This window comes from Stigmatopora argus, chromosome 3 (genome assembly GCF_051989625.1).
Source record: "Stigmatopora argus isolate UIUO_Sarg chromosome 3, RoL_Sarg_1.0, whole genome shotgun sequence".
In the NCBI taxonomy this organism is placed as follows: domain Eukaryota; kingdom Metazoa; phylum Chordata; class Actinopteri; order Syngnathiformes; family Syngnathidae; genus Stigmatopora; species Stigmatopora argus.
In genome coordinates, this window is record NC_135389.1 from 10,650,199 (window position 1) to 10,794,377 (window position 144,179).

Sequence of the window (144,179 nt, forward strand, 5' to 3'; positions counted from 1 at the left end):
CAACGGTAATGATCATTCGAAGAGCATAAAGCTAATATTTAGCTTAGTCATTAACTCATTTGTTCAGGCTTGAAAAGTATATAATGGATAACCGGAATGTAATTGTAACTGTCCCTTCCTCCCATTCGTTGGACTTCGTCACTGAAGTGGGAACATCTGTTTTATCATCTCTATCACTCTGTGGGGCTAAAAATAGAACACAGAAGGCGGAACGTGACCAACACTGTATAGCCTTAGAAATGCTAGATTAGATGCAGTATAAGTATCCCTCTGGGCTTTGTATTGGCCAGTTGTGAACCCCTTGGTTCATTTTTTTTTTACAGAAGAACAATAAGAGGAAGAACTAATATATTGTTTCATGATCACATAAAATTGAACATTTGCACTCTGTCATAACAACATCAAATTGATCAAGCCCACACTAAAATGTGTATGTTTTTTTATTGGATATAAATGTGCAATTTAGATCAATTGGCTTTCATTTGAGGTCAGGACTTCCAGTATTTTATTTTATTTTTTATTGTGGTACCATACTTAACTGGTTGTAGTATTGTATTCCGGTTTTCTCTGTGTTGTGCTTGTATGTGTTAATCTGCCCTAGAGTGTGAATGGTTGTTTCATAATATGTCCCCTGTGAAAGGATTGTTGCGAACCCAGGGTGTTCACTGAGTGAGAGATCACTTGGTGTGAAATTTGTTTGTGGTTTTTTTGCTACTTGGAAATTCAGTGAAGTCCGGTGAAAAGCTTATTCCAGTTGAATTATCATTTGATTATTATATTCAAGTTCAACGGCTGTGTACTTATTTTTGCACACCACAAAGAAAAGAAAAGTACAAACATGCAAGCATGCAATGACATTTTGAGAGTGAAAGAGTTATACAATATGGGACAATGCCTTCCTTCTTTAGCACAGTGGGCCATAAGATGTGCAGATAAGTGTGGATGTACCTGCTGGAGCAAACGTCAACTGTCAAACTGTCAATCAAATACAAGCTCCACCCTGCCGTCTTTTTTAGGCACTGCCGTTTAGTGGGCAGAAGCCCCATTTGAAAGGGGGCGACTCTACAAGTCTCACTGGGATGAGTACAATACATAGTGTTATTTATTTTAAACGTTAAAAGGGATTGTCTCTCCCCCTGAGACAATTGATTGTTGATACTCATTTAATTAACAACAGCAGTTAAAATCCTGACTATTTATGTAAAAAAAATAGTTTAAAAACTAAATGAAAGCGGACTAACACATAAGAGGGTGCGCTCAGGTGCAGTTCCTGTACTCAGATGGCCATATCAAGTGTGCGTGTTTGTTTTTGGTCAGTTGCCTCGATGTTACCACACTAAGCACACTTAAGGACCCTGATTATAAATTCCATCCGGTTACACAATCAAATCCTAAAAGACTTTCAATGATAGAGGTTCAAAATGTCAGCAAACTACATTTGGCTGGATAGCAGGCCAGATTATGTCATTACTGGGAACCGCTCAGAGAAAAATAGTGTCTTCAAACCGATTTGCAAGAAATGTTGATCTCACATGAAATGTAGTGTAATTTGTAGAAAAGTTAAATTATTTATCATTCAATTGAAATACATTTGTTGGCATCCGCATTGCCATGTTTTGTAGGAGAGACTAATGCAATTGAAATTTAATTGCATGAAAATTACGCCTAAATTGCCTGTAAAAGGTGGCTTTCTGCAGTGCTGCTGTGTAAAATTGCTTTTTTCCTAAACAGAGTGTTTTAATTCCGGTCCTTCCATCTGCTCTTAATCAATATGCATTAACTGTTGTTAGAAAATAATATTAGTTGTTGAAAGAATTTTTTTTTCCGCCCAGCCCTTGATTGATTTCTATATTGAAAATACCAGCAAAATGCCAAGCTGAATTGTTCAACCTTGTTAAGGACACATGGTAATGACTTGATCCAGAGTGTAAATCCATAAACGTAGAGGCAATTAATTAAACTGCACTCGTCAGAGTCAACACTAATAATCCTAAATGACCTTGGGACTTCTTTAAATAGAATGCATCCATAAAAATGTACCGCAATCTGGATAATATCATTTTTTGGATGCTATTACAACATCAATGGCTATAATATGAACAAAGGTATTGTGCTGTTTAATGCAATAAATCATGTACTGGCAGGCCTTCAGTCAATTTGACCAATTTATCAAGACTAGAGGTTTCTTCTGTGACAATTTAAGCATTGAAGCTAATACCAAAGGAAACAGAAGATACCAGTACTTATGTCATCAACATAAAATGTTTCTAGCTATTGCTCTTCTTTTGCAATCAGCAGTAGAACAGGGGTTGTTTTCTTACATATACATTGAAAAAGAATTCAACTCAAAAAGGCTTTTGATGAAAGAAAATTTGACACGGAATGAGCAACACTGACTCATCGCATGGCTCGAGTTGAATTGGAATGAATATTTTATTTTGATCCTCTCAAATGCCTTTTTCTGCATACATGTTGCAACACATACTGGTATATATAGTAATGCCTTAATACAACTAAACTTGTAGGGTTTATTTCGGTATAAAAGGTGTTGTTTGACCGATAATTCACTTTATTTTTGTTTACATTGTTGAACCATGATGCATGGTTCCAGTAAATCAATCTGAACCTAAATGTTGGCATATTTTACATTTTTTGAACATGTTATCAGGAATGAATGAACATAACAGCCTTCAGGTTGTTTAAACGGTTAAAGAAAAGTACATTCACACGCAGATATGGTGTGCTTCTGCTACCTTAGCACCACAGTGACCCTTCGAGCTCAGAACTGTGAAGCCGACAGGCTAACCACTTGACCACAGAGCCAGGGCTGCCTACCTAGTTTATCTAAAAGTAATCAAAACTGATCAGCGTTTCCATCCATCCATTTTCAACGCTGCTTGTCGTTATGACGTTGTAGGTTGCTGGAGCCATCCTAATTGACTTCGAGCGAAAGGCAGACAACAATCTGGTCGTCAGTCAGTTGTGGGGCACACACAGAGACAGACAAATCTTCGCACTAACAATCCCATCATCACTGAGTGGGAAGTGATTGCAAGCTGGCTGCACCAAAGTCAGACCAATGTACAACTCCACCATCGGAAACTTTAATTTAGCATTTCTTCCTAATAAATTATCCCTATGCTAATACATTCTCTCTTCTTGCACTTTATATATGTATATATATATATATATATATATATATATATATATATATATACATATATACATATATACATATATACATATATACATATATACATATATACATATATACATATATACATATATACATATATACATATATACATATATACATATATACATATATACATATATACATATATACATATATACATATATACATATATACATATATACATATATACATATATACATATATACATGTATATGTATATATGTATATATATATATATATACATACATACATATACATACATATATATATATACATATATATACTCAGAAGAATCATAATTCAATTGATATATGGTGACACAATCATTGTAATTCTTCTTCCAAGTACAAAGTAATTATGTCATGATTTCATGTTCATACAAAAATGCATTAATGCCATTTACCTCTCATTCTAGGGGAAAAGATGATTAGTGATCTGCGTGATTCTAATGGTGTGTAGTCGCGAAACAATGAAACTCTGTCATCACCAGTCTTATCTTTTATGGTTAGAAAACTGAGAGACATGCTAAGTAACAAACGGTAAAGATGTACTACCACGTTACTCTTGCGCCTATTTCACTGTACCTGCTTTGTTTTTTTTACTACGCCAAACATCTTCACATAGGTACAAGCTGCTCTAAATGCTAAACAAGCATTTTACCGTGATTTACATCCCATCACTATGGCTATCTGACAGGCTTGCAGCCCGCCTGGCTGGCTGCTCCACTGGGGCGCTCATTTTTGGTGCCATTTGGCAACGGCTGGAATATTTAAATGGCCTGATGAATACATCGCCTACGGGCCTGACTGCTCCCCATGAACACTGAGTGTGCTCGGCATACACTAATAGGACTACTGACACTACTCCGCATTCATCCTTTTGGAAAAAAAAACCCTGACTCAATGCCAGAGGTAACTAGATACTGTGTGGTGTGAATGTTTGGCTGTGACAACTCAAATGTAACAAGCCACGTGTCTGACCAACCCAACATTTAATGTGTCGGAACACGCTTATCACCCATGTGCTCCTGAGTCATTTTGCCATTGAGCAAGTATGACTGTATATTGAAAAAATGTTTCACAACCTTTATATCCATCCTAAGATGCATGGACCACAACAGCAAAATTTAAAAAAACGCAAATCAAAAAAACAACACACAACACAACATCAAATTGTAAAACAATGACAATTAAAATAAAACAACTACAAACCAAAACGCAATGACAAATTTAAAAATAAACAAACTGAAAAACAAATACACAAGCAAATAAAAGAAAAACGGTTGTCCGTCCGTGTCCTTATGATTGGCTGGACACCGATTCAGGGTTTCCCCTGCCTGGTCTCCATAGTTGGCTGGGATAGGCTCCAGCAACCCACCGATTAACAATTACTTTAAAAAAGTAATATCTTTTTGATTACTTTTTTTAATGACTAAACATTTGTTGAGAGACTGGAATTTCCTGAATTCGGGCAATTTAAGGTTAGAATAGGTCTCATTTCTTACTTAACTCGTAAAATTGTCTTCAATTAATTTAATCATCCATTAGTTGTTTATAAATGTATGTAGCATATATATTTTTTCTACAGGAGTACTGAAATGTCATATTGTTTTAAAGGCAGTGGTGGAAGAAACATTACTAATGTACCGTTGTCATTGTGCAAGTGTACTGAATTGTCCTACTTGTAAGTACAAAGAGTTCCTAACTCCAGAGACCTTTAAGCAGAATATCAAGGATAGGCAGTAAAAGCATTCTATTAGCAAGACACTGACGAAGCTTCCCCACTTGTTGAGAGAACTACGCTGCACCGAAAGCACTCCTGCACCTCATTTCAGTACGGGGCCAACGGTCATCGAGACCATCCATTTTCTGGAAGCTCAGCAGATGTACGTGTACTTAAGCGTGACTCTGAACCGCTGTGAGCTCAGCTGAATCTTACGGGAAAAGGGGGAAAAAAGGAAACACATGCACTCTAAAGTGGCTTCTGTGGCCAATGCCAAGAAAGCCACAAAACTGCTAAGATACTGCAATCTTAGGTGATGTCCTTGGTGCTATATCAACATGAAACATGGGAATGGAATCTCATTAAAACGGGATAGAAATGACAATTTCTTAGCTTTGTTGATTCTTAATGTGTGAGGCACACACCTTATATTCACCACGCGTGCTGAATGCTTTTGTTTCAATTCACAACCACTGAATCTGTGGTCCATCCCTACTGTGTGTTGACCAAACATATACAATTGCCACTGGGGTGGGGTGAGGTGTGGCAAGATATATTGACTAACAAGTTTGATTTAGTTTCTGACTGAGGCTATAATTAAATTTACTCTCAAGTTGACATTAACAGACAGCCGGAGTGAATGTTGGGGCATTTTTTTCAGTAAAATTGCTCCAATTTTAGCCCAATAGAAATAAGACAAGTGCACACAGAGAGAAAACTGCCTGACGGACAGAACTTATTAGGAAAAAATGGTGAATTGATGCACTCTGCAATCAAGGTAGCACTTAATTACATTTATGATTAGCATTCACCATCATATTTCTAACGGATCAAGGAGAAAACACAATAACATTTATAAACATTAGAGAATTAGGTCTTTGTTGACTGACTAAAAAAAATATGTAGAAGGTTATAACCTCAGATTGATGAATTTTTAGTTTACATACATAGAGTATATTAGTTCAGCTTTTATTCCAAAGAATACTATTGACTAGTGCTGGCACATACAACGTATTCTTGCACACTATTGGTTTTTATTTCTTCAATAAGCATGTATATTTCATCTGGAGTAGAAAGGGAGTGAAACTAAAGAAAAACTGTGTACTGTAGTCCATCTATATCATAGATTTTTTTTCATATTGGTGTTGTTTCTGGAACATATCCAAACAATAAATATGACTTCAATAAACTCGGCGAATGGTTCTAGGTTTAGTATGTTATCACGTCGCAAATGCTTTACCGTCACATGAAATACGGTCGTCGGTGGAACACATGCTTCAAGCATGGACACAGCTGTCTCCCCCCCCCCGGGGGGGTGTCACACGCAGTGTTACGGAATACAACAGACAGTTCATCGATTATGCTTATTTGGTAAAATGTCAGAGTAGCTAGCAGTGTTGTCCCGCGATGCCGGTGACCTTTGTGAACCGTGTAAATCTGTTGAACCGCATCAAAACGATGCAGCTTGGGAGAAGGTATTGATCAGTGTTTGTTGCAGTTGAAATTCAAACGTCAATTGAAATCCCAAAAAGAACAAAATGCTGCAAAACCTTATGCTTGGCAAAATTAACAGGAAAAAGCATAATCATTTTTGAGGGACATTGTTGTTGAACTATTTGTTTTCACAGTGGTCCAGGTGTTGAATTGATCGCTACTGAACTTATTTTGGTTGTCTTGGAAGACATTTTGGCTTCATCAGGCTTTATCACATTTAAGCAAGAAGGCGTAGTTAGGACAACACTGGCCAATATTTACAGTTACTGTATAAATTCAAGGTTTCTAAAAACATTTTAGAACAAGTATCACATCAGAGAATAACTGGCCTCCTGAATGCCACCATCAGGTCCAACATTAAAATATTTTCATTGTCAATACGTACATACGTTTGTCAGTAATAAAGATAAAATTGGATAGAGAAATCAATTTGTTGCGGGGCAATAATAACTGTCTATGACGAAGGTTTAACTTTAAACATATTCGACAAAAAAAGCATTCAATCTTAGTGTAGTAGAGCACGATTTTGAGAAAAAAAAATTCAGCAGTTTAATGTATTCATATAATCCACAGCATGGGCATTAAGAGCACGCTTACATTTTGGGCAGACTGGGAGCAAAAGATAGCCAGTTCAAGTAAAGTTTGGCAAAGTTAAAGACTAACCTAGACTAGCATGAGTACACTATATTCTACTTTGCGTATGAGTAGCTCCATTTTATCCACCCATTTTCATTTTGATTAAAACAGGTGCAGAGTACATATGTTACTCGGTAATAAAAATAAAATTGGATAGAGGAATAAAATTGTTTTTGTGGATGCTGTTTATGCATTACCAAATGAGATATTTCTTTGCCAGTGTGCTTATACGTTGTTATAAGTAGAACTCCTTTAGTCCCACCATGACAATAAGGCAGTATGGGTTTGATTCCCACTCAGTGGCGCTGTGATATGACAGATGGTCGACCAATTTTAGGGGTAGTCCACCTTTCGCCCGAGGTCAGCTGGGATCGGCTCCAGCATCCCTGACCTTGACAAGGATGAGCGATGTTGGAAAAGACTGAATGGATGAATGAATACTAGATTAATTTCATGTATGATTTCTGAATATGTGAAAACATTGGCGTATCCTGAGAAAATTGGCACAAGCTCAGGGACTGAATGGATGAATGAGTACATTTATTTCATGTACATTTCCTGAATATGTGAAAAAGTTGACGAACCATGAGAAAATCGACAAGCACAGGGACCGAATGGATGAATGGATACATAGATCAATATCATGTATGTTTTCTGAATATATATGAGAAAGCCGGAATGCCTGGTATTCCAGCTCGTAGGTATTACCATGAGAGAATTCAAGTTCAGGGAGTAGATGTCAACTCAAGATTCACACCCTCAACCCTAGAAACGTCAGGCAGCCGCGCTACCCACTATGCTTGCCAGTTGCTGCGTACCTACCACTTGGCTGAATCTTTACCTATGCTACTGCACTTGGGGGCGAGTGGAAAAAAAACCAATTGATATCCCTTTAGTACCCTGGAAAATTGGAGTTGATGGAATGCTGTGAGGGTTGATATTATTGCGCGATGCCCGAGGGAGGGTTTTGGAGATGCCGCCCATGCAATGACAACACAATGATGAGTTCCCTTGGCTGTGAAGCGGCACAGGAATTTCTGGGTGCAGATTGGACCACTCCTCTCTCTCACACGCCCCCCACCCTCCGTCTCTCCATCACTCTCTCTCTCTCTCCTCTCCTCTTGAGGCTTTTTGGTGAGAAAGAGAAGAGGAGGGAAGGGGGAGGGTGGTCTTGCAGTAGAAACGAAGGAACAGGACTTTATTGAGGAGTAGCTGCAACAGTAGAGTGGGGGGAAAAGCCCCTCGCCTTGCGGATGGTTGGAGAGAAAAGAAAAGAAGGGGAGGGATAGGAAAAAAAGAAGAAAAATAGTGCACAAAGGCAAATAGTCACTTTGCGCTGCTGGGAGGCTGCCGGCTGCTTTGTTTAACTTGTTGATGCGTCGGTATTGTGCCGTTTTATTCCAGCGTGTGCGCGTATTTCAGTGCGCGCGTGTGTGCCTGCAGTGAAGATAGATGGGAGGCGATACGGCAAGTAGTCTCCTGCGAGGATTTGATTAAACTCCCCGGAGAGGCAGTTTAAGGAGCAGCCTACCATAAGGAAGGTGAGTGCTGAATTATTATTATTTTTGGTTTTTGTTTGTTTTTGGTTTTTGTTTTTACTTCCAAGTGAGAGCGAGAGAAGCATCAGTTTGCCGCAAAGTGACTGTCAATGCGCAGGATTGGAACGCGTCTCCTCTCCTCACATTCTTTGTGTATCCCCCGATTTCCCCGCACTGCGATAACAACCCTCACGCGTGTCGCCCCCCGCTTGCACTTGGCAGGTCAGCATGGCAGCAGGTGTGGCGGCGTGGCTGCCCTTCGCCCGCGCGGCGGCCATCGGGTGGATGCCCGTGGCCAGCACCCCGATGCCGGTGCCACCGCAGGACAAGCGCAAAACCCAGGACGGGCTGATCATCCTCAACGTGAGCGGCACCCGCTTCCAGACGTGGCGGACCACACTGGAGCGCTACCCGGATACTCTGCTGGGCAGCAACGAGAAGGACTTCTTCTTCCACGAGGAGAGCAACGAGTACTTTTTTGACCGCGACCCGGACATCTTTCGCCACATCCTCAATTTCTACCGCACGGGCAAACTCCACTACCCACGCCAGGAGTGCATCTCAGCCTACGACGAGGAGCTGGCTTTTTTCGGGATCATCCCAGAGATCATCGGAGACTGCTGCTATGAGGAGTACAAGGACCGCCGGCGTGAGAACGCCGAGCGGCTGCAGGACGACGAGGAGATGGACAGCAGCAACGACGTGACCCCGGTCAACCTGACGCCGCGGGAGTACCTGTGGCGCGCATTCGAAAACCCTCACACAAGTACCCTGGCGTTGGTCTTCTACTATGTCACCGGCTTCTTCATCGCTATTTCCGTCATGGCCAATGTGGTGGAGACGGTGCCCTGCGGGACGCTGCCCAACCGCGTCAAGGAGGTGTCGTGCGGGGATCGTTACGCGCTGGCCTTTTTCTGCTTGGACACGGCTTGCGTCATGATCTTCACAGTCGAGTACCTGCTGCGTCTCATCGCCGCCCCCAGTCGCTACAAGTTCATGAAGAGTGTGATGAGCGTCATCGATGTGGTGGCCATCATGCCATACTACATCGGCCTGGTCATGACCGACAACGACCAGGTGAGCGGCGCATTTGTCACGCTGCGCGTCTTCCGGGTCTTCCGGATTTTCAAGTTCTCCCGGCACTCGGCGGGCCTGCGCATCCTGGGCTACACGCTGAAGAGCTGCGCCTCCGAGCTGGGCTTCCTGCTCTTCTCGCTCACTATGGCCATTATTATCTTCGCCACCGTCATGTTCTACGCGGAGAAGGGTTCCACTGCCAGCAAGTTCACCAGCATCCCCGCCGCCTTTTGGTACACCATCGTCACCATGACGACGCTCGGGTAGGTCGCCCCAGTTGGAAATTTGATTGGAATGGTGGCATTGGCACTATTTTGTCGCTTGGATTTGGCATTTCAGATCTTTGCTCCAAAGAGTTGCATTTAGAGTGGTTAGCGCGTCGGCCTCACAGTTCTGGGGTCAAGGGTTCGATCCTAGGTCGGTCCTCGATGTGTGGAGTTTGCATGTTCTCCCCGGGCTTGCGTGGGTTTCCTCCGGGTACTCCGGTTTCCTTACACATCCCAAAAACTGGTTGAACATTCTAAATTTCCCCGAGGTATTAGTATGATCATAAATGGTTGTCCGTCTCCGTTTGCCCTGCGAATGGCTGGCGACCAATTAAGGGTGTCCCCGGCTTGGTGCCCGTAGTCAGCTGGGATAGGCTCCAGCACCCCGCGCGACCCTTGTGAGGATAACCGGTTTGGAAAATGAATGAATAGTCAGAGCAGGTACATTGGCCCATTTGGCACTGGGACACAACTCACTTTATGGAGCTAAATATAAGTCCAAAGTATTGAAAAAGCTTTCAAAAGCTTTGTTACACCGTTTTTCAGTCTCAGATTTTTTTTTGCAAATCTTTTTGGGAGATTTCAACACTTTTGGCCCTGTTTTGGCAAGAGAATAGCTTTATTTACCTGCAGAGAGCCCTTCTAAACATATTTTGGTCAATCAGTTTGATTAAAAAAAAAAGACAAAGGCAAATATGCCTTATGGATGACTTTTAACAAAAGAATCATAGTCATTTTCAACCAAAGCACCCACGTTTCTTGAAATCCACATCTTTGGGAATGGTTTGGTAGGTTGACTCCTGCAAGCCCACTCGACCATTGACTCAACAAATTCAATGAATCCTTTAAAAACGTGAGGCAGCTAAGTTCAAATGTCAGGTTTTCTAAGATTACATTACAAGTTTACTAGCGCTTTAATTTTATTTTGTTATATTTGTTGATTGTAAGGGTGACTTTCGAGAGTATTTTTTCTTTGTCAAATGTTGATGAATTTAGGGAAATATTGGCTTTAAAAGGGGAGCTTATAATCATCCAATACAGGTGCACAAGGACTACCCGTGCACCTGCCTGTCAATTCTTTTTTTGAATGAATGATGAAGGTAGTCTTCACTTACATTTTGCATTTTATGTTTGTTAGAGAACAGCATATTTATAAACCTGTTTCTCAACCTAGCACATATTTTAGATTCCGTGGTTTGGCACACCACAGTTAACCTGATGATGCCCACTAAAGGGATGAAGAAAAATACTAGTCCATCAGGTGACGCTCAATTTGTTATACTACTTGGCTTTTTGAAGCTTGTGGAAAACAGGATAGGTTAATGATCAGAACACTGAGAAATGGAAATGCGTTGGAGGAAAAAAAATCAAAATCTGTTTTTCTCAACCTCTGAATTCAGGCAATGCTTTCTGTTTGGATAAAAAAAACATAGCACTACAAATTTGAAAAAAGTCACAAAAAGTGAACACAGCCTAATTTCCGTATCTAGTGGAAGAGTTTTAATGTCATATCAATGCCTTTCACTGGTATAGATAGATCCAGAAATGCCAATTAGTAAATTCAATATCTTTTGTCATATTGGGCGAACTTGAATAGTTTCCTACTTAACAAGAGGTAAAAATCCATTGAGCCAAGGCACATAGTTCACAATCTGTCTTTTGGTTCACTATCATCAATCACCACCACAATAATGTTTGGGCACAATTGGATTTGGAAAAGCGAATTATGCAAATGACTAGCACTGGTTTTTACTTATAAATTACAGAGACTGAGCAATAAGAATGAAAAGCATACTGTTCCCTCCTGTATATGTATTGTTATTGTACTACTTCAGTGTACATATAAAGATTTTTTTTAAAATTTGTACATTTTTACTATTACTTTAGTTGTGACATTACAAATTGGGGTTATTTACAAAGCACAGTGTGACTGGAATCCATTCTACCATAAATATGTGTACATACATACACCATGTGTAAATATAGTACATTTACTGTAGTTTGTATCTATGAATACTAATAGTACTATTTCTGGTTTGCGTGAGCATGAAAAGGAAGCCAAACAATCATATTGATTGTTGCAGCATGACTACACTGCCAAAAATATACGTCTGCAGTCAAGTATAATATAACGACTTATGAAGACAGACTTGTTATTAAATAATATAGTACTACGTCAGACACTCACTTTTGCTTTTATTATGAGACAGTCATACATCATGGAAACAGAATTACTGCCTAAATTACCTGTCCCATGAGATTCTGCAAATTTATTTATAATTGTTTATTAACGTTATTTCACAGTATGTTTCAAGGCTGTGCTTACTATATCTGGATGTTGGATTGGTTCTTTGTCCAATCAGATTACAACCTTTATTGTGTTGCCACATCTAATCTGTACAGGTTTCTGCAATCAGTCAAATACGGCTTGGCACTGGTGAATTTAGTCATGTAAGTCCGCATTTAAAGGCAAGGTATCATATGCACTGTACTCAGTGGAGCCTCATGCTAGGCAATACATTACACAGTACTGTTACAAATCTCACATGGATGTGTTCTTGAATGTCCCTTCCAGGGCTCATTAAAGCATTTCCCTTTTACACGTAGTAGACACAATAAATGTCTGACTAAGAATCAGGTATAATGCCAGCTTCAGTATGTGAAGTGGCTTAAATTAATCAAGCAGGTTTAAGACGATTACATGCTACTAATTTCAGAATTAATTTATGGATGCGTGGCTCTCAGCTCAGTTGTCTTGGGCAGCTTGCATGTACTACTTAATATTACTGTTATTCACATCATGACGACTCGTGCGCCATTGCCATCATTCAGCACTGCTCAGCCTCTTGGGTGTGGCATGCTTTCCGAGGTGCTGAAAACTACCATCTGCTTCCCCCCCACATTTTCTTTGTTTTTTTTTGTAATGTTTTGTTTTTTTTGTACCTCATAGAAACAATAAACCAGAACGCAGGGCTTGGCTGCCTAGAGCGTGATTGCTGGTTATAGAGCAAGGGAATAATAATCAGATCATTGTTTAAAAAAAATGATTTGTGTTTAAAAATATCCTTTCAGACAACTGCATACTGCTTCCCGTAGGCTTGATGACACACACTTTTAACGGCAGAAGGAGGACAAAGATTGCCAAGTTGCCACAAACAGTGTACGTTGATGATAATTTTAGATTACATCAGGTACATCTTGAGCTATTGGACATATTACATTAGTATTAGTTCAACTGATGCAAGTCTGATAAAACCAACTCACTGGCTACATAAGTGTACAGTCATCAATTTGCAGCCTTCTATAAAATACATACTCCCCTCTGGTATGAGTTAAGATTTGAGCATCTAACCTTAGAACTATGAGGCTGACATACTTGGCCACCGTGCTGCCCTGCATATTTTCATTAGATCTAAACACAGCCGTATTTGAAATTCTCTACAGGGAGCTTAAAGTTGAAAGAAAGCCATTTAATTAAAAAAAATGTGGTTTGCAGTGGTGTTGAATTCCATTACATCACACCAAGCCCTGTTCAAATATTTGAAGACACATTTGTGTCTGATAAACTGTACGTGTACTCTACTCTAAATCTTAAACACTCTTGTCCAATTGATAACTCATTGCCAGTGTCAATTAAAATTGTCCATCTGTAGTTTTTTTCTTCACAACATCTTTTCCAGGAGAGCATAACGTACTCTTGAATATTGGGTTCCAATGTGCTACCACATTGAAACAGTGTAATATTATATTTGGACCTACAGGCTTAAAAATACACAATATTGCCAAAATTCACTGTATATATGCAAATGTCTCATTTTTTTCCCCCCCCAAGGCATATATACAAGGATTCTTGCATTAACCATAGGTCAAAATGCCCACTCCCTGAAAAGAGCTGCCATCTGGAACATAATTACTGAGATGCACAATCCACAGCCCCTTATAGGCCTCAATGCCGCTGCACCGGCTTAGCTCAGCACCGCCACCCACTAGACAGATAAAAGATGACTGGTGTCAAAGAGAGTACTTGTCAATGGATCACAAAGTAGATATCACCACGTTCACCTCGTGAACTCTTAGTGTTTCTTTAGAGGCACTTGACAAAATACATATTACTCATCTAAAAGACCCTTGGAATTGGAGCTGTTTTCACCTCGATGCAATCCATGACAGACTTACTGAATAAAAACAAAGGTAAAGTCTTATTACACCTTAGACTGGTTGCCAGTCAAGTGTAGAGCACACAGAGAAAGACAATCATTCGCACACCCAATCACACCGCCACCACCATTTTTTTTCCAATATGACACATCATAAAAATTAAATTTGGATATTTTTTTGTCTTAAATTGTTTCTATATTTTCTGGTTTGCACTTGCTCAAAACATTATCTATCCCTTCATGTAAAACAAGGTATTGAAATGCATCAGAACTGTCCCAAGTGAAAAAATCCTCTGTTGCCAACTTAGACACAAACTTAGTACATCACATGAAATGCATCTATTACCTTTGGTCATGGAAAAAGAAGTTAAGTAAAGTAAACTTATTGTGTTGGTCTTGAGAGGCTCCCCTGCATCTTCTATACTTGGCTTAATTGGTTACAACCTGATGTGCCCCACAAAGCCTTGAAGACAAATGTGATCATTTGGCATGGTTGAGTCATTATATTGTCCTTTTTCAGAGTGCAGCATGCAGGACAATTGATCCACCCTCTGAACAAGAGTCTGATATGAACAAAGCAAAGCGTTTTTTGCAAAGTTTGGTGAATAAGCTCAAGCAGGTTATTATTGGCAGGAGCCACAATTTGGAACCTTTTGAAAAGCTTTCACCGTACGCCTGATAGTCAATGACGCTTTGTTGCCTTTCCACTACATATACTTTCAATTTCCGTTACTCACGTCCCATGGAAGTTAAGACAGTGGCATGCATTCTACACAAACACCTCCCGCCCCCTGCTGATGGCCCATTGATTGTGCTTAAGCAGACGTACAGACGTTGTGAGAGCAGGGGTTCCTGTTCCGAGGCACTTGGCAGGCAGCCTGAATGAAAAGGACCAGCAGAGAATCAATAGTGCTGTGCAGCTGCGTGTCACGCCTTCACATCAACAGCTCGGAGGCACCAAAAATCGGACAACACCGTCTTATCCGTCTTATTTACTGGCTATATGTGCAGCAATGCAAGCTACATTCTTTGTTATCCCACTGCGCTTTATGTGCGTCCACTTGCGTTCCTTTTTTGGATTCCTGATCACCTTGTAAATGAATTTGTGATCCAATGCAATGCTGTGACACGTTGGTACTTTTGTGGCAGTTTGATGCATAAACACTATGCCTACTGATGTATTTGACCATATCAGTTTACCACATTCTTCATTGTATAAGATCTGATTAGTATTGTTGCCTAAACCCAAAACCACTGTTTTAATCACAGTATGTATCCCTCCCTGTGCCAATACTGTTGATTAATGCACAATGTCAAGAATTAGTGTTATTTTTTTTATCTGCATACAAGCCACCATTGAATCAATAGATCGGTCTGTAAGCCAACCAAAGACAAAGGTCCACTGATTGTTATTATTTTGTATGAAATGTGTGAAACACAAAAAAAGAGGAAAAAAAGAACTATTACTATTATTATTAAGATACCAAGATTTATAAGACATGCAAAGACATTGGGTGAGGGTGGAAGAGGAAGAAAATGTTTGGCAGCTGAGTAAACCTATATCAACTCACAATTTAAAATGATGGTATGTTTGATGAAATATTGATCCAACAACGATTTCCTTTGATGACTTTTCATCATTTTCCTAAAATGCCCAAGGCATTCGTCATCAAGCTGGGCGATAGCAAGACTCATGAACACTTTGATAACAGCATGATTCTACTTTTCACACGCACCATAACTTTCTTGGTTCCTTAATGAAAAGCAAATATTAAAGCTGCATTAGACCCACAGAGAAAAACTCAAGAAACAAGTTGAAATAACTCAATGAAGAACGAGGGTCAAAAGCACACGAGTCATGAAGTCACTGCTGCCTGGAACGGCTCTGCTAAGCTCCCAGAAAAAGAGGAAAAAGTTCCAGGAAAGGGGGCTTTTGGTTAGACGGTCGCGCTTATAATCTGCTGGTGGTCGCTACCCCGATAATAGCAAATAGGATTAAAAAAAATACAGAATGGTATAAGAGAATATTAGAATTTTTATACCATTCATGCATTTGGTAACTTGGAATTTCTTTCGTGTCTAGACATAACATTTTCCCATTTTTCATAACCTGAATATTTTTTTTATGAAGAGACATTTATAAGTAGCTGTATAAAACAAATAGTTAATAGTTTTTGTACAAAAGTGGAAAGACTTTAGACATAAAATCTGTTTATAACAATCACTTTATTTTATCAAAATTTTCAACAGTCATAGTGAACATATAATTAAATAATATAAAAATTACACTTAAAACAGAAGTCAGCAATGGTGTAGTGAGTTTTATATCGGCGTGTCTTTGGTGCTGATAGTGTGGGTTCAGTTCCCACTCAGTGATTGTGTGAACATAAATGGCACTGATTATCTTTCTCTGTACTCGGCCTGAGACTGACTAGTGAGCAGCTCAGGATATGATCTTTTTCCCTTTGACAGCTATGATAGGATCTAGTACCACATATATCAGGCTAGGATAAGAGTTGCCTTAAAATGTCAAATCGTATAATAACAAAAAATTGAAATTGTTTTACACCAAGTCAGCTTTTTTCTCAGCTCTTTACTTAAATATATGTTCTGGGCCATGGTAAGTTTTGGTATCAAGGTACTGTAAGAGGATGTAGTATTGAAGGGGAAATAATTGATATTGTGACAACATTGCATGAGTGAATTTTTATTGCACTTGAGCACGAGATACTGTATTTTGTTGCCCTTCATATGAGAATAAGATCAGATGTTGCAGTATTTGCTTGTTTTTCTCAGAATCATCCACACAGTTGAGGTGAATTAGCTGCAGAGGGAGTTTTTGGTGCCTCAGATCTTTTAAGTGATTTAAGGTGTAATGGAGTGCACTGCTGAGATCAGCTGTGAAAACAGCGGAAATCAAGCTCAACCCACCAGGGAGGTGCACTGGGTGGAATTGGCTGTGATCTGGCCTGGAAGCACATAGGGGCGGACATAGAAACAGATGACCCCCTGCACACCTACACACACACACACACACACACACACACACACACATTAAAGGTCTGAGTACTTTTTCCACTTGAGACATACACTTTACTCTTTTCTGCATGTACCTTTATCTCCTAATGACTCTTTAAGATGGAAAATAGTCTGGGGTGATGGTGTATGACTTTCAAAAGATGGAGAAGGTAGACAATTTCCAATGAAAGTGCATTGTGATACATTATTAATATAACATTTTTAAAGTCACCTTGATGTAGATATAAAATTTTACAGATTTTTTTTAAAATACAAACATCATACTTATAAAATTATGTGAAATCAATCAGCAAAGGGTGTGAAATAATATTTGCAAGACTTTTCACTTCCATTTTCTACTGTCAGAATAAATATCAAATTGGGATTTAAGGTAAGGGTCCAAGTCCTAATAGATACAATCAACCTAATTTTGGACTAGTTGTACATGCAATAAACATTGCAAAGTCACTTAACACAATTTATGGCCCACTGGTTTGTCTGTACTGCTGCTCCACCCACTAAATATGAGTGGAAAGACTCACCGAGTGAGCTCCATAAACCTGTCAAGGTGAGATTTATGCATTGGCAAAGGCAAGGTTAACAGACACGAGGGTCACTGTAGGGCCCATAAAGCACCACAAGCCAAACCATTATCATGCAAGCTTGTTTGACACCCCGACCCCGATGTAATGACGACCTTATATGCAAACACCACAATTCCCCACACTGAAAGGAAGCACAGTACTGACATGAAGTGAACATTACATCTGTACATGGGAGATAACAAATGCATAAAGTGCGGTGCTCCAGGTAGGCAATGTGGTGAAGTTGTACTTAAAAAAAATTGTAATCCAGTTAGGACTTCAGGGTGCCTGTGGTGGGAATTTGTTTGGTGTCATGCACCATTAAAAAGTGCCCAGCCACATGACGCTGTAGACTCAAAAACAAATAATAGGCAGACATTCACGGTCTCTTATCTTGAGAGAAAGATGGCACTCTCAAACAGGCTGGAACTTTGACAAGATTAGACATTTTACACTCCAGCAGACAACATACAGCCAAGTGAATAGTAGTATCCGCAGAGTACAAATGGAAAAAGGAATAATCTTACTTGTTTTCCCGATGGAAGAATTAATCTTCTGAGTTTAGTTCTGTTAGGTTTAAAGTTAATCCAACATGCAGAAACCATATTTTGGCTGTTGGGGGGAAGTTCTTACCATGGTAAGAAAACCGACTCATGCTCGCCTAAACAAACCCTGATTACTAGGTCACAGGAACAACAAGCAGAAACAGAATGAATCAGCTTACTGATAACTCCAAAAAGTTCAATCTATCAATCCTGCCAACCCCTGCAAAACAACTAGTTTTGTAACATTTTTTTAATAGGAATAGCCCTCAATTAGGTGGCACGGCGGCCATATAGTTAGCGTGCCTGCCTCACGGTTTTGGGGTCTTGATCCTAGATGGGTCCTCACTGTGTGGAGTTTGCATGATCTCCCCGGCCTTGCGTGTTTTCTCTGGATACTCAGGTATCCTCTCACATCCCAAAAACATGCAGGGTTGGCTGGTTGAACAATCTAAATTGCCCTTAGGTATGAGTGTGAGCATGAATGTTTATCCATTTCCTTGTGCCCTGCGATTGGCTGGCCACCAATTAAGGGTGTTCCCCCGCCTGGTGCCCTAAGTCAGCTGGAATAGCCTCCAGCACAACTTGTGAGGATCAGAGGTATAAAAAATGAATGAATGGTCCTCAATAATATGGCACTAAAGACACCAAAAACAACTAATGTGTTTTATTTTAATGCAATGAATGTATTTTTTTTCTTCAGCAAAATACATAATGAACTCAGTTTCATGTGTTATGCCCATTATGAAATTCGCCAAGCTACTCATGGCAAACTGTCATACAACTGTTTTACATGCAAAGGCAAATGTGAGCCACTCAAGCCACCATTAGCCAGCAACAGGGCAGGCCCTTTTTATAGGTTCTTTATGGGGTATGCTAGATGATGCTAATACCAAGCAGGTATATTGAACCTGAATTGACATCTTGCATAATGAGGAGAGGCCAGTGGTGAAATTAGCTCGGTGCAGATTCGTTTTGCATATCACCGAGAAATAGTAGAGAAGGGATTGAAGGCAGAGGAAAAGACGAGAGCTGGAAGATCAGCTTTCCGCTTGCCAGATTACAAGTATGGTGGAAAACTCTATAAAAAGAAAGGCCTTTTTACCTTATAGAAAATCTGAATATCTAACAATTCACTGGAAAGTACAGTATATAAGGGTGGAGTGAAAACCATCACTACATAACTAGTGTAAATTTAAGGTAAACCGTCATTTGAATAAATAGTTTTACACCAATAATAAATGTGTGCAAAGGATTTAAACTATATATATATATATATATATATATATATATATATATATATATATATATATATATATATATATTTATAATGACTGAAAACTAATGCCCCACTTACTCTGAGCCATTGCAACAATCTTCAATGATGGTGTTGCGGACAGGCCTCGCGTTTTATGAGTGACGGTGAATTTGACGAGCAAAGACGCAAATTTTTGATAGTGTGCTCCTAACTGCAACAATGGAAATACCCACTCACGGCATGTCATTTTGGATATGCACAGCCGCCGCTAATGCCAGCGGACTTATTTATGAATGCAAATTTTCGCCTTGTTGTTTTGTATCCTATCACATAAACTAGATGTTTTCATTGGAGAAACATTGAATATATGTAAAAAAACAAAAAAAACACTGCAACCATCAAGGCGGAGACAAAATATAGAAGATTTTGTATTTTTGTTCTCACCTCAAAGCTTGAGTCTGAAAGTTTTACTTTGGTACCATCTTATGCCATAAGATAGCAATGAAGAAACACCGAGGTCAGTATTAATGTTATATACACTTGTTTATATTGAATAATACAATGATTGTCTGGCCACTTAATCCTGAACTAAAAGGCTGATGATTTTCAGTGTGATCTGGGGAATGGAATTTGTGTGTATGTGCGGTATCTAAAAGCAGCCATGCATCATTGCAGATGGTCAAGTGGAAAAATGATAATCTAGGTGATAAGGACAGAATACTTGTTCTTCCATTTGATTACATATTTTTTGACAACTCATCTTCCAGGCTCCGTCAAACACATTTTTGGAAGGCAAAGAAGGGGTGGGGATGTCAATTCAGACTTGGGCTAATGTAATGTAAGTATGTAAAATATAGAATTGGCCAAGTTGACTTTTTCTGCTGTAGCTTAGCGTTTTCATTTGCTTCTGTACGTCTATGTCGAAGATTAATGGAATTTTCTGGGACGAGATTAGAGCTACCAGAAATGAAGGTGGCAATACTGAAATAAGACTGGATGTGAGAAAATACATCACCTCAATTTCATTGTTGTTAAAGAGCATTTACTCAACCGAGGGTTTTGTTCGCATCCAATCTTACAGCCCGCGAAAATCTGACCTAGCTTGAGTGAATGGATACAAGCAAGACATATTGCCTTTTTGGTGACTGCCTCTATATCGGCTATTGGTGTGCTGTACAGGATTGAAAGCGTACGCCATCAGATCAGTGGATCAAATAATGCGCAAATGATAAATCCCTCTGTGAAATCACATCTTCGCCCCCTCGTCTTGAGCTGCTTTCCGTATTTACATACTCAGCATTTACATAGAGATGAAAATGGCTGGTCTGGTCACGGATATTAGTATGCAGACGCACATAATGCCTCCTCATCACTTTGCTGGAACGCCCAACAGCGCGGCAAGTCGATTTTAAACAGTGGCAATCATTATTGGATCTGTACAGTCATCATATCAGCCTCATGATAAATATGTGACAAAAAATGGGCAACATTGGCAAATTCCTGAGTGGTGTGAAGTGTGATTATTTCAATGTGGACTTCACAACTGATGAAATCCGTGGCCAAAAAAAAAAACCAATAGAAGAACATTACTAGCTTGGAAGATGGCATGCAACAGTGTATGGAAGGAGCAAATTTAAAAAAAGAGAGAAACAAATTATTTACACTAAAGAGAAAAAAAAATCAATTTCCTTGATTCCACATTTATAGAAAATATTTCAGATTAAGCCAATACCTCACAACAACACCTAAACTAAACCCAAAATTCAGTTTCTACTATTTTAGTCGTTTATGAACTCATTCAATGCCATTACTAATTCGCAAATGGAAGCTAATTGTTTTCAGTCACCAATGAATTTGTTCAAGTGCATTTTGTTATTTATTGGTCATAAAAATGAGGGCGGACCATCCGGCACCATGATTTTAATTTAAATTAACTCTCAACATTTTTCAATTTTAAAAAAGAATTTCCAACTGATTTAGATGAATATTACATTTTCATAGAGGCCATCTCCACAAGGTCAATAAACTAATTAGCAGGCAACGAGTGGGACTAAATGGAACAACAACAAAAAAACACCTGAAATGTATGCATGAAAAATGCCTCTGTGGAAATACTCAGTGTGATAAATTGTGACATTAAGCATGTGCTACTCACTGGCCTTGCAGTTGTTACTTTTATGTAATTGTACCACTAATGATCATACAATGTGTGAGCTGTAGCTGACGCAGTTGCAGCAGTTTTTAATGTGCCTCGATTCCTGATCATTACAACCACTTTTTGCAGTGGCATGCAATGGCTGAGGGTGGGAGGTTTTTTTTTTTACCTTTGAAGAGACAAAAGACTCGAGGGCTGTGGCAAAACAAATATTCATCATCACTCTGCTGCTTAGACCAAACAAAAGTTTGTAAAGCGTGTAACTTCGACCCGCTTGATCCATCATTCAAGGGGGTTTAATGTTGTATAGAAGAACAAGATTGTTTGTATGACCTTCAACAGAAGTCGCATTACACACTGAGAATAGCCTTTACAAGGACAGTATTTGTGCACGAGCTTGGTTGTTTTATTCGCTTTTTCACAGAAAATAGTACAACAGACAATAAGAAGAAGATTAGTAGGAAAAATGAAAGGCCTCATAACAACATTTTTAATTAAAGTTTTATCTATTTCCAACATAATACTTTAAACGCGCATTCTCATATGAAAGATTTTTTTAAAAGATTTATTCACAATAGTTCTGACTCTCCAATTACACTATTGTATAACAACAATGAGAAAACAAAATGGAAAAAAAAACTCTTCCTCTCACAGTTCTCCAAGTAGGAGTAAAACTGTACTTATTTTCAACTTTATGTCACTCCCACTTCAAGTTTAATTGGCACTCAAAAAAAATACAATTTGTGTATATAACACCAAATTTTCAATAAAACTATACATTTTTTTCTAACGAGTCAGCACCAATAACAGGGTCACTCTACATTTATTAATATACTGAACCTACATCCTCCTAAAAGTTGTGGGGTGCTGGAGCCTATCCCAGCTAACGACAGGCAGTAGAAAGGGTACACCCTGAACTGGTTGTCAGTCAATTGCAGTGCACTTGGAGACAAACAATCACGTATGCACACCCTCATACCCACAGCCAATTTGGATTGTTCAATCCATGGATGTTTTGGGGGGCAGGAAAAATGGAGTACCGAGAGAAAACCAACACAGGCACGGGAGAAACATGCAAACTACACACAGTAAGGCGGAAACCCACCAGGGACAGAACTAAACAAAAATCCCCTAGACAACGAATGCACAAATTACATTTTTAACAATTACTGCAGTAACTGTATGTGCTAAAATAGTTCATTACCTTGAAATTTCAAACGATGGGTTGTTCTAGAATCTAGACCAAGGACAACCTATACTCATATTTACAAAAACCATGACTGATTCGTGGCTCTCAAACAAAATGATCTTAGGGAATACGAAGTCTGAATTACACATATGCCTTGAGGCACCACACTTACAATAGTTTTTTTTTTTAAATGTCATGACTAGACCTTGACCTAAAACCACAAAATTATCTATCATTGCATGTGACCCCAGCATTCAACTAATAGTCGACATTTTTTTCAAAAGAGGCTTTGAGGTTTTTATTGATACCCCCAGATGAAGTTAACTTTTAAACTGAATATGGACTGAGCAGCAAAACAGAGAAAACCAATATAACATCACTTTATCTGAAGAACCGCCCATTCTACAACAACATTAGCAATCTGAATGTACTTTTGAATGGCCGTAAAGTATGATCACTTGCTTCACGATCAAATAGTGGTTTGACCAAAAAAGGTTATTAATTTCTAATTGTATTTTGCTCTGTTAATGGACATTTGTATGCTTTCCCAAAGTGAAATACCATTGAGGCAATTTGTTTCTTGAATAGAGATCTAGCATCACTTTGTTTTCCTGAAAAGATTAATTGAAATTGGAGTAGAACATCTCAGAATCTCCTGACAGAGCTAATTTATATACATAAAAAAATACAAGCTACAAGTCAACGATTACCTATCACCTGCATGTAAATTCTGCCGAGCATGTAATGTTTTCCATCAGCAAGCGTCTTTCATCCTCCGAGCGTGTTGCAATCAATGTCGACTTTTATGTAACAGATTAACAGAAAGCGAGGCTTGTCATCTCTTTCCAAGAGTGTGCTTTAACTTTGATGGTAACACATTTGCCCAGCCTTTTTTTGCTTTACAGCCCACTGACAATACCTAAAAGACCCGCCTCATAGCACCGAAGTGGGTATCATCGCTGGCGGCTTTAAGCTCGCTCTTCACCCGCCATCTCGTTCCTCCGCGGATCTATGAGCGATCTTGGGCCAGTTTATGGTGCCAGCATGCCACATTAAAAAGCTCCTCGTAATAAATATCCCGCTTGAATGGAAGATCTGGACGACTGTGGATCTGGCTACCCGCGCTGGCCACTGTTAACCCACTTTCATTGTTTTGTCCACAGGCTCCATAGATTATTTTATTTCCGTGTGCGCTGTAGGAATGATAAGAGAGTCTGGCCCATTTTCTGTTGGGCATAAAGAGCTTCGTCCTGACGGCCTGGCACGGCGATCTTGCTGCGAAGAAAGATTTCGGCCTGTCACCCTGACGCATGGCAGCTGTTTCCAGACTGCCCCAACTGCTATAAATAGCGGCATATATCACCTAATGTAGGCCGCTTGGTCAAACAGACACAAAACAGGGCGTCTGGGATGCTTGGGGCTTTATTTACCCCCCGACTAATTTCTATCTCAGGTGTGTAGCTGTCAACATCATAGTCTTAAGAGATTCTGCCTTTGACCGTCAGTATGTCTTCAACCTGGATATTGGAATTGTGATGTTCTTCAGACACCCTCCATGGTAGCAATTTTAGAAATGAATATAATATTGTGTTAATATTCGTACATAATATACGTATATCACATTTTGAATAGACATGCCTGGCACGTATATAGTAAATACTACTGTCATTGCTGCTTTTCTTTTTGCCATAAGCACAAAAGGTCTGATAAAATTATATTTTCTTCTCAGCTCATTGTAATTATCGAAAATAAGTAAAACCCTGAAAATATTGTAGTACATTGAAGTACATTGTTTTAACAGATCTGCAATAGGTGAAGACTATGAAGTCCAACCCTCCCTTATACGTTTCAAATACTTGTTAACATCGTTTTTGAATTATTCCTTATTTTCTGATCTTCAAAAACATTAGCAACTGTACTTTTGCATGGCAATTAAGTATTATCACTTGATCTCGCAAACTAGTAATAATACTGACTCGGTGCTGGCGCAAAGGTATCCGGCGTAAAACCTGTGGGGATTTGGCAAAAATCTAGCACCTAGCAAAGTAGAAATGATAGCATAATCCAGAATATGAAACACCAAGATAGCCTAATGGAAATAGGCATAGATTCTATGATAGATAGAAACCTTCAAATAACGGCTACTTTAACACACACACCTAGGACCAGCCACACATACCAACAGCACACTGAAAAATACTTGGGCCTAAAAGCATATATTCTATTTGCTCTCAGGGAACTATAACTGGAGATTAATTTGAAACCTTGTCTGCCTCTTATTGCCCTAAATTACGTGCTACATCTCTTTCAGTAGACCACAGTGCAGCCCCCTATTTACTATTTATTTCAAAATCCAAATTGTTCATACAATATACTAAAAACCAATAAGAAAAGCAATCCTTTCCAAATCCCTACCCTAGTAGCAGTATGGACTTTGAAGAGCAATATGGCAAGAGTTCAACGCATTACAACTCTATGCAGCTCAGGTGGTTCACATATCCAATCACAAGCAAACACAATGATGTAATCCAATTCCACAAATCAACGACCAATGGCCTTAAAGCATTAGCAGTGCAATAAATCAGCAGTTTACTGCCACATTCCCAACACAAATTAACCAATAAATCTTCACAGGACTGAAACGGTAATGATGCATTTATTGTGCTCAATTCCCTTTAAATTCAGAGCAGTCACATGACAGGCAGAAGATATTGGATTTTTTTGTCTTCCATTCTCCATCAACAGCTAAGCACCATTGGCGTTTTAAGATTTGAGCATGTAATGTACGCAAAAATAATGTGAAATCACACTTTTCATTCCATCAGTACTACTGCATTTTTTGGACTATAAGGTGCTCCTGTCTCTTAGTCGTACCCAGCAAATTTTACAAGTGGAGGAAAAGGTAACACCTTAGAGTTCTAAAATTGTGATCATTCTTGACTTTAAGGATGGTAATCAAAGAACTTCTCTCCAGACATATTTGTTGTCTCTTCATCTGAATAACTCATGAAGCAGAGTTAACATCACTTTTGGCACTTATGCACTCTCTCACTCGTAACCTAATTTGAAGTTGTTTTTTCACTTTGTCTGCATGATGAGTCTGGAAAAATATTTTTTGGAAGAATGATGATGAACTCATGCATAGCTTTTTCACTTTAATCAATAAAAATTGACACTGGTTTCATTTGATACCAGCATTTATTGGATAACAATTGAGTCTTTAACGGTGACAGTTTCCATGGAATTGGACAAAAAGTGTTGAAGAAAACATCTTAAGCGATCAGTGATCACTCAGGGGACATTTTTACATCCATGAAGTCCAAGACGTATGTGCCTCAATGGTAATAGATAAATTAATTGATAAAAGTCATACTCAAAGAGTAGATCTCATACACTTTGAAAGAGACTTTCTAAATCCCTTATAGGCGTGAACACTCTGACCCTTTCGCACCAATGAGCAGCCTTTTTTCTTATGGCAGAACCCAAAAAATGAATTACAGACAGATCATTTTAAACGATCTTTAAATTAAATATTTTCCATCTTCATTTTACAAAATGATAGCCTACTCAGTCTGTTAGTCTAATACGTGTTCACGTTGTGTTGGTTGAGCTTCCACTCAGGATTTCTATCTCTACTGTATCTAAGGAGCTTAAGGACTGCAGTTCTGTGTGGATTTTTCCCCCCAAGGTATTTGGTCAAAGCCATAAACAGATGAACATAATTTGGATTTTCTCTCTTAGCCAATTGTCCTTAATTCCTTTGAATCAGCTTAAAGAGTTCGATTTCTAGCTTGTGTTTGATTTACTTTTTTTGTGTCCACCGATAAATAGAATGTCTCGTTCTGAGTAAGAGTCTTACATTAGAGCTAGAAGGGAAGAAGGCGAGTAGTGCCGAGGAAAAAAGCCACCGAGACCTTGCCATTAATAAAAGCGGACGCGGCAATCAATTTCCCAACAATGCTTTAGTCTCATTCGCTTTCACATACAGACATGCTCTCAACTGCGTGAAAGTTCAAAAGACAGCGCTTCCCTTGCTGGCATATCGGCAGGTTGACTCGTAGCCTTCTTCCTTTCTTGTTAGCTGAGTTATTCAGGATCAGCCACACTCATACGACATTAAATTGCCTGCACAGTAGAAGTTGCATTGAAATGCAAGTACCAGTCTTTTGCCGACTCACAAGGCCAGTTTACAACTGCAATATTGTGGTGACATTCGGTTATCCGAAAACAAGTGGCGGCACAGCCGTCACAGCACCCGTCGCCTTTTCTAAGAACCAGTATCCATCAAAGTTAATGGACTGTAATCATCACCACAAATACACTGTCACATGTCCCACTGCTCGCTCCCAAGTGTTTGACTCACAATCAATGGGATGTGTAGAGCGATAACCAAAAGGAACACATTTTCGCATGTCATTAACAACTTAAAGTGAAAATTGGACGATATCTACTGAAAGCCAAGTTGGTAAATTCCATCACTGGGGACAGCAGAGACACTGTATGTATCAACATTGCTTGAGATTAAGTCAATACCGAAGCAAGCAGCAAGGCTAGTAAGCCCAACATCAATTGTGAAATTTCCCTTTCGGCTCGTTCATTTTTCAAATTGTTGTTGAAGGCACCTTCAGCATGCAGCATAACTCTACTTATTCACAGATCCCCCTTGAGATGTATGGCAACACTCCAGGTACATTCTCGCTAATGTATGACAGTCTCTGATTGGATGCTTTAGCCACAAAATCCCCAGAAGGCTATTTGTCGACCTCAACAGATGGAAAAGTCCAATTAGAAGAAATAGATAGGACAAATGGGAGAAGAACGATCAGGCTTGTTCTGCCTCTCCCTGAGGACTGTCATCGAGTGTTAGAGATGATGTATTAAACCAATACCGCTTCTCTTTTTGAAGAGAAACATTGAACCACAACAAAAAAGAAAGAAAAACTCAAACCCAGGTGGGGGGTGTAGGGACAAAAAGCCAATGATTTGATTTCTTAACACAGTCAAAAATGTAGGCGTGAAAATTTGATACTGCTCCTTTCCAACTTCACATCTACAGTATGTATAAATATCTCCTTCTGTTGTCTGCTTCTTCAAGGGCAGACGTCCCACAAAGCAATTGCCACGCTATCAGCCAAGACCAAAAACACAAAAATAAATGAAAAAGTGCTTAAATATAGCAAAGCCCCCCGAGATAGCGGGAGGGAGGGCATGCTGTAGTGTGATTAAAATGAATAACCTTAATTCAGTCACGATTGTTAACGGTGGGTTTGAATGCTCCTTTTAAGGTCGATGCCTTGCCTTCATCCTTTTTTGGGCAGTGTCAACATCATTATTTATCATAAGGCATGTACTCTGGTGTTGAGAAGATGCCTAAGTTATAAATAATAGGATTTGAGTCATTTAGTACGGATAATTCCCCCTTGTTGCCCCGGGTCATCTTCAGCCACTATAGTAGGGAAAGCAGACACTAACGCCACTGACGACTGATAGATTGTGCGGCTGTGAAACCAATTTTCATCAACAAAATGACCTTTCAGTTGTGTTGCTGTTCCGTCCATGGCCCCAAGTTATTATTTCTCATGTCATGTTTTGATTTGACAGGAGAACTCTTGTGGAATGAAATGGGAAAAAGTAATGATGTCCCCATGCTCGTGAAGTAGGAAGACAGGGGAATGGAGAATATACATAGGAGCAGCTTGCAACTCTGCTCTGCACCCCACGGGCCGATTGGCAGCTGTTGGAAAAGATTCAGTTCCTCCTCAATGCTCCATTGCAGGTTCTCGCTGCTTCACCGCTACGGTTTTACTGGCGGGCACACTGCTGTCACCAGCCTGAAAGCTGGCCACCATTTCTGAAGGAGAGCTCAGGACATTTTTACACTCTTCTCCTGTCAGCCTCCAGTCAAGACATTCAAATCTTTCTTTTAACTTGGTGCTGGCTGTCTTCCTTCTTGTTTAATTGAAAGACAGAAGAATTTAGGGAGTGGTGGCCAACGTACTCTAACGTATTGCTTTTTGTCATCATACAAATTGAATACTAAGTAAGTTAGCTTTAGTTAGATTCTACCAGAGACCCTAAAATGACCTAAAAAGATTTAAGATTTGACCTGTGATGGACAGTTTTTAAAAACCCAATTACTCAATTCCCAATAAAATGGAGATTTTCTTTTCGTTCTTAAAATGATTCTCAGGTTCAGTTGAATGCACTGTTAAAGCCTTTATTAATAATGTTATACACTTAATAGTTTGGATGTCTTGGATTGTTGAAACAAAACAACAACAAAAAGAAAAGAAAATGCATACAGTTGAAGTAAATGTGTAACGGCCTGAAGTTGTTTCTTTAAACTGCAGTAGTACTAGGAGTCTGAATCCAGTGGGCACGAAACACTGGCAGCACTCTTTAGTAAATGTCTGGAGCACATGTTGCAAGCTAGGAGTTTCAGGCCATTTGGTGGAGAAAGCTGATTTCCAGTTGCTGCTTAGAGAGAAATTGCAGATCAAAGTTAATCTTGCACCGTCTGCTCTGTCGCTGCAGAGCAGTAATCTGCTGTCAGTGTGATGAGGCTCCTAGACTGGTTCCCTTTTTTACGACACGATGGCGCTAATCCGCAGGACCTTTCACCCACCACTCCCCAAACCACCGTCACCTCTTTACGCTCACCTGAACATACGTTATAGGTCAAAGAGGACATACCTAATTGGTTTTCCATCAGAAATGAATTAATCCCAGCCTCATCACAGTACATCCATTTAAATCCACAATTACAAACTCTATCTATTGAGCATTTTAATTGTATTTTCCTTGTTAAACCTCACCTCTGACCCACAAACTTCTGAGCTGGTGGTAACTTACTTAATGGTTAATCAAAGCTTTCTGGAAAATATCAAAGCTCTTCCGATAATGTTGGATACGAAATGAACTTATTTGCATAATCGCCTGGGAGCCTGACGATTTAACTTTATCATCACCTCCCCTTATAATCTATAGCTGTGCCTGCCCTTATTTTTTTCCAAGACACAAAACAGCATCATTGCATTATCCAAGTATTATACAGACGTGGTGTGAATGTATTTTTAGCTTCAGGCTTTGTTAAGAAATGCTGCAAAGAGAGAGGCGAAAAGAGATGACAAATCACTCACTTAAGTCACTTGAGCAAGGTTTCATCAGACCTAGACTGACAGTTGACCACATTATTCTGAAGCATATATTGTCACATTTGCAAGTCTATAATGTTCTAGTTTTCCAAGGACACATGACCCTCTGACTGCCAGTTTTTGGGAGCATTTTAATCGAGACCCCCTATATTTTGTTCTGTCACATCACCAGTATTGGGTGTAACGCCTTACAAAGTGATATGTTCGAACATTAGATTCATGTCTGATCTAATTATAAAAACCCCACAGGAGGGCTGATTTATTTCTGCAGAGGTTCTTACTCCAAGTAAAACCTTGAGGCACACTAACTAAAACAACCTTGTTTATTTGGCCATAAAATGAAGTAGCTGCGATTGGCAGGCCATCAATTCAGGGTGTCCCCCAACCATAGTTGGCTAGTATGGGCTACAGGAACCCCCACGACCCTTGTGGGGATACGCAGTACAGAGAATGAATGAATTATATTGAAGTAAGAAGGTTTGAACACAATGAAAGCTGGGACTGCATGGGCTGTCCCGGGGTCACACATGCACCCTTTTTGACTGACCTGATGTTGGTTCTCAATCCGGGTTCGTTCTTGGTTTGGCAATAGTTCTTTCTGTTTTAGTAAAAACAAAAACAAAAAAAACACTGACCTAAGGGTGGAAAACCAGGGTTTAGCGAGCACATGCTTGGCAAACGAGGGCCAGCTAAGTGCCAACGATGCGAAGAAGCGGTGGGCGGGGCTATCGCGAGACGGGGACCTGTGAGTGAGCGGCAGTCAACTGGTGGAGGTTGACAAGAGCAGTTGCACAGTAGTAGTCTCTGACTCCAACTGTATTTGCAGCTTCATTCCTACGTTGAGGTATGACTGCGGCTGGTGAAGTTAGCAGCTGCCCAAGCAAGAAAACTCTGGCCTTGCAGGAGGAGAGATTGTCCTCAAAAACATTCATACATGTGTTTTCAAGGACCACAAATATATCCATGATTTTCACATGTATTCTCAAGCACGTTGTCTCCAACAAAGATCAGCAGCTATGTATGTTGATGTACTTTTCATCATTGCCGAAACCGATAAAGTGATCCCTTTCTACTTCGCAATTCATATTTCACTGATTCGATGCATTGCATGGTTTTAAAAAATATGTATTAAAAAAAATGTTTCATGTTTCATGTTGAAGTGATGCTGAGTATGTCTCGCAGCATGGCAAACATGATTCATAGGCATGAGGCGCGTGATTGGTTCCACTTTCTCACCCTACTGAATGATTAATCGTCTAAAAAATTTCTCCACCGGTGTAGAACACAAGCCACCCAGCCAGCTCAACACCAAGCCTGAGATTTTAAAAGTGGCGCCCGTCGCCCAGTCTACTCGCACAGCTGTCAATGCGTGGACGCGACGGCAACAATTCTGTGTGCAGTTGAATTAATATGTACTCCTCCATCTTCTTATCTTCCTGATGTTGATGTCAGCCGGTTTTGGCACAAGATTTTCCACTTCTGGTCTTAGTCCACCACCACAACGTCTGGTTGGTTAGCCTGGAGATGTCTATCAGTCTGAAATTCTCTCAGAACATTGGCCTTGCTGTTCTCACTCTGGCACCGTCTATTGACAAGCTGCCACTGGTCGGTAAATGTTTGGAATTCCAATTGACTGATAGAAATGTCCATGACCCTGTTTATATAGAGTATCCATTTTCAATGATGGCAATGAAGACCTGCCTTAAGCATCATATAAAAGAAGCCAATTCATACAGGGAAGCAGTTGTTCCTCATGTGTCAGCAGCTATTCATTGAATAGGTAAACAGAGCAGAGGAAAAGAAAAATGTCAAGCCTCTCTTCCAACATAGCATGATATTGGAGAATGGGGGAGGAGAAAAAAGAGGATGAGGTGTTTTATCCTCGACTCGTTGATGGAAAAAGCAGGCAGGCGAGTCCAGCAGTCAGAAATGAAGGAAGCTTCTTTTTTTAATCACATTCTCTTACAATCTCCCAAATGAGACAGTGTAGATGCTAAAGTTAAAGCTGCCACGATAAGTAACCTCCTTCTTGCATGGGGGTGAGGGTTAAACTTGGATTTAGGGGGCTGAGAGAATACATGCTTGATATGTGAGCGATGGTGCGCTGAGGTGCCTTTGCCAGTGCTATATGTGAGGTATTAATCGATATGCTTCATATGTGTCTGCATGGCACAAAGAAAAGAATCAAATAGCCCTGTATTGGGTCTCTGTAGCTCACGTTAGTTGGGGATGAACATTGAACTGTTGCATCAAGGCCACATTTACGGCAACGCGTCACAATACATACTGGAGTTTCCTGTATAATTATAAAGTAGGTTCAACACAGTTGCTGCCACACTTTGAACTTCACATGTTGTAACCTTCTGGTAAGAAGCTGCGTGTGGGTATTTTGGAAAAGAAAAGCAGTTTTTGTCGACTCTAGGGAGCCATTTAGACCACTTTGTTTTAAATTTATCCATGAAGACTTTTTGGGTGGCTTGTTTAGAACAATATTTCCGCAACTGAATCAGGTTGAATGCAAACCAACAATTGAAGTATATGTTAAGTGTGATATATTTTTTTAATTACTGTTGTTTTTTGCTATGGTACATTACCAACTACTATTCAGGTATACATACATATTTATTTTTCAGATCTGCATGGAAATTAGTTTTGACAGCTTTGTGGAACTTATTTCAGTGTAATCGTAAAAGAGATACATGAATCTAAAAGTTTGCAATTGTTTGTAGCTGCACGAAATACATAGAAGCAATGTCCTTTGCCTTCCCTCCTATCTCCACTCTGCCATCTCCCCATTATGTTGTGAAGCTTCTGCCAGCCTTCCCTTCCATCCCTTATCACCTGTGGTGAAAATCTAGCAGGCTAATCCCATTGCCTGTGGAATTCTCCACTTCTCTATAACGATGTATATCCGAGGGATAGCATCAGAGCAGAGTCCTATCAGCCCATACACTCCTAATCCAATCAGTCTTTGGTGTCCAAACAGAGGGGAGGAAACATTTTGTATGTTGTACTCTGGCTTGTAGCCTGAGTTACGAGGCATACCGATAGGAATGATGTATAGCATTGTGGGATCTTATAAGGATTGGGTTTTTCTTATGAATTGCAAATGGTGGCAATAGTGAAGAGATGCTGACTGTTGACGTTGCCTGTCTCTTTGACATCATTGGTGTTTAACAGTTTGTTCCTGGCAGAGATGTTCTAAATATTTAAATACTGACAAAAATACAGATTCTTGTGTTTTTCATCAATATTCCAAACGGATCATGCACCAGAGATGGTCTGCTTTACTCCAGCGAGCATTTTGCATTGTTGATGTGGAAATTCATCAAATTCATTTTGGTGCATCAATCTTATGTGACACCAGGACAAAAAAAGGAAAAATTAGGTGTCCCAAATCACTCTTGTTTATTTAAGTTAAATGTTTTATGAGTGCTTTTAATGTGCCATAGCCTGTTTTAAGACCTGTTCTGCAGCACTCTATAAATCCTTTGGCCCTGTTATACCAACTTTATATGTTATTTCATTCGTGAGTTTCTGACATGTAGACAGGGTAATCCATTTCCTTGAGATACTGAATTCATAGCTGTACGAACATGAGGGAGTTGAGCAGGAAAATTAAGTCTTTTTTTCTTTTTGGGTACATCTATTATTTAGCTGTCAGCAAGGAGGAATATTGTGCTTCTTCAGAAGGTGGAGGCAACTGTGTTCATCCGCATATTAAAAAAAAGCAGCCCCTCTCATTTAGTCAGTGTAATGCTTCATCCCATGCATGTCACGTAAAAATTCTATGTTTTGTCGATTCTTGCATCTCACACAGGACCCAAAGGATAGGGTGCTGTACTGACAGTGTCGGGCATTATCACCTTGCCGGTTTCTTGTCTAACTCACTTTAAACTTGGTATGAACTGATGCATAATAAACTTAACTGACAAAGTTTTCATTCTCTTACACATGAGATAACGGTCATTAAAACAATGTAACTGAGTGAGTGAATTGCCCTTAGAACTGAAGGAGAGCTCAAGGTGGCAGCAGACAAAGGTCAAATTGAAAACACAGCCCTTCCAGCAACCTTGTGTCATCTAATTTCACAGAGGAAAGGACACTTAAACTATGTCTAAATCCATGGCTTTCCCAGTAACCAAACAGAATGATCTAGTTTGTGGTTGTATCAGTGTTGTTCTCCTGAGGACTCTATATACTTGTAGTAGATCTTACTAAGTTTACTGGTACGCTGGCGAATGAGCGGAGGACCCAATTGCTGGGAAGTGAAAAGCCAGGCACGGTAGTGATTAACTCAAAATTGTTTTAATATCAAAGTCACCATACAAAAAAAGTTCAAACACAAGCACCAGAGGCAAACAATAGACATGGTATCAAAAACAAACTTAAAAACAAACCATGAACAAGGGTTGGACAGGGTTTCAGGAATACACAGCTGACATGGACTATAACGTCATGCAACATGGATGACAAGCTGACAACGTCCAAAAGAAAACTGAGGGCTTATATAATAGACAGACAGGATCTGAGAAGACAATGTGGAACAGGTGGAAGAAAACCATACCTTTAATCATAAAATTAAGGGCAACAAAGCCACACCCATTCACATTTGTTATTATTTAAAAAGTCTAAATATGCCCTGTAGGACAGGAACCCCGTTAATTCATTTAAATGTAGTAGGTGGGACATATTTCACTTTGTCCTTTGCAGGGGACACATTTGAACTAGTAGTAGATAGGAGTTTAAGGAAAAATGCATGGAAGATATTTGTGGTTTTTCCTACGCACAGGTTAAAAAACGCTGAGTAGACATTATTTGGGGTAGCCTTTGAATATTGATGTACTGGGACAAGCTGTGGTGCAGTGTTGTAACTTAACTGGCTTTCAACTGCAGGCTGCAGACCCTGAATAGAAAAACAGTGTCAGTGTGCTACTCAGTCAAACCAATGGCATATTTATTGCAAATAGAAATGGAAGTTACCACATGGAAAGCACCTAAGTGTGCCTCCATTACCCCGAACGGCCATAGAAAGACTAGAGTGCATAAAAAATCCATATCAATAAATAATCATTTAAATTGACAAAATAACAGACTAAAACTTGGTAACCCAGAGAGATCTAAATCACACCTTTTTAGTAGATTAAAGAGCACAGACAATCAAAAATACAAAAACAATATAATTTGTGATTCATTCTGAACCATGATCCCAATTGTTAAGCGTAACTGCGCAGAATGAAATTTTACCTCAGCAGGTGTCAGGCAAGCATCTGACTAAGCGCACACCTGTTACAAAAAATAATGGCCAATTAGGAGATGGATTAGAAGATAACGCACTAATGTCAGTATAATATCCTGCTTGGAATGTTAATGAACAAGAAATCATTCAATTATTCTTCAGTAACACCTTTATTATGCCAATCGTCTTACTTCATTGTCTGTAATGTTGATTCAGTACTCCTAAAACAAGTTGGTGTTTCACTAAATATACATACATCCAATATTACTGCTTTCACCTGAATTTATTTCCTGATATTTACTTCATTCCGGACAGTGTGGTAAACCAGAGGACAGAAAAAACAAAAATGGGACTAATGGAAACTAGTATAAAAAAGAAAAGAAATAGGATGCAATTTGCTGATTAGGATTTACATTACATTACATTCTAATCCGTGTCAAATTAGCACAACATGTTAAAATCAAAAGCATGGAGAGGGAAAAATAGCTCAATTTAATCGCCATGGTTACACACAACTTGATGACCTTGACATGATTATGTCAGTTAATAGGAAAGATATCCTCGTTCACGGTCAGTCGGCATGCACAGCAGAGGACATTGGACATTTAATAGAGAATTTCCTGTTGTCCAACATGATGAGAAGCATAACAAGGCGGAATGATGAATTAAACTAATCACATGGAGGAAAAAATAGTGGTTCTGAAATTAATCGGTTTCATTGCCATATTTATTCACATAGAAAAACTGAGGCCGTGTGTGCTTACTTATTTGATTCTAATCAGTTGATGATGCAAAATGACTAATCTACTAATGAAATTAGCTGCATTGCGGTCGTCTCATTGTGATTTCAAAGTGGAGCCGAATCAAAGTGCCGCTTGACAAAATGGACTTTTTAATGTGTTAAGCATGGCACATTTAATAGGGTGGTACCTTACAGTCGAGCGACTTCAATATCTCGTTAGATTTTACTAATCAGATGAAGAGAATAGCGGCAGCCTTTCTGTTATATTATTTCCATTTGCTTTTATTGCAAATGTTCAAATCGATTGCCCTTTGTTAAAGCTTGGATTTTGGAAACTAATGGAGGGAAAATACAGGACAGCAACAATTTTAACGTTATACACTGTATATTGAAGTACACATACGCAGTGGCTAAATCTGGATTTGAGAGGTGAAAGTGATCAGATATTAACTGTAAGATTTGGTTTTTCAGCAGTTATATAAATATAAATATTCATAACAGCTACAGTCTCTACTATTAAGTGTGGTAACTGTGGTAACAACTCATGTTGTGCCATTACACAAGGCATATAATCCAAAGCAGCTATACATTGTAAAATTAATATTATTGTCTATGGCTTAATGAATTGTTCAATATTACAGACTTTTGTCATATTTAAAAAAAAAACTTTATTTACATCCTTTGACTAAACTCCCTTTTAGACTCCCACAGACACATTTCAACCATAGATGATCCTAACGAACACCGACTGTTGATTTGACTGATCCTGTACTATATGCTGCATGTTAAAGAGGTCGTGGCCAGCAAAGGGTAATGCTTGACTCTGATTTGTTGTACAGCGCTCACATATGAACCATGCAAACTGTGCATGCAAAAATAACATGTAGTCCACAGCGGAACTTTCTGTCCAGTCTATGGGCATCACTGCCAGTTTGAATTGAATTATTTGTTTATCTGATTAAGGAGGCGGAGCTCGGCTGTGGGATGGCAAGCTCGACTCCGAGGTGTCGGAGGTCGGCCCCGGGGGGCTTCGGCTCACTTTAACCTTTACATGTATCTAGTTCCTTTAGGAAGACCAGTTTCTCTGCATTTTGTCCTTTGCTGAATCGTTACGTACTCTTTTTTTCCGTAGCTTTGAGAGCAATTCCACTGCTCCCGTATTCAGCCAAACATCCTCGTCTGTATAATGATAATTGAAAAGAAAATAGCTACAAGCTTGAGGACAGAAGTATGTTTAGCTTCTGATAGTCAGGTATAAACACCAATTTAATTGTAATAGGAAAAAAAACATACAAGCGTTTTAGTCCTCACTCATGGGCTATGATCATGGCACCAATGATTGCTGTTGCTCCTTTATTTTTTTCCTCCCCACATTCCCATCAAATAAATGGATCTTGAATTTTAAGACTTTGGTCTAATTATATGTTTTGTGTGGGAGTCCTTAATTGCTTTTGTGACGTCTTTATAATGAGCCACTGAGAAATGCCGACTACTTCCTTCCTGTAGTGGGAAGTCTTGAAAATATATGTAAAGTTGCTTTTTGGGTTTTTTTTTGTGTGAGACTTGAGTGCAACAAGCTTTTGTTTAGTTGGAATAATTTGGTACTGTAATAAACAGTGGGGTTTTTATTTGACTTTTCAGATATGATGCATTTGAGCAGGATTAACAATAATTTGGATCACAACAGATCTTTGCGCTGTTCCGCACTTGAGGCACATTTAGAGAATAAGCGGGTTTCATTCTCTTGCCAATTCCGAAATATCTAAAGAACTAATTTGTCTACGACATTCGTAGTGTAATGAAGCTAACGGACAAGATCAGGAGGGTTTTTTTGTGTGTGTGTTTTTTTTACAACTGGCCTCAGTCCCAGCTGAAGAATTTAATTATATCTCAAGTCTGAGCATAGAGATGCACCCAGTCTGTAAAGAAGGCATAAACAAATGACGTATATGTACAGTCAGATAGCCCCCCGCCCCCACTCTTGCCTTTTGCTTCCCACTAACCAGATGGCAGTCAGATTTCAGACACAGGTTTCTGGAAGACAATCAAGAGACAAATTTGCCTTTTTAGGAATGAGGGTTTGGTTTAACTAGATAGGAAATTACAGGTCTTTTTATGCACACACACACACATGCTCCCACACATGTTCACAAGTATGTATTCAGGGTTGTCATCTGAAAAAAGGAGAATATTAATACAGTAGCTTATTGCTTTCCAAGACAATCAAAATCATCTTAAGGTTTTGAACTGACCGTTGAGAAAAGAGCTGATCTGATTTTCTATCCTTTCATCAATTGATTCGTTTAATTTCATTTTAATTGGGCAGTAAACAACAAACAATAGCTACAGGTTAATAAGTAAATGAAGCAAATACGGCACCACATTTTCAACCATTGCCAAGATGATTGTTCCATAATTTTGTCATGAGAACTGTATTTGTATTAGTCTGTTGTCCAGGTTGAAAAAAATCTTAGCTTATGTCTTGGGGTTCCGTGCTTTTGAATGTTTTAAGGAACTTTCTAAGAGCCTTCTGATGAGTTGGACCGGGCATGATACTTCGTCATCCAGACACGCCTCGCCCTCCGCTACGGGATGGATAACGGTCTGGCCATCTATCTTTTTGTGCCTCACCTTGGTGTCAGGGCAATGCTGTGAATGTAGGCACCTGCTAGCCAGGAGACAACAGGAACAAAGCTCCAACATGGCATAACATAATCTCTCCCTGTTGTTAATTTCTGCCTGCCGCCGCCGTGGTGGAGGATGAAGGGATGGTGTAGCTAAGCCCTCTTCACCTTATAAACGATCCATCACTGCTTGTGCGAGCGTTTTCTTTTTTTTCCCCCAGAGCACCTCCATTGCTTTCTATTCCACAGTAGACTGCTTGTTTTCTCCATTTTCGGCAACATCTTTGAAATGTCCCATTTAGTGTGGCAAACGCATGATTTATAACATCTGAAACAATCTTTACTATGTGAGAGACCACAAATAATTAAAACAAAAGGACTTCTTACTGCTCTTATAGTATTTTTGGTCACACAAATGACCAAAACACACCATAATCAACAAAGTTAGACATCTGACATAGTATCACGACAGACCTGTGTGTGGCATAAAGGTAAGGAATAAAAGAGAGTAGTTGAAATAGTTGAAAAAGAATTGAAACCTATGCCCTTTAGCTCATTTGGTACCTTCACCGCATGTCATATTATTTGTAGTGAATGATATTAGTGATTTAAAATATTATACGGGTCTGTCCGTTAGGATTCAACTGCCAATTGAGGAAGAAAAATATTTCTGACCCCTGCCTACAGAACAGGTTAAACGTTTCAGCATGTCCAAACGTTGAGCCTTTGTTCGCTTTGATCAGACATGCAATTAGCAGTGTTGACAGTTTAAACATAGCTCTGGCAGGTCCTTTTTCAACATCATGCAGGTCAGAGTTTTTGCTATGTCAACTCCCTGAGGGAATAAAGCAATAGTCAGTAAGTATTATTACTCTCTGTGTAAAATTACCACGAGGTTCAGGATTGCCTCATAATTGGCTATTGTTGATGCCAAAATTTATTACTAATTTTCAGGGGTGCTGGAGCAGTAGGCAGTAGACACTGTGAATTAATTGCTAGCCAATCACAGGGCACAATGAGAAGAACAATGCTCACGCTCAGACCTAGGGACAATTTAGAGTGTTCAGCCAGAGTACAGTGCATGTGGGAGGAAACCACAATACCAGGAGACAATCCACACAGGCATGGGAAAAACTGCAAAATTCTACACAGAAGGTTGGAAGCCATCAAGGATTAATTGATCCCAGATCTGTGAAGTGGACACATCCACTGTGCCACCCTAACGTCAAAAGTATTAAATAAAATAGTAAATAAAGAACAATTCACACTTACAATTGTTGGTCTGTACCATTTCTGATCCAACTAAGAATTAAAAGCCAGTTTTACTAACTGAAGACCATTTTTTAATGGATGTTTGGCCATTACTGACATGAAAGGATGGAGGGTAACTACTCTAATTTAGCAAGATCTAGGATAGGTCAGTAATACGGAAGTGCTTCTGCCTAACAGCCTCACTCTTATCCATAATTGACACCTGCTTCCCAGTTCTGTCTGTGATTACATGGGAAAATGGCTCGACCTGTAATGAACTATAAAACTAATGACATCTGTGAGATTACTCAGTTTGAAAGAAAACTGTCAGACATAAAAATCACTTCAAGCGTGATATTAAAATGTCCACGTTTACCTCTTTATACCCAAGCTCTGTAAAAGTTGAGCTCTGCATTGATGGACACCCAAGCCCTAATGGTTCAAGAAGCAGACGGTTGCTGGCATTAGATAAGTTCATTTATGTAAGAGTTAACCTCCCGTGTAGCCCTGCGTTCAGATTTGCCTGCCTCACTTCAGAAACACCCAGCTTTCATGGCAATGTTAATGTCCTCCTCCCTTGGAATCCGTCTTCCTCTTTGTTGGTAATGCTCTTCTCGGGTCATTTACACTTTTGGGTCCCAATCATTCATTTCACGTCACCTGCATTTTGTTGCAGGGCAGTGGTGCACATATTGAGGGGGAAAACACACCTTCCTAATCAGTCATTCAGCTCCCTTTCCAACCGAGATGTTGCATGCCAGCGGCCTTGTCTGTAGAGAGCTATTCCACAACATGCATCTTACGTGCCAATGATGTGTAGTCATTATCAGCAAGGTCGGCCAGGCCTGCTGCTGTCAATTCCGATGGAGAAATCAAGCCTTGCTCCCTAATTGCGTCATGATGGTGAATGGTAATCGCCTCTCTGTGCAGCAGTAGACGTGTTTGCTTTGCCACTTACTACTTACTTGCTTTCACTAGCTGAAAAGACCCACTGGAGACACGAAGAGCGTGATTATAAAGATAGATTTAATTGAAATTGGAACGTTACCTTGGAATGAACTGATAATGAACACACTGTGGCATTTTGTTGCAGTAATTCTGATTTGAAGTTTACTAGTAGCACATTTGATGACCAAACATCAACAGTAGAATTTAAAACAAATATTTCTTTGTTTCCATTTGAGATTGTCTTCAGTTCTTTCTTGTTGGTCCTATTCACCTGCTAAGACATTAAGAATGGTAAATCTGATGTCTTTAACAACCGAAACAGTGTAAATGTGCCACATGGGAGTTTGATGAACTCTTGTTTTGGATGCTTTTTGAGTCATTTATAAAGAGATTTTAGCTGAAAAGAAAAATGTGGCTTAGTGTTGTGTTAACAGTGATTCAACAGACAATTGTTCTTAGCATGTACACATTTTTCAGCAATTACTGTCAAGCATATTTCATGTATTTAGATGCAAATCATCAGGATGACTGGAGTGTCCTTTTAACTGACATCCCTATTTTCCACAATCATTCACACATCTCAACCAATCAATCAAGATGTCAACCCTCGGTAGATGCTTTCTTCTTATTGCACAATGGGATGCAACTAACAGAATGCATTTCAAAAGTGCAAACAGATATGCAGTGTGCTGCTATAGATTATGAGTGTGATCACAGAACAAAACTCATCAGGCAAGATGTCACTGAACACAATCAAGCAACCAAAAGCCACCCAAAAAATTACAGGTGTACATTTAATGAACCATATTGTACATTGTTACTTGTTTACCACCACTGAAAATTGTTGCTTCATGTACTGTACTCGTGAATGCATGTGTAGATGTTTATTGAAAGAAGGCAACATCAGTGTGAAAGGTTCTGCCCACATGCCAATAAAATGGCTGTTCTTCTTAATGGGACACTCTCGATTGCTTCTAGGCATACATTCACACCCTTCTTAATGTATATGTTAAGAGATAAATAGGTCACGTGACTGACCTTTGCAGAGGGAGCTCAGATAGAAAAGGGAGCTTGGATATACTCCAAAGCAACTTTGTTCTCTACACAACCACATTTAAAATTTAAGATCTGCTTTGATGCACGAGCAAGAACAAAAACAACATGTGCTCCCAACTTAAAAGATTTCTCTTGGGTTCAGCAACTCTGCCTTTCCCGTTCATGTTTCATCTCCCCTCTGTATGTTATGAATCACTATATCTTTTGCAAGGTTGTTTTAGCTTACATGTGTCATGAGGGATGCTTGGTCACGACATGAAGGAATTAGCCAAAGCCAGCAGGTGCATGCATGATTACATATGAAAAGGGTTTTAAGCAGAACACATGGAAAGTAGGTCATAAAGATGAGACTTCACACAAGTCCTATTTATTCCTCACCCACTTCAAATGTCTAAATTCATTTTTCTGAAGTAATACTCTTAGGTCATTGCGACTATTTCAAGACTATCAAAAAATAAAACATCAAACAAAGACAGCAAAACCTCCATGTTGGTTTATTTCAAGGAGACATATTTTGCATTTTTGTCACAATTTAAAACAGTTACCAGCCTTGATAAAAGCTATCTGAAATTCATCAGGAAAAATTATAAAAGTATTTCAAAGAACTCATTCACTACCCGCTGTTTTCAAAGCAGAGTTTCATTTTTGCCATCTGAAGATGTTGTCTTAGAATACAGTTACTCAAACTTTTTTTGCTCAAGATCTACTTTTCAGGGATCCAACCTCCAGACCATTTTTTCCGGGCCACCAACAAAGCTTAGCAGTTATTCATGTTACTATACTTTTATCACTGCATGAACCAATACAGTGACTCCTTGTTACTTTGCGCCTCACATTTTGCAGATTCAATGCATTAGAGGAATTTAAAAAAAACGTATTCAGTAAAAAAAAAAAGAATACGTGTTGTTTCATTTTGAAGAGGTGCGAGAGAGTATGTATCACGGCATGGCAAACATGACTCATAAGCATAAGGCGTGCGATTAGTTCTTTCACACCCCACTGAATGAATAACTGTTTCGAATTTTTCTCCATGGGTATGGAAAAGAACCCACTGCTACCAGTTCAACACCAATCCCAATATTTCAAATGTCAGACCCACTCAGTCCATGTCAGTCAATGAGTGGACGTAGCGGCGACAACACTGCGAACAATTCGGTCATTCAGTAGGATGAGAAAGTGCCTCAAAAGCTTTAACTTGCAGGGTTTGATCCATACCCATATTGAATTTTTAAGGTCTATTTTAAATGTCTTCAGTTCATGTCAATGATAAAAAGTTAAGGTAGTAAGCATTTAAAATAATTAATTTGGCAAATAATCATTTCAGTTTAAACTTGAAGAGCTTCTTCATGTCATGAAACCACCATGATTATTTAAATGTGCGCTTCTTCAAATCCGCTTCACCAAAAAACAAAATAATTTATGAAGTTCAAATTGCTCATACGTCATCTCTTCCCACTCTCTTGTTTCATTGCGGGGTACATAAACTGACTTGCAATATTTGGGCATTTCTTTTTTCATAATCAACATAACAAGCCAAGATCATTTGCCTAATCGTTTCTCCAGCTAAAAAACTATGCTGATCTGAAATCCAAAACATGACACAGCCATCACCTCATATTTATTCTTTATTATCGTTATGTTGAAGCTTCAATTTCCCAAACAAGATGGGTGAGGCCCTTTATCATGCCTACTCCTTGAAATGTACATGACAAATATTATTTCGTAGCAGTAATGAATTGGATTCCAGTCACAGCGTTAAATGTGTTTATCTTCACTTGTCACGTTTTTCAATTCAAAACAGTTCTGTCTCATTTTAATGAGGAGTATCTCTTTGGTTACTGTTTACCACTTTCCTACCTCTTACTGAAATTGTAGATGTATAAACAGATTGATAGAAAAAGCTACTACTGGCTTATTTCACCAAATGAAACAAAGTACCCCTCTTGTCCCTATGAAGCATGTACAACAACAGATTCCATTTCATCCATGCAGTGATATATGTGGCAATTTTGCAGCACCAGACACGCATTTCCTCATATTGAGCTTTCCTAAACATGATGATAAACCAGAAGAGTACAGTTGGGAAAACCTTATAATAATTAACCGATCAGTCAGACAAAGATCTTCAGTAAATTTTTTGACAGCAGAATTGACTCTGGCATAGAGTCCATGTCCATGTCTCTTTTTGTCCTGATCAGGCATTATAGACAACAACACTTGTATATTTGTACTCTGTGACACATCTGAAAACAGTCATCAAAAAAAATCCCAAGTTTGATGTTGTGCCTGAGAACTTCTGCCTTCATTACCATGCATACAGTTTTCTTCTTTTTCTCCTGGATATAAAACTCATGGACATATTTATGCCACATAGATTCAAAAAGTCCCTCCTGGCTTTTTGCTTGTTCAGAGAAAAAAACATGATTACCAGTATATGCTCTTTGTCCCAACAAATAAGACACTTCAGTGAATCACTGTCTTACTAGTAATGTTTTTTTGTCCCCATTATTACCTGCAATAAATTTTCTGCACACTTGCTTGTTAATTACTACATTCACTCATTCATCTTCCGTACCGCACATCCTTGTACGGGTTGCAGACTACACCCTCGACTGGTCGCCAGTCATCCGTAGGGCACATAGAGACAGACAACCATTCGCACTCACAAGCATTCACAACACCAAAAAGTAGGATGCTTTGTTGCATTTAAAAGAAACAAGAAAAATCAAAGTCAGGCTTACTCCTGACAACAACACAATTTTCTACGTTACTTTTCCGTCCTTGACCGCTAGTGTGCTAAACAAGGAACTCAATTAAAATCAACAATTCCCTCTTTTCGTATTGACGACAGAAAGTGACTCATCTGTGGCAGCGGTGCCCACAAGTTGAAGGCATATTAGACGTTAAGTAAAACACCACTTTCCTAAGTGCTTACAATTTCCTGCTTGTGGCAGTTCTTAATGCAGCAAGCATTAGTGTGTTGCGTTCATTTATTGTGTGTCCTTGCTTTCCACTCAATGTTTGGTGGCTTTCCAATGTTTTTCAGGTACGGCGACATGGTCCCAAAAACCATTGTGGGGAAGGTTTTCGGCTCCATATGCTCATTGAGCGGGGTGCTGGTCATCGCCTTGCCTGTGCCTGTCATCGTGTCAAACTTCAGCCGGATCTACCACCAAAGCCAAAGGGCGGAAAAGCGGCGAGCTCAGAGGGTACTAAATCCCTGTCCACTCTCTTATCTCCTTCTGACTTTTCTGCTTTCTGTTCTTTCCTTAACCCCATCGAATTTATATCTTGTTTTGTGTTGCTGTGCATATTGACTAAGAGTACATTTCAGTGGGGGCCAGGATGATCTTAAGAGCAATAATGTCAGCAGCTTTCCAATAAGAAATTTGTCGGGTATTTTTTCCCGAACCTGAAAGTGTTTCTCTAAGGCAGAGTGTGTAGATCTCAATTTTAGCCGTTCCTGGCTAAATTGCGGGGCTGCCACGGGGAATCAGAGGCAATTAGTCAGACAGCAAAGGCTAAAACCGAGATCTGTTTGTTCAAACAGAAAACTCGAGTCGCTAGAATCCGTGCGGCGAAGATTCGGGGCACTAATGCCTATATGCGCTACAAACAAAATGGGCTCCTGATCGACTCACTGGAGGAGGTAACGCAGGAGGGGGGCAAGCGGCGGCTCAGGGGCTGACTGGCCGGGGGCCTCGCTGACGCTTGCATGCCGCTCGGCTCTGGGAAGGGGCAACGTCGGGTCGGGGATGGGGTGGTGGGCGGGAGATCATACCACCACACTCACAGGGAAATGGGAAGGGGGCTGCTATCATCTCAGTGCTTTCGTGTCCTCTCTTCTCTTGCATTGCACCTCTCGGCATTGACATGCTTGGTCAACAGTCTATCTCTGTCCATACAAGAGGCGGGCCGGGCAGGCACACTCCTTGCCTTCTGGCGGAGAATAGCCATTACAGTCACACTGACTCATGACCCAGCTCTGCATGTCTCTCCAACAGCGTTTGGAGGGGAAAGGGGGGAAGAACAAAATGGGCTTCCTGGATAGTGGGTCCCTTCTGGAGGCTGTCTGATCAGCCTTACTTCTCCTCTAAACTCTGTTTTTGATCCAATTTGTGTTATTTCTAGAACATTCCCCAGCTGTAAGTGTAGACTAACACCTTCCATCCCAGAGCTGTGCAGAGCTTCATCCAAAGCGTGTGGTGTCGTTGTGCTGGTTTTCTGGTTCTGTGCTGTGTTTGATGCGGTGTGTTCGATCTGTGTCTCGGACGTGCCACTGCTGTTGCACGGAATCGCCCATTTGGACTTCTCCATGGTCTCTATTGATTTTTAAAAATATATAATAATTTAAAAAACGGTTGTGTCATGCATCTCTCGAACATCCTCATACTCGCCGGGTCGCAGTAGATTGGCTGCCGTGCTACAGATCAGCATTTGTGTACTCTCCACTACATTACTGAGCTAGCCGTTGCCTGACAGTCATTGCACCCAACAATCAGGCTCCAAATACTGCTCTTATGTTCCAACTCTTGTTTTGTTTTGTTTTATTTTGTTTGTTCCAAGGCCTCCAAGGAGGCAGGACAAGCCCTGGTTGGGAAATCGACCAACCCTCCATTTGAGAGCCAACACCATCACCTTCTGCACTGCTTGGAGAAGACTACGGTAAGCTTCCATTTCGTCCTCATGTTGATGCCTCTCAGTGGTACAGTTTGATGTTTGACTTCAAGAACAGTAAATAAAAATGGTTAGCTCCCTAGCTTTGGTTGATGGCGATATATGAACTCAAAATGATGTTTAAAAAAGGCTGTTTAGCAATTTTTGAAAAATTAAAACCTTTGTTCATTCATCTACAGAACTGATTATCTTTAATAAGGTTGCAGGGGGGCTGGAAGCTATTGTAGCTACTTACAGAAAGAAGGTGAGCTAAAATCTTGATGGGTTGCCAGCCAATCAGAGCAAATTATAACTTCTTAAAACTTCAAAATCCTTACTGTTCTAATGGCTTTAAAATAATAGATACGAGCAAGTTTAAATGACTTTGAGAGATAAATTGTTCATATAGAATGCAGCACTATTTTTCTATATTAAAATGAAAAATAATTCATATTTAGAATAGATTAAATTGGCAGCTCACTTTAATGGGTTTGATTTAAAGTTGAATTGAGTTACAAAGATAAGTCAAGTTACCACCAAATTAGGTCGTTGCTTTTGTGGCTACAAAAAGAGTCAGACTATACGAGAGATTTAAACATTACTGATTTTGTTTACAGAGTTTAATATATATGACTAAAAAGCAGGTCGGCAACACAAGGCCGCATCACTCATGCAGACTGGATTAACAGTAGCGCACGCCTGTGATATGACTCGTCACACAAATAGAACTAAAGTGAGTTTTTTCATCCGTGCGCTAAATGTGGAATCTATTCATATGCGGCAGATAAAAATAGCTGCAAAAGGAACCGGGGAATAGTGGTTCCTCCCCTCCTCCACATCCTATCCCACCCCCTGACGTCAGCGACATGCCATGATAACATGGCTCCAGTCAGCCAGAAACATTATTCCCGGAAAACAAACCAGCACGCTTGATTTTACGCAATGTATAATTTAAAGGCTTAAGAGCCTTCTAAATGCGAGGATGCGACACAAGTTTTACACTGGCGCAGCCCTGTGAGCCCATGCAGACAAGGCCCGGGTGGTAAATCACTGTTCTTCTTTATTAATGACCTCCACCAGCCCATTCCTCTGTGGCACTTCATGTAGGAACAGCTCTATAAAGGGTTCATGCCATTGTGATGCACACATATTGGCCTCAAGCGTCTGGTGGTGGCTTTTTAAGGCAGAATTTACACTGCTGCTCATTCCTATTTACAGTAATGCCTATATCCTATTTTCCTGTCTGTCGAGTACCATTAGTGATGGGAAGTAACCAATGTATGTACAAATGGGCTTTTAACGGGTTAAACCTATTTAATAGCAGTTTTTTATTTATCAAAGCAGACTTTCTCATTTTTCATGTTGGACTGATTTTACGACTCGCGAAATCCTGTGTTCTCTGGCAATAGTAACACAAAATAGACCCAAAAAAAGAAACGAGATTGGTTTCTTTCATTAGAAAAATGTTTTCTCACTTTTTTCCTTTGTTGTAACAGAAGGATACTTCTTTCACACCAGAAGAAAATAAAACAATTCCTTCTGGTTCAGGTCAGGGGTAGAGCTTGATGTAGGAATGTGCATCTTTTTTCATATCTTGTAAATTAAAGTTACTAGCTATGTAACTATGCACCTCTTCTTACAAAGAAAAAAAGGTTGTAAAAAAAATTATAGAATAAGCCCAAGTACTTACAGAGATTGAATATCTAACTGCTAGTGACCTGAAATTAAAGGGAGGTTCCATTCGGTTTTATTTTATTATAACCTAAGAAATTTCCCGTTATATCGTAATAGTCAACTTTCTCTTTATGGTGCAGCAGCAATACGCTTTTCTAATTTATAGTGTAGAACGAAAGGTTGCTTCTGTAGAAACCCTGGTTTCAAAGTGGAGAAAATATAGTTTTTGGAAAGAAATATTTAGACGCAAACCATATCGCATTAAATGCTACTCACCAATATTTTTGTTTTTCATATCTGCGCGAACAACCAATTATTATGGTGCAAATCTTCATATTCAAAGTACATGCATTTTGCATAAATAAAAATCTGAACCGAGAAAATCAAATATACATTTTCCTATTTACATAAGATTCTGAAAGAATAAATGGATGAGAAGACATTTTTTTCCAAAAATGATTTGCATCTTATTTTGACATATGAAAGACGACTGAAAAACGGCATACAACCTAATTGGCAAGGTGAAAAGGTTTTGTCAAAAGGTAGATTCTGCATTTTTCGTCAGGTACACGTTTTCTATTTCCTAACATTTCAAAAACTAAACTCAGCTATTTTCTGCATTTTCTTTTTTTGTGCCCACTCAGAAAAACATTCAAGTTCAACAAGATAGTGCCAAAACGCTACTTTTGTGTGATATTGGATCATCTCAGAGTCGACAAACAACATTTTGTGCGAATAAAATGTCAAGCCCCCAAAAAGTGTGAATTTGCAAATCAAAAACAGACTACTAAGTTTGATTTTGTACATGTTTACCAAATATTTTCCAATCACACCAAAACTCTCATTACACCCCACACCTCCATTAGTTCTCATATTTGAGATATGTAGTACAATAGTCTGGTTTTTCTTTTTTCTTTTTTAAGAAAAAAAAGGTTATTTGCAGGTGTCTCTGGCATCAAACAGCCGTGCCTGGTGGTGCCACACTGGTGCCCCCTGCTGACAGTGTCTGAAACCTCCAGGCGACCGTGACCTTCAAGTCATGCTCATTTGTCACAGACATGATGCTGGTGAAGGTTTGCGCAGATGGCGCTTAATGTGGACATCTGGCCCAATACATTTCTGCTACAGCAATGAATCATATTCCAATTATTAAACTATATGGCGTTAAATGCTGCTCACCTGTGGTGGGAGGTGACAAATAGGCCTCGTTGGTTTCTGAATTTAAGCCGATTGATTGTTCAGGTGGTCTGTACATTATATATTTATTTTCAAAAGCACTTATTCTTTACTGTTGCGGGGTGCTTGAGCCTGTCCTCGCTGACTTAGGGCCAAAGTCAGAGTATACTATTAACTGATGCCCAGTTATTTGAAGATCACATACAGACAGACTACCACACACATTCATTGAGTGGGAATTAACCCCTCACTTTCAGAAATACCACTAATCTATCAGTGACTATCTGTAGTTTCAGTATTATTTTAATTTTTACTTTAAATCCCAGTGGCCTCCTCACCGTTTGCATGTTCTCCCCGCTCCTGCGTGCATTTTCTCTGGGTACTCTGGTTTCACACGACACCTCCCTTAGTAATATATTTGAGAGATGTACAACAGTCAGGCATGGGGAGAGCTTGCCAACACCACACATTTCAAAAACTGTGACCAGCTCCCATTGCTATTATTTTTATTATTTCTATTTATTTGTGTCTACTTCCATTTAAGTACAGAGTTTGAGTACTTACTGAGTATGCCTCCTCTCACATGTTCATAGAGCAAGGGTGGGCAAACCAGTCCTCAAAGGCCGCAGTCAGTCATGCTCTTTGTTCTTACCAATCCAGAACAAACAATTTAATCAATGAGGTTTCTGCTGAAACAAGAGGCACCTCACTGCAATCCACTGATTTCTCTTTTAAGATACCAGATTGGGAAAACGTGTCTTCCTGATAGGTTGGAACTAAAACCCACGTTCGCTGATCTTTGTGGAATAGTTTGCCCACACCAGTCATAGAGTGATCTGAACTTGTAAGTAGAGGTTACAATTCGTGTTGTACTGGTAACTAGACAACTATCAAATAAGGCTATGATACTGCACTAAAATTCTAGCATCGGTATCGACGCGTACTAACAAACAACACGCAAAATCAATTTATCAAAACTGTTATGGAACTGGACTTTGTGGCCCACCTTGCACACACTTCTGTGTGATCAAGTGCCAGTGCATGCCAAATTTAGTAATTTTTTTCTTCATGAGCTGTCGTATCCGTACAGGATCGACAACGGTATGTGAATTGCCGACAGGTAACACAAAGTTGCATTGGGATTCGGAACAACGTGAATTATGTTTTTATTTCCATTCATTCATATTCTGTGCCTCTTATCCTCACACGGGTCGTGGGGGTGCTGGAGCCCCAATAGCATCGTTTTTTTTATTTTTAAAGCTCGAATGTGATACAATTAAAACATTACTAAGAACAGAATATGAGTACATTCTTCCTGTTAAGCCTTCGTTGTCTGAATTGATCACAGTGATTCCATTTCTTCCAGAATCACGAGTTTGTGGACGAACAGACATTCCAAGCTAACTGCATGGAGATTTCAGTGATCAAAAAGTCGGGCTCCCGCTCCTCCTCGCTGTCGTCCTCGCCGCATGGCCTGGGCTCGTGCTGTTCCCGGCGCCACAGGAAGAAGAACAGCTTCAGCTTGCCAAGCACAAACAACCAGGAGCTGAGCACCATCCAAATCCGAGAGAGGCCCATGGCCAACAGGTAGGACCTGCTCTTCATTATTGTACTCATCCTTATTCATCAGGCTGCACAGTTGTGTTGGTGGACCATCGGTGTGAGATTGTCAACTAGGCCCACCTGTTTTTGTTTTGTGCACACAAATATAGCAGGAGGCCCATAGAAGTCTACTGTCGTTGATTTCTTACTTTCTTTTCTTACATACAAAGTGGTCTAGATCACATGGGCATTTTCTCTGGGCACGAAATCAGTTGCCGTTAATTGTCTTACGAAAAATCAGTTGGTGGTCGATAACAACAGAAAATAATTTAAAAAAATATATTTAAAAAAGAGCTGTGTATAGTTTTCCTCCCCCACACTTAAAAGTGGTTTTAATTAATTTAAGCAAATTTTTCATCCTGCTATATTCGTGAATCCAAATTGTTGCTTGTTGTCATTACCTGTAACTCACAGCAAAGATTTGTAAAATGGCTTTGTTATGTATGAAGTGTATTCTGACACAGATTTTTTATTTCTGCATTGACGTCTTGCCACCCAGTATACCACATTTGCTCCAGAGATCAATAGATTGCAATTCAATGCAACACCTTAAAAATAAATAATCTATATATAATTGAATTTCAACTCCACTGATAACAACGTGCAGCAGATAACTCCATGTGTAAGAAATAAAAAAGTCTTTCATGTCCTGATAACACACGAAGTTGGTAAGATAATTGGCTTTCACAGACTGCTTCTGTTGATCCATTAGTTGTGCTGTGTGAACTCATTCATTAATGCCAGCATGTGAAGATAGCAAAGTAGATGTGAGAAATTCCATTTTCACATGCAGGCAAAACCACACTCTGTGAATGACAAGTACTCTGTTCTCTGTACTCATGTTTTTGTACTTTTATTTATGCACCATTTGTTACATAAGTCTTCCCTCTATACAGAAACGTGTAATGAGATGAGATATATATATATATGGGTGGGTTTGTTGGCACACAATGCTTTGAGAGTCATGAAATATAGAAAATTAAGTTCCAGTTTTAAAATCAGCTAATGGAATAAGGTAAAATGTAAGTATTAATACATTTAAGTAAGTTAATCCTTAAATTGATAAGGATTAAAACCGCCAAATATCACTGTTTTGACGAATACATTAAACAAAATGAGTTTCTCCTATCTCGAATTTGTCATAAGCTGTAATACCAAAAGAAAATGATGCCAATTGTGAACTGTAACAGTTCTTTTTTAGTCCACTTACGTCTATTTTCTGTTTTTTGTCATTTTGCAGCCGCTCCAGCCTGAACGCCAAACTGAACGAGACGGTGCCCTTGAAATGTGACGAGGCTTACGTCAGCCCTTGCATGGTTAGCCTCGCCGCCCCGGTGGCGACCTCGCCCGATAACGATGGCTTGTCCGGCACTGCCTCGGTGTACTCTCAGAGCAACATTGTGCGAGTGTCAGCCTTGTAGACGCCTGCCGGGACACCTCGCTCCCGACCGCCCTGCCATGCTCAAGGAGATGGGACCAGCGAGCATGAACCTGCCAACCCGGGACGGATTATGAGATGATTTGTTTCTGGGCGATGATGTCATCTGATGTCAAACTCTCTCTGCATGTTTTTTTTTAAGCGTCAACGTGAATGACGTAAGCGAGACGTGACCAGCACATCTTGCCCCATTAAGCACAGCCGAGGGAATGCGTGGTGATCATCGTTGCTTAAACATATTGAGAAACACTTTATTTTGGGATATGTCTGTTGCAGTTTTTTTTTTTTTGTGTTTTGCCGGGCCTCTAATGACAAAGCACACCAGTTCATTCCCTTCCTTGCAAAAGCCACTTTTTTTTGTGACGACAGTGGCACCTTGACGAACGGGCACTCCAATCTTTGAGTTTTAAGGCTTCACATATGCTGCCTGTAAATGGACAAAGACCGGTTTGGCTCCATACCACCCTGTTTCGTTCTTCAGTATACTACATAGTGGAGTCATGTCTTGTTTATTTCATTTAAACCACCTAAAAACAATACCACACTAAAAAATGTTACGGAACATTTAATTTCCAACATCTTACTGACAGGTCTTCAGCGTATTATGAGGTTTTGCTAAAACATGTCACGCAGCACTAAGCTCTACTGACAAACAGCAGAAGTACAACGCATATGTTTCTATGGTAATTTCCATACCGTATACTCTGATAATTTACCTAAAAAAATGCCTCAAAGTTTTTACGTTTATAAACTCAAGCATATTGGGTTTTGAAAAGCTTACAAGTTTGAATTACTACATGTACCTTTTGATTTCAGTCAAACAAGTTTATTTAGTCAACTCAAAGATTTGAAAATTTTAAAAAATAATAAATAACTGCCGGAAGGGTCTTAGCAAACTTCAAAAGGGGGGCATAACCTGCTCTTTGGGGGCATAAACTTTATATTCCTAACCTACACGCTATGTACACTTGTCAAGCAGAGGACCCAAACTCTGCGAATATTGATTAGCACCGCCTCTGTTGCAAGCATTTAATGAGGTTTCTTGAGGTTTATTAGAAGTTAGACAATCCAAAAGGTGTGGGATTAGTATCAAATGTGCATAAAACCTATGCACTTGGTGTTGATATTATTCCAACAAACGAGATGGTTTGCAGGTCGATACCTATTTTCTTGATGGAGGACTAGAATATTCGTTTTCAAAATCCCTGCAATGTGTGCACGACTGCTGAAGTCTAATCTACATTGGTTCTCATTGCCATGTTTTCCTTTGTGAACAATGTTGGTTCAATATGTAATAACATAGGCTTCTTATCATGACCTTGCTCATCCAAAATGATTACATGGTTTTGTAACATTCATCACCAGACTATGACCTTAATAAGATGAGGCACGTGCACAAATCTTGAAGTAATGGAAATGCATTTATATTGGACATATGCAAGTAGGTATATTAAGTTGTGCTAAAATTATGCTATTGAATTTAATTAACAAACAAACAAAAAAATAGCATTTAAATTAATCAAATGGTCTGAGTCATGGATAATCAAAAAGTCAATATTTAAGTTAATAGATCTTTTTGTAAATCTGAGTTTACACTATTCAATATTTCATAATTTTTCCATCGTGGTTTACAGTGCACAAAAGCGATATACACCTGTGAGTATTGTTGGCTGCCATGTTTGTATGGGTTCTTGCTCCATATGTTTTAAATTGATAGCAGTTGAATGGTTAAATTATGGAAACATGTAAAGGTATGTTGATCAGTTTGGCTTGATTAGCCCTCTATGGCATTTTTCATTATATTTTTGCATTAAGTTATTTTGCTCTTCTAACATACAGTGAATTGTATTTGATTTAGTGGCCCAATATAAGATATTAAAAACAAATATATAGAAAAATTAAACAAGGGGTCAGGTCAAAGAAATGGGAATGCACAGGGGTTTCCAAAAACCATGAAGCATAAATTCCCTAAGAATGCTGTTTTGTACTGTGTGGCTATTTTACAGTAAACTCCAACTGGTAGTGAAAAATTAAAAGCCCACAGCAAGCACAATTTGCTTTTTATTCAACAAACTATGCGAGCAAGTGATCTTGTTGGCGTTCATTCTTTAATCTCTCTATAGAATGACAAATTGGTACTGTTTTATGAATTTGAGTTTGCATCACATGTGGTTACAGAAGAAATAACATTTATAGCTCTAGGTACCGCAGTACTCTAAAAGTCTGATTTACTAATGTTAAGTGCTTTTCAATGACTTTAAATGTTGTTAGAGTTATGGTCTTACAGTGCGCGGAGGCGGAAGTAACGACTTGAACCAAGGATGCATTTTAAAAGATTTGTTCAAATCAAAACACACGCAAAATGCGGACATGAAAAGAAAGTAACAAAAAGCGTCTGTGACAAAAAGGTCAACGGGGATCTAATAAAAACCTGAAAGTAACTGTGACAATGAGCAAGGCACTACAAGAGAAGGGTATAACTATAACAACAACACAAAAAACACTCAATATCTACACAAGACAGAGGATACTAGTAACCGTATAACAATCACTGAATCAAAAACAAGACAAACGTGCATCTAGTCAAGAATATCAAGAACAAAGGCACGACATGACAAACTGGCATGGACAACAAACAAGTCAACATGTCTGCACCCTTCTCTTGGCTGCCCTGTGTTTAAATGCTGTGCTGACAAGATGGAGCCCAGGTGTGATGCAGGAAGGTCCGCCCACTGCAACAGACCTGGGCTCTGGAAAAATGGAAAACCTCAAGCATGCCAGCAGCAGAACATGACCCATAGTGGTTAGAAGTATCTTTACATTTATGCTACTGGTTTTTTTTTCATATGGTTTTCATATCGCAATGGTTCTGGTACTCCCCCTGCTCCCTATAAAATGGGTTTTACTGTAACCTGGCAAGTTATGGCACTACTGCATTCCATCCTTCCTGCTTCCACATTGGAGCGCCACGCCTCAGCACCACTCTTGTAAATTCACAGAAAGTCCATCCTGGAATGGAAATAAACAACACAGACTTGTGGGTGTCCAGTTCCGATAGGCATCCCGATATCTTTTTTGTGGAAAATGTGCAAGTGAACATGGGAAATCCTCTTCACTAAATAAGGACACACATTGTAAAAAAATATGCGACATTTACCTCTCGTGCGGTTACTTTGCGACCAGCTGGAATGAGTTGGTAAAAGTATCTTTTATGACTTGTCATGACTGGGTAGATTTCACTGTGTTTAAGGCCCATTTTGTACAGTTTTCATATTGTAAATACCTCCAGGACTTGATGGATCGGGACATTGGGTCCCTTTATTTCTAGCTTTAGTTTGGTTTGGACAGTGGTTGGCGTTCTATTTCTGACTGTTGGCTGGTTGAAATAAGGATTTGCATGCTGTCATTGCAAAATTCTGTTCTATTAAAGTTTGTCTCTGCTTCCTGTAGGTGGCTTGTCTGTAAAAGGGAACAACGCAATGAGGCCTGTGTGCGTGAATATTTGTGTGTGAACGTGTACGCACGCGTCTGTGTTCGGATGTAAAATTTTGCAACACTTTTTGCTTTGAAAGAAAAACAAGACTATTGTCAATGATCAACTGTACGGAGTGTCCCCATTTGCCCCTGAAAAAAAATTGACGTAATTTGAAATGTGAATATTTGTGAATGAACTGCACATAAAAGTTAAATAAAAATTGTTCCTACTTATATTTTTGGAAACAAAAAATCAAAATGGTTATGTATTGTACTTTAACAATAAAAACTGAACTGTACGTCACAAATGCACCGTACTGGATTTACGGGGGGGGGGTGAAATATTTAGAAATATTTCTGTTTTTGGTAAATTATAAAGAAGCATATTTGGTATTTTTGGCTCATACTTTCTGGAAAACATGTTAAATTCATTAAAATACTTTAAAAAAACTAATTTTAAAAAACACAAAAAAATTGAGGTATATGTGGTCCTATTTTAAGCAATAAAAGAGCCCCCTGCTTTTTGTTGAAACATTGTAAAAATATATATTGTTAGCAAAAAAGGGATGATCATCACCGAGGAAAAATATACATGCATGAATATTTAATAGCAGATAAAAGTATTTGATTAAAAGTGGCCCAGCTGAGAGACAAGAAAAAAAAACAATGCAATGAAGGTTAATGCATGCAAGAGCACGTTATTATAACCAGTTATGGCAATAATGGCTCAAGTACTGAAGGACATGTCTGAACCTGAAGAGCCTAGCGGGTGGTCGCAACCACAGGCTCTCTGGATGTATGTACTCCTGCAGAGCTTATTATCTGACTCCCGGTAGATTCAATTCCCCCGTCCACTCGCATACACACACAGACACACACACACATACAATGCAAAGCGCAGGCATATTAGATCACATTTAATGGGCCTCCTACTCCAGAATGCTCCGGAACTAATTGAACTGGCATTTGATGGATGGCAAGACAAACATTAACGGCAGAGTGCAGGGAATGTGAGCATGGTTTTAAGCTGATAAAACTCGATGCGGAAGTGAAGGTTGACTGTGGCATACATTATTGGGTTACTCAATGATGTGATGCAGGCGATGGATACTGACATGATCTCCACTTCTTGCATTGTAGCACTCTGAAACATGCAAGAATACAAAGCTCTCAGCAACGCATCTTTTATTTTTAAGGGACAATATTAGTACTATCTGCAACTCAAAAAAATGATATAAATACAAAACAATTACTCAAACACATGAAAGTGTGAGCTGACATACTTCTGGTCAAAATGGTACCCGGACGTTTCGTGGACGGACGTTATATGTACAGATTCTGTGATAAATCCAAATAGAATTTTAGAATAGAGAATTTGAGAGAAAAAGGAAGAAATAGAATGAATTAGATCAAATGAAGCAAAGTAGACAAATCATAATTGGTCAACATGTTAACAATAACCACCCTTACCACCCTGGTCACAATCTGTTCCAGCTGCTGCCCTCTGGCAGACGCTATAGGTCCCACAAAGTACGGACAAATAGGCTTAAGGACAGTTTTTTCCCCACATCCATCAGAACTCTAAATTTGCGGTAACACAACACACATTCCCTTCTGAGGTAATATGAAAAGATGTTTGGGTGGTGATCTGCCTCCTACTAGCTGACTGAAGGTAAGTGAAAGACAGTGAGAGGTAAGTGACCTGTATCCATAACAGCAGAATGCCAAATTACAAGTCCGTAACTATCACTTATTTAGGTCTTTTGCCGAGTTAACGCAGCTTATGGAGAAGCACCACCAATTTCGTCATACGCAAATTCTGGGTGTGATGACAAGTAGGCTTTTTGTTGTTGACGATGACGACAGGGCCTATGTCGGATTATTATGTCCGATTATTATTATTATTATTATAAATAAAATAAAATATATAGGTGCACAGCTTACAGCGACAAGAAAAGCAGACTGCCACCTCTTAGTATTAGTGTGTTAATAGCCCAGGTGGAGAGAGGCACTAAGTAAAGTGTATCGTTTTTGTTTACTAGCTGGGTTAACAGTTAGGCAAAGACCCAAAGGAAGAAGCTTGTCTTCCTAATTTGAGGGAAAAGTCTCATCTCTTCAAATGGTTGGCAATTTTTTTAAGCATCTGGGTATTAAAAACATGAACGAGGCCATTAGAATTCTCCCCAGCTGCCTTGGTAGCAGTGCACACTCTCTTAGGGAGTTCTTGTCCTTTATAGCAATATTTCCATCCAAACAAAGCATGGAGAAGGAGATGAATGGACATTCTCATTGCACGTTTGCTTACCTGGAACTTAGCAAGATTCCTCAAGCAATGCAATCGATACTGATCTTTTATTTACAAAGCATATCAAATTCACGTCAAATTTCTGTCTTTCGTCGATTATAGTGCCAACAAACTTGAATTTGGAGTGCATTATCAAAGAACATAGAGGTTCATTTTTGAATGGCCCTTGCATTTCATCAGAAATGTGATTTGCACCCCAGTGACACATGATGGATGAATGAATGGATTGATAGATGGCTGGATGGATGAACAAAAGAAAAAATGGGTGGAAAACAAATTGGTGGAAGGACAAATAGAAGCATGATTCCATTTTTAGATCTTTTTGTAGTCATCATGCATTTGTCCTGCCTGACAGTTCTTACAAAGGCAGGAAAGAGAACCTGACCCCCAAACACACACACACACACACACACACACACACACACACACACACACACACACACACACAGAAAAACAAGACTGTTTGAACTAAAGAAATTTGAAATCCTAGTTAAAAAAAGAAGACAAGATGAATGCTACTGAGCTATTAGGGAAGTAATGACTTGATAAACAAAGGTATGAAAGAAAAGACAGTGAAGAAAAGAAGTTTAAGTGGATGAAAGAAAGAAAGAGACAGATAGACAGATAGTTAGGTGGACAGATGACTTGGGTGTTCCTGTTCCTGTGTACAATTGATGAGTATGGTGGTAACTAGTGGCAGCCATAAAACGAGGAAGGTGATTATATAATCTGCCCGTTTAGCCATCTTGCTCTCCTTGTTCCGACTTTTTCTTTCCCTGCTGGCATTGGACGGCAGAATGCAAACCGAACCATGTATGTTTGGCCTTTCCACCGCCAGTGGCGATCCTTTTACCACTGGCGAAACAGGATTGGTCACATGCATCGAGGCAAGAACATGAAGACTTGCTCCTTTCACTTCACAAGGTACTTTGTCATGTGTCACCCGCCAGGCGAATGGCTTTTCCATGTCGCGTTTGACCAGCTGTTCACCTGGCTCTGGGGTTAGGCTTTTAACAGAGGCCCCTTTGTATCCATTTGGTGGTTCTATTTGCTAGTTTTATCAGCTTTCTGAGTAGCTAGCACCACAATGGATTCATGTGTGGCACCGAGATTATTTTCGTTCAAGATTTTTCCATCCCTAATGCAAAAGACAATCATTGAATCATTTTCTGTACATTGCCATACAATGTCAGCTAAAAGAGTTAAATACTTTTCACAATTTGGTATATACATACAATTATCACAAGGTTGTTTGTGGCCCACATCAAAACTGGCGCATAACATGCACGGTGTGCATAAAAAGCAGTATGTACCAATCAATATCAACTCATTAGAATGTTGGGTGTGTTCGTTATCAGGGCATGCATGGATTCTGGTTGATAAAATCTAAGGGTGACAAAGTCGGACAGAACCACCATTCTGAGTTAAGAGAAATCAATTGTCATCAGATGGAGCACAAGCTTTGTCTAGATTTGGATTAAATGGGCTGTTCATGATTATCAATTTATTCATTTTCCATACCACTTATCTTCACACAGATGGCAGGGGTGCTGGAGTCGAGCCCGATTAACATAGGCAATTGGTTGCCAGCCAATTGCAGGGCACAATTAGACGAATAATGATTCCTACTCATCATCTAGGGACAATTTGGAGTGTTCAGTCAGCTTAGCATGCATGTTTTTGGGAGTTGAGAAGAAGGAAGAAAAGGTCACCACCAACAACAAAACTACCTCCAAAACATGGGAGAGGCCAATTTTTCAAAAGGCAAACACATATAACATAGTGCTGTGAAACAAAAAAAAGCTTCAACAGCATACCTCGTCAATGTTGTTGGGGCCAGTGGAACCGAATTTGAGTAGTCTTCCCTGGGGGATTTGGCTTCACTTTGTTGTACCTGGGCAGTATAAGACTTCTCGAGTCCGTCTCCTACTGTCTCCTCAGTTGTTGTTTTTATTTGAAATAGGGAAGATGCCTTTGTCAAATATTTTACAATTGCGCACACGGACAACCCTGAAGATAGAACACAATGATGAGGCCAAAGCAAGTTGCCCACAGAGGAAGCAAGATGTAAATCCCAAAGGTGTCATATAAAGACGTTTGTGTTTTTGCCAAACCGTTGCACCTCATGTGCATTGGCATAGGTCAGGCTCAAGAAGGCTACCCCAAAAGCCGAGAGCCATGTGAGGGAGATTGATATGGTGATTCGCCACCTTTTCACATTTCTCTGGAAGGGCCGAGCTACACCCAGATATTTCTCAGCACTAATGCATGCCAATGTGGAGAGCTCCACGCTGCAGGCAAAGGAAAATGAGGCCACTTGAACTGGACAGAAGGAAATATGTATCAGAGCTGGATAAATGGACAAGAGAAAAGCTACATAGTAGAAGAATGTGCAATGTGCAATATCTTAGACTGTGCAATATTTTAGAATTCACCTAGCCGAGATTTGACTTTTTTTACTTTTATATTACTATTTATGTTTTTTATAACTGGGAAAACACACTTTGTGGAGTAGCACCACCAATTTTGTTATACGCAGCTGTGTATGATGACAATAAAGGCTTTTGATTTGATTTGATTTGAATGTGTGAATGGATGACCAAAAGGCTGAACCGATTATAAGAATGATGGTGGATAGATAAACTAACGAATAGTTTGATGAATAGATATAATAGAAGAAGGGAAGGATGGGTCAATTGATGATGGAGTTAGACTGATGAATGGATAGACAAATGGATGGGTTGATGGATGCTGAATAGGTAAATGAATGAACAGCTGGGAGGGCAACACATAGATAGATAAATGGATACATAGATACAATGGGAATGAGGAATGGATTTGAGACAGTGTTGGTTCCTGACAAGGGCAATTTGGGCGGAGTTTGAGAGCGTGCAAGTGATTGTCTGATAGCTCATCCCAGCCACTAAAGTGCTCAGGCAATCGACTTGAGGGCATCGGGAGTGATTCTTCACAAGCTGATTGGCCTGACACAGAAGGAGCAGAACAATGGCAGGTGACATGAATTGAGAATCATAAAAAAACAGAAAGGGAGGAACGGGAATGAAATCAAACCACATCATAAAACAAGACAGGGGAGCAACAGGAATAAACCCAAACCAGAACACATACAAAAACAAACCATGAGTCGTAGTGCTTTTAAGTGAATAGATAGATGGATGGGTGACAAATAATCTAAAATGCAATATTATGCAAGGACAAAGAAGAGAGAGAAAGAAAAGAGCAAGAATGGATAGACAGTTAAAATTATGAAATAAAGATAGATGCATAGAGAGTTGGACAGTCAAAACAGATAGGCAGACCAACCAACAACCTGTCAGACCATCAGAGAACAAAACTTAGCCACCTGGACGTCGCACAAGTTGTGATGAGTGCCGGCACTTGGCCAACTATCAAGCAACAGAATGACGAGGAGTATGGGACAGTCACAGACGCATCGAAGCATGTCCACAGCCGCCAGGTTGACCACCTGAGCATTGGTCCACGTCTGCAGGCTCCTTTGCTTGAAAGATCGTCTGGACACTTTCTTCACTGATCCTGCTATTATCTGGTTGGCATAGTTTCAACATGTTAAGTCAGATATCGTGTGGCATGCAGAATTAATTTTCCTGTCTCGGCAAAGAGAAGCTTGGCATCATGCTCACCTGCTTCTTGGAAAATTTTGTCAACATGTCCACCCCTATTCATTATCATCCCTATAACGCCATGGGACTTTATCGCGTTATCGTCAATTAAATGCAAAGGATAGTTGAAAGAACAAAAAAAGTTTATTCAAAAGTAGTTCTATATAATCAATCTTAAGACATTTCCCCTTTTCCAGCATTAAAAAAAATATTACACCATTATTCAAGCTTAATAAAAGGCTGCAGTGGTCCAGGGGGATCTCCTGCATATACAAATCAGGTATATTGCTTATTCAAGCGCAGTGTAGTTAACCTACGCTAAGTGCATACTGGATATATATTGACCTTCTGAGGATTTGCTCTAGCCTATTAATTTTCAAGGAACATCTTTGGCTTCTTTATGGAAAAAACACCTAACTTTTGGTTATAATACGTGAAATAACAATGTATTCTATGAATAATTACAGGTAAAATATGTATATAGGTCTACGGTGATTACAAAATGAATCTTTCTGCTTTCTTTGTTAAATTTATGATCAAAATCAGGTAGAAAAATGTTAGTAGAATCTATTTTAAGTGTTAATTCGTTGGCTGCCATTGACAGCGATATACGTCCAATCCAATTTAACTGAGGGATGGGAAGGATCGAACCATCGCTATCAGTTTACCCAGTCAAAATGGATTGAACCTCTATCACCGTCAATGCTAGTAAGACATCATGACTCAGTAATAGCTGCAAAGATTAAATGGAAATGAATTAAGTATAAATATTTATTTTATTAATTATAAATTATTAGAACACTTCTAGGTTTAATGGAGAAGTGTGTTTAAGTGACTGGCTCCATCTAATTGAGAAGTGTAGACTGAATTTAAGATACTTGTGCAGGCCATAATCAATGATATTTTCCTCATTTACTGCGTGCCAATAAAAACTGGGCAGTTGGCCATAGTTTTAGAGGAATAGATGGATGAATATGAAGATTTATGTAAAGATCAATGAATAAATCATATAGGCAGAAGCAAGGCTAATAATGTAAAACATTAATGGCTTATATACATTCAAACAGATGAGTGTATGGAAAAATGCATGAATTTATGGTTGGATGGATATATAATATAAATGATTGATGCAAAGGGGGAAGGATGCCCAAATGGATGGAGAGATGCACAGAAGGAAAGATGGGGGGCTGGCCAGATGGTAGATTGTGGGTAGAAGGATGAATTGGTTTTAGAATGATTATTTCTAAGTAGAAACTAAACACTCTTTCAAATACACACCTGGTCATCATAAAGTCGATTTTACTGTACTGCTGCACTTTCATTCACCCAATAAAAAGGATTTTTGCTGCACTCTTAATCGCAAAGCCAGCTAACAGCTGCCTATCCCATTTGGCCAGCCGAAGGTGAGAAGCTTGGCCAGATGGGGCTTGTTGAACGGATCGAAGTACTGAAGGCAAGCCGAGCTGGAGGATTAAGGCAAGACATTGCATAATCCTGTTTGCCGATAAAGTGTGAAATGCTCTTTGCTTTGGACGCCAAGATTACCGACTCAACAGCAAATCTGGGATTACATCAATACAATTTAATATTTCTTCTTGACCATTCCAAAATGTTGTACTGGACACATTAGTCACAAATGTCACGCAGAGTAAGAAGAGTAGTATGTAAGAATTGGCATTTTTTTCTTTTTAGAACAGGCTATTTATTGAAGAAACAGAGTTACCAATGCACAGAATGAATACACTCACAAGGGGCTTCTGTGGGCCACAAAACACACCGAGCAGACAATTTGGACAACCCATTTCAACAAAGATGTCGAGCTCGAAGCCGCACACCTAACACACACGTACAAAAATAACACTAGATGAGCTCAATTTATGTCTTTATAATTTTATACATTTTAATTTCAATGTTGGCGATCAGAGTGCAATAATAAGACACATAGGAGGTGTCTTAGACACACTTGAATAGAAGTCACAGGCCCAGACAAACTAAAAAAAAGTGCGATTTATAGTCTACAAAATCCAATATATACAAAAGGAATTTTTTGAAGGGGAATTTTTGAGTGTAATACACAGTTCTGTGCTATGCATGTTCAAATACAGTATCTGTACAAAGATGCAGTAAATTTACTAGATACTATGAATTAGTCATTCAATTCGATATCCATTAATTTCAATATATATGTTTACAAACCATTAAAAATTCAGTGAGGTAACGGAATATTTTAGTAGAGAAATTCATTCATCCGCAGGAGTTTACAACAAAGCAATGTACTGATGCAAGATGGCTACCAGTTAATTAAGCCACAGTCATGGTACCACTATTGGTATAATTATGCTTACAAAAATCATCACCTAGCACTATTTATCTTTGTAAAGTCAAGATTTTTTGTTCATCTTAATGAGTGTCACTGTACCTAATTAAATGGCCCATTATAGCCATCACGGTTTGACAGAAACAATCACTGACCAGATGAACTGAGGAAAACAACACTCAGCCTGTCTTGGATTGCATTGGTGTGCAGCAGAAGGACTCCTCTTTCTTCCTTTGTCCTCCTTCTGCCTCTCAGCTGTCATTCTCCCTGTCCAGACCACTGAGGTGTTGAAGGCGTCTGTGGTGGTCTCTCAGCATTTCTGTTGTGAGGCTACCTGGGGAGGGGTTTGTCACAGAGGTAGCACCTTGTTGGGTCTGTTCATCCTGTTGGAGCAGCTCCTCGTGTTCAAGGGCCGCATGCTGATGCTGACCACGGGGGCGGTCCCGCGGGGGATATAGCGGCCGCAAGACAGCATCTCTAGGGTGGCGTCTCGAAACTGAGGGGACGATCAAAACAATTATCATGTGGAAACCAGCCCAGTCGGTGGAATTGCGACTTAGCAGGAAAAGAGCACCTACACAAATTTACAGCGTTTGGGGCTCCAATTTTTTTTTTTTTTGACATTGATAAATGCTTTTCATTATACATTTTTGGAGAGAAAAAATCACAAGTGATAGATCCAGAGAAAATCCCATCCAATTTCTATGCTATATAACTGTGACTTTCTTGTTACAAAATACTGATAAAATCTGTTGACTTCCTGTTTGAATTGTCATGTGTGAAGAATATGAAGGAGAATACCCTTTAAAAAACAATTCTACTTGAGCAGTTATTGGTTCATTCAATGACACGGAGAAAGTTCAAATGAAATATGGCTGCTTAAGAAAAATGAAACCATTCTCTAATTTATTTCAATATTATATATATATATATATATATATATAATATTGAAATAAATATGTTATTTCTAAAACTAGTCTTACCTGCTGGTTGGACAGAAAGTAAATGATAGGGTTGTACACAGGGCTGGTCTTTGCGAAATACATGGGCATGGTGGCCAGTAGAGGGGGAATGTGAAGCTGCGGTTGTACCACCACCACCACAGACAGAGCAGTATAGGGCAGCCAGCAAATGAAGAAAGCCACAGTCATAGCCAGGACCATCTTGACAGCGTGGTCCGTCTCCTTTTGCAAAGAATGGCCAACCTGCAGCTCCACACTTTTGTTCAACTGAGAAGAAAATACTGTGGTTCGTATGAACCCTTTGAGGGACAGTGATTAAAACAGAGGACAGCTACTAAAAAGTACAGAAAAGTTTTCGTAATTAATGACAATTTTTAAATTTTTTAAGTATTATTATTTTGTAAAATTATTAATCATTTTAAAGTATTGATCATCTACTTAAAGCAACATCCAATGTATACATGTTTAAAACTAGGAATAGAATTATGCATAATATTCAATGATAGTGATCTAAAAATTGTAAATAGAATCAACTAATTTTTTTAAAGATACCCATTTTGACTTTACAGGGAATTTAAAACAGATTCACTGCTAGATTTCCCAGTTAGCATTGAAAGTGAAATCGAGGACAATATCACAATAACAACGTCTATGCTTAACAAACTCTAATAATGCACAAGTATCAATTCTTCTCATTTAGACCGGCATGTAAGGTACCTTGCGCAAAGCCGTGAGCACTTTGGAGTAGCAGTAGATAATGACAGTTACTGGAAATAGGAAGCACACCAGCGTGTAGAGAATGAGATAGCTGTAGTTGCTCCACGACCTTTCTTCCCAGGCCAAAGAGCAAGACGTCTGTACACCCTCTGGCTGGTATCCGCTCCATCCAAACAGAGGCATCACGGCCCAGAATAAGCAGGAAAGCCAGACGAAAATGAGCCCCGTGGCGCTGCGTCTCATGCTCAGCTTGCAACGGACGCTCGGTTTGCACACCACATTGTAGCGCTCGTACGAAAGCAGGGTCAATGTACATAGCGACACCAGGCCTGGGGAGGGAAGTAGACACCTTGTCTAGTAATATGCATTTATTCATTTTCTATATCATTAATCCTCGCAAGGGTCACAGGCGGTGCTTATCCCAGCCAACTATGGGCACCAGGCGGGGGAATTTGGTGGCAGCCAACTGCAGGGCACAATGAGATAAAGAACAATTCACCCTCACACTCATACCAAGGGGGAATTTAGAATGAGAAACCAGAGTACCCGGGGAAAACCCACACAAGCCCTGGGAGAACATGCAAACTCCACACAGGAAGGTCGGAACTTTGGGATTGGAACTGTGGGTCTTCTCATACAACGTAGCAATTTATTTCTGAACACAGTTGTGCTTCATTTGGTAATTTCTGACAAAGTTCCCTTCAACTCAGTTAGACTTTGCCTTTCCATCGTCATTACTCCTAAATCAAATCTGAGAATTGTTTTTCAATGCCTGAGGCATTGAGCAAAATAAAACAAAGTGCAGTCCCTGTGGTTGTGTTTAGAGTTTATTTAGACACTCTTTATGTTATATTCTGCTTTCCCTTGTCCCAGGTTAAGGTCTTTTGTACCATATTTGCATAAGTAAAGTTTTCAGTGCCTACTCACCAAAGTAGTTGACGGCAAATCCCTGGAAGACACAGGCGGTTCTTCCGACAAAGAAAGATCCGTAGTAGTTGGTTACGGTGACCACAAGGGAGCCACAAAGGCCGATCATTAGGTCGGAAACGGCCAGGCTCAGAATGAACACGTTCATTGGGTGCAGCAGAGTGGGGTTCCTCAGGGACACGGTGATCACCAGACCATTGTTGAACACAGTGAGCAGTGTGTTGATGAACATGAGGAAGGACAGGATGCTGTAGCCCACGCGTGGGAAGACGGTGGGTGCCTCGGCCTCCGAACTCCACGCCGTGCTGTTGCTGTCCATGGTGTGAGTGGCCGCGTGGAAAGTGCGCTCAGTTACCCAAGCTGCTTTGTCTTATCATTTCTGATCTTCCATGCATTTGACTTTTATGCTCATGGTGACAAATTGGATTCTGATAGGATTTGTGGGGGATTAATTCACATAAAACCTACAACTTTAATCCTAATTGAACAATGCGGTGCCTACACCTGATTCGGAAGACTACCTTGTAGACCTAAAATGTGTTTCATGGTCGCTCTGATTTATTTACATTTACAGTACTTGTGTAGTGTGATTTCATTTTATACTTCTGATTTCAACTGATATTTCTTTGTATGTCAAGGTGATTTGACCTCTGAACCTCTGAACACATGGCTGACTGCGTAGCATTTAAAGGACATTTTTAATTATTATTTTGTCCAGTGACTCTTTTGTTACAACCTGCTGACACATTGTGACACTAAGATGGTCTGGTACCTTCCATTTATGTGTATGTAGATCAAAACTAACCTGCTTACCGTTTCAAAAATACTGTAAACATGAGTTCCCATACTTGTTTATTTGGACATACGACACCCATCTATTGAAATCAAATTTTTCCAGAGCTTTTCATTTCACATAAATGAAGAGCCGCAACAACACAAAAATAACCAGGCTTCCGAATCCAACAAATAATTCAAAATTCAAGCCTATTTTGACATATTTTAACATATATTTGTAACAGCATTGTACGCAAAGGTAAACATGAAAACAAATCAGTGAAATGAATTCAAAGGGCCTAATTATGGCAATTTAAATACAGAAAAACAGCCAGAAAATACACACCAAGCCGTAGATAAGAAGCCAGGAACTTTGACTACAGTACATTCTGGTGGATCAGTTTTGAATGAAAACAGGACTATTATTAAAAATGAGGTTAACAAACATGAGTTGTATCAAAATTGTCATTTCAACACACTTGAATATAGTAGCCATAATGTAAAAATATCATGATCTTTCTTTATCAGCAGGGTTTCACAAACACATACACACACCACAGGCTGAAGCGACCCATTTTTTTTGTGGTCGCATGTTTTGTTTTTAAAGGAAATTTAAGACGGGTCATTGTAGATGAGTAGGAGGATGAAAACTCACTAAAATATTATGTATTGGGGGTTTGGGGGGAACATTTGCTAATTTGATGTGCCTTTTTTGAATGAATTTAATGAAGTTTAAGACTTTTATTACATTCTTGCAATTTATATTTAATGAATTTGGGAATATCGGTTGCATTTTGGCTCTCATTTAGAAAAAACATTGTCCTGTGTGATTTTGCATTTTTATTTAGAATTTATTAGTACTAATGATGGCTGATTGACCTCTACTAGGTTTCTAGGTCCTCGATTTGAGTGTGTGCATGAATAGTTGTGTGCTTCCTTGTGCCCTGCAAATGGCTGGCAATCAATTCAGAGTATACACAAGAACTATCTGGGACTCTGTGGAAGCCCTTTGGACCCTTGTGAAGATAAGCAGAAAGGAAGATGAATGATTTGTTGTGAGGAAAAAGCAGTCCCCCAATCTTCGCATGAAGTACAAACACATTTCTCTGACTACAACAAGATAACTCCTTAGCACTTGTGCGAGAAAGGTGTGCTTGGATCGAACTGGCCTGGGGGCGACTGTCCTTGTCCAAAAGGGGACTCATGCTGCAGAGGGGTTCGTCGTGGAAAGAAGGTGTGCTGGAAGTCGTAGTTGAGCAGGCAGCTGATGGACGCCATGTAAATGTCAGCGAAACGAGAGAGTCGTCGAGAGAAGTACGTGGGGTTGTGGTACGTGCGGAACAGACTCCCAAAGTGACCGTTAAACAGCTCCTTGGTCTGAGGCCTGTGAACAAAATCATTACGTAGGATCCATATAAGAAAGCACCCTGACTTTGGAATTTATTCCGTGGCAGAATGTCCTCATTGAAATCCATTACAGTGCCCCAAATTCTTCAATATTTAAAACTGTTGTATTTCAATTATATTTAACAATAAAAAAGAAAGAATCTCATTTACCTCATAGCTTCTCGCTCTCTTATCCACTCGTCCACCACAGACTGAGAGATCGGATCTCTGTGGACCTGTGTGATTAGTTTAGTGTGAGGTTATGACTCTTCCCAGCATACGCAAAAGGCCCATGCACACATGCATTAAACGTGTGATGTGTACAAAGTCAAGCGTGGTGTGTGCTGACCTGCATCTGCTCAATGAGGCCTGTCAGTGCCTGTATCCAGCTGATGGTGTGCACATATGTCTCTGTGTTCATGATCTTGATTTCCTTCCTCAGCTCAGGGATAATGGCTCCTGTCCTCCAGCCGTGCTTCAGGGTTAAATCCTAACGAGAAAAAAATGAGTACCAACCATACATACATTGTCAATTCTAATTGTAATACTTCCATGATATGGTATGAATTTATTCTCAACATTCTGTTATCTTCATTTTGTAACATTTCTCTTGCTTCGAATACGTGCATCTTAATTTTGTCTCTGTGCATTAGACGTGTATGGATAGACCCCTAGTGGTGCTCAAGCATTTTGCCTATTGCCCCAGAGGGTTAATTTGTCCTTTAAGCTTGAGGGCAACAAACCGATGGCCCGATGTTCTCCTTCATAAGATTCTGGTATACAGCAGACCTGATTTTCATTCACAGCAAGTTGTCCTGGCCCTAGGGGAGCAAAGCAGCCCCAGTCTACCACACTGCAAAAACCAAGCTTTATAATGTTGGCATCATGTTCTTTTTAATCAAATGACGTGCCATTTTAACAACTCTAATAGGCTGCACACCTTGACCAAAACCATCAAGGTACTTTTAAGCAAATGTGAAGACAGTCTTGTGTTCTTTTGTGACAGCAATGGTTTTTGCGTGGTAACACTCCCATGTATGTCATTTTTGGCCATTGTTATACTTTGCTATTTTCTTTCTTGTCTCGGGAACTTGAGGATGCACAGAAACTTACAGTAATGATCCCCAATGCTATGAACTCTGTCCAACTAGGCCGCCTGCAAGCTACGGTACTTATGTTATGCACGGTGTAGCAACACAGAGGATGCTCCGTCTTCCTAAATAAGCGATGTGACATGTTTGACAGCTGGCCGCTGGCCACCAGCGGCGAGGCATTGTGCCAAAGATGTTAACTCTGTCTCTCATTAACATCACTTAGAGCTGATCACACACTCGTTCACATATTAATAATGCTGTTGTGGCTACAAAAACTAAGGATTGCCACTTTCAACTCAAAGACAGTTGCTGGCCAATCTGCTAGGATGCAGGTTGTAATAAGCCTCACTGACAAAAATGGCTAGAGATATCATGCACTGTACATATGCCTCGTTAAGGTGTGAAGTAGATCCCTATTTTTGCGCCACATAAATCTGACAATTTGTTACAATCTACAAGAGGGGTCTCAAACTCAGTTTATTCTGGCAGGGATAATGTCTGGATGAGTGTGGGCTACATTAATATATAAAAGTACATGTAATACTGGCTTCTCAGTCTTTATGAATAAAATTTGAAAATATATATGGTTCTTCAGGACATGATCGTCGTCATGTTCTCATCACTCTGCTACTTTGCATAGGTATTTCTCAGTATGTCTAGTTAATGATTAATCTTTAAAAAATAACAACAACAATGTTCTGGGTACAAGTGCCACAAACATAGAGCTTAGGTAAAGAGCTCAGTCATTCGGTAAGGTCTTGAAGTAAAGCCAATACTCCTCTGCATTAAGGAGCCCAAAGAGGTGGCTCGGGCAGCTGATTAGGATGCCTCCTTGGTGAGGTTCTCCAGGCATGTCTCACTGAAAGGAAGAAACTACGTCTCCTGGCCGACTTTGGATTGTCTCAAAATCTCCCTGAGAAGAACCTGTTGCCCCCCAAACTGACTTTGGATAAAGCCTAATAAAATGGATGGAAGTCAATATATATTGTAGTGATTTGCGTGACAGGACTAGTTGGTGTCAACACAAACTCAAAGACTGGGGTGGTCTCACACCATATCTGAAATGGGGCATCGCTGTCATCTGCTGGCAGTTGTAAAGCTTTAAAAATATTTCCACACTTAAAAAATTTACTGTGAAGCTGTGTCAGGGATTTTATAGTGTGGGTGGGTGTGAATTGTATGCCTGCAATAAACGGGGTTACACTGAATTCTGACGACAACGGTGCAACTCAACTTTGTCATATCATGTTTGAGTGCTGCTTACTGCCAAGTCGCTGTAGATGTGATCGCCAAAGTACAGCACTTTGGATCCTCGCCAGCCAGTTAGTCGCAGGAACTCATAGAGGTTTCCCTTTAGGTGATTAAAAACATAATTTATTCATTAAAAAAGGCGGGTTCACCCAGCTTCTCATATGACATATCATTCTTTTCAACTACTATCTTCTAACAGTTTGTAGAGGGAGATGGTTGTGAAAGCTGGCGAACCTTCAAACGATAGGACCAATAGGTAAAGGGGAAAATACCAGTTACATGATCACAGACGTGCACACATTCAAAACAAAACCGATGGCAAATGAAGTAGCTCATCATCATCGTTATGCTACAGGAAGGTGATTTAGAATTTATTTAGTATGTGATGAATCAGTCAAACAGCAGTTTATAGCAACAGCTAACAATGTAAGTTCAAATTGTGTTAATTTACAAGTCTAGTTTTTACTACCAAACTAAAATGTTGGCTTGTTTACATGTTGTTGGCATTGCAAGTTGCCCAAGGCTTTAAACAGTTCTACTTAAATATGACTTTCAAAGACTGATCCACAGGGTAACCAAATGTCCTCTTTTTTTCAAGACAAGTGCACTTTTTACATCCAGTTCGGTGCATGCCACTGAAAGTTGAAATTAGCAAAATTGAGCAGTTGACCATTGGTATCACCTGTAAAGACTTTTCAGATAATCTGTCAGTTAGATTATTTCTAGGTCATCGTCCAAAAAAAACCTGCAGTAACTTGGAGTACTTCTGCTCACTTCTTGCCATCATACATCTTTGTCATCACATGAAATGTATTAATTTATTTATTTTAAAGTCCCCATTTGAAGTCCACCAGGTATCACAACCATTTCCTGTGAATCCGAGCACCTGTTTGTAGATCTTTCCTTTTTCCAACTTGTGAATTCTGTCCCAAAGTAGAGCACCTTTGTCAGTGACGCGTCTGAAAGGCCTGCAACCACAAAGATAACTCACTTTTAATAATGAAGCAATCCGGTTTTAGGACAGACCTTCTGCTGTGAGGATAAAAAATCATCACACACATACAGAATCACACTTACTTTCTCCTGTCATTGAAGAAACTGGGTTTGTCAGCTTGAACTATAACTACATCAAAAAGGTCCCTCCAGTCACTCCCGACAATGTAGTTCATGCCTCGATCCCTAAGGAGACCAGAAAAAGAGTTTCAACTTTTTATGCAGGGCAATGGCTAATCGCATGGACATCCATAAAGTGATAAACATCAGCAGACATGGCCTGAAAAAAATTAGATCATTAATACACAACCAAATGCAATTTTCAGAGACTTGCAATGATATTTTGTTCTTGCTTTGTGTTGCGACAACACTAGTGCATCATTTTGAAACTAGCTGCTCAACAATAAAAAAACAAACTTGTTCAACAAGAGTCAAACTAACAAATATAAAATCAGAAAACATTCAAAGAATAATCTATTTCCAACTTCTCACTAATTCGCTAAACTACACATTAGTGAATGTGTCACAATACACATTTTAAATGTGCAGGGATGAAGTTTAAAACAAAGAATGTTTCATATTTTCTCTATAACTGGATTTTCACCTATGGTTTATTAAAGGTGCAATAAAATCTATTACAAGTCACATTATAAGTACTATAAAATGAAATCGGTCTTTGCTAGAGCTGTAAATACTGTAGATTTTACTGTAGCTATTTATACACTGCAGTAATAGCCAACACCAGGGCCCCTTACAATTCTGATGTTGTATTATAGGACAGATGGATATGGTTAACTGATTTTAGTTCATTTAGGTAGGTTACTACGCCATCAAGTGGCGATATGTGAAATCATGCATCACTCACACAAAGTCGAAGGGGCTGTTTGTGATGAGGAACATCTTCTTCCCATGCTCAGACAACTTCTTTAACACAGCATGGCTCTGCTCACCATAGCAAATGTATTTTCCTGCAAATACAAACAAGATACGATAAAGAAGTGATTTTATTTTCATTTATTTGTATTGGTTGGGCTCACTTTGATAAGCAATGTTCTGTTAAAAAACGAACATTACCAATATCTGCCTCCACAGCACGGTACATAATGCCCTTAACGTGAACATCTCTAATGGCTTCCTGTAAGAAAAGGGAATAAATAAAAAAAAACTCAAACTTATGCAAGTAAAAACAAGAAACAAAATGAAGAAAGACAGCTTTTTAAAGCTGAATTTGGTTAAAAGCTTTTTGGAAGTTGTGGTATATCACAAAGATTTCTCAATAAAATTGAAAGAATACAGATTTGAGGGAGTGGCAGCAACACTCAATTTTCATGGTAGGAGGGATGTCTGGCCGATAAATTGATTCAATCAATAAATTCTTTTTTTCGTGTGAGTAGTATAAAACGTAATTTATAGCCCAGATTTTGCTTCTATGAAATGTTTTTTCTTGTATTTTTGGCAATTTTTCACAATAACTATGAGGAGGCCTTTAAGTGATAGAATAACTTAAAAACCCATCAAACCATCCATCTATAGATCTTGGGGCTGACTTGCTTTGGCTTAGAATTAGAATCTGTCAAGACGGTGCCCTTGAAAAGTCATGAGCATCACTATTGAAACACCGTGACTGTGTGTGAGCTTTTAATGACAGCGATCCATCAAAGATGATTGAGTGTCACACAGAATAAAGGGAACGCCATGGCAGCTCCAATCAAAAGGACGAATGGCGTCGGTCTGTGACTGCCAGGTTTTTTTCCTGAGCTGGCAGCACAGATGTCCAAAGGAATGATTACACGTTTATAATTAGAAACTGGTCCCAAATGTTAAAAATAGAGAGCAGTTGGATGTTCTGTATATCACACTCACATGTCACTAAACAACAAATGCGCAAATGAGTCTTTTTGGAATGTGCGTACACAGGAGGATTCGCATCTCGCCAAAAAATGATTCAAGGGCTGAGTCAATAAAGCACTTATTACCCACGACCAACAGCAGATAACAGTCAACAGAACCTGGGGCAGTACTTTTTGTTTTCGAGCGTTTATGTGCATAAAGAGTAAATTATACAAATACAATTTTTTTTTTTAAGAAATGGCTACAGTTGCTGCTATTTGTGATTAAATATACAGTGGTACCTCGACCTACGATCAACTCGTGGTACGACATGCTCGTGTATGACGAAAATTTCGATCGAATAAATCGCCCGCGATACGATCAAAATTTCGAGATGCGACCAAGCCAGGTGGCCATGACATGAGAGGCTGTTTATCATTGTAGCGCATTGTCTTTTTTGCCGCATCTCTTTCGTGTATAACTACTATATCTACGAGGACTGAACGATTTATTCAGACGAGTTTCGACCAGGAAACGCACAACGCGCATGCGCAGGCAAAAAGAGGGCTTTCTGGGTAATGAAGTATACTCGTGCACACAACACAGCCCAATTTTAGTTATATTAAACACATTTTATTACTATTAAACCACTAGTTATGTTACTTTGTTAATAGATGGCGAATTAGAAGAAATAAAACATTTTTTCCAATCCAATATCCTATTTTTGGTGTTTTTTCAGAGGTTTGGAACGAATTAATTTGTTTTTAGTTCATTTCAATGGGAAACGTCCGCTCTAGTTACGAAAAGCTCGACATACGATCTCAGTCCCTGGAACGGATTAAGATCGTATGTCGAGGTACCACTGTATTGGTTTCAACAGAGAAATCACAAAGGCCGTGATTTATTTTGCACGGCACTTCAAATGAACCAAATATTGACTCAATATTGGCTGGCCACCAATTCAGGGTATCCCCCGCCTGGTGCCTGAAGTCAGCTGGGAATAGCTCCAGCACCCCCTGCGACCCTTGTGAGGATAAGCAGTTCAGAAAATTAATGAATGAATATTACTGGCAGGGATATGAAATAGGAAAATGCCTTTTTGTTCTCTCTAAGTGTGCAAGTTATTTCACCTTGACGTCTTTATACAGATGCACAGGCTCGTAGTCAATGTTATGCTTCAAGAAGAAGTCGTTGACGCATGATAAGAGGGTCATCTCTGGCAGCGAGAAAATGTCCATGAACTGTTTCATGGAGTGACCGTGGGAACTCTGCAGGAGAAAGAAAAACACTGTCCCATTCTCGCCTCTTCTGCATAAGCTTTAGTACGTTAGAATTGGAAAGTCTCCTGCTGCTGCATCATCAGTAGGAAAATGAGGAGACAGTTTCAAACTGTTTGAGTTCCTGGGAGGTAGAAAATAAGGCCCATCTCACCTTGCCATAGAAATCGCTCATAATATCAAGTGGGATGTGGCAGCCATCGTACATGGCGATGACCTCTTCGTCAGGGACTGGATTAAGACCCCTGGGAACAGACGTAACCAGTCTTCAATACAAATAAAATAGGGCTGTAGGACTCAGACTATAAAAAAAATACTCAATAAATAATCATTTTCATTCATTTATCCAAAACGGGACATTATTCAAAATTGCCAGCTCAGACAATGCACAAATGTTAACTGACTACATGAAAAATACTTTAGTAAAAATAGATTTTTATAACTTTAGGTTGAGTAACATGTCTTTTTTGTTGACTTTAATATTAAAGTAATTACATTCTATTAAGTCCAATTTTTCTCTTTTATGATTCCTAAACAATTTACAATATTAAACACATCAATGCAAGTTAGAAAATAAATATGATAAATATATATTACAATCAAGACATTATAATGCTTTGGATAAAGGCATAATAAATTGAAGTAAAAAATGTGAGAATTCAATCATACTGGTGGTGTTCATGTTGGTGACATTACTCACACAAAATGTACAGTAGTGTTTTCACTAAAAATGGGGTAAAAAAAAATAATTTGGGGAATTTCATTTTTTTAATGAAATGTGGTAACATGAAAAAAAATACTCTCAAGCACTCTTACCATTATTTAATAGCTTGGCGTATTCAAATTTACCTCTATATCTGAAACATGTTGGAAAATGTAAAGATTAAACTCGATTATCAGGAGTATTTGATTAATGGTCTACCACCGCAACATAAACTCCAGGATTGCTGATACCTGTAAACAGTGCCTAGCTGGATGTAGTGGAACGCATCGATCTTCATCAGCAGTCCCTATCACAACACAATCAGTGTTCACTCCATCAGTCATAGAAACCATGGAGCTTTTCTTCATCTAAAACAAAATAAGTGTAAAGTTCTTACCTTTTGAACATCATAGTGAAGGCCCCTCACAGCGAAATTAGGAATATACTCATAATCTCGCAGACCCTCTGGATACTGAAAGACATTCAAATTTTAAAAGCAGTGAAATTCATGATAAAATTCCAAGTCATTTCTCATAGTTTGTTTGAACCTTTCAGAATTTATTGTTTCAATATAAATGACTCCATAAGTGCAATGTGGAGAATGAACTGTTTTAAAAATGGCCTGCCTCCCTACGTTGCAGATCACTTTTTTTCTGCACCCATATGTTGCATACATACTCTGTGCTTGTTGATGAGGATGTCTCTGGCTATGGTGAAAATAAGCGTGTGGAGGTGACTGGAGTAAAAAGCCAGCGTGTAGTCATAGTCAAAGCCATAGACTTCGGTGTCCCGCAGGCTCATCTCATTGTTTGCAAAGATGGTGTTCGGATCCACGGAGGCACTGGAGATGGACGGCATGACATCTGACACAAGACACATGGCAATTATGTTACATATCTATTAAAAAAAGTGTTTAATAAAATACTACTAATTTCAATGTAGTTCCTTGGCACCAACACACCAAAAAATGATGGCATATCTCATTATATTTGTATTAAGGATTTTTATCAGCTCACTTCAATGTAGTAATTTGCTCCAAAACAACAACAAGTAATGCCTTTCTTGCTTTGTCTGTAGTATGTCTAAATCAAATTTGAGGATGTGATGTCTTTGGACGAAAGTCTCTGCAGTAACATTTTAAGTATCCACTCTATGCCTATGAGACTGATAAGGCACAAAATATCAATTTAAATACAAAGATTGCATTGGGTTCAGACTTTTCCAGTGCAATGGATATCATTGCACAATTGCTTTGTGCAAATAAAGGCATCTCTGGGGATTATTTTCTTTACTTTACAAAACCAAGCGATTTTCCAATCGTTGGAAATGTGAATTAATAGGGAGTCGTACGTTTTGAATTAAAATAAAGCACGAAACGCTTATACAGGATAGATGGATGAATGTATGGACAGACAGACAAGGTTAGCACATCTGCCTGTCATGTTTGTTAATTTGAATATATAACTCATTGATAGTATATTAAGGCCTAACCCTTAACCCTTGCCAAACACGCCGATAAAAATTTTTGGACCCCTAACCATACCCCTAACCCCTACTGAAAACCTAACCCCAAACCTAACCCAAACCCTAACCCTAACGCTAACACTAACCCCAAATTAAAATCGATGCTAAAACAAGAGGAATGAAAGGGTAAAAACACAATAATAATAATAATAATAATAATATATAATATATAATAATTTACAATGCTACTACCTTGTGTGTGTTTTTTGGTCTGGTTGTAAACAGACCACAGGCTCTCTGCGGAGCTGCTGCTGCTGCACGGAGAAGATGGGCAGCCGGTCCGAGCCGAGATAGACAGACGGGAAAGTAGTTCACGCCGTCCACGGGACACTGCGCCGAAATAATGCGAAGCCTTCAGGACGTGACGACCGAGTAGACTGGCTCTCCCTTGCGTCAGGAGACCTGACACAGGCGCCGACATAATATTCTTCTTAGATTAAGGCAGCCCAGATAAAGTGGCTTGGAAACTCACAAGGGCGAATGACAGCGTAAACCGCGCCGTGACGTGCTCAACCCTGATATGAAAGTAGATGTTTGACGCACGCAGTGAATCAATGAGGACAAGCGTTGTCACATATTGGCCATTTTGGGTCGGGAATATTCACTAAACACTGCGTTTATTTAATACGTGATTACATGAAATGGATCATATTTTAGACATTAAACCTGAAAAGGTAGGGTTTGTGTGTGCCTAACCCAACCCCTTAACCCTAAACCTAGGGTCAGCGTTTGGTTTAGGGTTGGGGTTTTATTTAGGGTTAGGGTTGGTGTTTAGGGTTAGGGCAGGGGTGTCAAACTCGGGTTGGTTCGCGGGCCGCTTTGACGTCAACTTGATTTCACATGGGCCAGATCATTTTAGATATAATATTTAGATTTTTTTTTATAAATGGATTAAAAGAACTGGATTAAAAGCCCCGAATATTCAGTATTTTAAAGATCTAACACAGGGGTCGGGAACCTTTTTGACAGAGAGAGCCATAAACAATTCCTATTTTCTAATGTTATTTTTTGAGAGCCATTTTCAGAATTGAAAAGTAAAAATACATGAAAATTTGTGATTTATTTTTTGGTCATTTCACCACTTTTGAAGTACAAAAAGTCTCCAAATTCTCTTGACAACCTTGTTATGCTGCTAATAAATCAGTATAAATGAGATCATGCATGCAGAAGAGTAATAAAAAAACAAAATTATGATTAAAGTGGTGGTAGAGGTAGTGTCAACGCCACAGTGACGCTCTATTAGTGCGTTCGGGACTCAGCTTTCTCACCAGTGATTTACCTATTTTACCTCACATGTTAGTGGAGAGCCATATGCACCCATGGAAAGAGCCACATATGGCTCCCGAGCCATAGGTTCCCTACCCCTGATCTAAAACAATGTTTATTTTAGCTTTTCAATCTATTTTTAGATTTTTACAAAATGATTTTTGAACTAAAAACACAGAAAAAAAATGGATTAAAAAATTACAATTATTGATTTAAAAGGGGGAAAATCAGGAAATGTAATATCTATCTATACTCTTCATTTTATTTTGATCCTAAAACAGAAAGTCGGCACTCATGATTTACTTTGCCGGGCCACACAAGACGATGTGGCGGGTTACGGTGGGGTTAGGGTTACATTAGGGGTTAGGTTAGGTTTAGGGGTAGGGTAGGGTTGGGGTTAGGGACAGCATTAGGGTTAGAGTTAGGGTTGGAGTTATGGCTGCTGTTGGGGTTAGGGTTATGGTTGGGTTAGGGTTACAGTAGGGGTTCTGTTACGGTTAGGGTTAGTGTTAGGGTTTGGGTTGCGGTTGGGGTAGGGTTACGGTGGGGTTAGGGTTACATTAGGGGTTAGGTTAGGTTTAGGGGTAGGGCTGGGGTTAGGCACAGCATTGGGGATAGAGTTGGGGTTGGAGTTAGGGTTAGCATTAGGGTTAGGCTTGTGGTTTTTCTATTCCTAAAAGAACATGAATCCAATATTTTTGTGTTTATAAATTAATCGGTTTTAAAATACATTATTTCTTCAATAAGTATTATTAAAATCACCATCCCTAAATTAGATAGGGAACCAGCAAGGAGCACCACCAGGATCGGCCGAATACATTTTTTATTAAAAAAATATTTTTGGATGGGAGGAGACGTCAATGGCAGCAGCCCCCCAAAAGAGACAAAAGGGCCGCGGAAGAAAAAAAATGGTCGCCATTAAAGGTTAAGTGCTGATTCTTGGTGCTCAAATTAAGTGCCAAGTTGGATAAGTAAATATAATCTTGAAAGTGCTATCAAATACAAACTAAGTTAGGGTTAGGGTTGGGGTTACAGTTAGGGTTGCAATTAGGGTTGGCGTTAGGGTTACGGTGGGGTTAGGGTTAGGGTGGGGTTAGGGTTAGGGTGGGGTTAGGGTTAGTGTTAATGTTAGGGTTACAATAGGGGTTAGTTTAGGGTTAGTGTTGGTGTTAGGGTTACGGTTTGGTGTGAGCGTTCCGCTGGGGTTAGGGTTACAGTAGGGCAGTGTATCCCAACCAGTGTGCCCTGAGCGATGTTCAGTTGTGCCGCGGGAAATGACAAGAAGTCATACATTGTAATAATACAAGAAAGAAATTAAAATTCATATATTTTACTATAACAAGATTCAAATCGTAATATTATGAGATTAAAGTCAGTTTGTTGCTTAGTTTCGTGTAACGTAAACCGGAAGCACTTTTGTTTTTCGGGCTTCAACTTTTGTCGACGTTAAGTTTGTGTGAGCACAAAACGGCTTTTCTCGTAATGTTAGGTGGTTGAAGTAATATTCAGAAGAAAAAAATGTCGTAATATTACGAGATTTAAGTCATTTTTTTCTGTTTTTACGGTACGTGAACCGGAAGTTGTTTGGTTTCAGGGGCATCAACTTTTGGGGATATAGTCTCTACTTTTTTGGTGTAATATTGAGAGAAAAAGTCAAAAATTAAAATAAGGTTAAAAAATCATTGCATTCATTATTTTAACATCAGTCCAACTGAAAGCTGTTCAGGTTCAGGGACATCAACTTTGATGACGTTAGATCAGTGTGGAAAAAAAATAGATTTTGGAATAATTTGGTGTTGATTATTTAATTCCTGTTCATAATTTTTGATGAGAACGACTTCATAATGTTAATTAATACAGGTGACATATTTTTTAATTAGAATATTTTCAGATAGTGGTGTGCCTTTAGATTTTTTCAATGCAACAAGTGCCGCAGTTAGGGTTAGGGTTAGGGTTAGGGTTAGAGTTAGAGTTAGAGTTAGAGTTAGAGTTAGGGTTAGGGTTAGGGTTAGCGTTAGGGTTACAGTTTGGGAAAGGGTTACGGTTGGGGTTAGGGTTACAGTAGGGGTTAGGGTTACGTTTGGAATTTGTGTTAGGGTTGGGGTTAGCGTTTGGGTTCACATTAGGGTTAGGGTTGGGGTTAGCGTTGGGGTTAGTATTAGGGTTATCGTTACGGTTGGGCTTAGGGTTGCATTTGTGGTTAGGGTTAGGGGTCCAAAATTAATAATCGACGTGATTGGCAAGGGTTAGTGGTTAGGCATTAATATACCATAAATGAGTTATATATTTAAATTAACAAACATGACAGGCAGTTGGGCTAACCCTGTCTGTCTGTCTGTCTGTCTACCATTCATTTTTCTATCTTGTATAAGCGTTTCGTGCTTTATTTTAATTCATAGAGTACGACTCCATATTCATTTACCTTGTATATATTAGTATGATAAATACAATACACTAGAGTAATTAATTTTCTTCAAATATGAAAGGCATTCCTTGTTATTCTTAAAAGAAATGTCGCAATTATTTACAGTTTTTTCTTATTGTGCTTTTATTGCCTTTGGGTTTTGTAACGTGTACCCATTTACGATTAAACACTTGTTGCATAATAATATATACATAAAGTTAGACGCAAATTAAGGGGGGGTGTCGGCCAATGATGGCGAGCCACGATTTTAGGGTATCGACTTATGATGTGCACGCCGATTGGCCAGCGTTCCTCTGTCATCTCTGCTTCGATTGGGCCACAGTAGTGCGTGGTGCGCCCCCATTGGTCGAATGCGGCGCTTTTAGCTATGCAGCGTTTCCGAAGCAGTTCATTGTCAGTCTCTCGTGAAAAGGTAGGGGCGTGCAACCCTTCACTTTTTTTTGTCTACATTGAAGGCAGTCAATATCTCATCTCAAAATGAAGCGGACGTGGGTCTTAGGACTTCTCGTCGGGTTGTTAGCATTCGGTGAGTAAACTCCATCACTATATTGTTTTAATAGAAATGTTCACATACCGGGAGCTTGCTATGATTAGCCGTTTAGCTAGCAATGGTTATGTGAAACGTATCCTTCTCATTTAAAGTGCCAAAGGTATAAAATGTCCGATTTCAGTTGAAGTGATTTTCACTCGTCATTCTTTGTCCATCATCGGTGCAACACAAGGTTGCCTTTGATTGTTACAGTCCTGCTTTCTAGAAGTTTCTATCGTCAAATTTCGTCTTTGGACCTCCCTGTACAGACTTCCCTTTTTCCTTATTCCATGCATTTAATGACTTTTTCTTTTATTTTCCGTCTTTGTTTCGTATTCGCGGTCATCATTTGGTTGTTACCTAATACGCCCCCTCCTGTGCACTAGCCTTAACAACTAAGTATTTCAAAATTACATATGTAGCCAAGCATCTGTAAATTACATATGTAGCCAAGCATCTATAAATTACATATGTAGCCAAGCATTTTTTTAAATACATGTCATCAATTTACCATTGTGCTTCTACCCAAGCTGCTGTGAGGGCCGACGATGAAGTGGACGTGGATGGCACCATTGACGAGGACCTGGGGAAAAGCAGGGACGGCTCCAAGACTGACGATGAGGTTGTACAAAGGTTGGTGATCTTTCTTTAAAAATTGGTATACTGTACAGTGAACTTGTCTCTTTGCAAATTTTTAAGAAATTTATATATGGCCTTTAAAGTTTAAAAAACACTTCAGATCATGAATTAGTAATTGATGAATACATCATTCATTTACACATTGACATAATGGTGAGTTTATTTCTTTGCCAGTGCCTTGAAGTGAGAAGAGAATTGTCCACTAGATGTCAGAAACTAATTAAACGTTGACATTTTTTCCCCTCATACATAAATATGATCCCAAATGAGATGTAATTTTATGAAGGTGCCAAGGCTGCTGACAGGCATGCTTAGTCTACCTGTTAATTGCTACTTAAATATATCATCAACCTGTGGGTATCAAAACGACTTTCAGTAAGTTTGGGTGATCACAAAATTGATTAGATGTGGTTCAACTGCACTTAAGCTGCAGCTCGATTGGTCTTTGTTTCTGGACGAGAGCAAATGTGGTGGAGGTACACTCGATAGTCTATTTGCATATTATAGAAAGTGACATGATAGCTTGCTGATGTGCAATGTCTTTTTTTCCTGCCGCTCCGTAGGGAGGAGGAAGCGATTCAGCTGGATGGACTGAACGCAGCCCAGGTTAAGGAACTTCGAGAAAAGTCAGAGAAGCACGCCTTTCAAGCGGAAGTCAACCGCATGATGAAACTGATCATCAACTCTCTGTACAAGAATAAGGAGGTGAGCAAGCCTTGCACCCATGTGCAGGTTCAGGTTTGTTGCTAAAATGTGCACATTTGGCATTTCAGATCTTCCTCAGGGAGCTGATCTCCAATGCTTCTGATGCTCTGGATAAGATCCGTTTGTTGTCACTCACTAACGAGGAAGCGCTGGCCGCCAACGAAGAGCTGACCATCAAAATTAAAGTATGACAATCCAGACTCTGAATAAATGAGGAAACTCAAATGGGCTAACATGGGCTTTTTGTGTTCTCCAGTCTGACAAGGAGAAGAACATGCTCCATGTCACGGACACGGGCATCGGCATGACCAAAGATGAGCTGGTCAGGAACCTGGGCACCATCGCCAAGTCAGGCACCAGCGAGTTCCTCAACAAGATGACAGATATGCAGTCGGAGGACCAGTCCACCTCGGAGCTGATCGGACAGTTTGGCGTGGGCTTCTACTCGGCCTTCCTGGTAGCCGACAAGGTCATAGTCACCACCAAGCACAATAACGGCACACAGCACATTTGGGAGTCTGACTCCAACCAGTTCTCCGTCATCGAAGACCCCCGTGGAGACACCCTGGGCCGTGGAACCACCATCACGTAGGTTCCAATGAGCTGTCCAAATTAACCTAGTGAGACGCTTAATGTATTCTCCTCTACAGACTGGTGATGAAAGAGGAGGCCTCAGACTACTTGGAGCTGGAGACCATTAAGAACCTCGTCAAGAAGTACTCGCAGTTCATTAACTTCCCTATTTATGTTTGGGCCAGCAAGGTAATAACATTTTTTGTATTTTGTATTCTAGTAAAAGGCATTGCACCCATGGTGGCTTTTTTTGGGTTCTTCACACACCTAGCTCATCTTGGAGAGTTTGGCTAAACTTATGTTTGGTTAGGACTGCTTAATGGGTCATCTATAGACGCAAAAGGGCTCCACAATGTTAATGCACTTGATGTTCAAAACTAATAAAGGTGTAGATCCTGTAGAATTATTGATTTTTGAGGTAAATTTGTTTACACTGAATTGTAAAACTACAAGTTAAATTGTTATGTCCTTCAGACTGAGACTGTCGAGGAACCTATTGATGACGCAGAGGAAACGGAGGCAACAGATGAACCAGAAAAGGAAGCTTCTGAAGATGAGGCTGAAGTTGAAGAGGAAGAAGAGGAAGACAAAGACAAACCGAAGACAAAAAAAGTAGATTTTACACTAGTCACTGTGACAAATATTTAAAAGCTTTGACGATTTTTAATTTTTTTCCCCCTCCTGTTAATCAGGTTGAGAAGACTGTATGGGACTGGGAACTTATGAATGACATCAAGCCCATCTGGCAGAGACCAGCAAAAGAGGTGGAGGATGACGAATACCATGCCTTCTACAAGACTTTTTCCAAAGTGAGTTGTATACATTAACATGGTAGATACAGCCTGTTTAATGTTAAAATACATCTTTTTAAAAACCTCTTCAATAGAGGACACCGAACTTGATTGCAAGGGTTTATGCTAGTGTACAATCATGTGAAAGTGGTTGAGTGTTTGAATTTACGTCTTTCCAACAGGACAGCGACAACCCTCTGGCTCACATCCACTTCACGGCTGAGGGAGAGGTCACCTTTAAGTCCATCCTGTTTGTGCCCACCGCTGCTCCCCGTGGCCTCTTTGACGAATACGGCTCAAAGAAAAACGACTTCATCAAGGTGAGAATAGATTAAACAGCTGAAATATTTTGCATCGCAATTATGGCTGAACTCATTGCAATTATATAAATGCTATTATAATTAAGTGGTATAACTTCATGGGGTTGGCATTGTGATAAACAATTTTCACCAAATTTTGTCTAAACTGTTGGTTTATTACAGCTTTTTGTCAGGAGGGTTTTCATCACGGACGACTTCAACGACATGATGCCTAAATATCTCAACTTTGTCAAGGGAGTGGTGATTTTTGTTTTTTTACTCTATGTTGTATTGTTTCGAACTATTTGCACTGCATTTATATATTTTTCCCCACTCCCCCAAATTAGGTCGATTCTGATGACCTTCCCCTTAATGTGTCCCGAGAGACTCTTCAGCAGCACAAGCTACTCAAGGTGAACCCATTGAAAATGCTTGTATTTACAAATTAAAAGCCCATTTTGGGGATTGTCTATTTTTCTTATTTCATTTTTCTGCCCCGCCATTAGGTGATCCGTAAGAAGCTGGTGCGCAAAAGTCTGGACATGATCAAGAAGATTGCCGAGGAGCACTACAACGACAAGTTCTGGAAGGAGTTTGGCACCAACATTAAGTTGGGTGTCATTGAAGACCACTCCAACCGCACAAGGCTTGCCAAGCTGCTGCGCTTCAACACATCCAACAGCGACACCGTTGTGTCTAGCCTCGAACAGTATGTGGAGCGCATGAAGGAGAAGCAGGACAAGATTTACTTCATGGCCGGCACAAACAGGAAGGAGGTATACGGAGTGACAGTATAATTCTCCTCAGGGCAAAATGGCCATGTGCTGCTGAATATATAACATTAGATCCGACTGCGTCTCCTTTTAGGCTGAGGCTTCCCCGTTTGTGGAGAGGCTACTGAAGAAGGGCTACGAGGTGATCTACTTGACGGAGCCCGTGGACGAATACTGCATCCAGGCACTGCCAGAGTTTGACGGCAAGCGTTTCCAGAACGTGGCCAAAGAGGGCATCAAGTTTGACGAGAGCGAAAAGGCCAAGGAAAGGCGTGAGGCTCTGGAGCAGGAGTATGAGCCTCTTACCACCTGGCTCAAGGACAAGGCGCTCAAGGACAAGGTCAGTTGAAGTGAAAATATTTCACTTGGTGTGACCCTACACGTGCCTAACCTCATTTTAAGCGAGGCTCAAATATTCCTCATTGAAGCACTTTTATTTTCCATTTTAAAATGTTTTTTTTTTTCAACCTTGTATTTTATATAAGAAAAAACAATGTTTTAATGCTAGTGTAAATTATTTCATGTACATAAATTAAACGGCTTAGTTTTTTTAGGCTGAAAAAAAAAATTCTTTGTTTACCTATTTAAAAAACCTTAAATATGCAAATTTTAAAACTGAAAATTATTTAATTTTAAAAGCTCATGTATGCATTTTTATGGCACTATGTGTAATCAAAACAATGTCACTTCATTTGTACTTTAGTAAATTTGCAATGATCTTGACTGATAAATTGATGTTAAATACACTTGACATGTAAAGTTTATTTTTACTGTTTTTCATTACCACTTACATTTTTCTGCTTTGATTGTGGGCCTCTGCAGATTGAGAAGGCACTTTTGTCCCAGCGACTGACCAACTCACCGTGTGCGCTGGTGGCAAGTCAGTACGGCTGGTCAGGGAACATGGAGAGGATCATGAAGGCACAGGCTTATCAAACAGGAAAAGATATTTCCACAAAGTGAGTTTACAAGAACTAATATGGTCAAATACACACACTCACGAAAAAGTGGTCTAACTGACACAAACATTGCAGTTACTACGCCAGCCAGAAGAAAACATTAGAAATCAACCCAAAGCATCCCCTCATCAAGCAGATGCTCAAACGTGTCAATGTAAGTGAATCTTGGGCCTGAAAAATGAATGTATAGACATTAAATGTATCGATGGTTATGACTTCAATCTCATTAATTGCATAGACACACAATTTTAAATGTGTTGAAATTTAAACAATTATACTGCTTCAGTATAACCGTATATCCATTTCTGTCAACGTAGGACGATGCAGAGGACCAGACTGCGTCAGATCTGGCAACAGTCCTCTTTGAAACAGCCACTCTGCGGTCAGGTTATCAGCTGGCCGACACCAAGGCGTATGGCGACAGAATAGAACGTATGCTGAGACTCAGCATGAACATACCTTTGGAAGAGCAGGTCCGTTATAAAATGTCTGATTTAAAGCATGTAATGTCAACAAAAGACACATTCGTATTCAAAATGTTGACTTATTTTTAAATACAGGTGGAGGAGGAGCCTGAGGAAGAACCCGAAGAAGAGACGGCTGAGGACTCTGACGATACTGAGGAAGCTGAAGATAAGTTAGAAGAGGACATTGTGGACGACGAAGATGAAGCTGTAAGAATACACTACATTAGGGAAAGAGATTGCATTTTCCTGCTTTTCTTGACATTCCCTCAATGTTTCCTCGCAGGCTATTCCAGAAAAAGTTGAACTGTGAGATGCCAGTTGAAGAGCAATTGGAACAACAGTGGGTGAATGGCAAATAGCGCCCCGCAGTGGTTCACGTTGTCTATTGTCAGTCAGGGGTTTTATAAGGAGTGCTTTTGTTTTTGTTTTTTTTGTTTTTTTTACATTCCTCATGCCTGTAAATTTGTTAATATTTAACTGACCTGTTGATGGATAAATCCTGTTTCTTGATTGAATAAATGTTTCCTGGGAGAAGGATCGATGACTCATTTGTATAACTTCGAGATGCCAATTTGATCCTAACAAGAAATACGTACTTATAGAATGTGACAGTTTTGTTGTGTGGCGATCAAATTAAAGTCTACATGCATGTTAATGCCAGATATCTGACTTGATAAATAATTTGAGTTTTCTTAATTAAATGTAAATGTGTACGAGACACAAATTGCACAAACCTTTGCATCTAATTCAAGTGCCCCTTTTTGAAACCGCTGGAACAGAAACAGTGTAAAACCTCCAAACTTCTGGGAACAGTGTAATTTAGTAATTTGCATTGAATACGTGTCATCCAACTCTTAATGTGACTAAAACATGTTTACTTTTATTGCCAGTATTTTAATAATCTGCAGTGTTTAGGTCACTTGACAAAATGAGTATTAGAATTATCTTGGTTTTTGCTTTTTCATATCACAACAATACTGTTTAGTTTTTATATTTCATACAGGGGCATGAAAAAGTATCTCCATTCTCCAGTGCTTTAGCGTTCTTTGCCCACTGAAATGTATAATATCAGGACAATCTAAGCAAACTGTTTTCTTTTTTTTTTTAGGGATATTTACCAAAGAGGTAAATTGTTTTGGATCATTGCATCAATTAGCATGTCAGAATTTTTAACAGTCCATTTCATACATTTCTTTAGCGTGAGTAACGGGTACATATAAGTGCTGGTTCAATCCCCGGGTGGGATGAGGACAGGTGACGTCACCATCCTGGTTACGCTTGGTGCCAATCCACGTTTTGAGGCACTGCCTTGTTTTTTCACCAACTCAGCAAGAAGGCTGATGCAATACACATGGCTTTGGAATCTCAAACTCTTAACTTTAAATTAGTAGTGACAACTGATATCCTCTTTGGGTGTTCAAATATGATATATGTGACAATGGCTGCATTTCTTATCCGGTCGACGAACTAAGACCAAGAACAACGATAGCAAAATGAGTATTTTGTTGATTCCTGGTGCTGTGTTGAGTTAAATTTCTTGGATCACCACACATGCAATACACACATCCATATTTCTTGGCATTTTGTGCTCTGAGGAAGAGGAGTGTCTTTCCCCTGCTGTTTGTGCGCAACCATTGGATGGGAGGTTGCCATGGAAACCTGGGTCACATGCGTGGGTTTCCTGTATAGCCATCATCATCATCATCATCATCATCAGAAGACGACGACGATGCTCCTGCTACTGATGAATCTCGTAGCCAGGAGGCATTTTCATGAGCAAAAAGCGCACATTTGACACGATATCCAAGGACTTTTCTTCGCTTCCATTTCTAGTTCACCCTCCCCTCGTCTTTATTCTCCTCATTTTCGCACGCGCGTACGCCCCAGGAATGAGTATAGAAATCCCCGCGGGCCTGACGGAGCTGTTGCAGAGCTTTACCGTGGAAGTGCTGAGGACCCAGCCTGGGGATCTTCTCGACTTTGCCCTGCAGTACTTCACCCGCCTCAAGGACCGAGAGCGGAGCCGCAGTCACCGGGCGCCACTCGGCCGAGACGGGGATGAAGATGACGGGGAGCCGCCGCCACCGTCGCTCTCGAAGCACGGACAGGCAAGGACTCCTAGCGGAGGAGGAGGAGGAGGAGGAGGAAAGGCGGTGAATTTTCTCGACGAGGCCATGCAGATCGAATCTGAGAACGGAGGAGAAGAAGACGACGATGAAGACGACGATGATTTTCAAGGTATAGTACCTGCTTTTAGACGGATGTTACCGTAATGCATGTAATGCTGCAACACCAGGATGCTCCCAAATGATCCAGCCATTAACATGACTTCTGCTCAAACACCTCTTTTTCAGTAGGCCTCGCGTGATGTGGGCCTGCAGGCTCCATGCATGCATGGATGATGTTGCACAATGATGCAGAACACACATACACATGCTCAGATGTTTTTGCTAAAGGCTCATATATATGTTAGTGGAGTTTGTATTTGCCTTGAGATTCTGGTTGTTTTCAGTTTAGTGTGGAATGGCATGATGTGGAGGATGTAGCATAGCAATCTTAGCTCATTGGACCATGCAACCTATAGGCTCTGCAAAAAGGACACGTACAGAAAGGACAATGTATGAAATACATCTTTACTCATAATGTTTAAAGGCCTCTTTTTTAAACTTAGTTTCTGTCAAAATTTGTGCAGTATTGTCTAGCTAACCATTTTTTTCGGGGGTATTTTTATTTAAGTGCCTTTTTTAATTAGTGGAATCTGACTTTTTTGCTTTCTAGCTAGAATGGAAAGTTTTTTTTTAATGTTTTGAACAAATAATGTTTTAAGTGTGGCTTAATTTTTGAAGGATGCCATTTTAGTTTTTTGTTTTGTTTTTATTTCCACCACTTCACTATTTATTTTTACATGGTTTATTTGATTTTCTGTCAGTTCCCCCTAAGTATACTTGGCCTCAAATCATTCATAATGATTATTTTGCTTGAATTTGATGACATAAAGCTCATAGTTTAATTTATTTACAAATGAAGCTGCAGGAGAGCATCCTAATATTTATTAGAGACAGGTGTGAGTTATGAAGTAGTACATTTGCACAAACCACAGTCATAAACATACTGTTCAGATAATATCTCATTGAAACAGCTCGAATTTGCCTTATAAAGGCTGTTGTGCATGATGTTGTGTGTCATTGAAATGCAATTGAAAGAGGTCCACACATTTGAAAGCAGGGTGTCCTCATTGAGGTTTCTCTGTGCAGCTGAATATTCCAAATGAGGGCAAGCTTAAAAAAGCTCACTGTGCACATCATTACAGTACAAAGAAAGCCCCAGATTGAGTTAAATGTGCATTGTGTTTGATTTTTTGCAGCGCCCATCATAAACAGATTCATCAGAAGAGCATCAGGTGAGTTAGAACGGCAAGTCTCTCCACCTTAGTCACCACTTCAGACGTTGGACAAGTAGGGTTTTATACAATCATCTCATTTTCAAATCCCAATATTTTGGTTTGTCTTCAGCCCAAACTTTTCCAAGTTCTACTTGCAAATAAATATGGATACTATTGTGGTTGCTTAAGAAGGAAATTTAATTTGCTTTATAACCACACTGCATTATCCCATAAAATTATACATTCATTTTTTCATTATTGGCATTCCAGTCAACCTACATAACATGAATGTTTTGGGGATGTGCAGGGAATGCGAAAGAAAAAACAACAACAAAAACTGATCTCAAATATCTTAGGTTTTGTGCTAACTAACCTCTTATCCACCTTGCAAAGCTGCAGGATTTAAAACATAAAGTAATGATTTCAACCTAAATAAATCATTCATTCATTCATTTTCTGCACCGCTTATCCTCACAAAGGTCGTGGGGGGTGCTGGAGCCCACCTCAGCCAACTATGGGCATCAGGTGGGGGATACCTTAAATTCGGGGCCAGCCTATTGCAGGGCATAAGGAAACAGACAACCATTCACACTCCCACTCATATCTAGGGGCAATTTAGAGTGTTAATAGGGGCAATTTAGAGTGTTAAACCAGCCTACCCTGCATGCTTTTTAGGATGTGGTAGGAAACCGGAGTACCTGGAGAAAACCCATGCAAGCCCGAGTAGAACGTGCAAACTGCCCACAGGAAGGACCAAATTGCCTTTGAAATAAATCAATGAAATAAAATAAAGCATCAACTCCTCTCGGATCATCAGTAGGGGGGACTAATGTAAGATGCACGATGCAGAGGCTAAAGAATATATGACTGCGTAGTTTGGTATTCTATGCCTGCACATGTCATACCTGTCAACTTGTACGTTTTATACGTATTTTATACGTTTTTTTACCATTTCAAATCATGTACGCCGTACACCGACTTTTGTACGGGGAATTAAAAAAAAAAAAAAAATCGGCAATATTTATGAAAACCGATCTCAACAAGACCGTTTTGGCTAAAATCCAGATAATCTCGTAGGCTGGTAGCCAACGACGCTACTGTCATCGATCGTTACTATTGTCACGGTATACCAGCAAAAATTATCCTCAATCGTATGTATTTTTTTTAGCGGTGCGTACGGCAATATCGATAAAGGATGACATGCGCATGCGTAGATATACGTTTTTTGGGGGGTTTGTAAGGGGAATCATAATCATTTATAAGGGCAGTTATCGGCAGAGGTTGACAGGTATGACATGTTGTCACACTGTGTATTTTTTAAAGAGTTGCCACAACTCTTTAGATGCTAAGAAATGTTAACTACCTATTCATCTGCAGTTTGTGGTGAAGTGAGTTGAGTCATATGAGCTAGTAACGACCTTTCTACTCCAATTTAATCCACATTCATAGATCCTCAGAATAAAATATTGACCTCAGTATGAGAAAAATGAAATGTAAGGGATTCTCTTAATAATAAGTAAATTAAGTGGTAGGTGGTGGTGATAAAGTGGTACCCAAATAAAATGTGTCTGTACATAGTATGGTGGTGCACTTAAGTAAATATATTTCTGTTTTGTTGTACAGTTTGTGCGGAAGCCTTCAATCCTGATGAAGATGATGAGGATAAAGAACAAAGGGTAAGTGCCTATTTATTAATCAATTTACTATGTAGTTTATTACGCCATCAATCCCTGTCTTTATTTTCTTGTTTGTGTAATGGGACAAACTAAAATTACATCACCTTATCCAATCAAATGAGACAAAAAAAGATATTTTTTTTTCCCATCGATCATTGTGATTTCATAGTTTGATACATTTTAAATTACATTTCGTAATTGTGTTACATACAAGTCATTGCTGTCTATCCCCTATTTTAATCTATCTAATTATTGTGGGGGCTTTGTGAGTAATTTTGTGGTGTTAAACATTTTATTGTGATCATTTTTTGTTTATTTTATTTTCATCCCATCAACGTCCTAAATTGCTCAGTTTTAAAACTAGTATTTACTTGTTTCTGTTGCTTTTTTAAAGTAATGGGGGGGAAAAAAATCAATTTTACGATTTTATTTATTTATTTATTAAAATTTATTCTCACCACAGTTTAATTAATTACCACACAAATTAAATGCACAGGTTGCGCATCCCAAAACAGACGAGCAGCGACAGAGACTACAGGAAGCGTGTCGAGACATTCTTCTTTTCAAGAATTTGGATTCTGTGAGTACATTTCAGGAAATTTGATTCAAAAACACGGACTTACAAGAGTGACAAATGACAAATTTGCAGAGTAAGAAAAGTTACGAAAGTAGTGCCGACTAATGGATTTAAAGTAACGGGCATTCATTGTTCTTTATTGTAGATAGTCATTGCACAATATATTTATTCATTCATTCATTCATTTTCCGAACTGCCCATCCTCGAAAGGGTTGCGGGGGTTGCTGGAGCCTAAGCCAGCTGTGTTCGGGCGAAAGGGAGACTACACCCTAGATGGGTCACCAGTCAGTCTTAGGGCACACAGAGAGACAAACGACCATCCTTACCATCAGAATATATTTAGCACAGAAGAAAATGCTTAATTTATTTTTTACCCCATATAGGAAGAAATGTCTCAAGTGTTGGACGCCATGTTTGAGAAGTTTTGCACAGACGGGGAACATGTGATTGACCAGGATGACGATGGGGACAACTTCTATGTGATTGAAAGGTAATGTCACATGACCCCGATTATGGCTACCCACAGGAATGTGATGCCTATTGCGATCAATGAACCTGAACCTGTAGGCAATCCTTCCATTTTAAATGAATAGAATCTCCAACACCGTCGCTGGCACATTGTATAATCAAATATCAGAACGTCCTCATGCTAACAAATACACACAAGCAGCTACAATACTCTCAGATATATTCTCTTTCCCGGGACACTTGTGTATGGCTTTGTTCTTGTCCCTTTTTAGGGGTACATTCAGCATTTCTGTCAAAGTGGATGGCGCCGAGAAGCTGGTGGGTTGCTACGACAACCGTGGCAGCTTTGGAGAACTGGCACTAATGTACAACACGCCCAGAGCAGCTACCATCATCGCCACCTTGCCTGGAGCCCTCTGGTGCCTTGTGAGTTGCATTTTCTACTTTGATTTATGAGTTTAATCCATTCCCTGACTAAACCTGTGAAAATGTTTAGATGTATTATCAGTGGTGTGTCTGAAATTTCCTCAGATTTTGGCTTGTCTGCTAAAGCAATAATTGAACAAGGATTTGTGAGTCAAAGTAACACTGTATGGAAATTTGATACATTTTATTGCCCTAAATTTGACTTTAAAAGCATTGCAGTGTAGTCAGCATAGTGTTCAGGGAAATTAACCACTAAGCTAATTTGTAGATTGAAAAAAGAAACCCAAGTGAACACTGCAAACTCTTTCGACAACTAAAAGTGTGTTTGTGTCAGGATCGTCTGACGTTTCGAAGGATCATCGTGAAGAACAATGCGAAAAAGAGGAAGCTGTACGAGGCATTCATTGAAACTCTCCCACTTCTCACATCACTGGAGGTCTATTCTTTTTGTCTATTTTAGTGTTAAGCCTGCTGTCATTGAGAAGTATGACTTTTAAAAAAAATTGCCTATCTGCAGCTTTCCGAGAGGATGAAGGTGGTGGATGTGATATCTACTAGAGTGTACTGTGACTCGCAAAAGATTATTGCACAGGTGAGATATGTTGCTTTTATTTTTATCCAAAAATTAGTTCATCAACATTTGCTGCTGTTGGCTGGTGACCAAATCAGAGTAAACCTGCCACCCAAAGTCAGCTGGAATACAGTCTGGCACAGCTACCACCATGTTGTGGTTTTTTTCATTTTGATAATTTTAACTGACAATTAATAAAATATCCAAATCATGGGGTACTGGAGCATATCCAAGCTAAGTTCGGGTGAACTGATCCCACGCCGCCAATGAATCACCACAATCTACCTTTTGAACTTGCCCGTCTGTAGTACGTTAAAAATGTAATAAATATTCTAAATATGATTATATTGTTTTGTTGACAGGGGGAATTGGCTGATTGTTTCTACATTGTGGAGTCTGGCCAAGTTAGGATCACGATAAAAAGGAGCAGGGTAAGTTTTGCTTTCTGAAGTTAAATTTTTGAATCTTTATAATATAATACTATTGTATTTCTATAATATTATGACTTTATCTTAGAATAATACAGCTTGAATTTCATTAAAAAATGATTTTTCAACATATACTTCAACATATAATTCCCTTGATTCATCCCGAGCCCATTAGAGTAAACTGAATGACTGACAAACTACACAAAGGAAATAAATACAGTTTTATTGAGAATAACAGATTTTTCTTGTCATGACAGTGTATATATATATATATATATATATATATATATATATATATATATATATATATATATATATATATATATATATATATATATATATATATATATATATATATATATATATAATACTAGGCTACTGACATGGTAATTCTGTTTAATGACATTAGGATTACAAAAGTGTCAACCTTATGTTTTTTTATACCTCCCCTGGAACTAACATTTTGAGGCTTGCTTTATTGTGTTGTGCGCTTTTGGTTTCCCAGACGAAAAACGGGCAAGACGAAGAGGAAGTGGAAATCGCCACGTGCTCCCGGGGCCAGTATTTTGGGGAGTTGGCGCTTGTCACAAACAAGCCCAGGGCTGCTTCCGCCTATGCTGTAGGGCGCGTCAAATGCTTGGGTAAATATTCAAGATACAGTCAAATAATAGGATGTCCTTATTATAAAGTCAATTACAATGCAAAATGCATAAACACTTAAATATTTGAAAGATAGTTTTCCCATTTAAATGAATGAAAATGGCATTACTACTGCATTACATGTACAGTGAGTGTTGATTAGATGATGAAAGAAACTATTGCAACAAATATACAAAAATATTATAATTCTTCAAAGAGTAAAAGGATTCAATGAGTGGCGCAAATGTGTGTTGTGATAGTCTACATTTGCTGCATTCTGTGTTCAAATGCATTGTTTATAAGGTATTTATAAGCTTAAAATTGTAAGTACGCACTTACTGTACTGTGATCTTGATTTTAAGTTTCTAGCCCACCTATGGTGTTTCCCATTATTTGTTATTATTAAACTAGCAGAACAACTTAAAAATGTGGTTAGAATAAATAAATAAATAACATGTATTTATTTGTATTATAAAAGCTGGTGTGAGAGGCCATAAACAGCCTCTTTTTTTTTAAGAATTGTTCACTATAATACCAAACCGCTTCTTGTTTAAGTTTGCTTCTACGATGACAAAAATCAGGCAAAAAGAAGGAAAACTGAAATTCACTCTGACAAAACCTGGCTCAACTTAGTCAAAGTAATGCGATAAACAAACAAGAAATTTGTCGATTCTTTTAAAATCAGATATGTTTTATGGCCTGTTATGTATTTATTTTTATACTTTAATTGTTGCCAATTTTGACGGGATTAGAATTGATGAATGACATTTCTGTATCATTTCTATGGAGACATTTTACTTTAGATATGATTTGAGTAACAAAGCAAATTAAATCCATAAGTCAAAGCAGGATGTAGGGGTTTATATTGGTCTTAACATATTTTCATCTTTCTGTCAGTGATGGATGTGAATGCCTTTGAACGTCTTCTGGGCCCATGCATGGACATCATGAAAAGGAACATTGCTAACTATGAGGAGCAGCTTCTGATGCTGTTTGAGGGTCGCACGGAGATCGAGCAGCAGTGTGCGTGACCCTGCTCGTCAGACTGATGGGTATTCTGCATCCCCCTTGTATCCTCTAAAAAAAAGAAAATTAAGAAAAAAAACATTTCTTACAAGACGATCAAGGTGAGACTCTCGTGTTTGCAGTAAAGTAACGTATGCCAAAGCAGAGTTGCTCAAAGCTCCTTTTCTGTTCAATCGCCCTTTATGTGTAAACTTGACCTGTTTTCGTGTCCCATTTGTTTGAGCTGAGAAGGCGCTAGTTGGCAAAAGGCATTTTTGGGCTCAAACAGAATGTAGACTTGCTGGTATCTCGCCATTTTTCTGGAGTATTTCCGTGTTAAATGTGCGTACCTGTTGGCCTACTACCAGAGATGGTGAAGAATTTTGTGGAATCAGGGGGCACAGAGCTCAGGTGGGGCTTCCAATAAAAAGGTTACCACACGAGAAAAAAAATTAAAAAAGTAATACACGTGATTATGATAGGTTGTTTTACGTAGGTATGTCTTTGAACTCTTAGAAAGATGACAGAGATTTTAAGCAATTTATCAATTAGCATAGAAATACAGCAAACATCTTATGCAGCTAGTAAGTCATTGCATTTCTGGTTACCACACAGCTCACTTTAAAGTTTTCATGAAATTTCATTCACACTTTCAATATCAACATTGCCCGACATAAAGCTAAGCCACACATACACTCATAAAATACAGACAGGACAATTCAAAGCAAATGGCAACACTTGTTTTAGTGCAACTGCAATTTTACCATGCTCCATTTTTGTTGCTATAATGTTCTTAATCCTATATTTTGTGTAGAGTATTTGTGTTTATTCAATATACTGTCAACCCTCATCTTATATTTACAGTATGTCCTGTTTTTCTTGGATGAAACCTTTACTGAGCGTAAAGGGGACACAGTGATATCCATTTCGGTTACACTTTATTGCCAAAAAGTATGTTGATATTCACTAGCTGTGTATGATCTAAGGCAGTATTTCTGCTAATTGCTTAAAGAAGCGTCCTTTATCTTTGAGTCTGATTAGCCTTATGTGACTCAGTAACCCCATGATATAATCTTTTTAGCACCATTCAAATAAATAAACATGATTAAAGTATCATATAAAAGTTGGGCAGAGGGGGCTTTCTCTCTCACCAAGTACTATACCCCCCTTTCTCCTGCCTCTGCTTCCAAGTATTCTTTTGCTTAAGCAAACAAACAAAACCTTACAGATATTAGATAGTTTTTTAAAGACCTACCAACTCAGTGTTGTACAATTTAATAGTGAGTAAAGTTGCCCCACTATGGATATGATCACATATGGTAATAATGAATTTATTTGTTGTTTTTCAGTAAAATATAGGTAATACTCGTGTGTGTGTGTGTGTGTGTGTGTGTGTGTGTGTCAGTGAAGCATATTTGACGATTATGCTTATGTCTACCTCGACCAACAACAAAAAGTTTTTTAGGGATAGTTTTCAACAGGCAAGCCAATGAATCTAGAGTGACTTAGTGAAGTCGTCTGGAAATCGTTAGCTCAATATCAAATTAAGTAATTTGAAAATAATCCTTTTTTCCCCCATTCCTTTTTCAGATAACTCTGTTTTTTTAAACACAAACCTGTTACACAAACCAATAATGATGACTATATGTTTCACTTTTCATGTCAATAAAACCACTTTTGTAATTATTTGTGTATTTGCCACCTAAGGAAATTTGTTCTTTATCCAATACAGATCCAAATTAACCACGTTGACCAAATTTAATGAAAATTACTCTCACATTAACAAATATTAACTCAAAAAATTGTACTATAATGAGCATAATAATGGCCTGTATTGTTACCCTTGTTGGAGCATGAATAAAAAATCAAACTAACAACATTCTAGAGACAACAACCTAATACACCTTCCAAAATTTTTACAAAAATTACTAAGGAAAAGAAGAAAAAAATAGAATATTTGACAAAAATCTGGATTAATTTCAATTATTACTACTATATATATGTATATATATATATATATATATATATATATATATATATATATATATATATATGTATATATATATATATATATATATATATATATACGTATATATATATATATATAATACACATAAAAGTATTGTTCATGTTTTTGCCAATCAGCTGTTTGTGGGCAGTACCAGGCGTGGACTTTCATCCAATCAGACGACGGTCAACAAAGTACAGCCTGCCCTTAATGTTTTTCTGAACATGAACATCCAATAGAATCACTGTATTTAAGTCATGGAACATGCAGTTATCCAATCGAATGCCTTCCTTACAGAACCTCCCCAAGCCCTCCAGTGAATACCAGAGTTTCTTGATGGCGACAGGTCTGGTAAGTGAGCGTTTTGATACTTTTTTGTCGCCCCTTGAAAAAATAAAGGTTAAAAGTGATTTTATACGGAAGAAATGCGTACAGTGTGTGTTTTTATCACTATAGTGATACATTAGTAAGGTTGTCAACCCGTTTTTGACCGTCGAACGGCAGGTTGACCGTCGATTTTCTTCTCTCCCCCTCTATCGCTCGTGTTGTTTTTGTCTCTGTCAGCGATCCAGATGTGGCCACTCCAGTCATTCAAATGGGTTCGATCGTCTTGAAATGCGGTTACATGGTCATCGCGATGTCATTCATTAGAAACTGGGTCTGAGAGAGGTTGCGTCATGCCTCAACTTGTTGACATTCTTTTGTTTACAGTGAAAAGGCAGAAAAAATTAAAGACCACCCTACTTTTCTTCTCTACCGTGATATTGAAATGACCTTTTTGACAACAAATATCGGTGATTATATTAATCAATACGTTATTAAAAGCGCGGTAGGCAACTGTTTAAACGGCACTTTGGCAGCTGTTTGTCGACAAGGCTGCGCAGTTGGGAATGAATGAGCTCTGTTGCGCATGCGTGGAACCCTTACAAGTTTATAAACACGACCTTCAGTGCACACGGTCACGTGGCTATCCCTATCGCTTCACATTGGCGAATAAGAGACAAAGAAATCCCCCCTCTGCATCACATTTATTGACGATCACACAATGACATCCAATTCAATCAAATGCTACGTTTGTGGTTCTATTGTTTAGATTATTTCATTGCATTCCATGACATACTATTGCATCTAGAGCAGGGGTCTCGAACTCAATTTACCTGGGGGCCGCTAGAGGCCGAGTCTGGGTGAGACTGGGCCGCATCAGGATTTCCACAAGAAAAGCACTGATAAAACATTCCAACGTTATCAAATATCTTTATTTTTTAACAAAAAATAATGAATTAAATAAATTAACTTAAAGATGAATAAAAAATAAATCAATCAGTAATACAAAACCAAATAATACTAATGAGCATACAGTAGATATACACTGGCTGGCTAAGTAGAGAAAATGAATTATTTTTATTCCGTTTCAAATGTCTGTATTAACAGCTCTTTAACCTTTAACTTTCTGAACTTGAATGGAACATTGAACATGAAATATTCTGAACACGGCTTCTCTTGCCTACTCCTTGCTGCTAGAGACCTGGCAGCGCTTCTTCTCACATAGTCACATTTGGCTTGAGGGAGGAAGCAGTGGAGACCCTCAGTAGAGCTTGAAGATGCTCATCAGTAAGTCTGGACCTGTACTTGGACTTATTGAAGTTCAAGGTGGAGAAGAGCTTCTCACACAAGTATGTGCTCCCAAAAAGGCACATGGTCCGCTTGAACCTTCGGGAAAGTTCAGGGAAGCTGGGGGTCAACTCTCTCAAAAATTGCCCAAGCTTGTCTGCTTCTCCACTCACCTCCCTGAACTTGGCTTTGAGTGCAGAGTTGCACTGCAGGTCAATGAGCTCCATTTGAAGCTCAGGAGGGGCATCTTGCACATCAAAGGAGAAGGGGTCTGCAAAAATTTGAAATGTGGCTTTGTGTGTCTTGAAGTCTGCAAATCTGTGATAAAATTCCTCCTGTAGCTTCGAAATGGCCTCAACATACTTCTCACCACTGAATGGTGTGCCTGCATCCACGAGAGCCTTGCATGCTGGGAAATGGCAAAGGTTTGTCTGAGAGAGCTGGGCTTTCCATAACACAAGTTTAGTGCAGAATGCTCTCACGTTGTCATAGGCAGCACTGACAAGTTGCCCCTGGCCTTGTAGCTTCTTGTTCAGTACATTAAGCTCATGTGTGATATCAACAAGAAAAGCCAAGTCCATGAGCCATTTGGGATCACTTAGCACAGGATCAATCAACTCACAAACGGCGTAGCTAGCTTTGACTGCTGCATTACTGTCTTTGGTAGCCTTCTTGAAGAGATCCTGTTGCCTCAGAAGACGTGTTTTAAGACTGGCAACCTGGTTGGCTCTCTCATCCCCCTGGTATTTTTCGTACTCCTCAGCATATCTCGTAGTACAATTACGTTTCAAATTGTATTCCTTGTGCACCGCAACTTTTTCAGTGTAAATGAGACACGTCGGGGTGCCCCTGTGTTCAACAAAGAAATATTGCACTCCCCACTTTTCTTGAAACTGTCTGTGCTCATCACCGACCTTTCTCTTCACGGTAGGCTTTGAAAGAGACATCTCTGGGGCTCTGTAATATGTTTTTCCACTTGGAATGAGTCTCGGGTTGATCTTTCACATTCAGTCGCGCGGGTTTGTGGCGCATGTGCACTTTCGCTCTCCGTTTCAATCGCGGAGATGGCTACAGACACTGACACAGGCTGGATCACGGATCATAGCGCCTCATTCAGTTCTATGCTGAGAGCAGCGGAGGAGTGTGCGCGCCGAGCGGAGTGATCGGCCTCACGGCTTCTCCTCCGCCCAGCTGATTGGAGGAATGAATGAGTGAGTGAGCGAGGCACTGGACAGCCCGGCCGATGTCCCGCCCTCCAGAGCCGTATACCTCACCGTGATTGGTTCATTCAGCTCCGAACCAAAGTTCCCTCTAATTTTTTGTTGGTCTGAGCAGAAAGACAACCTTCCTGAGCGCACTGAGTACCAGTGTGAGCGACATCATCGTTATTCGGATGATTCGCCTAAAGACGTTTCGCCGACGGACGTTTGACAGACGGGCAGGTCGCCGAATGGACGTTCCACCGAACGTTCATTCGGCCGAACGGAGGTTTCGCCGAAACGGGATTCGAACGCTCGCCCCGCCGGATCGTGTGTGTACAAGTTTTTCAACCTCGGCCCGCGGGCCATATACGGCCCGTTAGGATTTTTAATCCGGCCCGCCGCCGGTGTTGTCCAAATTATAGTAAAAATCAATGTTCGTCTACCATCAATGGCAGTCCGGGAATAAGCACTCTTGGGCAGGCAGATGTAGCAGAACCGAGCCGTAAAATGACAGCAATCGGGTAAAATCCATCCTAAAACAGCATTTAATGATTAAATACAAATACTGGATGATATCGCGATGGAGGCAAAAAAACGTCTATAGACGTCCATTCGCCAAACGGCTCAAAATGCTCTCAAATTCGGTCAAATCCAGCTGAAAACAGCGTTTAATGATTAAATACAAATACCAGTATTTGTATTTAATCATTAAACTAACAAATACTAGTACGACCTGTCCGTCTGTCAAACGTCCGTCGGCGAAACGTCTTTAGGCGAATCATCCGGTCACGACATCATCATTGCTCGCTATCGGCACACCAGTATCACACCTGCCACAAGCAGGTGCATGTCAATGTTCCCTCTAATTTTTCATGTAAAACATGCTGTAAAACAAGAAAAACATGAGTGGACAGAGCTACTGCCACTGGCTGCCACTTAAACGGCGCCATCATGGGGAAAGGGGTAAAAAAAAAAAAAAAAAAAAATAAATAAATAAAAATAAAAAAAAAAAAAAAAAATAAAAAAAAAATCGATCTTTCATATTAAGACGGGGGCCGCAAATTATCGTCCCGAGGGCCGCAGTTGGCCCGCGGGCCGCAAGTTTGAGACCCCTGATCTAGAGCGTCCACCCATAGGCCATAACATTAGGTACGCTTACACAAAGGGCTCGATACAAGGGCCACACAGAAAAGAATAGGTCCATGAAGTCGTAATCTTAAATGTTCGATTATGAAAAGTTTTATGTTTTCGATCATGCATTACACTCAATCCAAGACTCAAGTGATTTCTCTGATACGCTAAACGGCAGTGTCAGTCGTGAAAAGCTGGGTTATGGGTCAACCCTTACCACATTCTTCAAAAATAAATAAATCACATCTTTCCCTCCTCACTTAACAACTTCTAAAACTTGTATTTTTCAATTTACATATTTCCCCCCCAAAACCAGATAATCTGATGATGATTATGACAGGAGAATTTGAGTGAGCACCCCAAATGTCCACAAGTTAAAGAGGATTCAACACACCATTGAGAAAATGGACGAGATGTACGATCCGCTTAAGTGCAATGAAGACCTGGCACCCTCACCTGGATGCAACATGGACTATGGTAACGGATACTTAAAATCACATTTGTGCGTGCGACAAGTCGTGAAAAATAAGATATATTTTTTTACGGGTTTGGCCACCTCAAATGCAAAATGCTGCCTTGGACCTCAGCTACTTTAACACATGAACCAAAACATATACAAAGAGACCCCATAACAAGCACCAAATATGGACCACAAAAAAGACACAAATCTGCTTGTTAGCAAGGATTTGAACGTATGCTGTCCATACAGATGACATGCCGGAGCTGCAGGAAGTGGAAGAGGATCAGCAGTCCCCTGGCTTGTTCCAGGTGGGTGCCGGTGTATCGCACCAGGAGGCAAGTGGCACCGCCAACACCAACTGGCTCGCTGAGCTCGCAAACATTGCCACCAGTCCTCAGAGCCCGCTGCTCAAAGATTCCCTTTATAAGAGGTTTGCATTGTGTTACTTGTATTTATGTCGTTTTTAGTCAAAAGCCAGAATTTGAGTTAACACGTTTTATATGAAGCTCTCGTGTTCAGTGGATCCCCGAGTTATGACCCTGTTTGAATTTTGGAATTTTTTGACGGTGTGATAGAAATCCTTTTCTGATGCCGAAACTTCATATTCCACGTAAAAAACGCTATATCCTGGGGTCCACTGTAACTGAAAACAATGAAAATGAAATGAAACACAGCCATTAAATTAGAGTGAATCACAATGTCAATGAGAGTGAGAGCATGTTGTGAAGTGTGTTAGCAATGGAGATATTAAATGCACCGACATTCTCGTGTCTCGTAAAACTCATAGATCAAGCGCCTCGTGTCAAAAGACCCCGCTGTAATTAGATTTTACTCAAAATGGGTTGACTCTTTTTTGGCTCTCATCAGAATTCACATGTCCAGTTTACATAATTAGACCTACACGGTGATGTTTGAAGTCAGAAGTGGATAATCAGTTGGACTTCTTGCCTTTGTTTTGGTCTTTCGTTCATTCATTTGCAGATCCTCTCCAGTTCACATCTTTGGCAACAGCAACAGTTTACATTCCTATGCCCGTCCTCCTCTGGCCAGTAGTGCACCCAACCCCTCTAGAGGTCACCTTCGGGAACGTAGGCGTGTCAGGGTAACCGATGCATGCGTTCACACTTAACTAACTCATGTTTAAAAAAAGCCAAAGGGATTCATTCACACTTTTTATCACGGTTGCCTTGCTGCAGGCCAGCAGTGAGTCCGAGTCTGGAGTTTTTTCCATGTCGTCGTCCTTTTCTGATGATGAAGACATGGCATGGTCCCATTCATGGCCCTCCACGGCCTGGCACTGCTTTCTGAAAGGTTAGTGATTTGTCACTCGCACCATACGCCACACTACAAAAGGACACATCCTTCTTAAGCAAGCCGTACGTAGTCTAGCACTATATCGTGTGTAAATCAAGATCACATAAACCACAGTGTCAAGGTAGCATCACATGACCCTATGCAGCAAAATAATGTATTCACCTTAATTTTCAGGTTCTGCTCAATATTTATCCATTTTCATCTGCCACATTAGTTTATTAATGGACTATTTGTGTCATGTTCTATTTATCTTTAAACAGTATATTCATTGTTTTATTTATTGATTTATGTGTGATTTATTTTAGCAACTTTTTCTCAATGTCTGTCATTCTAGGAACTCGCCTCCGTTTTCATCGTGGCCCAAACGTGGAGTGGCAGGAGGCTGATGAACTCGGAGATTCTGATGAAGATTCTGATGATGATAGCATAATGCCGTCCTGCTCTTCCTCGATTAAGGTTGTATGTAATCAAGGCCGAAACCTCACTTTGTGTACTCCACTGTATTTCTTTTTTGCAGCGCGACCACAAAGTGGCAGCAATCTACAAGCTAATTAAATCCATGGGGCCATCCATTTTCTATAGCAATTGTCATTTTATTATTGTTTTATCCATTAGTACGCTGCCAACTGCCCACAGTTCACTGGCTTAGGTTCTAATACCTTCCTGACCTTCCTGAGGTTAAGATAGAATGAAAAATGAATTATGTCTATTTATTGTATTGTATTTTATTATTCGGACTATGTGTCACACGAGCAAAAGAATGCACACTGAAAAGGGAAAAAACATATCCTACATATACGTCATACTGGAGTATAAGTTGCATTTTTAAGGGGCAGTTTTTTTAATTTCTCAAAAGGCAAGACTATTATATGTTAAAGTAACAATAAAATCGGGAATAACAGGCAAAATAGGCACCTGTTAATGTAAAATATTAACAGTTTTGGGATAACTATAGCCTAAAAAAACATCACAATCTGTTGGTAGTCAAAGTGGGGAAAAAAACAGACATTTAAGTCGCAGTCCCAGTCAAACTCCAATAAAAGTGTAGCTAATTGTTCAGAAAATTAATTAGTACAACTTTCAAGGTTCTATTCATCTTTATCTTGTTTTTAGTCACAGTCTTGGTTAGGTTTGTCATATTTTTATAGGGGTGTGGCTTTTCTTTTTGAATTTTATAATGACATTTTCTAACCTGTTCTATTTTTCCCACAACCCCAGCGGTTTGGCTCTCATGGGCTAAAGCTCGTAAGTCACGAGGAGACGCTGTCTTATGGCCAAGCAGTTCTGAAGCTAACCTTTGACCCTGGCTCACCTGATAACGGTCTCTTAACTGCTGAATGCCGTTTGGACCACCCCTTTTTTGTACAAAGTAAAGGTATGGGAAATTAATGGCTGATCTACCATTTGAGCTAAAGTATCGAATGTGTGTTTTAATTATAATATTTTTCTGTGTGTGCTGACAGGTTGGGCCTCTTTTTATCCCAGCCTTACCGTGGTACATCATGGTATTCCTTGCTACGAGATGCAGCTGGGCGATACGTGTCTACCACCAAACCACCCGGATGCCATTAAATGTGATGATTCGGTTGTTTTTGATACATTTAGAAGGTAAGTATCCCTACACACCAGTATTATTACCCTATGTTGTGTACATAGGTACATCTAGTGGTGGGCTGACAAAAAAAAGTTTTGTCCCAGGCAATATTTTAAAAAACACAACAAAAGTCCACCATACCATGATAATTGATGGTGACTGGAGAGACAATACGACCATTCGGTGAGTGCACTGGAAAGGAAGAAACTGTGCGTGTACCACAAACAATAGTTTTCATTAAAAGCCATATCAATTAATAAACAAAAAATCAAAACCCATAGGTCGGAAAAATAATAATAAATGATTAATAAAAAAAATGAATCATGTACTGTAGTATCTTTTTTCATCTATGTCAGTTGTAAAAGGTAATTATTTAATTGTTCTTGTCACTTCATTGTACTACCTTATAGATCCACGAGGTGACACTAAAGTTGCGTAGTGCAAAATGCAATGAATACAAGGACATTTTCAGTCACCATCATCACATTTTACAGTGGTATCACTGTATTAAGTATGAATGGGTTTCATACACAGGGCCTATTGAGTGATATAGCCACATGCTAATAATAGTAAATAATACAAGTTGGCTAGGATGTTTCAAATTTTACGAAAGTCAAAATTTGGCTCAAGTATGACTTCCATTGATAGCTACGGTGGCCAATGCGAAATTGTGCATTTGTGTCACAGTTATGACTTCACTCCGCTGGACTCGTCTGCCGTGTATGTGCTGAGCAGCATGGCTCGCCAGCGCCGGACCTCCCTATCCAGCGGTGGCGGTGCCAGTCCGGACCGCGACAAATTGTGGCACTCTGGATCCCTGCAGTCGGCGGGCGGCAAGTCGAGCAGGAGCCAATCCTCTGGTGGTAATGGTGGTGCTACACCCACAAAATGCAAGCGGCCCATGAATGCCTTCATGCTGTTCGCCAAAAAGTACAGAGTGGAGTATACGCAGATGTATCCGGGAAAAGACAACAGGTGCACACTTTTATTTCCACTGATTCTATGTGATGAATAACTCAAAGCCTTCAGGCAACCATACACATTGTCGTAAAATAATTTTACTAGTGTATCTTAATATATATGCTGAAATTCTCGTACTTTGCCTCAATAATTGATTTCAAATTATTGCTAATCTTTTAAGACTAAAAACAGGATTATGTTAAATGCAGATTTAGAAGATTCAAATTATATTCCTGAAGAAAAATATATGTACTGTGGACATGGGCATTGTCAAAAATTGTGTTCACTTGTGGGCAGTTACATGCATTGCATGATACAAATCAGTTAATATTTTAAAATAAATTGTATTTGTATTGATCATAACTTTTGGTATTATGTAGGTGTTTTTTTAAAACATGATTTTAACATGGTGCTTTGTATGTGTATTAATGAATTAAGTACAATTATTTGAAAGAAAAACTGAACAAAATCTTTATTACCAGAGGATTTGTAATGGTGCAATACAAAAACATTTTATTATTACAGTGGTACCTCGACATACGATCGTAATCCGTTCCGAGACTGAGATCGTATGACGAGATTCTCGTAACTCGAGCGGACGTTTCCCATTGAAATGAATGGAAAACAAATTAATTCGTTCCAACTCTCTGAAAAAACACCAAAAACAGGATATTGGATTGGAAAAAATGTTTTATTTCTTCTAATTCGCCATCTATTAACAAAGTAACACATACCTAGTGGTTTAATTGTAATAAAATGTGTTTAATCTAACTAAAATTGGGCAGATTTCGCCAACGGGAGACAGAGACGTTTGGGGGCGTGTGGAGGGGTGGGGTTCGTTTTTTTTCCCACGACAACGCACTCGTAAACGGAACAAACAAATTTAAATTAACTTGGATTAATATATACAGACACTCAAACATACGTTTAATGTAACTTTACACAAAACTGAATTCTAATTTTGTTGTAATCTTTTGTTACCTTCGTTTTCCGGGTTGGCGGTTTGCCACGCCTCCACCCTCACATTCGCTATCGATGGGCTGTTTGCTGTTGTACTACGTATTCCCTTCAAAATATTCCGAAAATGATTCACACAAATGTCCTCACAATAGGATAAGCCACGACCACTTGCCGACGAGAAATAGTCTTGTAGTACATTTTAGCGATCGCTCCGCTGCTCATAAAGACCGGCTCGCAACTCCCTCGTTGTAATGGCTCTGGTTGCAACCGCTTTGAACGGCGCCTATGAGAGAGAGTTCCGACCAGAAATATTACAAAGAGGGAATTGCGAGCCAGTGCCGCTGATGTTCTTAGGAGCAGCGAACGAGAAGTAATATAATACTCCTCGTATTAGATAATAAAAATAACAGGAAATGCAACAGCTGAGCTTACCCACATATTGATTGTGGGTAATGAAGTTTCATTCTGAGAAAGAGTGCCATTGGCTATCGGCGTTGTGTGCACGAGAATACTTCATTACCCAGAAAGCCCTCTTTTTGCCCGCGCATGCGCATTGTGCGTTTCCTGGTCGATGCGTAGGAGGAAAAACTCGTCTGAATTAATCGTTCAGTGCTCGTAGATATTGATATACACGAAAGATATGCAAAAAAGCCTTGGTCGCATCACGAAATTTTGATCGCATGACGGGCGAATTATTCGATCGAAATTTCCGTCGTAAAACGAGAATATTGTATGACGAGCGGTCGTGTGACGAGGTACCACTGTACAAGCTGTGATTAGTAGTGGTTCACTAATGAAAGTCTGTACATTTAAAAACAAATGCCATTTTCATCGCTGAGGGAATTTCATTGTATATATACATGTTTATAGCTGGGATTGCAGACACTAACTTATGTGAAAATCTTGACTCTGACTGCTCTCTAGAGCCATTAGTGTCATCCTGGGTGACAAGTGGAAGAAGATGAAGAGCGAGGAACGGCGCTTGTATACCATGGAGGCCAAAGCTTTGGCCGAAGAGCAGAAGCGTCTTAATCCTGACTGCTGGAAGCGCAAAAGGACCAACTCGGTAAGCACGGCCAAACAAAGCTTTGCAACTTGATTTTGGAGTGACCCGACAGAACAGTTCTCAGATAATAACATAATATAAGATAATAGTATAATACTTGGCTTTTTCATGTTATGACTAAAAATTTAAATCATTGAATGAATTTAACTCTCAAATTACGGTCCTACTGTTGTGCACTGTACATGCAAGTGCGTGCAAGAGTTTGACATTTTGTCTTCTGACTTCAACAGGGTTCCCAACAGTCTTAAAAGGATCAATCCAGGAAGACCTGCCGCTTGATGCCTTGTTTTCATTGGCTCCTGTATTCTAGACACGCGACGTGACGATGCCGTCTTCACCTGCTTTTGTAATCAGAAGGAGAACAAGGATGAACTATAAAAAGCCAGCGTGCCGTGTAGTCACTAACTAAATGCATATATTTTCTTACTCTATCTCTAATTCAAAGGAGGTTGTATTCCTCCTTTGGCAGGAATAATCTCATTTTATTTCATACGCAAATTAGCCTGTGGTGCTACGTATGCTTGAGTATAGCAAAAGACAACACATCTATTTATAATTGTCTAAAAGGGGATCTATGGAGACATTTCTCATTCAGCTGTTGATGATATTTTTCAGTATATTGCACAGAAATGGTAACCTTTTGATAATGTTTGCTAAATTTCATCAAATCTCCCTGGAATCTGTAGCCGACTGTCTTAATAGACGCCATACGTTGATCCTTGATCAGTTTACACTTAAGTCACAGAGCACTTCAGGCATTTTCGCTGTCAGTGTTCATTCCTATTGCACTTTATATCTTGATATAAATATGTAACCATGAACTATACAGCCTTTTTATTCCAATGGAAACTTGTTTGTGTTTTACGCCGCGGTTCGGTAAACCAAGCAGCCACTTTTCTTGCTTTCAGGTCGCCAAAATGTTCATTATGTACAGGTTTCACAACCCTACATTGCACAGAATATCCTTGTATCATATTATAAATATTTTTTTTTAAACTTGGATTGAGTAGTGTGTGTTTTGTGCTCCCCGGAGTTGCTTTCATTGTCTTTTAGTCGTGTTTGTTAGACAACATTTGGACCATTAGACACACGGCAGCGGGCAAATTGTTTAAAAATAATAATAATTATAATCCAGGAAAGCTTGGTGCTTCGGCGGGCAATTGCACTTTGAAAGTGTTTTTTCTTTTCAACTTCATGGCTTTTGCATGTGCAAGTAGCAACTGTTCTCAAGCTTTTATGTAAAATCACCAAATATGGTGAAGGAAGGAAGACGGAATACGTTTTCATTGGACATGTTTCCACATTATTTTTATAGGCAGATGGATAGCTGGAGTAGCAGTGTATGCTTGCATAACATTAAGACCATTACTCGATTGGTTTAAAAGAGGAAATGATAGACAAAAAAATGAATAAAAAGCCTTTTTACATAACGTCATCAAATTATAAACAGTAAAATGAGAACAGAGCATTCTTAGATGTGATTGCCTTTTTCTTTAAATGTTTGATTCTGAAGTGTGGTATTAGCCTCGATTTGTGTAGCAACCCTCTATAAAATATTGTGATAAATGTGATAATATGAACCATTTGTCATCTATTAAACCAGATTAATCAAAAATATCCAGAATTAATGCAACATTATTTATCATGTGTTTATAGCATAAAATCAGATATCGATATTGACTCTAATAGACTTGAAATTTTAGCCAACATAAGAGCTGCCAATTATGAGGAAATTTGATTTATGTTTTGTTTTAAATTGGTCACCTCTTGACTCATATGCGGGAGTTGGTCATTCCTAAAATTGTCCACCCAAATCTCTTGTAGAAGCCAAAATTACCCAGCAGCTTCTCTTACAAATGCATCATATAGTTCAGTAAAAAGTTCCGTTTGAGTATGATCTGATCATTTTTGGAGTTCACTAATAAAACTCCAGTTCACATTGCCAGAGGCAGAGGGCACAAGCACTTCAATTTCCACATCAGTAAAGGATAACTTGAAATAAAACGAGTGCACTTGACAGGATTCTGTGGCTTGGGAAATTATGATATGAATGCCACCCATCAGTCATTAACTTTGTCCCCAATCAAAAGTTGCAAACTGCTCAGCAGTTTCTGTCAAAGAAGCCTCCCCTGCTGCTCTGAAAATGGCAACACACCAGTTTGCCAGGGTGAAAAAAAAGTCATAGCTGCGTACGCCTCATAAAAAAAACAATGATCAACACCCCGCAAGCCTTTCATGCACTGGAATCTAATTATAGCTCATATCGGAAACACAGCGCTCCCAAATCATTCCGTTTGAATATTTGATGGAGTATTTGAAGCAGTTCTGCAAAGCTGCATGCTTCTCAATGGCCTTCCACTTTGTAAAGGGGAACTGGAAACTTGGTTAGTAGTAATCCAAATTAGGGATGTCGCTGATCACGTGATCGGAAATCGGCACATGCAAAAACGTGATCGTGCATCCCTAATCCAAATTCATTCACTTTATCCTCTCAGATTAGAATATACTCACAGTGCACTTCCTTTGGGTCCATTTCTACTTTTTTCCCTTCAATATAGGTGATACAGAATATAAAAAAGGAAATTGGTTAAAATTCATCATAAAACATGTGCATCTTGCCAAATACATATTCTAAATGAGGCAACTAGTTCACTTAGCCAGCCAGTTGACTCTTTACAAACTAATTTTGAAGCAAAAAAATCATTGGTAGAGTTAGAAAAATAGAATAATACCATTGAATCATCTAATAAAATTAAATACAAAAGTTTTCGGAGTGGAAAAATCTTTATGTCTATATGTATAAAACGTCTGAATTTCTGTGAAAAAATTGTACAAGTATAGGCCTACTTAATATTGCGACGTGTGCGTATACTGTCTTTTGAGCCCACAGCAGTCTTCTATGAAAGAACTGAAAGGACGGCAACAGATTTTCTTAGTAATTATTCATGATCAGACAGCCCAGATATGTCCAACTGTCACTTCAAAAAAAAAAGTCTTTAGAACGCAAAGTTTTGAATAGTGAAAACACAGTCTTCAAACCTGGGAGTATTATTATACTTAAACGCATGACACGCTGCTCAATATAAGTTGAATTACCATATATTGAAGAGTTACTATTCATCAATGTAACTTTTAGTTTGTGTTTGACGTTTTGTATTATGTCAGCAATAAGATAGAATTATACATCAACATTTTAAAATGATCTGTTTTGGATGATCATTTCAGTGTTTAAAAATGGTTAACATATCCATATATTCATTATTAAATGTATCTTTTATTTTACTAGTAAATTTTCGGGGAAGAGAAAGGCTTGATGGAAGAACCCTTGACCTCTTATCTGAAAATTGTGCCAGGGACTCAAGTCCAAAGCAAATGTGAGGCTAACTAGGCTGCCATTCCCAATTAGGCTTTACGCAAATACAGTATGCTGCAAACTATATTTAGCATCGGTGTTCTGCCCTTCTCATTAGGGATGCTGTAATGAAACTGTTTTGATGGGAATAAAGCAAGTTGGCATTAAGCGTGAATTCATTTGTTGAAATGTTCACATACCGTGTGTAAAACGAAGGATTCATCCGATTTGACCTTTGCGTTCATTAAAAAATCTCTCGGACGTGATCACTGCAGGGAGAAAAATTGATGAAATGATTGGTTCATCTTGCTTTGGCACAAAGCCTCCTGCCCTCTGTTCCTGTAAGAAGACCAAATGAATTGGAGACCAAAAAACACTCCGTCTTTTTGGATGCTGCTTTCCCTCATTCTACATTTCTGAGGAAAAAAGTACTTAACTTTGCTTACACATCATTAAGATGTGAAAAATCGGATATAATTTTCCATGCTTTTCCTCAGGATTAAAAGATTAACATTCGATTCACTACCTTTCCTTTTTTTTAAACTCCATAATATTTCTTTCCAAGAAATATGAGGAAGATGTTTTCATCTCAGGCGATTGATGAATAATTTCACATCTATCCACAATGGAGCTTACCAAATGTTTTAATTTGTGTGAAGAAAAAAAAACGCCATGAACATGACCAAATTTGAATACGTAAACGGCGTGGATCCCAAAGCAGACGCTCTCGCACTCGATTAGCAAAAGGCCAGGCCCCAGGAGGGAGGGACAGAGGCCTTAACAGAATATACCATCATTTCTTGTGTATAGTACCCATTCGTGTGTTACACACAGCCCAAAATATCTATTTAATAGCAGATTTTCCGTGTAGTCCTATACTGTGTGATTTACCAATATGTAGAGAGAAGGTGTTTTAGCTTTCTAACAGTTCTTTCTGAGAATAGTTGGCCCTTGTTTAAAGCGTGAAAGAAAGCCAAAGAACATCCAATAGACAATACATGATTCAAACCCTGAAACTTGACCATGAGAAGGACCTGTTGACCAATGTAGTACATTTTACATCCGGTAAAACTGTATAGAGATAAGTTTGAAAAATCAATGGAGAAAATGCGGCCCGATGGTTTGAGCGGTTAGCGCGTTGGCCTCACAGCTCTGGGGTCCTGGGTTCAAATCCAGGTCGGTCCACCTGGGTGCAGTTTGCATGTTCTTCCCAGGCCTGCATGGATTTTCTCCGGGTACTCCAGTTTACTTCCACATTCCAAAAACATGTATGGTAGGCTGATTGGACACTCTAAATTGCCCCTAGGTACGAGTGTGAGAGTAAATGTTTGTCCTTCTCCTTGTGCCCTGAGATCGGGTGTCCCCCGCCTCTGGCCTGAAGTAAGCTGGCATAGGCTCCAGCACCCCCCGCAAACCCAGTGAGGATAAAGCGGTTCAGAAAATGAATGAATGAATGAATGAATGGAGAAAATCTGCCACAGACCTAAGCATAAGATAAGTGATTTAAATTAATAGACAAATGGCTTTACCCATACAGTTTTTATCTGGGAAATTGGGGCCCCACTTGATTTTTATTACTTTTCACCTGTGGTGCCCTTGAGATTCCTAAGATAGGTAGCAACGCCATGTGATCTTCTCAAGATACGATACCTCACTGTACTTTAAGAAGGCAATTTTGTTGAGTCTAAAGTAAAGAAGCATGCCTTGGTTTACGAGGCCAACTTTTCCAAATAATCCCCAACCAATTTTCTCCCTGTAAAGAAATTGAAGGATAGAAAAAGGGGTGGGTAAAAGAAACAATAAAATCACCAAGCATACAGGTGATCCAGAGAGATCATAGGTGCTCTCTCCTAAATAACAAGCTGCACCCCAATCAAGACTTCCCAATTAGCGGCAATTAAACAGTAATTGAGCGTCAGACAGCAGCAGGTCTCTTTCTCGCTTCCTTTACCCCTTGTCATACCTCCATGTCTGATATGTATTTATTTATTTATTTATTGGTCAAACCACAACGTCTGCAAGAGCCTGGAAAGCAAATGACATTACGAAGCAAATTTGTATTTGGTAGGTATATTCTTGCATAAGCATCTAAATTTGGAACCCAATTTTATGTTTAAAAAATGAATAAATTAGCAGACTTAAAATTGTTCTTCCTTGTTCTTCCTTAGTCATTCATAGACGAATGACAATTCAATTTGATAGGTATATTATTCTAGTGATGTATATGTATAGATTCTCAGTGCCCATTTTTTTTATTTTTCATTCAATTTTTCTCAGGGCTGATTAATTACATGAATAAATTGTGGAATTATTGTTGACTGTATGTTCCAGGTTAGCCAGTAGAAGGCATGCCCAGTGGTGTATTCCAACACAAAAGAACTTTAAACATTTAACAGAATTAAATTTTTGTATTGTGTAGTAGTGGACAAAAATGTCAAAAAGGCAATTATTTCCAGGAAGTAGACAAAATGTATGTCAGCAGCCATTTCTGCATGCCAGAAGTGAGATCAGCCAATCAAATGTAAGTATTTCAGATCATCCGCCATCACTCGTGATGTCCGATACACCCACAATTCTCTAGGCTATTGTGATGTCAATGTTGTTTATTACATGAAAGTTGCCATTTTACACCAATTTGTTTGGACAGAACTATTAATGAAAAGGAGAATGTTGTGTATTTTGTCCTATTCATGGTGCTGTTGTTAGGTCAAACTTGCCCTACTTTCATTTCGTGCGACTATCTGATGTTCCCCGAAAGGAAAATGGTTTAAAACTTTAACGTCGAGCCCTGTGTCAACTAGTACTATATTCAGTGTTCACTCCACACTAGTAGTGTGTTTGTCATGCCAGTGTTATATTTCTCTATCATGTGTGTCTCAGCCTTAATGGGGTGGCATGTGAACATGGTAAAAAATGTCCTGGAATCACTCAAACTTCCTTCTTTCCCCCTGGCTTGAGCAGACGGCAAAGCTGATGGAATAAACCCCCGCTGATAGAATTTGCACTTTGGCATGACAGCTTGATAACACAGAAACAAGAACGGAATGAAAGCGTTCCTGTGAGCGTCTGGCCTGCTTCGCTTTGCTTTACGTTACTTTGCATACGTGCCGAATGCACGCAGGCAGAAATGGGCAAAGCTGGCTCACTGCCTCACTTCACCATGTGGCTGATATTATATCAAAGTGTGGGACACGTTTAATCAACTGGTTACCAAGGCGCTCGATTAAAAGGTTAAAGCTAAAAATACAACAGTTCTAATTCTTCTTTCAGCATCATTTGGCAACAAATAATAACTTCTTACATTGGAGAAAAAAATCTTCATAGGAAAAGAAGATGAAACTGTAAGTGTTTGGGAATGCTGCGAAGACAAATTACCTTTTGAGGATACTGCTGGAAAGCCAAGATTTCCTCAACTGAAGGCAATATATATGTACACTAATTCTGAAACCTGAATCTGGACGTATGAGCTTTGTTCGTTTTGTGACTGATGAGGTTAATTAATTTAATTACCGGAATCATAACTAAACACAGATGTTCTCAAGTCATCATTCCACATTAAATGAAAGCAAATACAATTAAGATGATACAGCCACCCCCCCTGACCCCCCCAAAACAACTACAAAAATCTTAGAACATTATTATTCTTTAAGCAAAATAGCAATCTGCACAATTTAACTATATCAAAACCTAATGATTATCGTGCTTGAAAGCTGTTAAAAATTGAACATTTTGTTCCTTCTGGTGTTTGTGATATGGTCAACATGAGGCAATGCGATTGGCATTCAGAAGACCATTACCACTAAGCTACAGAACTATTTGTATTGTTTCTTTCCTGAGAATGAGGAATATTTTCCAGTGTGCATGTGTTGCTTTTGTTCATATATGTTATCCAAAATTCTATATATACTTCATCATTGATTATATATTTTTTCTGCGTATCTACGGCATTGTGTATGCATGTGACCTCATGCACATGTCACATTGAAGCTTGGATGCTTTTGCAATAAGAATGGCTACACACACAAGCACACGCACCCAAATCAAAATTGAACATCATGAAATGCAATGTGAATTTAACCTTACAGTAATATAAAGCAATAAACATCACCTCATATAAGGCTTCTAAAAGGTGCTGTTTATTGCTTTAATGTTCCATTGTTACCATTTTTTTTTACCACACAACTGGTCAATTTATCAGCAAGCTGTCCAGAAGCATGAAAATAAACCTGATTATTTGATTCAGGTGTTTTGGAAGAGAGACATGAATTAAATGAGAGAATCTGGTAAAAAAAGTACTCAAAAATTAATTATACAAAGATTCACACAGATCCGTAACTATTGAAATTGTACAATAAAATTGTTTTTATTGCCTGGATGGCGTGTGAAAAGGGAAGGATTCCAGCAGGATATAAGTCATTGGAAAACTGTGACTTGTTGACCTTTTTATGCCACAATATTCATTATTAAATCAAATGAGTCTCAGAGTAATGTAGCGACAAGGAACATGATTCCATAAAGATTCTATCAGATTCCAAACAGAATCCCTTTCACACGGCACTCGATTGAAAAATCATCTAAAACGCTTGTCGCCACAATAATGAAACTACAAAAAAACTGTGGCAACTTGCGTTAAAGTTCAAGAGTTTGTTTGCCACCTGGCATCTGACACACATAATGTAGAGAACAAAGAGTGGTTGGACCTACTTAAAACCTCTTCGGGTATCACTTTGATCGCAAGAACGCTGCAAAGAGGAAGCAAGCGCCGATTCGGATCTGAGGTGCTTATCTTTTTAATGAATCAAGGAGACGTTGCTGAAAAGCTTCCGGCCTGCTGCTGCCATAATCCTGCCTGTGTGCGAGAGACACATACTCTGCCAGTCACAACAAGCTTGTCCACAATGACAACCTCCTTCTACGTTAAGCCTGTCACATAGCAATCGTGTTCATCATGATCGAGTCATTCCGACAAGTCAATGTAAGGGTCATGTCCACATTGCTACGCTTTGCTGTACAGGGTTGCCTCGAGATACCTTCATCTCATCTCATTATTGAACTGTTTCATCCTCACTAGGATCACGGGGGTCCTGGAGCCTATCCCAGCTGACTGCAGGCCAGAGGCGGGGGACACCCTGAATTGGTGGCCAGCCAATCGCAGGGCACAAAGAGACAAACAACGATGTTTCAGTTAGCCAATGAAAATATTGTTATTTTTGTTTATATCACGTCATGTGATGCTAAAATCACAAAGGTACACAGAGAAGCAGATTGATACCTAACCCAACATCACAAATTTAGATTAAGATGTAAAATTAAGATGAAATATTCAGAGAAAATCTTGGATCTTGGCATATTAATCAGAAATGCTGGAATCCAACAAAAAAGACCAACGCAAGGCAAAATGTGATCGATAAAATGGAGTGAATCAAATCTGTTTTGTCCAAGACCTCTCACGGATAACATCACTCAACCACCAGTCTCCCCTTAAATTATTGCTCAACTTTTTGATGGTATTGTGCTTCTCCTCCTGTCAAGCTCTAATATTTTCTGTCGTGGTGATTAAATAGCTTCCCGTGGGCGGTGATTTAATTTTACGGTTCCATTTGTCAAGGAAACGCTGCAGCATGGACTGAAAAGAAGAATGATTATCGATTGTGACAAATGATTCTGTTCTTAAAATCCAGATGGACAGGCTGGTGCCAATACAATAGAATTAGAATTTGTAAGTACATTCATCCTTGTCATTACAACACAACAATTCTACATCCAATGAGGGCTTCAAATGGCTGGCCATTGCATTTATAGAGAGAACAAAAGCAATGGGCAACCAAAAATATAAGACAAGATGCCACTATTCTAGTGGTTTCTTCTAACAACTAAGCATTGAATGACGATGACCAGCAATCCTGTTTTTTCCCCTTTTTTGTCTTCTTCTTCTTCTTCAGAATAAGGTATCTACCAATATACATTGACCTCTCTATACCTTCTCAACCGCATGTTTTTTTTTTTCGGCCTGATAAATGGTTCAGCCGAACCTAAAAACTAAACTATCACAGAAAAGGCAGTCCTTTTCTACTTAGAATTGGTTTGAAACTGAAGCTGAAAGGTAGTTTAAGAAAGATGTTATTAGCGTTTGAAATACACTTCTAAATATGATTTAATATTTTACAGCATATTAACAACTTTTTTTGTGTCACATTAATCTTCAGAAAATTTTGAGCATTCAACACTTTTATTCTTTGTACAGGTCTCCCTAAAGCAATGAAATTCAACATTAAATTGAATCTGGTGGTAGTTAAAGGGTAAAATCACATACAATTAATAGACTACATTTCAAATAAGCTAATTTTTATTTTAAACATGGATCTTTATGTAAAATAAACACATTTTTGTTTAATGAATTCAGCCATAAATACATCAACAAAAGCATCGTGTGACCAAGAGATCTGATGACACAAATCCAAATGGAAAAAACACAAAAACAGTCAAAAATGTGTCCAGGCTGAAAATATATGTGAGGGAAGTGCCATGGCAAGAAAGTGAAATGTTAAGGAGGGTATAAATATGGCAAAGCAGCCATTAATTAGCACCTCTCACCCACAGGTATGAGGCATACATGGCACCCAAAGTGAGAGAACACACGGTTGCCGTATCAGATCTGCTTGTTATCACCGGTAGATATTTGTGGAGCTCAGCATGCAACATGATGACAGTGGCATAGCAGCTTGTATTTTCCTGCCCACTATTCAATTCTAAGTGAAGCAAATGCAGTTCCAAGAGAGCACGCGTCAAATGTACTCTACGTAAATACACATGGAAGCTAGTTGTAATGTCACCATCACCTTCAAGGATGTGGGTTGGAATTGTAATACAACAATGCAGATGAATTCTAGTATTTGCTTTAGTGGAAGCTTTGAATTCTTGTTTGATGTTGTTACTATGCAAAAATTGCAGGAGTGTGATCATTTTAGAACACTGCAGACATAGTAAAGTTAAAAATACAGGTTGTCCTTGGGTTAGAACAACCTACGACGTTTGGACTTTTTGTTGTGTTGACACAGACCTTTATGTCGCAAATGTCTATAAATCTAAATATAGCTTTCAGTTCACAATGAAACAACTTTAATTTTGCAATTTTACGACTTTTTTTCTCGCAATATAACATCAGTAAAATAGCAATTTAATTGTTTTTAATTTCAATGCATTTAATTTTTGTTACACCTAGTATTTTGATGTCAATTTCGGCCGTAACTGTGAAATCTGACTTACACACACAAATTGACAATTATTTAACCAATGTTTTTAAAAGAAGAAATACTTTTACAACTAAGATTAAAGGACGCAGGATAGTATAAACAAATGCTTCAGGGTCAAGTTAATAAGGATGTGGTCCCCCCGATAAATTTATGATAATAAACAAATGGTTGGATTTTTACGTCATTCATTTATTGGAGGAGATGAGCGCATGTGTTAACGACATTAACAACAGAACACTGTGGCGGTAAGAAGGATGAAGCAGCATATCTGCTCATGAAAGAAGATCTTCCCAGTATACAGCGTGTGCTCAAGCCAAATATAATGGCTAAGGTTCCTCTGGGAAAGTGAAAGAGACAGGAAGGCTTAAAAAAGACTCAAAATGGACCCTGCGCTGTTATCTGATTCCCTCTTTACTGCTATTATCACCATCAAATGCACTTTTATGCTTTCTGTAGGCAAGAATGTTTTTGTTGAATTAAAGTAATACATCTGCTTTACTGTGAAAATCTATCAAATTAACCATTTTCTCATATTATCTGAAAACTGAAACAAAATCAGAACCTCAATCATAACCAAAATAAAATTTCAAAATCAATCGACCACTGTAATGAATGTGTGAAACACACTGTAGGCATTATACATGATATAGGGCCATCCAGGCTGTCACATTGTGCTTATGAGAAAAAAAGCACTTGACTCATTTAGGGGACAAATGCAGTGCACTGTTTGGATGAATGCAAGGACTTGAGATAAGCGAGGAAACAACGGGGAGCTGTCTGAGTAATCCAGGCGGGAATAAAGATAATAGGAAAAGAAAAATGGAAGGTAGGGAGAGAGATTAGAGTCCACTCTCTAAGCGGTCATGCGCTAGTACTTCCTTTTTGTCTGAGGTGCCTTGGGAACATTTTGTGGACATGAGCGACGACAGATCTCCTTTTTCCCATCACAAACAGTTTGTTGTTCCTTGGTCAAGAATGAGCGGCGGGCGGTGGATTGCAGCATTTTTGCATACTAGCATTTATTTATTCGGTGCAAATTTAATCAGTAGCAATGGCACAGTCTGTGATGTTTAACAGGAAAGTTCCAAACAAGAATATAAAAAATGAATAAGAAACTTGATTCTCAATCCTAATTTGCATTTGTTCAGAGAAAATGCTTCCCAGCAGCAAATTGGAACAAAAACATGATATCAAACCTACTCCAAATGCAATATAAATATAATTGAGAATCTAGATTTTCTTCTCTTTTGCCAACTTTTATCTCTGAAAATAATTATTAAAGAAAGAGAGAAAAGGTTCATTCTGACCTCAACTCAGGAGTTTCTGAGTGGCTGTAGTGAATACTTGGAGGACCTTCTCAATTCCAGAACACGCCTTCTCATGAGGAATCGAGACTCTTGAGGGCAAAAGTGAGGTGATTAATAACTGCTTAGAGGCCAGATATTTTAAAGCTTGTGGATGATTTGGGCCTGTGTTGACACGTTTCTGCGTAATGTCCCTCTGGATTGACAGACCTTTTAGACGCGGGATCAGAGGATGCAACTACAGTGGGCTCAAACTTCTCAGCCTACCTGGTAATGTCTAATCTCAGATTCAAGAAGGGCAGTGTGCTATTTGTCCTGACCATGGAACAGTGAATCAGCTTGAAACCCTCACCAGGGTCTCTGCGGGTGTAGGGGAGTTTGCCCAATCAATCAAAATATGGACTTCGAGGAAGTGTTTGACTATCTCCCATGGAGAGACTTTTGGGGTGTGCTGCAGAAGAATGGGATACTGGATGCCTTGGTATAGACTAGTCAGGTTGATTGCAAAAAAATCAAATTTGTTTACAGTGAGGGTCGGCCCAACGCTGTCCTTGATCACCGATGGTGGTCATGACCTGTATGGAAAGACTCTCTAAGCGCACCCGAGGCCGTTTGGGGATCCGGTTTGGTGGTACTGCATGCCTGATGGAGGAGTTCAAGTATCTGAAGTTCTTGTTCACGAGTGACAGAAGAATGAAGCATGATATTGATAATGTGGACTCTTTCTTGGTCTGTTGTGGTAAAAAGGTAGCAGAGCTGCAGATTATATTATTAAGCTTCAAATAAATAAATAAATAAAATAATCTGAACTTGCAGTAAAATTGAGTTTATCTGAAATCACTACAAGTCTGAAAATTTTTACTAGAAGATGAGTTCTCCTCCAACACCATCCAGAGTATGTGGGCGGCAGCCTTTTTCATGCAAGTTGCTCAGTAATGTATCAACAGTGCACACAGGTAGAGATGGAGGTACGGCTTTTAAATGGCTTGTAGCAACACGGCATGCTGAGGACAGAATTAATGACGGTAAGCACAGTGCACCTGCGGCACAGGAGCACAAGCACAATACACAGTGTACCTCATGAAAAATTAGGCTCGGAGAACCTGGCTCACAGTTGTCGGGTCTGGCGAGACCAGCACATACAGTCCTGCACATCCTGGCGAAATGATTATTTTCCCTTGTTTCGTGGCCGCAATGTAAAGTGAAACCGTTGATAGTCTACGTGACTTCTATATATTTGTATTTTGTGTATACTAAAACAAAATCATGATTGCCCACTACCATTCAACAGACATTAGTTATAAACATTAATAACAAAAGCTTATTTCCCTCAGCGTGTCAGTGTGTGGATGCCCGGCATTGGCCTGCTGTGTGGACGCGTGCTTCGCTAAAAGATTGCCATTAACAAGTGAATGGAGAGCCCTTTAAGCATCAGTAAGCTACGTTACATCATGAATGTGATTTTATAATCAAGCAGTACAGTTGCGCAGCACTGCAATCACTATAGTAAAAAATGCCCAATAGATTGCTCTTTGTAAGTGTCAATTAATCATTGCCAAGCCTTGCGTTTGGTACTTCAATTTCACATTATGACATGATGAGTTTCATGTGATAAGATACAGGGTTTATCGTGTTGAGTTTCACATTATAAATTGGTTCGTTTCAAGTTTTAATATGATTAGATTCACGGGTTCACTCAAAATGCATCACAAAAATGTGAAACTTATCATGGTAATAGAGGAGTGTATCATGATATAATGTGAAAAATTACTTGACGTTCTTTCTGCTATGCAGAAACACAATTTCTAAGAAAAAGGAGTGGACGAGAGATATCCAACATTAACAAACACACATCATTGGAAGAACACAGCAAATGTTAACATTAAGGAATACAAGTAGAGTATAGTTTTTAAGGTGTACTTAATGTCTAAAGAAGGCATTACACCAACTAAGACAAGCTTTCAGGTATATTGGACAAATAATCACATTTAAAGTTTTAAAATCTGTGTACACTTGACTGTTTTCACCTTTCGACTCTCTCTTCATTTCTATCTCCAGTCGCGGCAATTATAATCAAGAGATAATGGTAATGAAGAAAGTCATTATCGCGTCCTTTTGACGTTGTCACTTGTAGATAACACAATTATTTTGAGGAATTGCGTACGGTCTGAAAATAAAGCTGCTTAGCAAGAAATGAAAGAAAAACATGCACAATTCTAACCTTGACTAATTACACTTCATTCGAAAAATAGCCACATAATATATAATTACAAGATGTTTCAATTTAGATTGTTTTTAATGATGATGATTTGATTGCTATTGCTATTTTTGTATGACACTACTATCAGCTCCTAGTTTCAATCCCGATGCAGGTCTGCATGTAGCCAACGTTATGGAATCAAATGTGATTAGAAGGGGCAGCCCGGTGGCACGAGTGGTTAGCACGTCAGCCTCACAGCTCTGGGGTCCTGGGTTCAAACCCAGGTCGGTCCACCTGTGCGGAGTTTGCATGTTCTCCACGGGCCTGCATGGGTTTTCTCCAGGTACTCCGGTTTCCTCCCACATTACAAACACATGCATGGTAGGCTGATTGGACACTAAATTGTTCCTAAGTATGAGTGTGAATGGTTGTTCGTCTTCCAGTGCCATGCGATTGGCTGGTAGCCATTTAAGTTCTCTCCCACCTACTGCCCATAGTTAGTTGGGATAGGCTACAGCACCCCCACGACCCTTGTGAGGATAAGTGGATCGGTGAATGAATGAATCTAATTAGTGTAAAAAAAGACCCCCAAAAGTCCTTTAATGTAAAAGCGTCTATGTGCAGGTTTGTGTGTTTTATTAAATAACGAGCAATGTAAAAAGCAGAGGAGCATCTGCACCAGGGCATCGTCGGCTCCTCCAGAATCACAAGCTGAATGTTAATGTTGTAAGGTTCACCTCCGTCCTTTGTCTTTTCTCAAAGATACAAGGGCAACACTGCATTAATCTCGCACATCCCACCCCCCTAAGCCCACACACAAACGCCTCCTTACCTCCTGTCTCTTTCCGTCGTCATGGCCGCCAAAGCTTTCCTTCCATCATGTGCGATGTAATTAAAAAAGCCTGTGTAGCTTGAGCCACAACATTCTAGTGACACTTAATCTTAAAAGCTCACACTTTTAGCAGCACTTTAATTGGATTTAGATGATGACAAGTTACAACACACACACTTCAATTATGCGCAACTCAACACGAGACATGCATTAATTTCATTATAAGCGCTCATTCATTAAAAGCCATATGCAGGTGGCCAACAATGTTACTGCATTCTGAATCCAAATACAGTGGTACCTCGTCATACGACCGCTCGTCATACAAAATGCTCGTCTTACGGGGGAAATTTCGATCGAATAATTCGCCCGTGATGCGGTCAAAATTTTGTGATGCGACCAAGCCAGGTGGCCATGGCATTTTTTTTTTGCACATCTTTCGTGTATAACAATATTTACGAGCACCGGATGAGTTATTCAGACCAGGAAACGCACAACGCGCATGCGTGGGGAAAAGAGGGCTTTCTGGGTAATGAAGTATACTCGTGCACACAACGCCGACAGGCAATGGCACTCAGAATAAAACTTTACCCACAATCAATACGTGGGTAAGTTCAGCTGCTGCATTTCCTGTTATTTTTATCTAATACGCGGAGTATTATATTATTTCTCGTTGGCTGCTCATAAGAACATCAGGGGCACTGGCTCGCAACGGCATCCCCGGTAACAACTCTATCATAGGCGCCGTTCGAGGGGATACGACCACAGATGCTACAAGCTAAAAGGAGCCGCTAGCCAGCGCCCCCGAAGCTCCCATGAGCAGCGGTGCGATCGCTGATAAAAGACTGCTGCTCGTTGGCAAGTGGTCGTGCGTTATCCGATTGTGAGGACATTTGTGTGCATCATTTTCGGAATATTTTGAAGGGAATAGTACGACAGCAAACAGCCCATCGATAGCGAACGTGAGGGTGGAGTGTTTGTTCTGTTTACGAGTGCGTTGTGTGGAAAAAAAAAAACGAAGCCCCCCGCCCCTTTTGTGCCCCTCTCCCCTCGGCGAAATCCGCCCAATTTTAGTTAGATTAAACACTTTATTTCTATTAAACCACTAGTTATGTGTTACTTTGTTAATAGATGGGGAATTAGAAGAAATAAAACATTTTTCCAATCCAATATCCTGTTTTTGGTGTTTTTTCAGAGGGCTGGAACGAATTAATTTTTTTCCCATTCATTTCAATGGGAAACGTCCGCTCGAGTTACGAGAACCTCGTCATACGATCTCAGTCTCGGAACGGATTACGCTCGTATGTCGAGGTACCACTGTATTGACAAGCAAAACCTTTGGCCTCCTGCAGCTCTTGACAATGTCAAGCTGCATTATTATAGCATTGTTTTCAATCAGAAAATACAGAGGATAACTAAACAACAGACTAAGGTTATTAATGGACATGTTAACATACATGTGTAGTCTGCAACCTATATGTATTGCACACCAAAAATTAAATAAGTAGTTTAGTCTTCAAATTTAAGAGTTTCAAATTGCACCAGATAAAGTTGGTACACGATTAACTTACAATTTTTGGTCAAGTAGGTTAACACAGTCAACATGGTGGAGGAGTGGTTTCATAGTTTTTATTCCTTGCTGGTTCCTTAGTGGAATTAATAGCTGGCAAAAACATGCATACACCTGCACACAGTTTCTTTTGCCAATTCTCTGAGGAAAATAAGTGAAAATGAGATTCAAAACGAAATGCACCCACCTTTTCAAAAATCTGTCTTGATTTGAAAGCAAGACAAAAATAAAAGGTATAATAAATACCCCTATAAGCACATGGTCTAAATGGGAGCATTGTCATCAGGAAGCTCAGTTAAGTAGATTGTAACAGTCTTGACGATTTGGCAGTGACATGGCACACTTACAATGATTGACATGTATTTTCTACTTTTACATGATAAAATTATTGCAAGTAGAACATGCACTTTTACCAGTATACTATGAGCACATACTTATCTGTACTTGTGACTATTTTTGTCTAATCTATTTTATGTTCTGTGTCGTGTTGTTGCACAGCTGGAACAAAAGACAAATTATTTATTCATTAATTGCTAACGAGGTACTTCCTAGGATCATTTCTGTATGTAGCCATCGAAAGTCTGCTATTGGACCTCTAATGGTTGCTGGAGATGTCAAAGGCGCCGCGCCAAATCATACCAGAAGCAGGCAGGTGTCAGGTGACCAGTGAGATCAATACGCTTTCATTGTTTTTCCAGGCTCAACGCTAGAGTCCATCTTTAGGAACTAATGTGCTGCAATCAATACACACAACAGCTGCTGTGAATAAAAGACATTGGTAGGTGCTGTGAAAAGACATCTGAGCATTTAGTCAACATCCTTGAAATCCATGTAGAACGCGCTTCGGGGCTTATCGTGCTTTGCGACCCTCAGGATCTACGCGGTTTGAAAAAAGGCAGAAGCGTTGTTGGAATGGAATGGGCCACATAGCGTACTTTTATTTTTTCACAGACTAAACAAGTCACATTGAATTTTCCAACTCATGTGTGAGGTAAATGGCTACACTTTTATATACAAAACCTTATACCAGACAATGTAATTTGCTCTCGCCATTGTTGAAAAGACCAGCACACAAAAAGCATGAGGAGACTCCTTCAGCTTGATGGCATCCAGCGCGCAAGACTACGCCCCCCTTACAAACCTAGCTCAGCAATGGAGGCATAAAACATGGTCCACTCGGACTCAATGTACCCCGCTTCTTCCCGGACATGGATGGAGTTCTGCCTAACATGAGCATTTAAAGTAAGCTCATTCTGATAGGGCATTCTGCCAAGAGTTCCCAGCAGACCCTCACGAAATATTTGGGCTGTGCATCATCGTCCTCGGCCATTGGTGCTAATTCACCAACAGGTGATGAGACCTATAGTTGACAGCTGCATCCTCAAACTGTCAACTAGAGTATCCTGGTTCCAAGTGCAAATCTGGACACCCTAATGCATGCAACATGGTGTTAATTGTGGAGCGCAGAAGTTCCACTTAGTCATGTGCCACCAGACCTCACTATCATCACCCACGTAGGCGTTCCCCCCAGCAGAGTGAGAGAGTCCCCCCGAAGAGGGTTGAACAAAGCACCAAACCAGGAAGCAATTAGGTAGTATACTTGACTTTTCTCACAGTGCGCAACTTCAGATTGGGGGAGTGTTACCAGAATCCAAGCTGTGTCATTACTATAACTAATCTGAACTTTTCAACCTAATAATAATAATAATCGGACATAGGCTTTGTCATCATCATTGACTCGACAAAAAGCCTAATTGTCATCCTACCCAGAAACTGCGTATGACGAAATTGGTACTGCTTCTCCATAAGCAATGTTCCCTCTAATTTTTTTGTTTGTCTGGGCAGAAAGACAACCTCCCTGAGCACACTGAGTACCGGTGTGAGCAACATCATCATTGCTCGCTATGGGCACACACCAGTATCACACCTGCCATAAGCAGGTGCATGTCTACTACACATAAATGATTTAGTAATAATAAAAGGTAATGATTAATATCTATGAATGGGGCGGCCCGGCGGATGAGTGGTTCGCGCGTCGGCCTCACAGCAAAAAAAAAATTGGGATTTTATTTTGTGCGCTCCATATGATTTGCTGTGCGCAGAGAAGACGAGATTACTGCGCAATTGCGCACGCGCGCAGCTTAGAGGGAACATTGTCCATAAGGTGCGTTTTCCTGGCAAAAGACCCAAATAAGTGATAATTTCGGACTTGTAATTTGGCATTCTGCCGTGATGGATACATCGCATCACCCCCCGAGCGGATCACTTACCTCTCACTGTCTTTCACTTACCTTCAGTCAGCCAGTAGGAGGCAGATCACCGCCCAACGTCTATTCATCTTACCTCACCCCGAAGTTATTACGCAGAAAGGATTGTGTGTCGTGTTACCGCAAGTTTAGAGTCCTGATGGATTTGGGAAAAAAACTGTCCTTAAGCCTATTTGTCCATAATTTGTGGGACCTATAGCGTCTGCCAGAGGGCAGCAGCTGGAACAGATTGTGACCAGGGTGGTATGGGTCCCCGATGATGTTCCTGGCTCTGCTGAGGTATCGACGGCTGAAACTTCTCTACCAGAGAGGTGAGATTCTCTATCTCCATCCACCTTCCAAAGCTGGGGATCAGACCTGTAAGATCGCCCAGTTTTTCTTCACACCCCGACAATTGGTGATCCTATGTGAGTGGAACACAAAGGAAGATTATTACTTGTTCTTGTGCTGCAGGCTAAATGCAGTGTTAGTGGTTCAACTGTGAATAATGTTACAAAAATAATGTACCTTCCAGAGTAGTAGTCATGGGCCTCAAGCTGCATATCAAGGATATGGAAGAAAATGGTGAAACGGCTTTTATTTGGTCATTTCTGCTGACACCTTGTGAATTTTGCAGTGCTTTACGAGTAATGTACAAAAGAACAGTAAGCAATAATTGTAAAGGTGAGCGGAGCTTTTTCAAGGGCTGCAATAGATCAGTGTGGGATGGTGTGAGTGGGCTCTGAAGAAAAGACAGAGTACAGCCAGGAAATGATAATGGAAAGTGGGATATGGACGTCAGAGGAGGGATATTGAAAAGAAGATTGAAGCTGCCGAAGAAGCCAAGAGAATTGTAGGCTTCGTGGTGCGCTGCATAGAGACTTGGAACAAAAATATTAATAAAAAGAGGAGGTGTTGTGCACAAAGGTAAAAGGTCTTTTGATTCCATATTACTTAATCTCAGGATAAAAACGAGGGTTTTCTCCCCTCAGTCTCCTTTTACATTCTTATTTGTGTGTCTTATGCATCTTTTATGTTTGGATTCAAAATGTTTGATGACGTTACCAGCAGAAAATACACGCAGCTATTTTCAAATATAGAGAGTTATAAGCAGAAAGGGTAATAAGGCAAATAGGCAAATTATATGTCACTTTTTGAGGATACTGTCACCCACTGTTAAAACTAACCACGACAATAAAATAGGATCTTACACATGAATTGATTTTATTAAAAGCCCTCAAACAGGTACACTATCAGTGAAGACTCAATTAGAAACCCATTAGTCACTTGCAGAAAAGAGGCCCAATTCCTGCTTGTAGACGGTTGAGGATTCAGAACATGCTTTGTCCAGGGATGACAGCACCCATAAGATCCATCAGTTTTTGTATGCTACAGCTTGTCTTATACTTTGTGCAACACTGCGTGTTATAAAGGTGATTTGATGTATACGTGTGTTGAGTTGCATGGTCAAGGAAATAACTAAACTTATACGTACATCTCAATGTAATTTGATAATTGTTTATTTAAAAGGGTAAGTACTGATTTGTACCCCCACCAAACAAACATAGGGAGGAAAAGTAATAAAGTTAACTGGAATAGATAAATACAGATACAAAACCTGATGAATTTACTTGAAGTGAGGTACCAGCACAGCGTGATATTAAAAAACTTTGCTGTGCAAGACAAGGTGTTGAAAACATCAAACATTGAAGGCCCCCAATTCTCCACACTTTCATGTGGAATTTAGTCGTGACGCAAGCTGTCAAGCCCGCGAGCCTTTGAGACAATGACGTCAGCAAAATGAAAGTCATCTACTTAAAGTAGGTCATATTCAGAAAGGCAAGCGTTGCAGCTGTAGCGTACTAACTGCTATTAGGATTTCATTTCTCAATAATATACTTTGGTGCATTCTGTGGGGAAAAGGAGGATAGAATGAGATCAATGCCTGAGAATTGATTCACATGTTCTAAAGCAGATCGCAATATGAAATTAAAAATAGTTTCTCATCACTCTTATCTTAATGTCGACTAAACTTTACAGAGTTGCACTTTATCTAATAATCCATTTGTCCATTTTTGACATTAAAGTCCTCATTTGAGCAATATGTTCGGTCTGGTATTTTTACTCCTTAGCACAGGGGTAGGGAACCTATGGCTCGGGAGCCATATGTGGCTCTTTCCATGGGTGCATATGGCTCTCCACTAACCTGTGAGGTAAAATATGAAAATCACTAGTGAGAGAGCCGAGTCCTGAACGCACCAATAGGAGCGTCAGGTCGACACTGTGGCGTTAAGACTAGCTCTAGCACCACTTTAATCATAATTTAGTTTTTCATTACTCATCTCATTAATACTGATTGATTACCAACATCATAACAATGTTGTCAAAAGAAATCAGAGACTTTTTGTGATTAAAAAGTGGTGAAATGACAAAAATGTTTGCACATTTTCATATATTTTTACTTTTAAATTCTGAAAATGGCTCTTTGGCAATAACATTAGAAAATAAGAATTGTTTATGGCTCTTTCTTTCAAAAAGGTTCCCGACCCCTGCCTTGGCAGAAGTACAGAGACATACAGTACAAGACAGAAGTCCAAATATGCGTGCTAGTAATACATCTAACCTACCAAACCTTGTGAATATCAGCCCTGCCACTCTTTAAATACCACACTTGTACAAAAATAATTATAAAGAAAAAGCTTGGAATGACAATGTTTAAATGCCCAATCATGTCTACACTTTGTCTTATCCTGACATGTTTTATGGAAAAGAAAAAGTCTGCTTACTGTACAAGCAGAGAAAAAAACATTTTGTCGTATAACTGGCCCCATTTATATGCAGCCAATGATTCCTACATATAATATTAATGGGCAGTAATGCAGTTACTTACAAAATCTAAATATTTTCCTACTAGGGTTTAAAAAAAACCATACTGTATGAACTTGTCAGAAGACATCTTCATTCGTAACAATTTTGTTGTCGTGTCTACAAAAATATCTACAAAAATCAGCCCACTTCTTTTATTTATAAAGTGGACTTTTGCATATCTTTGGGGATTTATATTGGATCAAATCAAAATGGCAACTCTTTCATCAAAAGATGAATACATTTCTGTTTAACTTCTTTATTACATGATGAATAAATAATACTTTACCGTTCTGGCTTGTTTTATTTGTTGTTTTGTTGTTTACAAATAGCACAAAAGGGGCATGCCTTAAGACAAGGTTTCATTCATCATCCATTCTGCTTATCCTCAAGAGCATCTTCCATTTTACTGTGGAAAGAAGCTAAAACAAACCCTATATAGTAAGTTGCCAGTCATACAGCACACAAAACAACATTCACCCTCACTCCACACCTATGGACACTTTAGAGCACCTGTGTCAAAGTGGCGGCCCGGGGGCCAAATCTGGCCCGCCGCATCATTTTGTGTGGCCCTGGAAAGTAAATCATGAGTGCCGACTTTCTGTTTTAGGATCAAATTAAAATGAAGCGTATAGATGTATATCAAATTTCCTCATTTTCTTCCTTTTAGATCAATAATTGTAATTTTTTAATCATTTTTTTCTGTTTTTTTGTTCAAAAATCATTTTGTAAAATCTAAAAATATATTTTAAAAAAGCTAAAATAAATATTGTTTTAGGTCTATAAAAAACTGACTATTCAGGGCTTTTAATCCAGTTCTTTTAATCAATTTATTAAAAAAAATCTAAATATTATATCTAAAATGGTCCGGCCCACAAGAAATCAAGTTGACGTTAAAGCGGCCCGCGAACCAACCCGAGTCTGACACCCCTGCTTTAGCGTGCTCAATTAAGATGGAATGTTTTCATTTTGGATGTGAGAGGAAACCCACGCAGGAACAGGTGAAAGATACGAACTCTGCAAAGGAAGGCCAGAATCTGGTATTGATCTCTTTAGTCTCAGAATTGCTATCATATGGCCTATAGCACACACATTAAAGTAGAATTACATAAGGAAGGTTAATTAGGATGGGGTTCAATCTCTTTTTCTTTGATGTTTTAGCTCATCTAAATAATTGCATAGGATTTATGATTTTAAAAAAAACTACAAAAGAATTCTGATGCCACTGCATAGCAATCGTTATATTCCCCCTCATCTAATACAGAGACAAAAAATGACAGGATTAAAAGATCATCTCTCTCATCTCGCCTCCGGCTCACGTGATATGAGTGCTACATTGTGTTGCAGAGAGAACAATAAGGGTGACAAACAACACCATGACTAGTGAAATGTGACCATTTCAGCGTTTGAGACATGAAGCTGCTTCCCAAAAAGAGGAGCGAGATAGAACTTTTGATACAAATTCAATAGCAAAGGGTCTAACCTTGTTTCAATTTCGGGCTATATGCCTCTCTCCATAAATTATATTTTTCATTTTTGCAAGGCTAATATTACCTGAATTTCTCTGACGTTAGGGCACACTTAAAAGTCTAAAATTTCCTCTAGTATGATTGGGGGACCTAATAATGCCTTATGTGTGCACCTAATTTAAATATCTGTCTCTGTGTGAACTCGATGAACTCTCCACTTGACTGACTGGGTGCATTCCATGCCGACATGCTGCCAATATATATATATATATATATATATATATATATATATATATATATATATATATATATATATATATATATATATATATATATATATATATATATATATATATATATATATATATTGGCAGCATGTCGGCATGGAATGCACCCAGTCAGTCAAGTGGAGAGTTCATCGAGTTCACACAGAGACAGATATTTAAATTAGGTGCACACATAAGGCATTATTAGGTCCCCCGATCATACTAGAGGAAATTTTAGACTATATATATATATATATATATATATATATATATATATATATATATATATATATATATATATATATATATATATATATATATATGCCCTCCTGTGTGGAGTTTGCATGTTCCCCTGGGCCTGGGTGCATTTTCTCTGGGTACTCCGGTTTTCTTACACATTCCAAAAACATGCATTGTAGGCTGTTTGCAGACTCTAAATTGCTCCTAGGTATGATGATGGTTGTTCGTCTGCTCGTTTCCGAAAGTCAGTTGGGATAGACTCCAGCACCCCCTGTGGCCCTTGTGAGGACAAGCGTTTCAAAAAATGAATGAATGAATAACGATATGTTATACCTATCTCACATTAGCAAACAATGTTTTTATTAAATTGTTGTTTTGAAAGCCAATTCTGCAAAGCAAAAGTTTCCCACTTTGTTTTCTATCAAAAATCCCAAATTCGTGACATTTGGTGACATTTTGATTTGGACATTTGATCATTTTTACGTAATTGATTAGGTTTACAAATGTAGAATGGGGTGGATTGTGTGGGTAAAACAACAATAAAATACATGGCTAAGTTATTTTAGGTGGAAAAAGCACAATGCTCTTCACCATTCACACGATGAGACAAGAAGGATGGAAGTAATCTCTTTATGAAAATCTCAAGAGTAAGTGCTTTCATTTCACGTATTATGATGGCTATCTGATGAGCGACCAAGTGCAGACTGTATTGATGTGCTCCCACTCTGTCCAGTAAGCATTCCTTCTTTTTATCATCTTCTTTTCTGGCCGCATTGTGCTCACAAGATGGCTTGATAGAGACATGTATTATTCATCCATGTGTCCTTTCTGTCATTGTGAATGCATGCGTTGGGCGCAAAGGGGCACGAAGCCTGACTACAATCAATCAATCGGGGTCAGACATGCAACACAATAGGATATGTTAATTGGACTTCAGTGGATGCAGATGAAAAATTCACATGGTGCGTGTGTACCTTAAATCCATGTGGATTCATTTGCAGGAAATAACAATCTGTGCAACACATGACTTCTTTTGGCGGTGATTTAATTCTTCTATTTATGCTGTGAGCAACCACAGAGATCCAATCAACATTCTACAAACTGTTAAAAAAACAAGGGGGGCACATTAATCGAGGACAAGCTCTGCCACACAAAATGTGAGTAAGTGACACCCTTGTAACCAGATCCAGAATCTTACCAAACTGTGATCTTAAGGGCACTTTAATACCAGTTTAAACTCATCTTAAACATTACTTGAGAAAATGTACCTCCAAACAGAAGTTCAATTCGGAATCACACGTATTAAAGAAACAGCTAGAATTGTCAGTATGATTCATGAAAAACATAGTAACAATATTAAAACTGTTAAAAAATATACTAATTCATAATAAACTACTGGCAGATTTGGTTGCCAAAATTGTACTGTTAAAAAAGAAAAAAAATAGGAAAACGGTAAACGTTTTTTGTCAAATTACTAACAATGAATGACATTAAACCAAAATACCAAAAAAATGACTTTATGTGTATTTTATGGTGTATATCTTGTATGGGGTCGGGCCCAGAAACCTTAAAATATTAATTATTTTCAATAATTAAGACCAAAAACATTCATGAGGAAAGCCAACAACTTTCAAGTCATGACACAGTTAACATTGACCAGGACTGACAGTTTAGCTAATAAAAGAAGAATCCCAAACCGCGAAGCAACCATGTATAAAGAAAAGCAGATTTTATCAAATCTATCTTCATACTTTTTCACCCACGTTATGAGCAATGACCGCTACGATTCCGCTAATAAAAGTTTTTTGTTTGCTAGATCACAAAGGATCAAATGAGATTTGTGCTTTGAAAACCCTTCACCCACTAATTCTAAATGTATTTTTTTTTCATTGATCAAACCCATCTTATGAATTTGCTGTTCAGCTCCTTATTAGAAAACAGCAAGTGCTGCAAAAAGTACACACTACTTAATCACTGAACTTTTTGAATGTGCACGTTCAAAAGTTTTAGGGTCAATTGAAGTTCACCTGCAGGCTGTAAACTGAGTTGATAAAGCTCCTGTTTTTAATCTCATTAGACTTCCGTACCTAATAAGGTTTAATCATATATTGACAGGGCTTTTTGCTCACAACATCAGTGATAAAACGTCAGGAGTTATTTGTGTCAGATGGTATTAATGTTTTCCTCACAGCTGCTGATTAACACACGACTGTGTTGCATTAAATATAAGCCTGGCATTATTTATTAAGCACGTTCTGAAAGCTATTACGCAGCGCCGAAGTTTTCACCCCAAAAATTGGTATGCTTAATCTTCCCTACACTAAAGACAGAACTTGATCGGAAATTCAATGATTAGGGTTAGCCTGTCTGTACACAAAGGTAGTTATGATTTTCAAAAAAAGGCCATCTCTGCATAACTGGGCCTTTTAAACCACTCTTGTGTTCCCTATTTATCCCAAAGTCAATTTTGTGGTTAATGGCTTCATTACTGCCGTTATGCTTCAGAGGGCCTTCGCTGATAAAAGTCACGTAGGAGTTGAGCTCTTAAGCCTTGAAGTGCATATCTCTCTCTTCTTCTCTAATTCTGGATAGCAACTGGGAATGTCACCGTTGACTCTCTTTGTTCACACATGGCGGTGTGTAGAGAAATTCCTGTGGAGTGAAAACTGCGTTACATCAGAAGCTCTTTTCAGCGTTGGAAAAAGAGTTTCTGCAAAAGGTCCAGCCTGGCGTAATGGCACAGGAATAATGCGGGCCCTTTAAATCTTTGAAAATACTTGGATTTTACTGTCATGTTTTTGAGGTTTGAAAAATGTTTGAATTATGTGCACATTCCTTGAAAATATTTTAACATGTCAGACACAATATTATTCAGCACCCTGTCTAAAAATAGGAATTCTCAAATGAAGGAAAAGCAAACAAAATTGCTTCATCACTGCTACAAGTTTGTTCTGAAGTTGCTTCCTGTTGATGTGACCTAAATAGGAAAGACACTAAGGAATATGTACAGACATTAAAATTGTGTATACCAATATTTTGCAGTGGGTCAAAAGAAAGCTCTATTTTGTGTTGTGCAACTTGTCAGTGTGGCTTTCATCTTGAGCTCATGTAATATTCACCAAAAGGCTGATCTGTAAGAGAGCGAAATAATCCACTCTTTTGTTCCATGTATGATTAATCTTTTAGGTTCTCCGCCTATGCTCCTGCTCCACCAACATGGCGCTTGGTAAAATGGCAGACTATTACTGGACTTTAATAACTAGCTGCCTAAAAATCAAGTTAAGAAGCACTAAATTGGTGATGGAAATGGACAACAAGGTGGTATAGTGCATTTGCAGACTATTTGTCACAAACTGCCATCTAATCCACAGTGTTAGTGAGCAGCCTTACTGCTCCGTATTGATTTTCAACTAGATCCAAAGAAGAGAGATGAACTTAATATTGCCTGCTGCCAGGAGAGCCAATGAGGCGTAAGCATATTTATGTCAGCTGCAAACACACAGAAAGATTTATACTCAAGAATGAGGGAAGATGGAGTTTAAATCAATAACTTCAACATGTATCTCTATTTACTTCTCTGGTAAACTGAACTGGACTTCTAGTAGAGGTCAAGTGTTTTTGAAAGGGGTCCTTTCAAATGACAACCGTCTTTGAGGTGTTGTTGTTTTTTCGATTGGCTTTAAAAAACATGCATTTTATAAACATCTGAAGTAAAGTTAACTAAACGCTCAGATAGTCTAGGAAAAATACTGATTCAAATCCCGTACTAGAGTACTTGTGAAAATTAATGTTTTGTAAATTTTACACATCAGTGCAACCGTACGCAGCACTAATAAAGCAGAGGGTTGTGGGAAGAAGGGGAGCGAGCGTAAAATTTACCATCCAAAAAATTGCAAACTGGATCAGCATTAACAACATCTGCCACTGACTTACAGAGCACCAATGGAAACTGAGGGTCAAAAACAAAGGAGCAATAAACAGCAGATTCTCAGCCAGAAAAAGAAGAGGAAAGTACAGCCCCCAGATCTTTGAAAGTAAATGCTCTGGGGTTGGTTACTTAATTATTAGAAAGAAGATAGATGCAACATTCTTAAACTCTGTACAGCAAGGGTGTCAAACTCGGGTTGGTTTGCGGGCCGCGTTATAACGTCAACTCGATTTCATGTGGGCCGGACCATTTTAGATATATTTAGATTTTTTTTAATAAATGGATTAAAAGAACTGGATTAAAAGCCCTGGATATTCAGTTTTTTATAGATCTAAAGCAATGTTCATTTGAGCTTTTTAAAATATATTTTTAGATTTTACAAAATGATTTTTGAACTAAAAACACAGAAAAAATGGATTTAAAAAATTAGAATTATTGATTTAAAAGGGGGAAAATCAGGAAATGTAATATACATCTATACTCTTCATTTTAATTTGATCCTAAAACAGAAAGTCGGCATTCAATGATTTACTTTCCCGGGCCACACAAAATGATGCGGCGGGCCAAATTTGGCCCCCGGGCCGCCACTTTGACACATGTGCTGCACAGTATTCTATTTTAGAAAAGTAGACAGTATACCTCTGCAACTGAGTGCGACACAACAGTGTTTTTTTCAAATTTTCCACACTTTCAGCAATAATCTTTAAAACAAGAACCATGCAATGTGTTTATAAAGAAACTACCTTCCTACATGAGTTCTGTTCTTAAAATACATATTGTTTGTTACTCCTATGTAGGTGAAAACATTGTCCATCTTTCACTCCTCACCATCTTTTTGTTTGTGAGGGTGGCTGTCAGGAAAGGAAAGTATGTTGTAAGCAAAGTGATGCAAACCAAGCAAAAGCTGTTACTTTGAACAGCGAATGTGCACTGAACGCTTGCCTGCAGGACGCAGGAGAGACTCCAGAAATAACGACAACATTTTCATCAAACACCGTTTCAGGGGCACATGAGGAGGTCAGTTTATTTGCGGAAATGGAATGGCAGCATCACAGCTTCCAATGCTGGAAATGAATGCAAAAATAATGATTATTGCTCCTCACACAGATGCAGCACTCTTGTGTAAAAATATGCCACAAAGAATATATGAACACAACTGCAAAAAATATTTTAGCTTTAAGAATTGTGTTCCCTTGTGTTAGTGCAGATTTAAAGCAATCATGTTGTAATTGTTTTTGTGTGAATTTAGACTTTAGGATCCTCCACTGAAGTATTAATTTTGCCACCAAATGCTGGTAAGCTCTGAGATGTATTGGATGACACTCAAAATATTGAAGTATGTCTTAACAAGTTTTACATTTTTTTAAATGTGTATGTGGCTAAAATGCTCTCTTAAATAATATCACAATAAACGGTAAGCTGCACATAGTATAGTCCTACACTGAAGGCACAACAACACTAAATTCCAATTTGCCCCATGCACTATAAAAACACTTAAAAGCTGCAATTATCCCCCATTTTTCATTAGAATGCAATCACGCATCTGTCCGTGTTCTTAACAAAATCTGTTACTTCTCTTTAAGGGAGCGGTGTCCCGTGCCACTGCAGTACACTTTGGATTTGGACAAGCTTGACACATCATTAAACATCTCTCGACACCACAACTGAGTTTAGAGTAAATATCAGCTGTGAGGGCAGACTACGCAGCCTTTGCCGCTCTCCTGCGGTGCTCCATTTGCATTTGGCATAAAGAAGGGTGGAATATTATTACTCTGTCAGGCACAGAGGGCTGAATAGAATGAAAATGGGCTAGATGTTTAGTTCAAGTTGCATGGTAACTTGGTATAGGACATTTGTCAGTTCAGATGGTCGAGTCTATGCATGCAAGTGATGAGAAAATTTTGCATACCGCTTTTATGATGGTAGATTGAACCTGTAGGCCTAATCTTATGTGTCAAGGGTGCAATTAAATCTTATAAGGTTTGATTGGCTTCTCATGGACAATGTCCCAGTAATATGCGCCCTTTGTGGACAACACAGAAGGCTGAGATATGTCGATACACTTTAATCAAGGGATTGATTGGAGCCCAAAGTCCGGGAATACCTCTTGAGATGTTCCAATTTAATCATTATTATGGAAACTAACGGTTGTGCGAATAATCTCCTTCATTAGAACCTTCAATCTTTTCTTGGATGTAGAAAATTCCTAAGTCAAGGCAAGGTCCTTTTAAATTTTCTGGATCATGACTATAAGACTTAGCCTATGTTTTTTTTTCATCAAGGAAAATGGGCCAGGCATTGAGGATGCTGAGGGATATTCAGGTGAGCCGATATCTTTTAAAGGTGTAACGATCATTTTATACAGAAGAATATATACTGATTTGTGTAGTATGCGTCCATGTGTGAGTCCCACAATCAATCATATGCAATACTTTGAGGAAAAAGGTTGCAACGTGAGGGCTAAAAAGTTTTTTTTGAAGGAACACATTCTATTTAAAGGATAAAAATTGTTTACGTGAAAAGAAGACAATTTTAATGGCATAATGTTGCAATTCCATAAGTTAGTGTTGTATTGTCATGAGTAAAAAAAAAGAGTATGTAAAACTTTTGAACGTAAAACAATAAATATGACCGAATGTTTGTCATTTACAAGAATAGAGTCCGATTACCTCGGGGAAAAATGTTTTTTTTAGAGACCAAGGACACAATACTATAGAAATATTTATTTTGTCACTATGTATGAACAAAACTTCCAAAAACAAAATATTACTTGAAATACATCCAAATTGGAGTAAAAAATGCATATTGTTTTGAAAGAAAATGTAATTTGAAATTTAAATTTCAAGAAGAAAAAAAGTATTACAGAATTTCATTAAATTAAACATTAAACTTAAAATTATTTATTTATTTTGCACCGTAAATTTCATCTCTGTTCTGTGTTTCATGGTGGTGACTGCCCCCAACCCAAAAGAAAGACAAAAAACAAACAAAACAAAACAAACATTTAGTGATGGATCATAACTTAAAAATACATAACTTGAAAGTCAGGACACTCATAATCGATATAGCATTGTATTCTTGTTAACATCAAATGACTAATTACGTGACTTGGCTTCAATTCAATAGCTGCTACCCCGGCAACCAATTGTAAAAATTAAATAAAAATGTCTCCGTTTTGAGAGCGTGACCAGCATTGACTGACATTACTTTGTGTTGCAGCATGCGGGTTCTTGTGCCAGTGATTGACGGTCAGCAGAGGCAATGTCAAGCAAAAGCTTCCATAGATTAGTACCGAATAATTGACTTTCTCTACAACAATTTCTGGGGATATTACTGTGAAATATTTTCTTTATACATATTACGGTATACACCAGTACGCATATGATTTATTACAATTCATTTGAGTCTTAATTAAACCCAATTTAAGAAATGTTGACTCGTATACACTTTAATACATTTTTTTAATCGCTTATCTACACAAGGCTCGCACGGGGTGCAAGAGCCTTATCCCAATCAATGATGGGCCGCAGACGGGGGACATCCTGAATTGGTTGCCAGCCAATCGCAGGGCACAAGGATGTGGACAACCATTCAGACTTTCAGCCATACCTAAGGACAATTTAGAGTGTTCAATTGGCCTACCATGCATGTTTTGGGGATGTGGAAGGAAACCACAGTACTTGGAGAAAACCCATGCAGGCCCAGGGAGATCACGCAAACTCCACACAGAAAGGTCAGAACCCTCGATCTCCTAACTGTGAGGCGAACATGCTAACCACCCTTTCACTGGCCCGCCATCACCATTATAAATTCATGAAAAAATGGTGAAATATTACACTCAGTTTGTAGTCAATAATAGTTTCACTTTTTGAACTGAACAAATGAAAATGCAATATCGTATTATACGATGTAAGAAGATGCACCTGTGCTGCGCTTTGTCAAATAATGTGCAAAGATAATGAACTACAGTGTAGACATTTTCATTTCACCAACATAATGCCTCTGCTTGGCATTTTATTATAAATGGGAAAATGAGCACCACCTGCTACAGTGAAGCTAGCGCCAACAGACAACAAACACAGCCTGCTTCGTGGAATGTGTAGGCAGACGAATTCCCAAGCATTTGTAGATTGTGTTTGCGCACGAGGACGCATGTGTGTGTGTATGTGTGTGTGTGTGTGTGTGTGTGTGTGTGTGTTTTGGGAGGGTGTGTGTAGGCAGACGAATTCCCAAGCATTTGTAGATTGTGTTTGCGCACGAGGACGCATGTGTGTGTGTGTGTGTGTGTGTGTGTGTGTGTGTGTGTGTGTGTGTGTGTGTGTGTGTGTGTGTGTATGTGTTTTGGGAGGGTGTGTGGGGGTTCGTGTGTATACACACTTATGTGTGGGTGTCAAAAACTGGCTATATCTCAATGTGTTGTAGGATCACCAGAGGGGCCAATTGAAAGTACTAGTGTGTTTTAAAGAAAGAGCATGGCCAAGGTGGATTGTAAAAGATGGTAATAGACCATCAGTGAAGCGCAAAGTCTTTGGTACATGAGTTTCAGTGTGAAATTACTCCAACACTTAACAGGACTTCTATAGCCATTGGTAAAATGGGGGGAATAACGAATGATGATAATGTAACAATGCTCAACTGTGCTGTACCAATTATCTGGAGCTTTTTCAAACCCAGGATTTTGTCTAATACAGTGGTACCTCGAGATACGAGCTTAATCCGTTCCGGGACTGAGCTCGTATGACAAGTTACTCGTAACTCGAGGTAAAGTTTCCCATTGAAATGAATGGGAAACAAATTAATTCGTTCCAACTCTCTGAAAAAAACACCAAAAACAGGATATTGGATTGAAAAAAAATGTTTTATTTCTTATAATTCGCCATATATTGACAAAGTAATAAATAACGAGTGGTTTAATAGAAATAAAGTGTTTAATCTAACTAAAATTGGGCGGATTTCGCCGAGGGGAAAGGGGCTTCGGTTTTTTTTTTCTTCCACACAACGCACTCGTAAACAGAACAAACACTCCACCCTCACGTTCGCTATCGATGGGCTGTTTGCTGTCGTACTATTCCCTTCAAAATATTCCGAAAATGATGCACACAAATGTCCTCACAATCGGCGATCGCACCGCTGCTCATGGAAGCTTCGGGGGCGCTGGCTAGCGGCTCCCTTTTAGCTTGTAGCATCTGTGTTCGCATCCCCTCGAACGGCGCCTATGATAGAGTTGCTACCGGGGATGCTGTAGCGAGCCAATGCCCCCGATGTTCTTATGAGCAGCCAACAAGCAGAGTCTTTTATCAGCGATCGCCCCGTTGCTTATGGGAGCTTCGGGGGCGCTGGCTAGCGGCTCCTTTTAGCTTGTAGCATCTGTGTTCGCATCCCCTCGAACGGCGCCTATGATAGAGTTGCTACCGGGGATGCTTTTGCGAGCACGAGTATACTTCATTACCCAGAAAGCCCTCTTTTCACCGCGCATGCGCGTTGTGCGTTTCCTGGTCTGAATAGCTCATCCGGTGCTCGTAAATATTGTTATACACGAAAGATATGCCAAAAAAAATGCCATGGCAACCTGGCTTGGTCGCATCACGAAACTTTGACCGCATCACGGGCGAATTATTCGATCGAAATTTCCCCCGTAAGACGAGCATTCCGTATGACAAACGGTCGTATGACGAGGTGCCACTGTAGTTAAAACATAATATTTTTAGTGCACTGCGACCGAATGATGACCATTGCAGGATGCAGTGTGCTTTTTCCCAAAAAGGTATATAAGCTTCACCACACTATAACCCTGATGATGGTAAGTGCTGTAGAGAATGAATGTATAGATGCACAGACACTGTATGTGAACATTAGAAACATAAAAAATAAATACCATAATTTTAGCACTATAACCGTCTACTATTTTCCTCACCATTTGAACCCTATAACTTTTATAACACAGTGGCTTATTCATGGATGTTTTGCAGACAAGCTTCATGTTTTCTTATTATGTGATTTAAAAAGTTGTATTTTAATTTTCCTCCACATCACAATTTTAATTCTCCAGCGCTCCCAGGCAAATGCATCCTCAGCATTCCAAAAACTTCATTAGTTCGAAGGGGAGCTGTTTTTTAAAATGGAAATACTAAATTGTTTGCAACAGCCTAGGAGCCACTAAACAAGAACCATTTTAGCCAAGCCATGGACTGTCTCGATTGCTAATAATGTTAACAAAGCTTACTAGCCGCTTCACCAGACTTCATCAACAAATTCTAAGGATTTAATTAATGAATATAAGCCTTCATCCGGTCCTATACACTGGTGTAAAAGAATGATTTTCAAAGGATTTTTGCTCCAACAAGGGGATGCTATGCTCATGCCAATTAGTCATTTTGACCCAGCACTGAGAGTACGTTATTGCCATTGTATGACACTACCCCCCACCCCCCGTGAGGATTTTAGAGATAATTTTGTCTGCTACAAGCATAGGGCTAAAGGTGCGCGTTATAGTGCAGAAGTCACGGTATGTAAATCGGTGACAGTATGATTTCGTTACATCGAGAATCAAAGGAGGCAAAAGCGCAGTTGTTGTTGTGTGTTGTGTAGCATGTCGACAAACTACAAGAAAGAGTAGGAGTGACTTTATCAGCCTCTTGAAATGACACCTAGTTGTTTTTCAGACAGATGGCCTGCTCTGATCTATTCCTCCATTTGGCTTTTTTTCCCTCTACCGATTTGGGGGTGCATGTCATGCTGCACTGGCAGGAGTCCGGTGCTTGCCATCTGCTCGTCAACTTTGGCACCTGTAAATATTCTTGTGCTTATTTTGCCATTGCTCTGGAGAGATTAACCTCAAATTCTCTCTATTCGATTAATACTTGCACAGTTTATTGAAGTATTTTGGTTGCTCTTAGTTGAAACTTTGTCACGCAACTTGGGGTGTTTGCTTAGCAGTGGTAATTCTATCATATGGTTTTCTTGGGTATTGTACATTCTTTTTTCCACAAATCAGATTTAATTTGTCACTGTCACATTTTCAAAAACATGCAGGTGACAAAATATTAAGTGATTTGGTTTCATTTCACACTCATTGAGTGATGAGGCACTTAAGACATGCAGTCCTTGAGAGAAGTGGTGAATAAACTACATAATAGGATGAAAGTGCAATGAATCAACTAACTGTACAATCTTTTCCCATTTTAATGTGTGTCGTTCCCATGGAGTGGAGAACGTGTATACACTTGAGTTGTATGCAATATTTGAGGACTTCAATATCAATGGTATTTCGCATTATACAGGTGGTAAACAGAGATGAATTCATTAGAGTATGCACACATTCAGCCTTTCAGGTGTAAAAAAAATGTGAACATTTACTATCAAACACTAATCTCATTAGAGGGAAATTGCCTTACTTATGAATTGCAGCCAAGCTCATTCAAATGTTTCTGAAAAGACTTGTTGCTTCTTTTCTTCTGTTTTCTACTTTCTTTTTCCTCCTTGTTTTTTCTGCACAGTTTATTTTGTGCATACGTAGACACCACAGCTAGGCATATCAATATTCTTTGAAACATTATCAAAAAATATTAAAACGCCTAGTGAACCTCCAGATCGTCACATCCATTCACATAGAAGTTTGTTTGATTAAATTATTTAAACATGTTGGTACGTAAACACACCAAACAGTTTTGCCAAATCTGCTTTTTTTTTAACAATAAAAGAATCCTGCAAGTGGGAAACAGATTGCACAGGGATTCGCTCTATCCTCCTGTAATGGTAGTATGTGGATTTCTGTCTGAAGCTCCAGCAAGAAAATTCAATCCTTACTATTTATTCAGAGAGGCCAAAGAAATAGGAGTCACTTTCTCGAGTGGAACCACAATGTAATCAGCTTGTTTAATGGTGCAAGCCGCCGCTAAACAGTGTCATTGGTGATGCTGCACGAATCTCAACAGCCTCCAGAAGAATATCACCAAGCATCTGTCGTCTGCATGCTTTGGTCACATACATCATAAGTGTTGGCAGATAACTGCGTCTGACAACCATGACACTGTTGCTTATTAACACACAACTGGAGCATGTTTTTACCCCTTGAACTTCATTATTCACTTTCTTTCTGTTTATGAGTTTATAATAATTGTGCCTTGAAATAAAAGATTTTGTTTATAAGTTCCTTCCGATTTTGAAGTGAGTGATTAGATCTTCAG

General features: G+C 39.2%; 6 protein-coding genes and 1 pseudogene across 7 annotated transcripts; 4 read left to right on the forward strand and 3 right to left on the reverse strand.

Moving 5' to 3' along the window:
• The first annotated feature begins 8,187 nt into the window (after positions 1–8,187).
• kcnd2 (potassium voltage-gated channel, Shal-related subfamily, member 2) lies at positions 8,188–56,102 on the forward strand. 2 transcript variants are annotated; one of them, XM_077596874.1, is made up of 7 exons: positions 8,188–8,589; positions 8,809–9,926; positions 44,893–45,055; positions 45,397–45,495; positions 46,413–46,511; positions 50,719–50,939; positions 52,195–56,102. In XM_077596874.1, the coding sequence occupies exons 2-7, from the start codon at positions 8,815–8,817 to the stop codon at positions 52,373–52,375; spliced, it is 1,875 nt and encodes a 624-aa protein (XP_077453000.1). In that variant the 5' UTR covers positions 8,188–8,589; positions 8,809–8,814; the 3' UTR covers positions 52,376–56,102. The 2 variants fall into 2 exon arrangements, with proteins under 2 accessions (XP_077453000.1, XP_077453001.1); XM_077596875.1 differs by lacking the exon at positions 45,397–45,495 and having other exon boundaries at positions 8,189–8,589.
• Positions 56,103–56,851: 749 nt separating this feature from the next.
• LOC144071957 (tachykinin-like peptides receptor 86C) lies at positions 56,852–61,860 on the reverse strand (annotated as a pseudogene).
• Positions 61,861–63,572: 1,712 nt separating this feature from the next.
• Positions 63,573–67,080, reverse strand: LOC144071499 (parapinopsin-like). Its single transcript, XM_077596685.1, has 4 exons — positions 66,736–67,080; positions 65,809–66,137; positions 65,113–65,358; positions 63,573–64,625 (listed from the first exon to the last, which is right to left on the reverse strand). The coding sequence occupies exons 1-4, from the start codon at positions 67,052–67,054 to the stop codon at positions 64,479–64,481; spliced, it is 1,041 nt and encodes a 346-aa protein (XP_077452811.1). The 5' UTR covers positions 67,055–67,080; the 3' UTR covers positions 63,573–64,478.
• A 490-nt stretch (positions 67,081–67,570) lies between these two features.
• nt5dc3 (5'-nucleotidase domain containing 3) lies at positions 67,571–78,093 on the reverse strand. The gene is made up of 14 exons (XM_077595208.1): positions 77,760–78,093; positions 76,722–76,906; positions 76,441–76,515; positions 76,295–76,350; positions 75,495–75,585; positions 75,194–75,331; positions 73,308–73,368; positions 73,099–73,201; positions 72,318–72,419; positions 72,127–72,208; positions 71,254–71,340; positions 69,245–69,385; positions 69,067–69,131; positions 67,571–68,893 (listed from the first exon to the last, which is right to left on the reverse strand). The coding sequence occupies exons 1-14, from the start codon at positions 77,986–77,988 to the stop codon at positions 68,638–68,640; spliced, it is 1,671 nt and encodes a 556-aa protein (XP_077451334.1). The 5' UTR covers positions 77,989–78,093; the 3' UTR covers positions 67,571–68,637.
• A 3,520-nt stretch (positions 78,094–81,613) lies between these two features.
• hsp90b1 (heat shock protein 90, beta (grp94), member 1) lies at positions 81,614–87,530 on the forward strand. Its single transcript, XM_077595207.1, has 18 exons — positions 81,614–81,784; positions 82,318–82,420; positions 82,990–83,131; positions 83,200–83,316; positions 83,388–83,719; positions 83,782–83,893; positions 84,179–84,316; positions 84,397–84,513; positions 84,678–84,815; positions 84,978–85,055; positions 85,142–85,207; positions 85,301–85,570; positions 85,662–85,907; positions 86,390–86,526; positions 86,602–86,680; positions 86,844–86,999; positions 87,087–87,200; positions 87,277–87,530. Exons 1-18 carry the CDS (start codon positions 81,736–81,738, stop codon positions 87,301–87,303), a joined length of 2,421 nt encoding a protein of 806 aa, XP_077451333.1. The 5' UTR covers positions 81,614–81,735; the 3' UTR covers positions 87,304–87,530.
• Positions 87,531–88,685: 1,155 nt separating this feature from the next.
• On the forward strand, positions 88,686–97,860 carry prkar2b (protein kinase cAMP-dependent type II regulatory subunit beta). Its single transcript, XM_077595209.1, has 11 exons — positions 88,686–89,231; positions 90,358–90,393; positions 91,999–92,051; positions 92,548–92,631; positions 93,012–93,118; positions 93,369–93,522; positions 93,857–93,958; positions 94,040–94,114; positions 94,456–94,524; positions 95,027–95,162; positions 96,058–97,860. Exons 1-11 carry the CDS (start codon positions 88,766–88,768, stop codon positions 96,189–96,191), a joined length of 1,416 nt encoding a protein of 471 aa, XP_077451335.1. The 5' UTR covers positions 88,686–88,765; the 3' UTR covers positions 96,192–97,860.
• A 572-nt stretch (positions 97,861–98,432) lies between these two features.
• Positions 98,433–109,471, forward strand: hbp1 (HMG-box transcription factor 1). Its single transcript, XM_077596814.1, has 11 exons — positions 98,433–98,524; positions 102,434–102,594; positions 102,827–103,007; positions 103,559–103,679; positions 103,774–103,888; positions 104,226–104,347; positions 105,110–105,266; positions 105,355–105,499; positions 106,173–106,460; positions 108,330–108,471; positions 108,702–109,471. Exons 2-11 carry the CDS (start codon positions 102,522–102,524, stop codon positions 108,717–108,719), a joined length of 1,362 nt encoding a protein of 453 aa, XP_077452940.1. The 5' UTR covers positions 98,433–98,524; positions 102,434–102,521; the 3' UTR covers positions 108,720–109,471.
• The last annotated feature ends 34,708 nt before the right edge of the window (positions 109,472–144,179 follow it).

What these genes read in the sequence shown, in the direction of transcription:
- kcnd2 (XM_077596874.1), top strand. Translation starts at nt 8,815, where the DNA reads ATGGCAGCAGGTGTGGCGGCGTGGCTGCCCTTCGCCCGCGCGGCGGCC. An exon ending in TGATCGACTCACTGGAGGAG is followed by an intron (nt 45,496 to 46,412) that starts GTAACGCAGGAG and finishes GTTTGTTCCAAG; the next exon opens with GCCTCCAAGGAGGCAGGACA. An exon ending in ACTGCTTGGAGAAGACTACG is followed by an intron (nt 46,512 to 50,718) that starts GTAAGCTTCCAT and finishes CATTTCTTCCAG; the next exon opens with AATCACGAGTTTGTGGACGA.
- LOC144071499 (XM_077596685.1), bottom strand. Translation starts at nt 67,054, where the DNA reads ATGGACAGCAACAGCACGGCGTGGAGTTCGGAGGCCGAGGCACCCACC. An exon ending in ATTTGCCGTCAACTACTTTG is followed by an intron (nt 66,138 to 66,735) that starts GTGAGTAGGCAC and finishes TTCCCTCCCCAG; the next exon opens with GCCTGGTGTCGCTATGTACA. An exon ending in ACTTTCTGTCCAACCAGCAG is followed by an intron (nt 64,626 to 65,112) that starts GTAAGACTAGTT and finishes TCGTCCCCTCAG; the next exon opens with TTTCGAGACGCCACCCTAGA.
- nt5dc3 (XM_077595208.1), bottom strand. Translation starts at nt 77,988, where the DNA reads ATGTCGGCGCCTGTGTCAGGTCTCCTGACGCAAGGGAGAGCCAGTCTA. An exon ending in TGAGCGATTTCTATGGCAAG is followed by an intron (nt 75,332 to 75,494) that starts GTGAGATGGGCC and finishes TTTCTCCTGCAG; the next exon opens with AGTTCCCACGGTCACTCCAT. An exon ending in ACATCTACAGCGACTTGGCA is followed by an intron (nt 69,386 to 71,253) that starts GTAAGCAGCACT and finishes TTTTCTCGTTAG; the next exon opens with GATTTAACCCTGAAGCACGG.
- hsp90b1 (XM_077595207.1), top strand. Translation starts at nt 81,736, where the DNA reads ATGAAGCGGACGTGGGTCTTAGGACTTCTCGTCGGGTTGTTAGCATTC. An exon ending in AGCTGACCATCAAAATTAAA is followed by an intron (nt 83,317 to 83,387) that starts GTATGACAATCC and finishes TGTGTTCTCCAG; the next exon opens with TCTGACAAGGAGAAGAACAT. An exon ending in GGAAAAGATATTTCCACAAA is followed by an intron (nt 86,527 to 86,601) that starts GTGAGTTTACAA and finishes CAAACATTGCAG; the next exon opens with TTACTACGCCAGCCAGAAGA.
- prkar2b (XM_077595209.1), top strand. Translation starts at nt 88,766, where the DNA reads ATGAGCAAAAAGCGCACATTTGACACGATATCCAAGGACTTTTCTTCG. An exon ending in TTTTCAAGAATTTGGATTCT is followed by an intron (nt 92,632 to 93,011) that starts GTGAGTACATTT and finishes TACCCCATATAG; the next exon opens with GAAGAAATGTCTCAAGTGTT. An exon ending in AGGGCGCGTCAAATGCTTGG is followed by an intron (nt 95,163 to 96,057) that starts GTAAATATTCAA and finishes TCTTTCTGTCAG; the next exon opens with TGATGGATGTGAATGCCTTT.
- hbp1 (XM_077596814.1), top strand. Translation starts at nt 102,522, where the DNA reads ATGGACGAGATGTACGATCCGCTTAAGTGCAATGAAGACCTGGCACCC. An exon ending in CTGGCACTGCTTTCTGAAAG is followed by an intron (nt 103,889 to 104,225) that starts GTTAGTGATTTG and finishes CTGTCATTCTAG; the next exon opens with GAACTCGCCTCCGTTTTCAT. An exon ending in GTTTTTGATACATTTAGAAG is followed by an intron (nt 105,500 to 106,172) that starts GTAAGTATCCCT and finishes TTTGTGTCACAG; the next exon opens with TTATGACTTCACTCCGCTGG.